At 44.5% G+C, this 144,179-nt stretch overlaps 1 protein-coding gene across 2 annotated transcripts; it reads left to right on the plus strand.

Annotated features, from left to right (window-relative positions):
- Nucleotides 1-10,673: 10,673 nt before the first annotated feature.
- Nucleotides 10,674-91,449, plus strand: MFGE8 (milk fat globule EGF and factor V/VIII domain containing). 2 transcript variants are annotated; one of them, XM_073568708.1, is made up of 10 exons: nucleotides 10,674-11,019; nucleotides 46,207-46,329; nucleotides 48,133-48,264; nucleotides 66,464-66,577; nucleotides 67,553-67,734; nucleotides 71,615-71,770; nucleotides 73,133-73,277; nucleotides 83,007-83,191; nucleotides 86,094-86,249; nucleotides 89,280-91,449. In XM_073568708.1, exons 1-10 carry the CDS (start codon nucleotides 10,863-10,865, stop codon nucleotides 89,421-89,423), a joined length of 1,494 nt encoding a protein of 497 aa, XP_073424809.1. In that variant the 5' UTR covers nucleotides 10,674-10,862; the 3' UTR covers nucleotides 89,424-91,449. The 2 variants fall into 2 exon arrangements, with proteins under 2 accessions (XP_073424809.1, XP_073424808.1); XM_073568707.1 differs by having other exon boundaries at nucleotides 10,675-11,019; nucleotides 82,989-83,191.
- Nucleotides 91,450-144,179: the final 52,730 nt, after the last annotated feature.

The following is a 144,179-nucleotide window of genomic DNA, read 5'->3' on the forward strand; positions in this document are numbered from 1 at the left end:
TACAAAGTTGTGGAGGTTGTTAACTCAGTAGCCTACCGACTGCAGCTGCCCACCTCCTTTAAAATTTCTGATGTCTTCCACAGGTCCCTGTTAAAGCCTGTGGGGACGGTGAGAGAGGATCCCTCATCAAATGCTCCGCCAGTGCTGGTAGAGGGGCAGCTGGGGTATGAAGTAATGCGCATTGTCGACTCCCGGTGGGTGTGCCGGAGACTCCAGTATCTGATACACTGGAAGGGGTAATCTCTGGAGGATCGGTCATGGGTTCCGGCCAGTTCGGTGCATGCCGATCGTCTGGTGCGGGCTTTCCACGCCAGATACCCAGACAAGCCTGGGGGTCCAGTGGCCCCCCATTAAGAGGGGGGTACTGTCATGGTTTGAACAGGGTTCTTGCCCTGCACTCACAGGGTTAAGTGTTCGTGGCCTCTTTCTGGATCTGAGAGGGGTATTTATACTCACTCTTTACCAGGGTTCTCTGTCAGCTATACTGTTGTTCTGGTGTGTCTGACCCCTGGTGTGCGTGTATTCTGCGTTGCTTGTTTGCTTCCCGTGTATGACCCGGTCTGTTCCCTCACTCTGTACTCCGTCTCTCATTTTGGTACTATTGTCTTTTCTGGTTCTGACCTCCTGGCTTGGCTATCGTTACTCCATTACAGTTTGTCCTTATTGTACCGTCTATTGCCCGTTCTGGTTTTCTGACCTATTGCTACGTCCTGACTATCCATTCTTTCTAAACCTTTGGTACTGTATTACTATCTTGTGCTTTGACCCTGGCTTCATCTGGTTTCTGTCTCTGTCTATGCCCCTTGGTAACATTGTCCTGTAGTTACCTTTCTAGGAGTTTCCCTGCAGCTCCTAGCTCTGTGGAGCTTAGGCCACGCCCCCAGCAGTCACCTGCTTCAGGTCCTGATAGTCTGAAGCATGCATTGTCTCTGCTGCTGCCCTGCTCCACAGGTATCTATGAGCACTGTTTTTGTACTCAGAACACATGCACAGGCTCAGTGAGCAAGTGCAGTGCGGTGTTCCCGACAGCAACCTTCATAGGAATATTCTTTGAAGACAACCAAACCATGTCACCCACTTTAAACCGGGGACCAATGGGCCTATGCCGGTTAGAAAACCGTTGGGCTTTTTCCTGAGAGTGGGACAACTTATCCACCACTTGGTCCCAAATCTGCTGCATTCTCTCTACCACAGAGTCCACACTTGGGCAGGCCACAGATTGCTCCTGCCCTGAAGAAAATCGAGGATGAAACCCAAAGTTACAGAAAAAGTGCGACATAAAAGTGGCAGAACTAGCTCTATTGTTCAGCGCAAATTCGGCCAAGGGCAAAAATGAGACCCAGTCATCTTGATCAGCAGATATGAAACATCTCAAATAGGATTCCAAAGTCTGGTTTGTTCTCTCAGTCTGCCCATTGGTCTGAGGATGAAATGCAGAGGAGAAAGATAACAGAATTCCCAGTTTGGAACAAAAAGCTCTCCAAAATCTGGAAACAAACAGGACTCCTCTGTCCGACACAATGTTCTCAGGAATCCCGTGCAACCCAGATAACAGTCATTCTCTGAGAGACAGGAAGATCAGAAATAAAATCCATTGAGATATGGGTCCATGGCCTCCTGGGCACCGGCAGGGGCATCAACAACCCACTAGAACGAGAACAGGCCTTGGACCGAAAACAAGTCCCACAGGACTGCACAAAATTCCTGACATCACGAGATAAGGCAGGCCACCAAAAAGACCAACTTACCAAATCTCTGGTACCAAAAATACCTGGATGACCAGCCAACGCGGAGAAATGAATTTCAGACATTACTCTTTTCCTCCACTGGTCAGGGACATACAATTTTCCCATAGGGCAACGTTCAGGTTTGTCCTCCTGAAATTCCTCCAGGGCACGTCTCAAATCGGGTGAGATGGCGGAAAGAACTACACCCTCATTTAGAATAGTAGTAGGCTCGGTCACATCAAGAGAATCTGCAAAGAAACTCCTAGAAAGGGCGTCCTCCTTAACATTCTTAGTGCCCGGAAGAAAAGAGACCACAAAATTGAAACGCGTGAAAAACAAGGCCCACCTAGCCTGTCTAGGATTCAAGCATTTGCTGATTCAAGATAAATCAAATTCTTGTGGTCGGTGAGGACCGCAACTTGATGTCTAGCACCCTCCAACTAATGTCTCCACTATTCAAATGCCCATTTCATGGCCAACAATTCGCGATTCCCCACGTCATAGTTACGTTCAGATGGGGAGAATTTTTGAGAAAAGAAGGCACAGGGATTCATCTTAGAAGTCACCGGATCTTTTTGCGACAAAACGGCTCCTGCACCAATCTCAGAAGCATCTACCTCCACTTGAAATCGGAGTGAGACATCAGGTTGCCGTAGAACCGAAGCAGAAGTGAATCTCCGCTTAAGCTCCTGAAATGCCGAGACTGCCTCTGGAGACCAATTCACCACATCAGTGCCCTTTTTGGTCAAATCAGTCAGTGGTTTAACAATACCAGAAAAATTACTTATAAATTTATGGTAGAAATTAGTAAAACCCAAAAACTTCTGGAGAGCCTTCAAAGAAGTGGGCTGAATCCAATCATAAATGGCCTGTATCTTGGCCGGGTCCATTTCAATAACAGACGGGGACAAAATGAATCCCAAAAATGAAATCCTCTGTACACCAAAGAGGCACTTCGATCCCTTAACAGAGAATTTTCCCTCAAAATCCGGAACACAGTCCGGACATGTTCCACGAGAATCCCAATCACTGGAAAAGATCAAAATATCATCCAGATAAATGAACAAAAACTTTTCCACAAAGTTCCGGAAAATATCGTTCATAAAAGATTGGAAGACAGAAGGGGCATTAGTGAGCCCAAAAGGCATCACCAGGTACTCAAAATGTCCCTCCGGAGTATTAAACCTCGTCTTCCATTCATCCCCGTGCTTGATGCGAATAAGATTATACGCCCCCCTGAGGTCAAGCTTGGTAAACCAACAGGCCTTTTTAACTCTGGAAAATAAATCAGGGGTAACGAGTACTGATATTTAACAGTGATTTTGCTAAGGGAACGATAGTCAATACATGGCCTTAATGAACCATCTTTCTTAGCCACAAAAAAAAACCCAGCACCTAAAGGTGAAGAGGATGGTCTAATTTGACCCTTCTCCAACGACTCCTTGATATAAGATCGCATAGCATCATGTTCGGGTACCGATAAGTTGAAAAGCCAACCCTTGGGAAATTTACACCTGGGCATTAACTCAATTGCACAGTCATAACTCCTATGAGGAGGCAAAGACGCAGACTTACTGTCACTAAATACATCAGAAAAATCAGCCAAATAGTCAGGAATATCATGAGACTGGGGAAAGGTGGAGAAAACAGGCGTGTCAGTGAGAACACATTGACAACTCCAACTCACCACAGACCCAGATTTCCAATCCAAAACAGGATTATGAGTTTGCAACCAAGGAAAACCCAGAACAATAGTATCATGCAAATTGTGCAACACCAAAAATTTACAATTTTCTTGGTGGTCCGGGGCGACCCGCATTATCACCTAGGTCCAAAACTGGGGTTTATTCTCCGCCAAAGGAGTAGCATCAATACCCCTCAAAGGGATGAGTCCGCAGGGGTATCATGGGAAAACCACAACGTTTAGCAAAGTCTAAATCCATCAGATTCAAAGCTGCTCCTGAATCTACAAAAGCCTTAGCGGAAAATGTAGACAAGGAGCAGATCAGGGTAATTGCCAAAAGGAACTTGGGCTGTACACTGCCCACCGCAAATATGTGAGCAAAACGCTTTTCTCATTTAGGGCAGACAGAAATAGTATGAGAGGCGTCCCCACAGAAAAAACAGCTTATTACGCTTTCTAAACTCCTGACGTTGCGCCCTAGACAAAACCCTATCGCATTGCATGGGTGTCATGATCTGCTGAGTTCATGGGATCAAGTAGTTTACAGATTAATCTGGACAGCGTCACTCTGAGATTCTGGGAGGCTTTTTATAGCCTCATTGTGGGCTGACTCCTTGTCGCTTATACTCAGACCCTTGGCCGAGTGTGTGACCCTAGTGTGCTTTGTGACTGTGATACTTTATGCTTGCTTGGTTTTGATCCGGTTCTGTTCCTGTTACGAGTTCTGCCTGTTCCTTTTGTACTGCTCTGCTATCTCCGTGTATGACTCTTTTGCCTTGGACCTGACTACTCTGACTGCCTCCCTTGTACTGCGTTGCTATCTCTGTGTATGATTCATTACTTACGTTTTGACTATTCTCTGCTTGTCCCTCTGGTACCGCGCCGCCCTCTCTGTGTATGACCCCCGTTTGTCTGACCTGAGTTTCCCTAGCCTTTACTCCAGGATTCCTGTAATAGAACCCTACAGCCCTCTCCTGCAGCAGAACGCTAAGCCACGCCCCCTGTGGTCACATGATCGTAGGTCCTTGTACTGCTAACTACTTTCAGTGTCGCAGGTCCTGTTGTCTGAACTTTCCTTGCAGTATCGGACCCCAGGTCCTCCCGTAGTCTGGGTGAGTTTCCCTGTTCAGCCGCGGCAGTCCGCCGGCGCTGACAGGATCCTGATAATGGGTTCAGACGTTCGTTCGATTGGCAGCAACGCCTCTCATGTAGTTTTACGTTCACGTAAACGCCGATCAATTTGAATGGTCAATGACAGAGTCATATAGACCAGAGGGAACAGGAAATCCCACCATAACATCTTTTACGTTTTCTGCCAAACCCTTCCGAAAGAGAGCTGCTAGGGCATCGTCATTCCATTTAGTAAGGACTGCCCACTTTTGGAATTTTTGACAATATAACTCTGCAGAATCCTGACCCTGGTTCAATGCCAATAAGGTTTTCTAAGCTTGATCAATAGTATTAGGTTCATCCTACAACAACCCCAAGGCTTGAAAAAATGTGTCCACATTAGCCAGAATGGGATCTCCGGGTGTCAAAGAAAAGGCCCAATCCTGGAGATCGCCGCGCAGCAGGGAAATTACAATTTTAACCTGCTGCACAGAGCTCCCCGATGAGTTAGATTTCAAAGCAAAAAAAAAAAATAGTTTACAATTATTCTTAAAATTCAAAAATTTAGACTGATCCCCAGAAAACACATCCAGAGTAGGGATTTTTGGTTCAACAGCAGAGTGAGCGAGATAGGCAGAAATTCCCCGCACTTCAGCAGCGAGCTGCTCAACACGATCAGACAATTGCTTAGTCTCCATTTAGAGAAAGAAAAAAAAAAATCTCCTCCTGCAGCCCCAGAGGAAAAAATATATATGTATATATAAAAAAATTCTGACTTTTTTTTTATTTTTTTAAATTCCCTCCTTCATTAGAGTACCCTAGAGTCTACAGTTAGGCTGGTGATTCTGTTATGAATGGGTCACCGAGGAGGAGAGCAGGCCCAGGCTAAGCCACAGAAAACCAGAGAGGTTGGTAACTAAGCGGATTGCAGACCCCTGATCCTGTCCACACAACTAGCAGTAGCCGTGGAGCGTACCTACGATGATCCTAGATGCCTCGGCACAGCCGGAGAGCTAACTAAGCCTAAAGCAAGAAAGGGGAAATATAAACTGCCCCAGAGCAGATCCCAAAGGAATACTGTAGATAGCCCCCAAACAAATATTGTCGGTGAGACAAGATGAAAACACAAACGCAGGCAGGAAAATAGACTGAGCAAACGATGGGGTCCACGACTGACTAGACAGGAAAGACACTGTCTGCAATCACGCAAAAAACCCTGCCAAAAGTCCAACACGTCTGATGCACAAAAATACTGAAGTCGCACGACTTCGCCCCCTACTATATCAGCACTCTGATATATTCTAAAAGCAGTGCAAAAAGAGACCAATCTAACAGGGGACAAAACAAACTGGCACAAGCAGTAACATATGGGCGGTGATTCAGCACAGCCCCAGCCGGAGCTGGCTGATCCGCACAAAACAGAGATAGACAAAACCAGATCAAATGCAAACAGAATAGCAAATGAACCACTTAGCTGAACATGCAGGGACAGAGCTGGAAACATCAGACCTCAGAAGGCACAGGAAGAATATTACCAGCAGGGATAGAGGGAGTTGGCTGTCTTAAATCCCAATCTGAAACCCCAGATCTCCAATCGTCATCCTCATTATCAGGTGGCAAGCCTCTGTCAATCAGATCAGCTCCATTACCTCCAGAGGGAGCCCAGAAAGAGAACTCGCAACCCCTCTGTCAATCAGACCAGCTCCACTACCTTCAGTAATAACCAGAGGGAGGCCAGAAAGCGAATTCACAACAACTGTCTGCGGGACAGCCGCTCCAATCACTGTCTACGGGACGGCCGCTCCAATCACTGTCTACGGGACGGCCGCTCCAATCACTGTCTACGGGACGGCCGCTCCAATCACTGTCTACGGGACGGCCGCTCCAATCACTGTCTACGGGACGGCCGCTCCAATCACTGTCTACGGGACGGCCGCTCCAATCACTGTCTACGGGACGGCCGCTCCAATCACTGTCTACGGGACGGCCGCTCCAATCACTGTCTACGGGACGGCCGCTCCAATCACTGTCTGCGGGACGGCCGCTCCAATCACTGTCTGCGGGACGGCCGCTCCAAACACTGTCTACGGGACGGCCGCTCCAATCACTGTCTACGGGACGGCCGCTCCAATCACTGTCTACGGGACGGCCGCTCCAATCACTGTCTGCGGGACGGCCGCTCCAATCACCGCGGGACAGCTGCTCCAATCACCGCGGGACGGCTGCTCCAATCACCGCGGGACGGCTGCTCCAATCACCGCGGGACGGCTGCTCCAATCACCGTAGGACGGCTGCTCCAATCACCGTAGGACGGCTGCTCCAATCACCGTCTACGAGACAGCTGCTCCAATCACCGTCTACGAGACGGCTGCTCACAGGCATAGACTGCACTCACCTTCTTAGAAATACATTGAAATCAGAGTGTTTTTTTAACCCCTTATTCCCATATGATGTACTATCCCGTCCATGTGCCCTGGGACTTAATCCCCAGGGAAGGGATAGTACGTCATAGCGATCAGCGGCGCCCACGTGGTGAGCGCCGCTGATCGCGGCCGGTGTCAGCTGATTATCACAGCTGACACCGGGCACAATGTGTCAGGGGCGGTCACGGACGGCCCCCGACACGTTAACCCCTTGCACACCGCGATCAAACACGATCGCGGTGTACCGGGGGTTAAAGGGAAGCATCGGCAGGGAGGGGGCTCCCTCCGTGCTTCCCTGAGCCCCCCATGGCAGCGCATTGTGCAGCGCTGCTGCGAGGGGCTCCTTCTCTGCAGGCCCCTGAATCCAACATGGTGACGGTGACCTTCGGGGGCCTGCAAAGCACAGGCACGAGGAAGCCTGCTGATCTGTCACAGTGATCTGTGATGTGACAGATCAGCGATCTGTCACAGGACAGTGATGTCCCACCTGGGACAATGTAAGAAAGTTAAAAATAAAAAGTTAAAATAATAAAAAAAAAAAAAAAAAAAAAAAAAAAAATCGCCAAATAAATTAGAAAAAAAAAAATATTCCCCCAATAAATTCATTTTTTGGAAATAAAAAAAAACAACAAACAATAAAAGTACACATATTTGGTATCACCGCGTCCGTAACGACCTGCCCTATAAAACTGTCCCATTAGTTAACCCCTTTAGCGAACCTCTTAAAAAATAAAAAAACGAAGCAAAAAATAATGATTTATTATCATACCGCCAAACAAAAAGTGCAATAACGCGCGATCAAAAAGACGCATATAAATATCCATGGTACCGCTGAAAACATCATCTTGTCCCGCAAAAAACGAGCCACCATACAGCATCATAAGCGAAAAAATAATAAAGTTATAGCTCGCAGAATAAAGTGATGCAAAAATAATTATTTTTTATATAAAATAGTTTTCATTGCATAAAACCGACAAAACATAAAAAAAGACCTAAATGAGGTATCGCTGTAACCGTACTGACCCGAATAATAAAAGGGCTTTATCAATTTTATCGCACGCGAAACGGTGTAAACGCACCCCCCAAAAGAAATTCATGAAACGCTGTTTTTTGTTCATTCTGCGTCCCAAAAATCGGAATAAAAAGCGATCAAAAAATGTCACGTGCCCGAAAATGGTACCAATAAAAAGGTCAACTCGTCTCGCAAAAAATAAGACCTCACATGACTCGGTGGGTCAAAATACGGAAAAATTATAGCTCTCAATATGTGGTGATGCAAAAACTATTTTTACAATAAAAGCGTCTTTTAGCGTGTAACAGCTGCCAAACATAAAAACCCGCCATAAATAGTAAATGAAACCCCCCCGTTATCACCCCCTTTAGTTAGGGAAAAATAATAAAATTAAAAGAAAAAGTACTTATTTCCATTTTCCCATTAGGGTTAGGGTAAGGGCTGAGATTAGGGTTAGGGCTGAGATTAGGGTTGGAGTTAGAATTGGGGGGGTTTCCACTGTTTGGGCACATCAGGTGCTCTCCAAATGCAACATGGCGTCTGATCTCAATTCCAGCCAATTCTGGAGCTGAAAAAGTCAAATGGTGGTCCTTCCCTTCCAAGCTCTGCCATGCGCCCAAACAGTGTTTTACCCCCTCATATGGGGTATCAGCCTACTCAGGACAAATTGCAAAACAACTTTTGGGGTCCAATTTCTCCTGTTACCCTTAGGAAAATAGAAAATTGGGGGCAAAAATATCATTCTTGTGGAGAAAAATGATTTTTTTATTTTCACGCCCAGGCGTTATCATTTGGGGGTTCAAAGTGCTCACCACACATCTAGATAAGTTCCGTGGGGGGTCTAGTTTCCAAAATGGGGTCACTTGTGGGGAGTTTCAATAGTTTAGGTACATCAGGGGCTCTCCAAACGCACATGACACCCGCAGACCATTCCATCAAAGTCTGCATTCCAAAACGTCACTACTTCCCTTCCGAGACCCGACGTGTGCTCATACAGTAGTTTTCTCCCACATATGGGGTATCAGCGTACTCAGGACAAATTGGACAACAACTTTTGGGGTCCAATTTCTCCTGTTACCCTTGGGAAAATAAAAAAATTGGTGACTAAAAGATCATGTTTGTGGAAAAAATACGATTTTTTTATTTTCACGCCCGGTGTTATAAACTTCTGTGAAGCACTGGAGGGGTCAAAGTGCTCACCACACATCTAGATAAGTTCCTTGGGGGGTCTAGTTTCCAAAATGGTGTCATTTGTGGGGGGTTTCCACTGTTTAGGTACATCAGGGGCTCTCCAAACGCGACATGTTGTCCGATCTCAATTCCAGCCAAAAACGTCAAATGGCGCTGCTTCCCTTCCGAGCTCTGCCATGTGCCCAAATAGTGGTTTACCCCCACATGTGGGTTATCAGCGCACTCAGGACAAATTGCACAATAACTTTTAGGGTCCTGTTACCCTTGGGAAAATAAAAATTGGGGGTGAAAAGATCATTTTTGTGGAAAAAATATGATTTTTTAATTGTACCGCTGTACGTTATAAACTTCTGTGAAGCCCTTGTGGGTTCAAAGTTCTCACCACATATCTAGATAACTTCCATGGGGGGTCTAGTTTCCAAAATGGGGTCACTTGTGTGGGTTTCCTCTGTTTAGGTACATCAGGGGCTCTTCAAACGTGACATGGCGTCCGACCTGAATTCCAGCCAATTTTGCATTGAAAAAGTAAAACGGCGCTCCTTTCCTTCTGAGCTCAGCCATTCGCCGAAACAATGGTTCCCCCCCACATATCAGGTATCAGCATACTCAGAACAAATTGCACAATACATTTTGTGGTCCAATTTCTCCTTTTACCCTTGGTAAAATAAAAAAAATTGAACCTGAAGTATTTTTTTTGTGAAAAAAAGTTAAATGTTCATTTTTTTTTAAATATTCAAAAAATTCCTGTGACGCACCTAAAGGGTTAATAAACTTCCTGAATGTGGTTTTGAGCAGCTTAAGGGGTGCAGTTTTTAGAATGGTGTCACTTTTGGGTATTTTCTATCATATAGACCCCTCAAAGTGACTTCAAATGTGATGTGGTCCGTAAAAATAAAATGGAGTTGCAAAAACGAGAAATCGCTGGTCAACTTTTAACCCTTATAACTTCCTAACAAAAAAAAATTTTGGTTCCAAAATTGTGCTGATGTAAAGTAAACATGTGGGAAATGTTACTTATCAAGTTTTTTGTGTGACATATCTCTGTGATTTAAGGGCATAAAAATTCAAAGTTGGAAAATTGCGGAAATTTGGCGAAAATTTTGAAAATTTCGTTTTTTTCGCAAATAAACGCAAGTTATTTAAATGAAATTTTACCACTAACATGAAGTACAATATGTCACGAGAAAACAATGTCAGAATCACCGGGATCCATGGAAGCGTTTCAGAGTTATTACCTCATAAAGGGACAGTGGTCAGAATTGTAAAAATTGGCCCGGGAGTTAACGTGCAAACCACCCTTGGGGCTTAAGGGGTTAAATAACAAAAATAAGAAGAAAAGAAAAAAAATAAAACATGTGAGTCGTCCCCTCGGGTGTATTATTCCTGTGCACACCTGCCCAATAACCCCCATCTATGGACATATTAGATGTTTACATGACTTTTACGTGGTGTGAACGCGCAGCAGGAAACTGTCTCTTTTATGGAATGCTGGGACTATTAGTTCCACAGCAGAAGAGAAGAAGCTTTTGAGAGGAGGAATAGTCTGTGGCCCTCCCTGCCGGCAGCACAAGGTGCGGTGACCCCGTCCTGCGCTCACACCTGTGTGACTGACAGACGGCGCGGCCACAGCAGACACAACAATCCTCCCGCCCGCGCTGTTTCCACGGCCTCCTCTGCCTCACAACCCGCGCTGATTGGTGGAGCCCCGCGGTCACATGACTCATCCGCATTCTCAGCCTCAGAGCACAGTCCCAGAGCGAAATCCTCCCGGAACAGCCAAAATCCAGCGAGCGGACGGCGGGAGCACCATGCGCGGCCCCGGGGCACTGCTCCGCACTTTACTCACTTTCTGCGCTTTTCTCCAGGTGGACGGTAAGTGTCGGGCGCGGGACGTCCCCTAGTGTCACAGTGCTGTGCCGGGCTGGATCTGACACTGGATGATCCACAGAGATGGAGTGCCAGCTCTTCTGCCCCTCTCACTATATATATATGATATCGTACTACAGCTGACAAGTTGATCTGTGCCCGTCATTTATAACATATATTTAAAGGGACAGTACAATCCAGCCTCCTTCCTGTGCGGATGACTATTGCTTTCTGTTATCAGCCACTCTGGGATGTTGCGCTATGAAAGCTGCCACCTACATCCTATATGTGAGCCTTGTGCTGGATGCTCCTGCGCTGTGACCCCTCTCTGTATATAAGGGGTATATAGAACAGCCGGGTCACGCAGCTTAGCCAGGACAGGTGGAAATGGCCAATGACCCATCTGTCACAGCCTGTGTGGAGTCAAAGTTCGGATCAGCGCCCCAAGATCTGAGCGGCAGCCAAGTCATTCTCTCCAGTCATTAATTGGCCCTAAGTAACTTCAGCCGTTGAGGTGATCACCACCCCTGGTTATTTTGGGAGCTAAGACCAATTGAATCTGGTGAAGACACCACCAGATTAGGGAGGAGGCGCAACTTGTTACTTAGCGTAGGATTGTTTCCAAGGAATACCGGTTCTACCCGTCGTCTGCTAGAATCATTAGTGATCAATAACCGTGCCCGGCCCGCTGGCAGTGAGACTTGTACATGAACCGTTCTGCAGTGAAATGTAATACTGATAGGGTTAAGGGGCCCAGAGTTTATATTAAATAAAATATATATATGTTTATGTACTAAAATAATGTTTCACTGTATGAGATGTGACCAGGATGTGTGTGAGACGCAGTGCTGATCATTGTGGGGTCAGTGGCGTTCAGCCTGGACTGGCTGATAACAGAGAACAGCGTCATATGGGGGCTAGAAGCTTCTGGATCTTTGTCCTTGGCCAGGTGTGGATGTGCCGCGGTGTAATCGGCTAGTACATATTGACTAACGACATGCTAATAAATGGAATTAGTGGGATATGTATTTCCCCCTTTTTTTTTTTTTGCTGATGTTGAGTATAGGAAACAGTAGTCCGGACAATAGTAATGTGAGACGCCTGACCCACCCAACGTGGGATTATAAAAGAAAGCCGCAGAGTTTATTATGGCCGGGTCTCCGGTGGGAGAGGGAGTTTGTTTTCTAGCATCAGTGACATGTAATGGGCGTAGTGTGTGAGAGAATGAGATCACGCTGGGAGCCCAGCAGCCTATGGGAGCGATCAGCAAGCACAGACCTGATATTCTGCTTAGTAATACAGTGATCTGTGCCTCTGATTCCAGGCACCAATAGCACACAGTGCCAGTATAACACACAGGGAGCGTGCCCACGGGCACAGCCTCCCTGGATCACCCATCATCTGTTATGTATTGCCATGGCCCTAATGGCCTGTCTAGACTGTAAAGCCAGGCAGCAGCATTACTGGCCTCTAATTCACTTAAGTGCTTTGTGTTATCACGAAGTTCTGCATTCCCTCTTTTGTCTTTTACACTTCCAGATTTCGATGGTAATTGTATGGATATTTTAGAAGTAAACAGTAGTTTGGCATTACATAAATTAGTGTTTATTTTTTGTTTTGCTTATCTGAAATACACTTCACTCCATTAGCCGATTATATATAAACTAGATGGAGGCCCTCCCCCCATGTGCTTACCCACCTATCCACTCACTCTTTCCCCATGCGCTGACTTCTCCCATCTGTGCACTCTTCTTTGACCTGTCTACCCCATGTGCTGTCCCCCTTGTCTGCTGTCTCTCTCCTTCCTGTGCTGTGTTCTACCCTTGTGCTGTCTTGTGTGAGCTGTCTCCCCCCTGTGCTCTGTCTCTCTCACCCCTGTGTTTGACCGTGTACAGAACATACCACAGCTCCTGGGCAGGGGAGGAAGCAAAAGACAATACTGACATTATAGCAGGAGATTGCAGAGGATACACTTTGTGAGGTAAAATATTGTTTAAAAACAGTCAGTGAAATATTTTACCTTACAAAATGAATCCTCTGTGATCCCCTGCTGTAATGTCAGTATTGTCTTTTGCTTCCTCCCCTGCCCAGGAGACGTGGTATGCTCCGTACATGGTCAGACACAGACAGACAATTTTTAAAATGAACTTTCGTTTGTGGGAAAACCCATTTAATGTGACCGGCTTCATCTGCCTGTAGACATGTCGCGCATCTGACATCAGGATCAGCTGAATAATTCACTGCGCCTGTGCGGAATTCGCGCAGGCGCAGTGCGAGGGTGTTCCGCTGGTGGTACCACGCAAGAGGCTGCTTGAGTGTGTGTGTGTGTGGTGCGTACGGCGTATAGAGTGTGTGTGTGGTGCGACGGTGTTCCGCTGATGGTACCGCACAATAGGTTGGTACCAGCAGCAGTTTCCATATTGAGACACCCATCACTTGGGTGTCACAATATGGTTTTCGGTGAAGTTCCTCAGCTTGGAATTCTGGGATACGGTGACATCTGGACAGAACAGGAAATGAAAACATTACAAGGCAATACAAGTTTTAACTAGAGATAAGCGAATTTGTTTGGATTTTGGCACCGAATCTGATTTTGACATTCATGCCATATTCGAGCACTATTCGGCCCGAATTTTTGTCTTATGATCGGTTCTGAACATATTCAGTAATTTTAACTCCCATTGATTTTAATGACGTTCGGCTGTGTTCGCCAAATATTGCACAAACAAAATTTGAGTCCGATTGTATTTGGAACCGAATCCGAACAAATTTGCTTATCTCTAGCTGTAACCTTTCTACTGGATAAGTGGTACCTGACCCACCAGTCTCTAGAACACGGGACTTGTCTTCCACTTTCCCATTGCCTCAAGACTGTAAACGGGAGGAGTTCTGGGGAGCAGCAGGTCGTTCTGTCATATTCGAAAGCCTCATTCACATGTCTGTTTTCCACGTATGTTTTCTATCCATGATTTTCACGGAACATGCACCGCTCTAAATATTACTGAGCCATCAAAAATACCCATACAGTCCTATGGTGAATAAAAATCACAGACAGCATCAGTATATAATCTGTGTGCTGTCTGTGATTAACATTACGAAGAATGGGAGATGACTTGCTAATGTTGTGTTTTTGTTTTTTTTTTCCATACTTGAAAATCTCTGATGATAAAAACTGAAACACTGCTGAAAATCATATCCAAAATGCTGATTAAAATCTGACAGCGTTTTGTGAACAGGAAAAATCCCGAACATAAGAATGAGGCCTAATATTTAAGATAAGCATACGGAGCTGTGGTGTTGGGCCAAACATCTCTTGCCTGTCCCATACACGAGTGCTCCGCCAAGCATTCATGTATTTAACGGGGACGGGGGAAAAAGCCGCCGCCAGGCAGATACTTCTGACAGCAGCTTATCTCCCCTGAAACCAAAGAATTGGGTGGTGACATTTCTGCGGTTCTTCATCTCTCCTCCATTATCGGTGAGCAGTGATGGTGTGTTTTTCACCCATGTGCTCAATGATTTTCCACACAGACCAATGATTTGTGTGAAAAGCATGGCAGCATTGCCTAGCCCTGGCCAGACGGGGACGCTTCTTGCAGACAGCTCTTACAGCCGCCATATGAACGAGCGCACAGCCCTGCGGACATGACTGGCCTGTTTTTTTTTTTTTTGTTTTTTTTTTTTATGCAGTCATCTTAATCTGTCCTTACCCTGAAGGTAGTGTTTGTCCATAAAACCGTTATCAGATTTTGTCCTAGAGATTATGCAGGTTTCCACAGAAAAGTTGCAGATGTCAGTGACTGAATTTTTTCACCAGTTCCTGTAATGGCATGGGCTCGGATTCACTTTACTAGTACAGTAAAATGCTGTTTTCTTTTTCTTTTCTTTCCCCCCCCCCCATCCCAGCTTTAACTGTTACAGAAGAGCATAATCCTGACAGTATGCAAACTACCCAGCTTTAATTAAGACTAATTCTTAGGCTAGTTCCACATTTGCGTTTGGAGGCGCAGCGGACGCTTGCCGTGAAGCTCCACCTCCTGCCGCTGCCTCCTCATCCGGTCAGCTCCTCTATGGTCGCATGCCGCTGCATGCGTACCCTATCTTTATCATTGGGTACGCAGGCTGTGTGCAGGTATGTTTTTGCCGCCGCATGTGTCCTTTTGATGGTGCGGCGATCGCATCAAAATGCAACACATTGCGTTTGGCGCAGGTCGCCGCACCGTCAAAAGGACGCATGCGGCGGCAAAAGCATGCCTGCATACCCAATGCTAAAGATAGGGTACGCAGGTCGCATGCGCCCATAGGTGGAGCTGACCGCAGGAGGCGGAGCTTCACGACAAGCGTCCGCTACGCCTCCTTACTCATTTAAGAATATCTACTATCAGCAAGGGAGCTTACTTTCCACTCTTACAAACTTCTGAGAATTGCCCCTCATTAGAGAACGTTCTGAACAGTAGATTTTTGGAACCGAAAAAACCTACAGTAGTTTCTTACAAATAGTGCTATAGAGATTGAATGGAACAGCAGAACACCTGCAAAATCTCCGCTGTATTATAATGGAGGGCACAAAAGCCCCATTTTGGAGTTCGGGGCTAGTTTCAGCAAATGAACTCTCACTGATGTTAAAGGTACTGTCACACTTAGCGATGTACCAGCGATCCCGACCAGCGATATGACGCGGTCGGGATCGCTGGTACATCGCTAAGTGGTCGCTAGTGAGCTGCCACACAGGCAGATCTCACTAGCGACATCGCTGGGGACGGGGGTCGCTACTTACCTGTCACACCTGGCGATCCTGCGTCCTCCCGCCCGGCTCCACGCGTCGCTCGTCCTCACAGCAGGAAGCTGACGACGAGAAACAGTCCTGAACGTTCTCGCACGATCAGCGATAACCAGCGGGGGAGCCGGTCGCTGGTAAGTATCAGACACAGAGATATCGCTATAACGTCACTAGTTATAGCGATATTGCTAGCGATATCTCTTAGTGTGACATGCCCTTAAGAGCTCAGCTGGTGAGAGACTCGCTAAGCCTTAGACAACACATGCGTCAGCAAGGATTAGGGCAGTAGGGTGTGCAGGACAGCAAACAAGTGGAACAGGTAGCAAAAGATCAAGCCGAGGCAGGTGTACATTGGAGAAATAACTATATAGAACATAGACACAGTTGTGCTCAAAAGTTTACATAACCCGGCAGACTTTTTTCTTTCTTGGCCTTTTTTCAGAGAATATGAATGCTAACACCAAAACTTTTTCTCCACTCATGGTTAGTGGTTGGGTGAAGCCATTTATTGTCAGACTACTATGGTTTCTCTTTTGAAATCATAATGACAACCCAAAACATCCAAATGACCCTGATCAAAAGTTCACATACCCTGGTGATTTTGGCCTGTTAACATGCACAAATGTTGACACAAATGGGTTTGAATCGCTACTAAAGGTAACATCCTCACCTGTGACAAATGATAAAAATATTCATTGCATGCATTAAAAATTCTGGAAACCATAATGGAACCTCAACAGATCCCATTATAAATGATTGTGTTTCACTGGCTGCCATTCATATCCATCTTATATGCAGAGTTTAGCAAAACCTATCTCTTTTACTCTTATTACCATTATCATATTCTAGAGTTCCTTATGTAACATGTATAAACTGTGTAGGGTTTCACTCACTTTTCAGGCATGGTTGCATTCACACACGTATATAAGAAGGCCGTGCGGTGAAGTCCAAACAGATTAAGTTTATTATCTCCATAAACTTTGGAGGACCCCAGGCAAAACAAAACAGCCTTTCCGGCATAAAGGTATAACAGAAGAAAACTATATCCTCATCGTCACCTGTTTACAATTAAGTCCATTCAAGTCTGCAAAGACTCACCGGTTTCTTCATCTTTTATAGAGCCAAGTCCCAGAGGTGTTTCCACCTCTACTGCCAGACCACTCTGGAGCAGCTCAGCTACCTTTTACACCAGCTGCACTTCCTGGATTGGAGGTTGGGAACAGCACATTAAAACACGTCTCGGCACTATACGTGCTAGAGCCTGCTTCTCCAGGCTTTACATCACAGAGGCTAATCACCTCAGTGACACACACACTCCTTCCAGGACTTAGCCTAACACTTGTAAGAAAGCAGCTGGACATGTGCCCACTATGCAGAAATGCGGAAATGTCCTCAGCATTTCTGCAACTCCCCGCTGCGGGTAAAATGCATGTGGAATTCGGATGCGCTTTCCCACTAAACACAAGCGTTTTGCGAGCGTTTTTAGCTTGCAGAATGCTTGTGCTTTTCCAAGCGATTTGAAGCATCGCTTGGAAAAGTGATTGATAGGTTGGTCACACTTGTCAAGCATAGGGCTTGACAAGTGTGACCAACTTTTTACTATTGATGCTGCCTATGCGGCATCAATAGTAAACGATAGAATGTTAAAAATAACAATTAAAAAATAGAGAGATGCTTACCCTCCGGCCCCCGGAATCCTCCCGGCCCTCATGGCGCTGCCAGCAACTTCCGTTCCCAGGGATGCATTGCGCAAATGACCTCTGATGACGTATATAAGTATATCCCTATTTTTTATTTTAATTTCTATTTTTTATAGGAATATGGTACCCAGGGCATGGAGGACAGTCTCCTCTCCTCCAGACGCTGGGTACCATTCACACATGAAACGCTCACTTTACGCATGGTGGGCCACATGCGTAAAGTGAGCGTTTCAGTGCAATCCTATGGCGGTGGAATCGCTGCGATTCCGCAGAAATGATGGACATGCTGCAGATTTTACCGCTATGCGATTCTGCAGTGGAAAAATCCGCAGCATGGGCACAGCAACTGCGGAATCCCATAGGATTGCATGGGGATGCGTTTTATTAGCATTTTTTTAAGCATTTATGCTGCGGTGGAAGCGCATAAAAACGCAACGTGGGCACACAGCCTTATTCTCCTAATCACTTCTCGCTAGTATCCGATACATTATAGTAACTTCCAGTTGCATGTGTATTACAAGAATGCTCCTCCTGCTTGAGGAACTATTCTGACAGCAACACAAATATCTGCCAAACTACTGGAAATGTCACTTTCACATATTTGGGCTGTTTCACAGCTTCCCTGGCCTGTTCTCATAGAAAGTGACTGCAGAACAGCTGCTTGGATTCAGTGACTGATTTTGCTCTCTCCTGGATACTACCAAACATATGGTATAATTCTTCATGCCCCCCTCTAAATATAGCACTGCCAACCACTTCTACCAGTAATGATGTAGAAGGGAAGACCGGGCTGCCAGAGCTGCTGAAGGGCTGGGTCCGGAACTGCTGGGGCCGGCCCTCCTGTTCCTGGTGGGGAACAAGATTGTAGCCAGAGCGAGGCAGTAACCAGGGTGAAAGGGGCATGGCGAGTCTGTGAGGTAAAATGGGTTGCGTGGCAACGGAAGCCATCTTCCGCCAGATCGCTGATGAGTTACAGACCGCAAATGTTGAGAGGGGAGCGACAGGCCGCGGCATAGTGAGGGACTCACCGAAACCAGCGGGTGCGCAGGGGAGCGTGCAACCAACGGAGCATCGCAGCTCTGACATCCAGAGAGGCGCACGTCGGGCAGAGCATTGCAGCGCAGCCCCTGAGGTGATGGCGGCTGCTCAAAGAGACGCGCCAAGAGGAATCCTGCGGAGATCTCTATTCTTTTGCTCTGTAGATATATGGACTAGGGACTTAGCGGGCAAAATCGGAGACTGCCGCCAGAAGTAGGACCGTGTGCTGGGCGAGGACGCCAGCAGGCACCACACCGACCGCCGCCAGCGTCCTGCTGCCCACTGGACTTTCGGTGAGTGACAAGCTGCGGAGTCACGATAATGAACTGTTAACCAGAGACTGTTAGTTAAACAACCGTTTGTTCTGTTTAGTTCTGTACTCCTTTTTTTTTTTTTTTTTTTTTTTTCTTCCCCTGCTATCTTAACCCCTGCTCTGCAGCACTTGTGTTACTGCATCCCAGCACCTGCATATTACAACTACATAAGGGATTCCTTGTTTTTCTCTGTGGTTGCACCCTCACTAGTAGCCACAGCAGAGTACAGAGGCTTTGTTATTAGGGGATTCAGAGGTTGCATATAAACTAAGCTGTTACTTTTATTGAACCCATTATACTACATGGTAGGGAGGGACCCTCTTACAGATTTTGAAATAGGACCCAAGAACTTCAAGTGGAATCCTCCTACTTACTACCAGTTATGTTTATCACACCGCCACAAGTGGTCATTTGTTTGTTGACTAGATGAAGCCATGTGTTGCCAATTGTATTCAGAAGCCAGTAGAATCCCTGCCAAATATACAGTGAAGGAAATAAGTATTTGATCCCTCACTGATATTGTAAGTTTGCCAACTCACAAAGACATGAACAGTCTATAATGGTCACACATGGCGACGCACCAGCGATCCCGACAACGATATGACATTGTCAGGATTGCTGGTGTGTCGCTACATGATCGCTGGTGAGCTGCCAAACAGACAGCTTCACCAGCGATCAGCACCAGCGACACGAGGGTAACAAGCGACGCACGTCGCTTAGTTACCAGCGCGCTGGTGCAGGGAGCTGGTAACCAAAGTACACATCGGGTTTCTAAGCGGCGCGTGGCACTTAGAAACCCGATGTGTACCTTGGTTACCAGCTCCCTGAACCAGCGCGCTGGTAACTAAGGTACACATCTGGTTTCTAAGCGCTGCTTAGAATCCCGATGTGTACCTTGGTTACCAGCGCCAGCTCACTGATCGTTGGTCTCCCGCCTGTCACATGCAGCGATGCATGCTGGCCAGCGGGAGACCAGCGATCCAAAAAAATGTCCTGGCCATTCCAGGAAGATCAGCGATACCCGGCAGGGGGGCCGGTCGCTGGTAAGTGTCACACACAGCGATCTTGCTGGTGAGATCGCTGTTACGTCACAAAATTTGTGACTCAGCAGCGATCTCGCTGTGTGTGACGGGGGCTTTACTTATGGTTTTGTAGACCATTCCAGCTTTGTGCAGGTCTACAATCTTGTCCCTGACTTCCTTAGAAAGCTCTTTGGTCTTGCCCATGTTGTAGAAGTTAGAGTCTGACTGATTGAGTCTGTGGACATGAGTCTTTTATAAAGGTGAATATGTAAAACAGCTGCCTTTAATGCAGGAAACGAGTTGCTTAGGAGCCTCTAACTGGTCTGTAGGAGCCAAAACTCTTAATGGTTGGTAGGGGATCAAATACTTGTTTCTCACTGCAAAATGCAAATTTATATAATTTGTACTAGGTTATTTTCTGGATTTTATTTTTGATATTCTATCTCTCAATGTTAAAATTAACCTACCTTTAAAATTATAGACTGTTCGTGTCTTTGTCAGTGGGCAAACTTACAAAATCAGCAAGGGATCAAATACTTATTTCCTTCACTGTATAAAAGTTAAAGGTGGAAGGCATACAAAGTATGCGGTGGCAACATTTTGGCTCTACAGAGGGACCGAAACATTGCCATTGCACACATGAACTAATTAAAAAAAATTTTGTGTGCATTTTTGATCAATTTACATGCATCTACAGACCATGCCGTGCAGATTCTTTTGGTATAGGAAGGGTGTGATTCCTCTAAATTGCCTACAGGAGCTGTCAATTCTGAATGCTACATGAAAACCCTGAAGCCTCGAAGTTCCAGAGATAGGGGAGAGAAGACAACTCTGTGCTGGAAGCATAGCGTGAAGCCCCATACCAATGTCAGGATCACAGAGTGAATGCACTGGAAGGAAAAACATCTTTCTTTTGCTCGTATAGATTTTTAACAGTGCGCCAAGCCGGCTCTTATTCGTTGCTGGAAAACATGCCTAACCAATGGTGGTGACTGGAAAAATAGTGTTATGTAGCTGAAATCTTGCTCCATTCAACTGTTTTTATGCTCTCTGTATCTGTTGGAGCTTCCATTAAATACAACAGGAGGCATTACTTTTGGATCAACCCTCGTCTATATACAGATGTGGACAAAATTGTTGGTACTGTTTTCTTTTAAAGTAAGAAAAACCACAACGGTCACTGAAATAACTTGAAACTGACAAATTTTCAATTTAAATGGAATCTGTCACTCATTTTTAGTGATATCATGTAAAGATATCACCCAATTGTGCGTCCCATAAGGATTCTATTAAGGATCTCCAACAAGTTAAATAAGGATTCTAATACCTTTTTTAACTTGTTGGGGATGTATGCAAATCGCCGCGGTCCTTTCCGATGGGCCTGGCTTAATCCCCCCCCCCCCCCTCGGCTTGCTGAACGTAATCTTCATCTGTGAATATCACAGATAACGTTTTCCGCAATTGCGCATTGAAAAGGCCTCCGGCGCCTGCGCAGTATGTTTTGCCCAACTGTGGGCGAAGCATATAATCGCTACTGTGCATGCCCTGGTATTTTCCAGTGCGGTCTATGCCCTGGAAGTCTTCCCATGCAGGACACACTTCCGGGGCATAGACTGCGCTGGAAAATACCGGCGCATGCGCAGTACCGATTATATGCTTCGCCCACAGTTGGGCAAAGCATACTGCGCAGGCGCTTGAGGCCTTTTCAATGCGCAAACGCAGAAATCAACGTTATCTGTGATATTCACAGATGAAGATTACATTCAGCAAGCCGAGGAAGGGGGAAGAAGGCGACTAAGCCACGCCCATCAGACCGGCGATTTCCATACATCCCCAACAAGATAAAAAAAGGTATTTAGGCATCAAAGGTGCGGGGTCAGGGGGAATAAAAAATCCTAATAGAATCCTTATGGGACGCACAATTGATATTTTTACATGATATCACTAAAAATGGGTGACAGATTCCCTTTAAATTTACTGAAAATGAAAATCAGACATTGCTTTTGAATTGTGCTTCAGAAAAAACAATAATCCAATGTAAATGGCCTGGACTAACATGATGGTATCCCTAGAAAAGATGGAAAATTATTTGACCGTAGGGAAATATTAAACTAAGGTTTGTCCTGTAATTAGCAGCACAGGTCTACAAACTTGTAATCAATCAGTCTGCCTATTGGGAGGGTGAAGAGTAGTCACTATGCTATTTGCGATCATGGTGTGTACCACACTGAATATCAAGCCAAAAAAGCTTAGAGAGTTGTCTCAGGAGATTAGGAACAATTTAATAGACAAACATGTTAAAGGCATGTGGTCTTGTAACCTCTCCAAGCAGCTTTATGTTCCTATTACTACAGTTGCACATATCATTCAAAAGTTTAAGGTCTCTGTGAATGTAGCCAACCTCTCTGGACTGGCCAGAAGAGGACAACTGATGACAAAGTGAAGAGGTGAATAATACAAATGGTAAACAAAAAGCTCAGAACAACTTCCAAAGAGATTAGAGGTGAACTTCAAGGAGAAGGGACATCAGTCTCAGGTCTAAAGGTACTGTCACACTTAGCGATGTACCAGCGATATGACGCGGTCAGGATCGCTGGTGCATCGCTAAGTGGTCGCTAGTGAGCTGCCACACTGGCAGATCTCACCAGCGACATCGCTGGGGACGGGGGTCGCTACTTACCTGTCACACCAGGCGATCCTGCGTCCTCCCACCCGGCTCCACGCGTTGCTCGTCGTCACAGCAGGGAACTGACGACGAGAAGCGGTCCTGAACGTTCTCGCGCGATCAGCGATAACCAGCGGGAGAGCGGGTCGTAGGTAAGTATCAGACACAGCGATGTCGCTAGCAATATCGCTATAACGTCACAAGTTATAGCGATATTGCTAGCGATATCGCTTAGTGTGACAGGTCCTTAACCCTCCATCACTATCATGGCCAAAGTGGATGTCATGGAAGATGACCGAGGAGGGTAACCACTGTTGAAAGCAAGTGATGAAAAAAGCAAGACTGTAATTTGCAAAAATGCACATTGACAAGCCATAAAGCTTCTGGGGGAATGTCCTTTTAGACAGACGAGATGAAACTGGAGTTTTTGGCAAGTTAAATCAGCTGTATGTTCAGACACAAAAATGAATCATACATGTGGTTTTCCTGAAGATGGAGTCTGATGACTTTGAAACGTGTTAACAATAAACCTCTTTATTATTCCTTGGTCCCTGTATCCTTGCACTGAAATAGCACAGAAAGAGGACTTAAAAATCCTCCAATAATAGAAAACAGCAAAAAACAGCAAGAGCAAAAAAGGTTTACCCGTCCAGGCCTCCAGACAAATGCAGTGGACCCATATAATTAAGATGGCAACACAGGTGCAAGAATACCGATGAAAACCTTTTTGCTCTTTTCCTGTTCCCTGTATCCTTGACTGGAAGTTTAGCAGCGCAGAGTAAATCCACTTTCTTGATCTGTTGAGTCCTTGTGGATTCTGCAGCAGTTGATATTAGACACCATATACTGGTTTTCTCACAACCTCATCAGGTTAGCATATAATACATGTTTACCAATCTTGCTTAACCTGGATAAGACCCTACTTGCGCTCTATGTTCCCTTTTATCATAAAAAAAACTGATTTGCAAAAATGTATATTTAAAAGTTATAAAGCTGGTAGGAAAATGTCCTTTGGATAGATACAATAAAACTGGAGCTTTTTGGCAAGTCACATCATTATGTTCAGCCCAAAAATGAAGTGTACAATGAAAATAACATCGTACCTACTGTGAAACATAGAGGAGGCTAAAATTACATTTTGGGGCTGGCACAGGGTGCCTTGAATCTGTGGAGTGTACAATGAAATCTCAAGACTATCGAGGCATTCTGGAGTTAAATATGCTCTCCAGTGTCATAAAGCTTGGTCTGAGTCGCAGGCCATAGGTCCTCAAAAAGGATTACAACACACAACTATTCTTGATTTTTATATAAGGGCACATCATTGGACTATTCTGAAGTGGCCTTCTATGAAGACTGATCTAAATCCTATTGAATATCTGTGGAAAGAACTGAAAACTGCAGTTTGGAGAAGGCTCACGAAGAGTGAGTCAAAATACCTGTGGACAGGTGACAAACTCTTAATGAGAGTAACAAATATGTTGTTTGCAGTGATTGCCTCAAAAAGTTGTGCAACAAAATATTAAGTTAAGGGTACCATCACTTTGTCCAGACCATTTTCATTAGTTTTTATTTTTCTGTTAAAAATCAAACATTGCTCTTGAATTTTTATTCAGTAAAGTTAAATTGAAAATTTCTTTTGTCAGTTTCATGTTATTTCAGTGACCATTATGGTTTTTTCTTTCTTTAACAGCAATTTTGTCCACATATCTTTAAGCCATGGAGCAAGACTTGGTCAGTAGGGCTCATTTCATAGTCAATTTTTGTTTTGTCAAAATCTAAATTTTAATTGCTCTTTGCACAGGTGGGACCAGGGCTATTGGAACAGAGAAGTGAACGAGAACTTGATTTTTACCATAATCTCCATTCTCCATTATTAGATCTGTTCCAATAAGGAGAGTATGACAGTCGCAGTACGTGCAGGTCTCCGATTTACAAGGGGAGTTACAAATGTACATTAACTTTAAGACTTTTTTATGCTTTCCTCCCCCCTGGATTCTGATGGTGGTGATCAACCAAGATTTGTAACATGAGCTGAAGGACAATGAAATCACTTATGGCGCACAAACTGCATTTCCCATGAAACATGCTTACTCTTTACAAATGTCTTCTTTCTCTAGAGAACACAGCTGGACCTTGAAATGGCTGAAAACAATTGTCCAACTCTAATAGACAGTGCACCCTTTATGTGCCTGCCGGAGAAGCCTCGTCTTTACAGAATGACTTACAGCTAAAGTTATTTAGCCATCCTTAATTGTTTCACCATACACAATCTGTTCAGGCTTCGTGCATGCAACACATTGATAAATATTATCCAGTTTTAGATGTTTAGTTGCTTTCTCTCAGTTGGCTATCCAAACTATCTACTGATGGCTCCACCACAACATTTATATTAAACAGCTAAAGGCCAAAAATTGTCATGTCAGATCTTCACCTTTCTATTTCTTTATGAAGTAAACCCCTGATCTGACGTCATGCAAAAAGGGTCTTTTCCTCCCCTCTAAGGCTGGGTTCACACGTAGCGGAACTCTCGCGGAAATTACCGAGAGAGTTCCGGAATTCCATTCCGCGGGAAAATCGCATTTTAAATTCCCGCGATTTTCCCACGGAAAAACTAGCATGTTGCAAGCGTAATTAGCTTGCAAAATGCTAGCGTTTTCCAAGCAATCTGTAGCATCGCTTGGAGAACTGATTGACAGGTTGGTCACACTCGTCAAACATAGTGTTTGACAAGTGTGACCAACTTTTTACTACTGAGGCCGCCTATGCGGCATCAGTAGTAAAAGAAAATGTAAAAAATAATTTAAAAAATGGTGTTATTCTTACCTTCCGACGTCCCACGCAGCCTTCCCGCCTCTCTCCACGCTCCCATTCCCAGTAATCCTTTGCGAAAATGCCCGCGAAAATGCTCGCGGTTATTTGCGATGACCGCGAGACTTCGCGATCCCGCGAGAACAGACGTCATCGCTGGCATTTTCGCAAAGGAGTACTGGGAACGGGAGCGTGGAGAGAGGCGGGAAGGCAGCGCGGGACGTCGGAAGGTGAGAATAACAATATTTTTTATTTTAAATTCTATTTTTTACAGGGATATGGTACCCAAAGTCAGGAGGACAGTCTCCTCTCCTCTGGACCGTGGGTACCATCCGCAAATGTTCTGCTTACTTTCCGCATGGTGGGCACAGCCACATGCAGAAAGTAAGCAGAACAATGCATTCCTATGGGTGCGGGATCGCCGCGATTCCGCAAAATTAATGAGCATGCTGCGTTTTTTACCGCAAAGCGATTCCGCCGCGGTAAAAACCGCAGCATTAGCACAGCATTGCGGAATCCCATAGGAATGCATGGGATGCTTATTTTTTGCGTTTACGCGGCAAAATCGCGCGGTTAAAACCGGCGCGGAAATGCGAAAAAAACGCCACGCCTAATTCTGCCAATATATCAGGGCTGTAGAGTCGGAGCTTGGTGTGGTTGGCGTCATAGAAATGTTTCCACTCCAGCTTTTAAATTATTACTCATTATTATGGTGCTTGAACCTCTAGGTTCAAGCAACATATTGTAATCTGATTTCTTATATTTTATTATTATTATTCTACTTCTTCTCCGCGTTTTCTGCAATTAATGCGGCCCAAACTGCTTGGCGCAGACCCCGTTCAGGCGGCGTTTCGAAGCCCTCGGTGGGGACAGGTGTGCTATGTATTTTTGGAGTCGATACGATTTGTAGTTTTTTAAAAAATCGCATTTTAAGCAAAAATTTTCCCATAGGAATTAATGGCGACCTTTCCATGACCCCCAACTGACATGGATTGAAGCCACAGCGCAGGGGCAGTGACCTTACAAAGATGGCAGCTATGCAAATGCAACTTCCACACATGACCCGTACTAGCTAATAGAAGCTGACAGATCGCGGATTCAAGGTCTTAAAGGCGCAGAGCGCCAATGGCTTCTGAAAAGCACCTCCCAGTGATGGCTAACCTTGGCACTCCAGCTGTTGTAAAACTACAACTCCCAGTTGAGGCAGCAGTTGAGGCATGCTGGGAGTTGTAGTTCTCCAGTAGCTGGAGTGCCAAGATTCGCTATCACTGCAGTCGGACGCCAAAGTGGCTTTAGAAGCCCAGTGTGCCAAAGTGGCTATACACAACATTCATATTCTAACTTTACTTTCTTACAGTCGACACCTGATACACTGCTATAAAGCTGGCAGCGCTGTTCAAGCACCATGTATTTCCTTCAGGAAATGCCCATCTAGTTAATATTGATGTATTCACTTTCATAGGAATTTAGACATTTACAAATGGTAACAATATAAATATACTTGTTTTGGATTAGGGGCCTTAAATTGACAGAACAACATAGTGATGTTCTGATTTTACTACATTTAGTTTTTATTAATGATCAGTTTCCAGTTTTGAAGGAGTCAGGTGAATTTACTGACCCACAGCTCTAAACATTGTGTACGTGTAGGCATATTTGGAGTGCAGTAGTAAAAAAATAAACTCATGATGACATTGCATTTGTCAGCTGATTAAAATCACATGTATATGGCTAGTTTACATAACACCACAGAATCATTTATGGCCTGTCCTTAGGATAGGTCATCAATGTTTGACCGTCTGGGGTCCGAAACCCAGTACTCTTGACGATCTGCAGTTATCGGTGTTGGCCAGAAGTACACTGCTCAAAAAAAATAAAGGGAACACTTAAACAACAGAATATAACTCCAAGTAAATCAAACTTCTGTGAAATCAAACTGTCCACTTAGGAAGCAACACTGATTGACAATCAATTTCACATGCTGTTGTGCAAATGGAATAGACAACAGATGGAAATTATTGGCAATTATCAAGACACCCTCAATAAAGAAGTGGTTCTGCAGGTGGGGACCGCAGACCACATCTCAGTACCATTGCTTTCTGGCTGATGTTTTGGTCACTTTTGAATGTTGGTTGTGCTTTCACACTCGTGGTACAACCCACACAAGTGATTCAAGTAGTGCAGCTCATCCAGGATGGCACATCAATGCGAGCTGTGGCAAGAAGGTTTGCTGTGTCTGTCAGAGTAGTGTCCAGAGGCTGGTGGCGCTACCAGGAGACACGCCAGTACACCAGGAGGCGTGGAGGTGGCCATAGGAGAGCAACAACCCAGCAGCAGGACCGCTACCTCCGCCTTTGTGCAAGGAGGAACAGGAGGAGCACTGAGAGAGTCCTGCATAATGACCTCCAGCAGGCCACAAATGTGCATGTGTCTGCACAAACGGTTAGAAACCGACTCCATGAGGATGGTCTGAGTGCCCGACGTCAGCGTCGGACTGGCCCACCAGAGAACCGGAGGATTCTCCGGTGGGCCCTGGCATCCGGTGGGCCCTGGCACCTGCTGACATACAGGGCCAGCATTTGCCTAGGGCCCCTGCTGCTCCAGGGGCCCCCCCAGCCAGTGGTGTGTCTCACACCACGCAGCTGCTATGGGGGCCCTGTGCCAGCGGAGCAGCAGCGGGTGACAGGAGGCACGAGCCCATGTCCCCGCTGCTAAAGAGAAATGAATATTCACTGCTTCCCAAGCCACATGGGCGTGGGAAGCAGTGAATATCATTGCACGGTCTCCACTCCCACAGGAGCCCCGCCCCCCAGCCAAGTAAGCCGCTATGCGGCTTTAAATCAGGGCCGGCGCCGCTCACACTTGTAATGGGACAGAGAGCGTCAGATGACGCTCTCTCTCCCATTAGTCCCCTCTGCTGCCTCACAGCTGGTGCGCGATGATGTTACTTCATCGCGCACCTGCTGTGTGTCTGGCAGACGGGGCAGCTCCTGACACTGAAGCCGGCTGCCGGAATCAGCGTGGGAGGGAGGAGGAGAGGTGTGTATTGTGGTTTGTTTTTTTATATCTATCTCTTTCCATCTCTGTATCTAATTCTATATCTATCTATTCTATCTCTATTTTAGATAGAGAGATATAGAGATACTGTAGATAGACAGAAATAGAGATACTGTAGATAGATATATAGATACTATAGATATAGTCTATCTCTATCTATCTACATCTATCTATATATATTTAGCTCTATCTATTATCTATATACAGTGGGGCAAAAAAGTATTTAGTCAGTCAGCAATAGTGCAAGTTCCACCACTTAAAAAGATGAGAGGCGTCTGTAATTTACATCATAGGTAGACCTCAACTATGGGAGACAAACTGAGAAAAAAAAATCCAGAAAATCACATTGTCTGTTTTTTTTTCACTTTATTTGCATATTATGGTGGAAAATAAGTATTTGGTCAGAAACAAGCAAACAAGATTTCTGGCTCTCACAGACCTGTAACTTCTTCTTTAAGAGTCTCCTCTTTCCTCCACTCATTACCTGTAGTAATGGCACCTGTTTAAACTTGTTATCAGTATAAAAAGACACCTGTGCACACCCTCAAACAGTCTGACTCCAAACTCCACTATGGTGAAGACCAAAGAGCTGTCAAAGGACACCAGAAACAAAATTGTAGCCCTGCACCAGGCTGGGAAGACTGAATCTGCAATAGCCAACCAGCTTGGAGTGAAGAAATCAACTGTGGGAGCAATAATTAGAAAATGGAAGACATACAAGACCACTGATAATCTCCCTCGATCTGGTGCTCCACGCAAAATCCCACCCCGTGGGGTCAGAATGATCACAAGAACGGTGAGCAAAAATCCCAGAACCACACGGGGGGACCTAGTGAATGAACTGCAGAGAGCTGGGACCAATGTAACAAGGCCTACCATAAGTAACACACTACGCCACCATGGACTCAGATCCTGCAGTGCCAGACATGTCCCACTGCTTAAGCCTGTACATGTCCGGGCCCGTCTGAAGTTTGCTAGAGAGCATTTGGATGATCCAGAGGAGTTTTGGGAGAATGTCCTATGGTCTGATGAAACCAAACTGGAACTGTTTGGTAGAAACACAACTTGTTGTGTTTGGAGGAAAAAGAATACTGAGTTGCATCCATCAAACACCATACCTACTGTAAAGCATGGTGGTGGAAACATCATGCTTTGGGGCTGTTTCTCTGCAAAGGGGCCAGGACGACTGATCCGGGTACATGAAAGAACGAATGGGGCCATGTATCGTGAGATTTTGAGTGCAAACCTCCTTCCATCAGCAAGGGCATTGCAGATGAAACGTGGCTGGGTCTTTCAACATGACAATGATCCAAAGCACACCGCCAGGGCAACGAAGGAGTGGCTTCGTAAGAAGCATTTCAAGGTCCTGGAGTGGCCTAGCCAGTCTCCAGATCTCAACCCTATAGAAAACCTTTGGAGGGAGTTGAAAGTCCGTGTTGCCAAGCGAAAAGCCAAAAACATCACTGCTCTGGAGGTGATCTGCATGGAGGAATGGGCCAACATACCAACAACAGTGTGTGGCAACCTTGTGAAGACTTACAGAAAACGTTTGACCTTTGTCATTGCCAACAAAGGATCTATCACAAAGTATTGAGATGAAATTTTGTTTCTGACCAAATACTTATTTTCCACCATAATATGCAAATAAAATGAAAAAAAAACAGACAATGTGATTTTCTGGATTTTTTTTTCTTAGTTTGTCTCCCATAGTTGAGGTCTACCTATGATGTAAATTACAGACGCCTCTCATCTTTTTAAGTGGTGGAACTTGCACTATTGCTGACTGACTAAATACTTTTTTGCCCCACTGTATCTGTCTGTCTATCCATCTAGCCATAGATCTATCTATCTATCGATCTATCCATCTCTGTTTATGTCTCTATCTATCTCTGTTTATGTCTCTATCTCTATTTATATGTCTATCTATCATCTATCTATCGATCTATCTATCTATCTTTCTATCTATAGTGTAAGGTAGCGCTGTCATTTAAGTAGGGGATCACTCGCTTGGCAGCCACAAAATCAGATCCGGCACAGGTTTTCCATCAAATCATAACAGTCCATGCGGTTTATTAAACATCATAAACCATGACCAGCAATATATAAACGGCATAGCGTCCATGACAGAGCTTCACTCTGTTAGCAATGTCCAATTTGCAGGCTTTTCAGCCTCACAGTTATATCTCACCCCGTCAGGGTTCTCTCATGGCTGCTTCTCCATACTGCAGACATTCATTCCCTCCAGGGAACTCTCAGGCACTTGCAGCCATTAAACATAGCATCCACACGTGCTGTCAGGCAGGAAGCCCCATCTCAGCGGGACCTTCCACACTGGACCAACCAGGACCCAGCATTCACCTCCATGTGACCTACCCTGGCCACATTATATGGTCCATAGCCACGCCCACTGGGTCACATGACTCTGACCTCATCACAGGTCCTTCAAGCCTTTACACACTCTTTACAATAGTGCTTTAAACACACCCCCTGGGTGGGTTTGTAGGTAACCAGGCCCGCCCATCTCTCTAGTTACCTGGAAACTTCTCCCTTACACATTGAAACAACACCTCAGCAGTATCACTGCTGATCAACACACAAGTCTCCATCCCAAAGCCACCCACTTTGAGATACATAACGACCATTCAGTATTCTGCCATCAACCTTTCTCCTGGGACATCCACACAGCGCTCCCTAGCAGACTCAGTGGTTACTACACCACATTAGCTATCTATCTCTATATCTATTTATCCATTATCTATCTATCCCATATCTATCTGTCTATATCTATATAGCTTTATACCCTATGAGGGGGGGCAGCATTATACCCTATGAGGGGGTGCATTATACCCTCTGAGGGGGGAGCAGCATTATATTCTATGAGGGGGCTGCATTATACTATATGAGGGGGCTGCTTTATATTCTGTGAGGGAGGCTACCCCAACTCCTACATAATTAAGATTTGTACTACGTTATATTATACCCGGATTTTAGCGTGTTTTACAGCACAATTGGTGGTCTTGTATTTATTTCTATGTATCTACATAGTGGGCCCCAAGAATGATTTTCTCTGGTGGGCCCAAGGTGTTCCAGTCCGACGCTGCCCGACGTCCACAGATGGGGGTTGTGCTCATAGCCCAACACCATGCAGGATGCTGAGCATTTGCCACATAACACCAGGATTGGCAAATTCGCCACTCGTGCCCTGTGCTTTTCACAGATGAAAGCAGGTTCACACTGAGCACATGTGCCAGAGTCTGGAGATGCTGTGGAGAGCGATCTTCTGCCTGCAACATCCTTCAGCATGACCGGTTTGGCAGTGGGTCAGTAATGGTGTGGGGTGGCATTTCTTTGGAGGGCCGCACGGTGTTGGGCTGTGAGCACAACCCCCCTCTATGGACGTCGGGCACCCAGACCATCCTCACGGAGTCGGTTTCTAACCGTTTGTGCAGACACATGCACATTTGTGGCCTGCTGGAGGTCATTTTGCAGGGCTCTGGCAGTGCTACTCCTGTTCCTCCTTGCACAAAGGCGGAGGTAGCGGTCCTGCAACTGGGTTTTTGCCCTCCTACGGCCCCCTCCGTCTCCTGGTGTACTGTCCTGTCTCCTGGTAGCGCCTCCAGCCTCTGGACACTACGCTGACAGACACAGCAAACCTTCTTGCCACAGCTCGCATTGATGTGCCATCCTGGATGAGCTGCACTACCTGAGTCACTTGTGTGGGTTGTAGAGTGCGTCTCATGCTACCACAAATGTGAAAGTACAACCAACATTCAAAAGTGACCAAAACATCAGCCAGAAAGCATTGGTACTGAGATGTGGTCTGTGGTCCCCACCTGCAGAACCACTCCTTTTATTGAGGGTGTCTTGATAATTGCCAATAATTTCCATCTGTTGTCTATTCCATTTGCACAACAGCATGTGAAATTGACAATCAGTGTTGCTTCCTAAGTAGACAGTTTGGTTTCACAGAAGTTTGATTTACTTGGAGTTATATTCTGTTGTTTAAGTGTTTCCTTTATATTTTTGAGCAGTGTTCTTGCGGAGCTGGCCACCTACTTGTAGTGACTGCTGCAGGGCACTACACATCCACCTCCTATTGCGACTACAAGTAGACGGCCAGCTCCGCAAGCAAGTACTTGCGGCTGCCAACACTGATAACAGCTAATCTGTGGGTGAGCTGGGTGTCGGAACTGGCCCACCAGACATTGAGAATCTATCCTGTATACACATTAGATGGCTTATCTTCTTGCCAAAAGGCTACCATATACATTAGATGGTCAACAACATTGTCAATTTCTGAAATACTTTGTCTCGTATGAATGAGGACGTTTTGTTCATGACCTTGAACCTGACAAAAAAAGCATTTCTTCTATGTCCAGCTTTCGAGTCTGCGATGAACTGAATCTTCCAAAAAAAAGTTAATATTGAATAACCATGATTAGGAGTCACAATGTGACATGCTCTTTAAAATCACTTATGTCCTTTTGAATGTTATCTGGATTGTTGGTTTTACTATTACAACCACTAAGGGCAGGAGAGGCTTGTAGCATAGCCAAAGGAAGCCTTGGGTTGGTGCACAGGTGCAGTAGTATGGTATTGGAGGGATTAGCAGGTAGCATAGTCAGTAGGGAAGCCAGAGGTCAATACACAGGAGCAGTAGTGTGATATTTGGAGCATTAGCAGGTAGCATAGTTAGTAGGGTAGCCAGAGGTTAATACACAGGAGCAGTAGTGTGATATTGGAGCATTAGCAGGAAGCGTAGTTAGTAGGGTAGCTAGAGGTCAATACACAGGAGCAGTAGTGTGATATTGGAGCATTAGCAGGTAGCCTAGTTAGTAGGGTAGCCAGAGGTCAATACACAGGAGCAGTAGTGTGATATTGGAGCATTAGCAGGAAGCATAGTTAGTAGGGTAGCCAGAGGTCAATACACAGGAGCAGTAGTGTGATATTGGAGCATTAGCAGGTAGCATAGTTAGTAGGGTAGCCAGAGGTCAATACATAGGAGCAGTAGTGTGGTATTGGAGCATTAGCAGGAAGCGTAGTTAGTAGGGTAGCCAGAGGTCAATACACAGGAGCAGTAGTGTGATATTTGGAGCATTAGCAGGTAGCATAGTTAGTAGGGTAGCCAGAGGTTAATACACAGGAGCAGTAGTGTGGTATTGGAGCATTAGCAGGAAGCGTAGTTAGTAGGGTAGCTAGAGGTCAATACACAGGAGCAGTAGTGTGATATTGGAGCATTAGCAGGTAGCATAGTTAGTAGGGTAGCCAGAGGTCAATACACAGGAGCAGTAGTGTGATATTAGAGTATTAGCAGGAAGCGTAGTTAGTAGGGTAGCTAGAAGTCGATACACAAGAGTGGCATTATGGTATTGGAGGATTAGCAGGTAGCATATTCAGTAGGGAAGCCATAGGTTGGTACACAGGAGACAGCAGCATTGCATGACGCAGCGGTATGTGAGAGCTAGACTATAGGCTGGGAGCTCAATAATCTCACGGTGACAGGTTTATAGGTTTATATAGGGTTTTCAATCTGGCTTCATCTTGCGATTTCCTATCAGGAATAACACAGGGTGGAGCCACTCAGGAACAACACAGCTACTGGTATCTGGATTAGCAAGGAACTGTCCAGAGAACTGAAAGTCTTAAGTGGAAGAGCTTCTGCCTGGTGCACAGGAGTTGCCGGGCATATGGCATGGACATATTTGTGCCAACTAGATGGCGATTAGATGTGCTAACATTTACAACGTAGCAAACGGAAAATATTTATATTGCTAATAGCAAATCCTCCGAGTGAAAGTGGATGGTGGAACAGCACATGACACTTATGGAGGAGGACCTCGTAGGTGACTCATAACAAAGTGCATGAGAGGAGCTATGAGCGACGGTGATCTAAAATGACATGCACTGTACACATTTTGGCAGAAGCTTTTGTGAATTGCGGCACTCTGAGCACAATAGATTTAGGCGAAGAGGGACTGAATAATCATGATTGATGCAGAACACTCATGCCAAGGATATTGGGAGGGCAGGGTGCATGTGCTGTCTTCTGTGTTGTATTGCTTAAAGAATCACCTTCTGGCCACCGTCAAGCATGCTTTTGAAGAATGTATATAGTTTGTGTGGTTTTTTTTGTTATCATTTATGTGACCATTTATGTAATAATACTAATATTATGGAAATGTGTACCTTTTTTTTTTTTTTTTTTTTTAATTTTTTTTTTTAATTTATTTTACTCACTTATATAGTGCCATTAATACCACATCACTTTACAAACATTATCACCTCTGTCCTCATTGGGGCTCACAATCTACATTCCCTTTCATTATGTCTTTGGAGTGTGGGAGGAAATCGGAGAACCCGGAGGAAACACAGGGAGAACATACAACTCCGTGCAGATATTGTCCTTGGTTGGAATTGAACCCAGGACCCCAGCGCTAAATAAACTAGCCTGTGGGTATACACTATGCAACATGTTGTCAAAGATTTTTTTCATGTGTTCAGCTGATAATCTAATGAGCTTTACTGATAAATCCCTAGTAAGCTCTTTACGATTGGAAGTGGTCCAGAAAGTACAGGTTGGCTACTTCACTCACTAAAGGGGAAGCAATAAACCCTGCCACGAGAGCCATTAGCCTAATCCACTTGGCCTGGATGTGCCCTAGACCAATGGCTAAAGTGGTTGGTTATCTGGATCTTATCCCCATATTTATACTGATGACTCTGGAGGTCGCTTACAACTCTAAGGGTCCCGTTTCACATAGCGACCCGACAGCGATACAACCTGGTAGGGATCGCTGGTGCGTCGCTAGTAAGCTGCAAAATGGGCAGATCTCTTCAGCGACACAGCAACGATCCGATGATCCGTATAACGACCTCGGCAGTCATTGGTACCTTGTCACACAGCAGCTTCTCTGGCAATTCCCGCCTGTGCGTCTGAGTTCTGCGTCGCCAACGAGGTTGCTCGTCGGCGTCAAACACAGCGATACATGCTGGACAGCGGGACGCCTATGATGAAAAAATGACCCAGGACATTCGAGCACGATCAGCGATATCCAGCGGAGGGGAGAGAGGGTTGTCGCCGCTGCGTGTCACATGTAGCGACGTCGCTGGCGAGGTCGCTGTTGCGTCACAAAGTCGGTGACGCTTCAGCGATCTCGCTATGTGAGACGGGGACTTTACATTCTATGATTCTATTGAGATGGTTTAGTGAATCCTCCTTTGAGCAGCGGGTTGGACACGATAAACCTGGGGGTCCTACCCAACCCTAACATTCTATGATTTATACCACCTTACATTTTAAACACCAATATTTTGAACCCTTTCCCCTCACGTATAAAGCTTCTCAAAAATATACATTCATCTTGGAATGATTTGTGTAGGCCCTGCAACTATGATGTCTTTTGCATTGGGCAATCTTCTGAAAACAGTTTGTCGGCACGTCTATATCCTTGTCTCTTGTTTGATGCTGGAAGTCATGGCATACAGGATTCTTTTGTAAAGCTTCTTCATTTTGCAGGGCGGCTTACTGAAACCTCTGTCTTCCCTTTTTTGTTATATTATACAACCAAAAGAACAAATGTCTCCTGAGGCATATGATTAATGTTACCAGACCTCTAATTTTCGCTGCATGGAAATCCACTTTTTAACAGGCCACAATTTGCTGGTCTTGCTGGAAGCAGGCATATGGAGGAGTTTCCAAGTTTATCTCTATATAAAACCAACATTTCTTTTCAAGACATAAAATCCACATTACACTTTTTCTCTCACTTCAACTTGATTCCATCTCTTTAAGGATCATTTTTGTTTCTGCTTTTATCGTCCCTAAACAGAAATCACTACAGGACACACAAACCGAGACCAAGATGACTATTTCAATACGGTTTTCTCCAGTCTGTTTTTAATGTCACAAAACATTTGAATACTATCCTTCCATTATCTTTGTGACCACACTGCAGTATGGTGGACATCATAACTGTGTCTTTTTATCCAATTATACTGTGTGCTTATTATTTATATTACATGTACATCTATTGGATATAGAAGTCTTAAAGGGGTTGTCTGGTCTAAATCAATAAGTCTGCAGTCACTCTGTGTGACTGCAGACTAATGAATCCCTCCCCGGGCACGCACTGTATTCTGTCAGGAATCGCCGAATTCAGACCCAGGAACGTAGGGTATGTATGAGTTATACATGCTCCTGGCCAGTGGGCATAGCCTCGCTCTATGCAGTTGTGTGGAGCGAGGTCACGCCCCCTAGTCGGACAAGTCCACTGGCCGTCCTCTTCACTTGTTGGAACGCGGTCTCTGTTCTACCCCAGTGCATGGAGCAAGGCCGCACCCTCTAGTCGGACATGCCCAATGGCCGTCCTCTTCGCTGGTCGAGGCGCAGTCTCAGCTGTACACGGGTGTATGTTGCGAGGCTGCACCCATAGACTGGAATTATGTATGACTCATACGTACCCTTTGGTCCCAGGTCTGAAACCGGTGAATCCCCGCAACGCAGAGTGTGTGCACTGGGGGATTCATAAGCCTGCAGACTAAAGCCCCCGTCTCACATAGCGAGATCGCTGTTGCGTCACCGATTTTGTGACGCAACAGCGATCTCACCTGCAATCTCGCTACATGTGACACATAGCAGCGATCGGGCCCCTGCTGCGATGTCGCTGATTGTGCTCGAATGTCCTGGGCCATTTTTTGATCGCTGGTGTCCCGCTGGCCAGAATGCATCGCTGTGTTTGAGAGGGACAACAACGAACGACCTCAATACTACAGGTCTGAGAGACAGGGTCCCAACGACCGTAGTATCGTTCCGTATCGTTGCTGCGTCGCTGTTGAGATCTGACTGTTTGACATCTCACCAGCAACCTCGTAGCACCAGCGATCCCTACTAGGTCGCATCGTTGTCGGGATTACTGGTGCGTCGCCAAGTGTGACAGTACCCTTAGCAATTTTTGACTGGACCCCTGTATTTCGGTTTGTCCCTTTATTAATAGTTCTTTTGTACTTGAGGAAAGGGGGCGGGGGAGTACGTGTATGTCTAGCATATTCTCCCATGTCACCATCCACTAAGTTATTGCCCAACTCCAGTTAGGTTTTAGATATGTGACTAATGAATTATGTAAATGTACTAGTAATAGAAATTTCTGTGGAATCTAATCAGATGTTCTAGATCTGCTATTTTTGGTGGATTTACATGGAAAGACTTACTATGTGTTTTCATGTTTTTAAACCAAGTACCCACTACTGAAATACATTGCAAACACTCCAACAACACTCTGAAAACATTCTATAAATGATTTCTACTAGAGCCAAACATGTGTGTGAGCCCACATGCAAATTTAATTGTTTCTGCATATTCATTTATTAATCTACATAGTGCTAGCCAGTCTCTTTAGTTTCAGCACTGAGCATTGTTGGGTGTAGCTACCTCCTTCTTGCCAATCTTTTTAATTGAAGCAGTGTATAGTTTTTTCGGAATCTTCAGTGTACTTGAGACCTACGTGCTGAAAGGCGAGTCTTTAGTTTAGGGTCCCATCTCAGAGAGGTCGTTTTGTCATCGGCAGATGGGCTGACACTTTGATTACTAGCACAAGGGGCCTGAGTTTTTACATGTGTAGCAATATTGGAATTCATTATTATTATTTATTTATAAAGCACCATTGGTTCCATGGGAGAAGTCTTGGAGCTGGTTGGGTGAGGAGCGAATAAGTGTGGAGGAGAGAAGGATGTCTTGGGAGGACAGGAGATTACGTGAGGGAAGGTATCGGGAGATTAGTTCAGAGATGTATGGAGGAGACAGGTTGTAGATGGCCTTGTAGGTCAGTATTAGTAATTTGAATTTGGATACGCTGAGGGAGTGGGAGCCAGTGAAGAGATTTGCAGAGGGGAGAAGCGGAGGAGTAGCGAGGAGAGAGATGAATTAGTGGGCGGCAGAGTTGAGGATGGACTGGAGAGGTGCAAGGGTGTTAGGGAGGCCACAGAAAAGGATGTTGCAATAGTCGAGGCGGGAGATGAGAGTATGCACAAGCATTTTAGTAGATTGAGGGTTGAGGAAGGAACGGATTCTGGAAATATTTTTGAGCTGGAGGCGACAGGAGGTGGAGAGAGCTTGGATGTGTGGTTTGAAGGACAGGGCAGAGTCAAGGGTTACTCCGAGGCAGCGGACCTCTGGTACGGGGAAAAGCGTGACGTTGTCAATTGTTATAGAAAGGTCGGGTAAGGAAGATCTGTGAGATGGGGGGGAAAGATGATCAGTTCAGATTTGTCCACATTGAGTTTGAGGAAGCGAGAGGAGAAGGAGAATGTGGCTGATAGACACTCTGGGATTCTGGAGAGCAGAGAGGTGACGTCTGGGCAAGAGAGGTAGATCGGAGTATCATCGGCATAAAGGTGGTACTGGAATCCGTGGTACTTTGAGTTGCCCCAGGCCAAGTGTGTAGATTGAGAAGAGTAGGAGTCCTAGAACAGTGCCTTGGGGGACTCCAACAGAGAGAGGGTGGGATGAGGAGGCAGTGTGGGAGTGGGAGACGCTGAATGTGCGGTTGGAAAGGTATGATGAGATCCAGGATAGGGCGATGTCTTTGATGCCAAAGTAGGAGGCAGTGGTCAACTGTGTCGAAAGCAGAGGACAGGTCTAGAAGGAGGAGTATAGAGTATTGTCCGTTAGCTTTGGCTGTATGTAGGTTGTTGGTAATTTTGGTCAGGGCTGTCTCAGTGGAATGATGGAGGCAGAAGCCAGATTGTAGATTGTCAAAGAGCAAGTTAGATGAGAGGTGGGAGGAAAGTTCAGCGTGGACATGCTGCTCCAGGAGTTTAGAAGCGAATGGGAGCAGCGATATTGGGCGATAGCTGGACGTGGCTGTTGGATCGAGGGATGGCTTTTTAAGGATATGCGTGATTGTGGCATGTTTGAAAGCCGAAGGGAAGGCACCAGAAGTTAGTGATAGGTTGAAGAGGTGGGTTAGGGATGTGATAAGAGTGGTGGTGATGTTGGGGAGGAGGTGGGATGGGATAGGGTCAAGTGCACAAGTGTGATTTGGAGAGAAGATGAGCAAGCTCTCCTTCAGTGATGTTAGCTAAGGAGGTTATGGGGTTTGGGCATTGGTCTGGCATACAAAGGGGTTGTGGTGGTAGGGCAATAAAGACTTGCCGTGTTTGGTCTATCTTGTTTTTTAAGCATGCGGCAAAGTCCTCGGCAGAGATAAGGGAAGTCGGAGGGGGCAGTGGTGGGCGGAGGAGGGAGTTAAAAGTATTGAACAACTGTTTGGGGTTGTGGGATAAGGAAGATACAAGGGATGTAAAGAAAGCCTGTTTAGCAGAGGTGAGAGCTGATTTGAATGCAAGTGTTGCTTGTTTGAGTGAAGTCGTCTTGCGAATGCATTTTCTTCCAGCGCCCTTCTGCAATTCTGGATGCTTGCCGAAGCTTTTTAGTGGTGTTATTTTGCCAGGGTTGTCTATTGATTCGTCGCACTCTGTTATGCATGACAGGGTCGACTGAGTCGATGACTGATGCAAGAGTGGCATTGTAGAAACTAGTGGCAGTGTCAGTGTCGTGGAATGAGGATATGGAGGACAGTGGTACAATAGAGTCAGAGAGTGTGCAAGTGTCTAGATGTGTGAGGTTTCTGCGAGGGTGCGCATGCTGCTGGACATGGGTGACAGGTGAGAAGGACAGGGATGAGAAAGTGAGTAGATGGTTGTCAGAGGGAGAGGGGAGGTGGTGAAGTTAGAAAGAGAGCAGAGGCGGGTGAAGACCAGGTCTAGTGTATGTCTGTCTGTGTGGGTGGCTGAGGAGGACCAGTGAGTAAGTCCATAGAATGAAGTAAGGGACAGGAGTTTGGAGGCTGCTGACTGGTGGGTGTCAGTGGAGATGTTGAAGTCACCCATGATTATGGTGGGAATGTCAGTAGAGAGAAAGTGAAGGAGCCAGGTAGAGAATTGGTCAGTGAAGGCAGTGGTCGGACCCGGAGGTCGATATAAGATAGCCACTTGGAGGTTGGAGGGAGAATAGGTGCGGACGGAGTGGGCTTCAAAAGAGGGGAGGACAAGGGAGGGAAGAGATGGGATTGGGTTGAAGGTGCAGTTGGAAGAAAGGAGAAGGCCCACTCCTCCGCCATGTCTGTTGCCAGGGCGAGGAGTGTAGGTGAAGTGGAGGCGGTGTCGGGAGGGTGTCAGCCATGTTTCGGTGAGGCCAAGGAAGGAAAAGTTACGAGAGGTAAAGAGGTCATGAATCACATGGAGTTTATTGCAGATGGAGCGAGCATTCCAGAGTGAGCCAGAGAGTGGGAGTAGGGTGGTGGTTGTCAGAGGCACGGATTTGAGGTGGGAAAGATTTCTGGTGTTTGTGTTGGTTTGGGAACGATAGAAGGGGGTGCTAATGGGAGGGATGAGCTGTGGGGGTCCAGGGTTGGGAGATATGTCGCCAGCAGTGAGAAGCAGAGAGAGGTAGAGCATGTGGGAGAAGGAGAGTGGGCGGCTTGTTTTGTATTTTATTAGGAGAGCTCTGAGGTTGAGGAGCCGGTCAGGTGGGGAGGCAAAAGGGAAGGAGAGATTATTATTTGGTTAGCGGGTGCTGGGGTTTGTGGATAGCGAAGGAGAATGAGGGTTAAAGGAGCCAAAACTGTTAGAGCTTATGTCAGCATGGTGAGAGTAATTTCGAAGGCATAAGAAATTTAGTACATTTAAAAGCAGCGTTTAGTCGTACCTTCTGGTCACTTCAGGATCATTTCAGGCATTATTTCATGTGTATATAATGTTTGAAAAGTGCTGTTACGTAACGTATATTAGTTTTGTATGGCAGCCACAGCATACTTTCACCTGCTTAGTCATTTCATGGTAAAGGTAGTCTTGGCCAACTTCTATATATTTTTTTGTTAAAATTGCACTACTCACAACGCTATGATTATGCCCCATCTTACGTAATCTACCTTGTATAGTGTATGTACCGTATCCCCTAAAAACAAGGCTTGTATGACCTAGGGTACCACAGTTTGAGAACCTAGCTTCTTAACAATGCCATTGATCTTTATTTGTTTCCCCTGTACACCATGGACTATCCTGTCTTTTTAAGACAAGTAGAGAGATATGTTTGCCCTTAAAATGGATCTGTCATCAGATTTTGTGATTTTGGAAAAACTTAGCAAAAAGTGGTACATAAGCAATGAATTTATTTGACTGGTAGGCTTTCATTGGCATACCTAATGACTATCGGGCAGGAAAACTTTGCAAAAGTATCTCTTTATATCAAACTGAATGTGTGTGTGTATCACCAACCAATCACGAAGCATCTTTCATTTCAACAGAGCTGTTCAAAAGAATCTGAGCTGTGACTGGTTGCTATGAGCAAGTTTTCCCACTTGACAACACCTCTGCAGACACTGACATGGTGGTAGAAATCTAGCATCCCCGGGAACATAAGCTCTCAGCCATTGTCTGCCCCCCAAAAAGGAGCAGAGAGCGCATGACAGAAATGAATCCACCCCCCCTCCTGTGCCCATATATGTACACATCACACATCCATCCCGTAGGCACATCTTCCCTCTTAAAGGGATCATTGGTATGGGAGTCAGCGCAAATCCATCCAGCGCTTTGGTACTGACCCCAGGCCTCTCTTAAAGGGATCTCCGGTATGGAAGTCAGGGCAATTGCCTTCAAATGCTCTGGTACTGACCCCAGGCCTCTCTTAAAGGGTTCTCCTGTATGGAAGTTAGGGCAAATCCCTCAGCGCTCTGATTCTGACCCCAGGGTTCTATTGAAGGGATCATTGGTATGCAAGTCAGGGCAAATCCACTCAGCGCTCTGGTTCTGATCCCAGGCTCTCTTAAAGGGATACCCAGTATGGAAGTGAGGGCAAATCCACTCTGCGCTTTGGTTCTGACCCCAGGCCGCTCTTAAAGGGATCCCCGGTATGCAAGTCAGGGCAATTGCCTTCAAATACTCTGGTACTGACACGAGGCTCTCTTAAAGGGATCCCCGGTATGGCTGACGGGATGATGTGGGATATTTCGTGGTAGTTGTCCGGTGGCTCTGGCTGACGGGACGATGTGGGATATGAGGGGTACTAGTCTGGTGGCTTTGGCTGATGGGATGATGTGGGATATTAGGGGTAGTAGTCCGGTGGCTCTGGCTGACGGGATAATGTGGGATATTAGGGGTAGTAGTCCGGTGGCTCTGACTGATGAGACGATGTGGGATATTAGGATTAGTAGTCCGGTGGCTCTGGCTGACGGGATGATGTGGGATATTAGGGGTTGTTGTCCGGTAGCTCTGGTCTGACAGGATGATGGGGGATGTTATAGTGCGTGCGCGGTCCCCCCGATGGGCGGTTCGTGTGGCTGCGTCCCATGCATGGCACTGCGCAAGCGCGGTGCTTTGTGACGGACGCGTCACGTGACCGGAACTGTCGGAGTGGGTGGCGCGTGCGCCGTGGCCTGTTGGTACGCGTCACTGGATTGCGCCTCTGATACAGCTTGGCTCCTGCTGATGATGTCATGTAGGTGAGAGGGAATTCTGCCTATACATCGATGTGTGAGTCCTCATATGATTGGCCTTTTGGGGCTGGCGCCATTATTATGTGAATAGGGATTGGCGGATTATACATGGATATGTATCATTGTTAGTGATTGGTGTGTTATTTCCATGAATACTTTTGATGCATGACGACTATTGGTGGGTTCACTCTGGGTTGTTTGTTTATGTATGTAATGTTTTTGTAATATTTCTAATATGATCATAACCATTATTGATATTGATTAGATAAATTGTTATATTGAACATATATGTATCTGATGGATGTATTTGTATGTATTTTATGTATGTTTTTGTGGTATTTTATACTGGCAGAATAAATCTTTGATACGATTTTTCACCTGGATTGGATGCTGTTCCTTTTTCTTATATGGACATTTGTTCATTTGGGTCCATGAACCTTTGAACCTGCATCCACTCTTCCGCTGTGCTGTCGGCTGCTCTTTGCTGCACACTGTAGTTTCTTCAAGAAAATGGCGGCCGATTCCGGCGCTACAACATGCCCAGAACAGGACAGCGCTGGACACAGGGAAGAAAGGTGAGTATAAATGTTTTTTTTTTTTTTTGTAATGTGTGCAGTTTAATAGGGGTGAGGGGGACCATTCAAATCAGGATTGGGGGGTGAGAGGACAATGCATACCACGAAAGGGGGGGGGTGAGGGGACCATGCATACCACAAAAGGGGGGTGAGGGGACCATGCATACCAGGATAGGGGGTGACGGGACCATGCATACCAGGGTAGGGGGGTGAGGGGACCATGCATTCCAGGATTGGGGGGTGAGAGGACCATGCATTCCAGGATTGGGGGGTGAGAGGACCATGCATTTCAGGATTGGGGGGTGAGAGGACCATGCATTTCAGGATTGGGGGGTGAGAGGACCATGCATACCAGGATTGGGGGGTGAGGGGACCATTCACACCCGGATTGGGGGGTGAGAGGACCATGCATACCAGGACTGGGGGGTGAGAGGACCATGCATACCAGGATAGTGGGGTGGGGGGACTATGCATACCAGGATAGGTGGGTGAGGGGACCATGCGTACCAGGATTGGGGGGTGAGAGGATCATGCATACCATGATAGGGATGAGGGGGTACCATGCATACCACGATAGGGATGAGGGGGTGCCATGCATACCAGCATTGGGGGTTGAGGGAACCATGAATACCAGTATATGGATAAGGGGGCACCATGCATACCAGGATTGGGGGGTGAGGGTACCATACATACCAGGATAGGGATGAGGGGTGCAGCACATACCAGGATGGGAGACCATATACCAATAAAAATGCCCGCCACCTGGGCATAGAACGGGTTCATAGCTGATATATAATTTAAAAAAAAGAATATATATATTTTTTGCCAAAATGGGAAAGAAAAAGGATGTGTCGGCTGCTGAGAAGCAACAAATTGTGGAGTATTTAGGTCAAGGCATGACTACAATCAACATTGCCAAGGCACTTCATCGTGATCATCGCACAATCAAGAAGTATGTAGCTGATTCCCAGCACACACGTGTGCGTGCTGATAAGGAAAAATTGAGGACTCTTTCCAACAGGCAATTGCATCAGGTTAAAAGAGCAACTGCAAAAATGCCTTGTCATAGCAGCAGACAAGTTTTTGAAGCTGCTGGTGCCTCCAACGTCCCCCGAACAACAAGATGCAGGGTCCTTCAGAGGTTTGCCGCTGTGCGTAAGCCATCCTGTCGACCACCTCTATCCACTGCACACAAGCAGAAACGGCTCCAGTGGGCCAAACGATACATGAAGACTGACTTCCAAACTGTTTTGTTCACCGATGAGTGCCGTGCAACGCTCGATGGTCCAGATGGATGGAGTGGAGGATGGCTGGTTGATGGACACCCCATGAAAACACGGCTAAGGCTCCAACAAGGAGGAGGTGGAGTAATGTTTTGGGCTGGAATCATGGGGAGAGAGATTGTCGGCCCCTTTAGGATCCCTGAAGGGGTAAAGATGAACTCCATAATCTATGTGGAGTTTCTAAAACAGCACTTCCTGCCTTGGTTCAAGAGGAAGAACCGTGCTTTCCGCAGCAAGATCATTTTCATGCATGATAATGCACGTCTCATGCTGCAAATAACACATCTGCATCTCTGGCTGCTATGGGCATAAAAGAGGACAAACTCATGGTGTGGCCACCATCTTCCCCTGACCTCAACCCCATTGAGAACCTCTGGAGCATCATCAAAAGGAGTGTCTATGATGGCGGGAGGCAGTTCACATCTAAGCAACAGCTCTGGGAGGGTATTCTGTCCACATGCAAAATAATTGAAGCACAAACCATCCAAACACTGACATTCAATGGACGAGAGAGTTCAGAAGCTTCTTTCGAACAAGGGGTCCTATGTGCAAATGTAACATCACCTAGAATAAAGTTTTGACTTGAAAATTGTTTGATTTCATTTTGTAATAAGCTGATAATGGTTATAATTTCACAATTGACCATTTTTTGTTCAAAATAAAAAGTTTGAAAACTCTGCTGTGCATAATAATTTGGAACATGAATTTTGAGTGTTTCTTATTTTTAAAAATATACTGTTTTCATAGGCAGTTTGTTCAAAAGCATTGCAATTATACTAGAATATTAGATGACTGGAAAATAACAATGACTGCAATTCATATAGGTAATTTAGAGAAAATGAGGAAATATTTTTTGCATAATAATTTGGAACACAGTGTGTGTATGTGTGTGTGTATATATATATAATATATATATATATATATATATATATATATATATAAAATGTAATGAGAAAACGGCACATAATAGAAAATGGTTTTGGGTGCCGGCCCTCCAGGTACATACCAAACATCCAAATAGTCCATCAAAAAAGAAGGCTGCACACCATAGCCATATGGGCTATTGAAAAAGCACTTTATTGAAAACTACTATGGTGTGCTACTTTCTTTTTTCATGGAATATGTGTATGTATGTATGTGTGTGTGTGTATATATATATATATATATATATATATATATATATATATATATATATATATATATATAATATTTTATTCATTATAATTTGTTATAACTAACCGGTTAGTTACTATGCCCTGGCAGCGCCGGGCTATTCAGCTAGTTATAAATAAAACCTTTGTGACATGAATGTTTAAAATAAGTACACCATGTATACGGGACCTATAGAGCTGTGAGAAATGTGTGTTTTACAAGCAATGTGCACTCACGTCCTGATCTCAATATTGTTCTTATGAATAGCTAAACTACGGTATTTATTCCTTGTGGTTTCTTTCATTTTTAGGTGAGCTTTGTGAAACCAACGTATGTCTCAATGGAGGAACCTGTTTTCTCAGTGCCACTAAAGATCACTTTTGTATCTGCCCCGATGGCTTTGCTGGAACAGATTGCAACGTGACAGAGAAAGGTAATGTAGACAGAGAAAGGTAATATAGGCACCGTGTCGCTGCGTAGAGACTGAGTGCTTAATATTACACAAGTCTGACATTATAGGGACTTGTCATTACAAGAGTTTTCCATGACCTGGTACACAAAAACAAAAATATGACTCTTTTTAAGATTAATATGTGTCACACAGTATTCCCCTTTTTTCTCTTCTTTCCATCGCTGATCTGTTTCTTTACAAGTGGCACTTCTTACTGTGGCAATTTCCAGACCGGTGTACTACATTTCCTAGGAAGCCTAGCCATCTCATCTCAGCCAGCACTAGCTTCTCCCAGCTCCATTTTCTGTAATTCAGCCTTCCTCACACACATTCAGCATTGTGTGACATCTGTACAGAATCCAAAACGAGGGAGAACGGAGCTAAGGATTGAGAACATAACCGAAAATGGAGGGGAGGGGTGAATGTGAAAATTGTATGACCTGCGGTGCCACATCACTACCACATGTAAATTAGGTAAAGCCTTCATTATGTAAGAGCCTGACAGCTCATTTAGACGTCTGAGCACAGACAGGCTGCGGTTCTCTCACCTGAAGGCTTTATAGACCCACGGTCAGTCCATGCGTTGCTGTCTATCCTCTGACTGATTTGCATGGACGTCTGAATGAGCCTGAACAATGATTTTGACTTGGTCTTGGGAAAAACCCTCCGGAAATGTTTAAAAATTTTATATTTTCTCTTCGTAAAGAAAACCTGTCAGCAGGATTTTTTCTAAGTAACCTACAGACAATGTCAGGTTGGCAGTGTTAAACTGATTAAAATGATAACTGGGGTGAAAATATCCGTCCTGAGTAATCAGTGTTGGAAGTTTTCAGTTAATGAGATGCCCATGCGCCGGGGCAGAACTGTAGGCAGAGACTTATTATCCTGCTCTAAGCCAGGGAAACCAAAGTAAGGCCTGCCTACAGGGCTGCACCAAAGCGCAAACATGTTCCTCATCATAGAGACAGAGGGAGACAGACTGTTTGTGCTTTGGGGCAGCCAATGGGCAGGTCTCTCTTTGGTTCTCTTGCTTTGAGCAAGAAGATAAAACTCTGTCTACAGTCCTGCCCCAAAGCACGAGAATCTTACTAGCTGCAAACTTCTAACACTGATTACACAAGAACCACAAGACGGATTTCTTCACCCCAGGTATCATTTTAATATGTTTACCACTGCCAACCTGATAGTATCTATAGGTTAGTTAGCAAATTCCTGCTGACAGGTTCACCTTAAGGGGGTTAACTGGGACCTCTTTGTTTATTTTCCCTATGGTGCTAAGAACTTATAGGCAGGTAGTTGCTACCTACCTGTCTTTTGCCCTGTGACTCTCCGGCTTCATTTCCCCTCACATTAACAGAGCTGTGCTTTCTCTCAAACGCTGATCTGATAATGGAGCGTCATTCTGCCATCATGCTGATTGACAGCCAGCTCCCCGCAGTTATGCTGCAGGGATCCATCTGTCAAATCGGCAAGTCATCAGCAGTGATGACCCGTTGATAGAGCGGAAGACAAGTAACTGTTGGCGTGATGTTATCAGAACCAGGAGGATCACCGGCACAATCCACCTGTATCTGCTCTGAGATCAGCAGATTAACCTGTGAATTCACAGTTGTGCTTATAAAGGAAATATCTGCTTTAAAATCTGCAAAAGTTCCTCATGCGAACATAGCTTTATGTAACTAGACTCTACCAGGCTGTGTATAAACATCATAGTTATGCAGTCGGGAAAATCTCTAAATTCAGAATTTTTAGATTTACTTTTTCCTTTTTTACTTCTTTACTTAGGTCCTTGCCAACCAAATCCCTGCCACAACAATGGGGAGTGCCAGGAGCTGTCCCACACTCGCAGAGGAGATACATTTGCCCAGTATGCTTGCAAATGTCTTACTGGCTACTTTGGAGAGAACTGTGAAAACAGTGAGTATGCCTATATTTTTTTACACAGTAACAATTGCCTATTGTATGCTATTTGAGTGTGTCCATACAATCAGGATTTGTTGAAGATGTTATCTCTGTATTGTGCTGAAACCTTCTCAAATCTGCTAGTATTCCATTCAGGTGAATGGGTTGTTTCATACCCCATCTATATCCAGCGGAATAAGGGCCCCGTCACACATAGCGACTCACCAGCGATCCCGAAAACGATATCAACGTGTCAGGATCGCTGGTGAGCTGTCAGACAGCTTCACCAGCGATCAGCACCAGCGACGCCCAGCGCGCGGCGTCGCTGTGTACTTAGTTACCAGCGCGCTGATGCAGGGAGCTAGTAACTAAGGTACACATCGGGTTTCTAAGGGATGTGCGTCACTTAGAAACCCGATGTGTACCTTAGTTACCAGCTCCCTGCATCAGCGCGCTGGTAACTAAGGTACACAGAGGGTTTCTAAGCACAGCGCCGTGCTTAGAAACCTTGTGTTTACCTTAGTTACCAGCTGGTCTCCCACCTGTCACACGCAGTGATGCGTGCTGGCCAGCGGGAGACCAGCGACCAAAAAAAATGGCCAGGGCTTTCCTACAGCGATCAGCGATACAGGCAGGGGGGGCGGTCGCTGATCGCTGTCACACACAGCGATCTCGTTGGTGAGATCGCTGTTGCGTCACAAAAATTGTAACTCAGCAGCGATCTCGCTAGTGAGATCATTGTGTGTGACGGGGCCCTAAGGCTGAGTACACACGTAGTTTTTTTTGCGTTTTCGCGGCGTTTTTAAACGTGTGATTTTGCTGTAAAAACGCAAAAAAAGCATCCCATGTAATCCTATGGCATTCTGCACATGCTGTGCTAATGCTGCATATTTTTCCGCGGTGGAATTGCATCGCGGAAAAATACGCAGCAAGTTCATTCTTTGTGCGGAATCGCGGGAAAATCCACACACATAGGAATGCATTGTTCTGCTTACTTTGCATGTGACTGTGCCCACCATGCGAAAAGTAAGCAGAACATTTGCGGAAGGTACCCACAGGCTGGAGGAGAGGAGATTCTCCTCCAGGCTCTGGGTACCATATCCCTGTTAAAAAAAAGAATTAAAATAAAAAATCATGTTATTCTCACCTTTCGGCGGTCCTCGCAGCGTCCCTAGGCCTCAGCGATGCTCCCGGCAAGTCCCGTTCCAGGGATGCCTTGCGACAATGACGTTTGATGACGTCGCAGTCCCGTAGCGGTCTCGTGAGACTGCGAAATCATCAAAGGTCATTGTCGCAAGGCATCCCTGGGAACGTGACTTGCCGGGAGCATCGGAATGATCGGGAACGCTGTGCGGGATGCCGGAAGGTGGGAATATCACGATTTCTTATTTTTTTTAAATTATTTTAAACTTTATATCCTTTTACTACTGATGCTGCATAGGCAGCCTCAATATTAAAACGTTGGTCACACTCATCAAACACTGTTTGACGAGTGTGACCAACCTGTCAATCAGTTTTCCAAGCGATGCTACAGATCGCTTAGAAAACGCTAGCATTCTGCAAGCTAATTATGTTTGCAAATCGCTAGTTTTTCCGCGGGAAATACGTGGGAATTTAAAATGCAGATTTCTCGCATATTTCCCGTGGAATGGAATTCCCGTGGAAATTTCCGCAGTAATTCCACACGTGTGCACATAACCTTAAGATAACGCTGCTGATTTTAAGATCTGCAGTATATTTTTATTAGTTATGTGGATTCATAACCACAAAGTCATAAATTAATCACACCTTTTTTCCAATGAGGCTTCTACTTATTCCCATGCATCCGAAGACGTTCTAGAATCTGCCTGTGCCTCGGATGTTTTTTACTCTTTAGCTTTGTCTATGGTGACTTGTTATTGCCGACAGCAGAGGAATGACACATGATAAACTCCAGTTAATGAGGTCGTTTTCCAGATGGAGGTGCATACCCTGCTATTACTGACATGAAAATTGTACTTCTACTTGTTTGTATATTCAAGACATCCTAAAAATCTTGTATGGCTTTTAATAATAAAAAGTAATAAAGCAGCAGAAAAGAACACTGATTTTCTAAAAACCAGATTTTTGTCTTACTTGTGGTATGAATGTGTTTTTGGAGTTAAGATATAAACAGACTGGGAAATAGAATCTGTATGAGTCATGACTTAAAGCTTTCCGGAAATATCGCCAGTCTGGATTTATGAGCACTGTGAGCCTCTTTCTGTGTTCACGAACACTAGAGCTGGTTCTTCAGTACCCACCTGTGTTTTTAGCTCTTAGATTTTGGGTTACAAATGTGTGTTTTAATAAAAAAAAAAAGGATTCTTTTGTAATTCCTCACACATGTCATCTGACGTATTCTGAATAGAGGCATGTACTGTAGATGTGTTGTCCATGAGGACAAACTTCCTTTGGCGTGACAGTTCCCCCTCTAATGAGGTTTGTCAAGGTCCTACTATTATAATATGCTGTGACGCATTGTAGCTGACCATACCAAGTCCTCCAGAGTGAAAGGGGCCCTCAGCCCTGGCTGCCTATATACAGCCTCTGGAAAAAATTAAGAGACCACTGCATAATGTTCAGTTTGTCTGATTTTTCTCTTTATAGGCATATTTTTGAGTAAAATGTAAATTGCTCTTTTATTCTATAAACTACTGACAACATGTCTTCAAATTTCCAAGCACTAAATTTTGTATTTATTTTCAGAAAATGAGAAATGGTCAAAATAACAAAAAAATGCAGTGCTTGCAGATCTCAAATAGTGCTAAGAAAACAAGTTCATAATCATTTAGAAACAACAATGCTAATGTTTTAACTTGGGAAGAGTTCAGAAATCAATATTTTGTGGAATAACCAAGATTTTTAATCACAGCTTCCTGCGTCTCGGCATGCTTTCCACCAGTCTTTCACGCTGCTTATGGGTGACCTTATGCTACTCCTGGTACAAAATTGTAAGCAGTTCTTCTTTGTTTGATGGCTTGTGACTATCCATCTTCCTCTTGATTACATTCCATAGATTTTCAATGTGGTTCAGGTCTGGAGATTGGGCTGGCCATGACAGGGATTTGATGTGGTGGTCCTTCAACCAGGGCTGTGGAGTCGGAGTCGTGGAGTCGGAGTCGGTGCTCATTTTGGTGGAGTCGGAGTCGGAGTTGGAGTCAGTATAAAATGGACCGACTCCGACTCCTAAAATATATAATAAATTGGGTACAGTAATTCAATGCAGGATGTGCTGAATATTTTTTCATAGGAGTTTGGGAAAGTTATGAAATGTCCTATAAATGGCTGTTATATTCCTGATCTAAGGCTACATTCACACACAGCGTTTTTCCTGTGTTTATTGAGGATACGTTTTTCAGCTGCAAAAGTTGATCATCTTTTTAAAAAACTGCATCACCTGAAAGGTTTTTGAGCTCATAGATAATGTTACTCAATAGCAAAAGCAGACTAGAAATCTGCTCTATCTATCCATTTATCCATATCTGTCTATCCATATCGTATCTGTACCAAAAAGAATGAAAACCGGGTAGTACACCAATATATATTCTGTTCTATCTAAATATCTTGATTATTGGATCATAAAAATGATTAAATGTCTGAGGTTCACATTGTACTACAATACATTTTTCACTTAAATATAAGCAATATGTGTGGGAGTCGGAGTCGTGGAGTCGGAGTTGGAGTCGGTGTAAGGGAAATTGAGGAGTCGGAGTCGCAGGTTTGGCTTACCGACTCCACAGCCCTGCCTTCAACCACACATTGGCCTAGCTGTGTAGCATGGTGCATTGTCCTGCTGGAAAAGCCAGTCCTCAGAGTTGGAGAACATTGCCTAGGCTGAAGGAATCAACTGTTTTTCCAGGATAACCTTGTATGCAGCTTGATTCATACATCCTTCGCAAAGATTATTCTACCCAATTCCAGCCTTGCTGAAGCATCCCCAGATCATCAACGATCCTCAACCAAATTTCACAGTTGGTGCAAGACACTGTGGCTTGTACGCCTCTCCAGGTCTCCGTCTAACAATTAGATGACCAGGTGTTGGGCAAAGCTGAAAATTAGACTCATCAGAGAAGATTAACTTACTCCAGTCCTCTATGATCCAATCCTTATGGTCTTTGGCAAACTTCAGCCTGGCTCTCCTTTGCTTCTCATTGATGAAAGGCTTTTTTCTAGCTTTACATGACTTGAGCCCTGCCTCTAGGAGCCTGTTACGCACTGTGCTTGCCATGCACTTCAACCCATCTGCCATTTGCCATTCCTTTTGTAGGTCACTTGCTGTCATCCTGCGGTTGCTGAGTTACATTCGAATAAGATAACGGTCATCCCGGTCAGTGGAGAGTCGTTTTTACCCTCTGCCGGTCTGTAGCTTTGTTGTTCCCAATGTCTGCTGCTTGACCTTGTTGTAATGAATGCCATCTTAGAAATTTTAAGGATGGAGGCAACATGACGCTCACTGCATCCCTCTGCTAGTAAAGCCAGAATTGAGCCTTTTTTCCTCACTCAAGACTTTTCTTTTCAACTCCTTTGGCATGGCTAAAAGTTATTTTTTCATTCCTATTACTTTTGGGATATTACTAGCACTTGTTTTGCCATCCAGCTTGTCCTATTGCAAGAGGATTGTGAACACCACAGCAGGGTTTTTATACTCTCCTTAGTTAAATAAGAGCTGTGTATACTACTGAAATGAACCAGGCACCTGGGTTAGAGCAGACCCAATATATAGGAGGAAGCAGCTGCTCATATATATAGGAGGTACTGAACCAGGCACATCGTTAGGATCAGATCCAATATATAGGAAGTACTGAATCGACAAATTGGTAGAAGCTGATCCAATATATAGGAGGTACCGAGCAGGGAACATGGGTAGGAGTTGACTTTACATAGGAGGTATCGACGAAGGCACCTTGGTAGGAGCTGATACATTATATAAGGGTACCAAACATGGTATATAAGTAGGAGTTGACCTTATATAGGAGGTATCAACCAGGGCACTTACGTTGGAGCAGACCCAATATATAGTAGGTAACAAACTGGGCATATTTGTAGGAGCTGACCAAATATGAGGTACCGAACATTTTACATAGGTAGGAGTTGACCTTTATATAGGAGGTACCGAACAGTGCATGTTAGGGCTGGTGGAATGCACCAAATTATAAAGTAGTAGTAGGTGCGTTCGCAGCCTGGGTTCCACCGTGCAGAGGTGGTACACTGCTGCTTGACAATGGCGGAAGAATAGCGCGGCGTGAAAACAGTCACACGTGGGTTACGTCACCCAGTGTGAACAGGAGCGGACTCTGTTAATTCACAGAGCCGCACAACCGCTGAACGTGGATGCCGGAGCATGTTTAGCTCATAGAGCCCGGCCAAAGGAGCGCACAGTGTACGGCCACAGAACTCTACCCCAAGGACACAGGGTTAGAGTCCTTCTAGGCCCACTGAACGCACGGCATCGCTGCCGCGAACGCCGCTATAGACGCTGGCTATGGAGCACGTGCACTGAGGCATGCCGAGTCACTGATGATGGCTAATGCCTGACTCAGACGCTGACCTACCTACGCCTAAGCCTGGGCGCTAGCAGGCTAGGCTGCACAACACATGCTTACCAAGGGTAGGGGTTTCATAATGAGTCAGTCACCAGAGACATTCATACGTGCATTCATCACTCACTCCTTATAGTCTGAAAATACAGTCTATCCTAGCGCATGGCCAAGCAGCCATTCAAACCTTTTATAGCCACGAGCGTCCAGGACCTTCCTGGCTTCACGGATGGGCCAATGAGAACAGGAGCAGGACCTGAGCACGTGACCTTCGATCTCCAATGGGAGATCACTCCACGGGCATGCTCAGTGGCCCGACATGGGGACTTAGTCCCTGGAGAATCTCGCTGCGGAGCAGCATGTATTGCCATAGCTGTGCCAGAGGTGGCAGCAGCAAGCAAACCCACGGAGCTGGTCTGGTCAGAGCGCCGGGACTGACGAGTTTGCTGAGCAACCTCCTCTGCGGCTGGAGAGGAATGGGAGACCGCTGGAAGTAAGGCTCGGGATTCACGCTGTGCAGCGACAGGAACCCGACGCCTAACAGTGCATATGGCTAGGAGCTGACCCAATATATTGGAGGTACTGAACTGTGCACATGGCTAGGAGCTTACCCAATATATCGGAGGTAACCAACAGGGAACATGAGTAGGAGCAGACCCAGTATATATGATGTTCTGAACATAGTACATGTGTAGGAGTTGCCCTTATAAGACATCCCCATTGATTCCTCAGTCTCCAGTCATGGTGGGTTCTAACTTCTTTTTGCTTTTTTGTGACTGGTGGGTTCTAACTTCCTTTTGCTTTTTTGTCTGACCTGCTGCCACATACATGTACACTTAGTTACATTGCATCTATATGTGAAGGTTTCTAATCTATGCACATGGGAAAACAATTATAACTCCTATAGGAAATTGTAAAAAAAATATTGAATCACATCAACAATTGGAAAATAATTACCGTACTCTTTAGTTTCTTAGAGCAAATGAGAACACTAGATGCAATTGCAGAAGCTATGCAGGAAATCTGTTATTAGGCTGTGTTTAAATAAATAAATAAAATTACTTTAAAATTGCTGATTGTGTCTATTAAAAATATTATATGCAGAATAAGAGGCAGGCGATTATTCTAGAGGTAACTGGTGACAGGTTCATATCTCCATAATTGCAAAGTTAATCTGAAAATCAGTGGTAATTGGCAAAAATTGCACTTGCAAAGTAGAAACGCTGTCCATACTGTGTGTACTTAGTTTACGTTTTGTCTCTTGTGAGAAACTCCAGAGGGTTTTAGTCAAGGAATGTGCAAAGAAAAATCTTTCCAAACATAAACTATCTGCAGCTTTTCCTGGGGCCGGTAATGATGTGAAATGATTACAGTATGTGCCCAGGGCCACAGGAGGACAATCTGATTGAACTAAATGTATGACTCCCACAATCCGCTGGAGATTAGAGGGCACAGTCCTGAAAAATAAACTTTTTCTTTAAAGACCTTGAGATTAATTCCTGAAGTGGCGATTTGTAGTTTGCATTTAACGGAGCATGATTGTTTTACTTGAGGCAAAATGTGAAGTTGAAGGATTTTCAGTTTTCACGTGAAGCATTGCCAACTTGTTTTGCTTAAAGAAAAACGCCAATTTGAGATTTTTTTTAGTTTTTTAAAAATAATTTTCTGGTTTTCATCTTTAGAAAACCTATGGTGAAATATTACAATCTGGAAAGTCTGCTGATCCAATTTGCTATAATTTTAGGATGTCTTACCTGGAAGTCTGCTTCTTGGCATTATTGCTTTTTCCATAGTGAGTCTATGGCATCTTTGTTTTTGCATTACTTGTTGGATGTTGATGCCGGTGCTTGTGAATAATGAGTTTGTAATTAAAATAATAACAATTAACTCTGACCTTTTAATCTCGAAATTCTCAATGTAAGTAGACCATGCAATAAGCAATGTTAGCTGTCATCCACTCCTGAGCCTCCAGGAATCTGAGAGATGTTGGCGGACATGAATCTGTGCAATCCCTTTAACCTCTAAAATAAACCTGATCCTCTAATTGAGGGCTTGGCAATGAATTTTTGCTAAGGGGCCTCATGAGAGACCCTTGGGAGAGAGAGTACTTTAATTTTGAACAGAATTAAATCTGTTTAGCAACTGCTGCTGCTGATACATGTTACAATCTGGCTTTTTGTAATGTGTATTCTTACCAGTTGTAGCTAATAAAAGCCGTATAATTTACTGGTTTTGTTTAATCACTGACTCCTGTTATTCTTCCTTTGGACCTTGATAACCAGGTCCCCCCACACAGTATGATGCACCTAGCCACCATCAAAATGATGCTCCTGCAGCCTGTCGCACCCTCCACACACTGTGTGACTGTCCTCACCTCATCCACCCTCCAGCTCACAATATGATGACCTCTGCTGCTCCCCACCAACAGTATAATGCCCACACAATTTTTCCCAATTACTGACTGCCAAAAAAATAAATAGAACTACTCACCCTATCTCCATATACTACTTTGTTCTGTGCAGGATAGAAGATTAAGGGTCGCACTCGTGGACATCGGTGAAAAAAACCCTGTATTAGTTGCATAACAATAACATGGAGCGGGGGAGCGTGGGTGACCGTGCTGACTATGGCCATTTTGCATACACACTACTCTTCAACTGGTCTAGGTTCCTGGACCCATTGAAGCGTAGTGTGCACGTGAAATGCCCGTAGTCTGCACGGTCACCTGCGCTCCCCCACCTTCGTGTATTTTTTTTTTTTTTTTTCACCGATCAGTGTCCACGGAATGCCACCATTCATCTTCTATCCTGCATATCTGAATGAGCTCATCTGTTGGGTTGTCCACATGCACCTATGAGTTGTTCTTCGGTGTAAACAGCAATCTGTCCGTAAGCCAAATTCAATGCTCGCGTGGAGGTATGTGAATTTGTTTAGTGCCGGTTTCCCTTCTCCTTTCACAGTATACTACTATGGTCTGTGCATTGTGTGGACTCTGGTTTCGTACACCAGGCACTATCTAGTGACAGAGCAAATGGTGGAAGAGGGATCAGACTGCTTTCTGTTCCACCTTTTGTTTTCACCAATATCTGCATCATGAGGATGCAGATACCAGTGATATAGTTGTGGGGTATGGGAGACACTGCTACTAGCCCATCAGCTGGCTCGTTCCCAATGGCAGTCTATGCCCAGGTCTGCCCTAATTCAATCCACTGCAAAATGGAGCAGATTAGGAAGCAATGGTTGACTATTGTCTGTAGGCTTCTGGGAGACCACTTCCCTCCGTAACACACAGCTATGCCTTTACTTTTTGTTTATTTCCTTTACTACATGAAAGAACCGTATTAGACATTATACCGTTGTGTTTATGTATATGTACAGTGGGGGAAATAAGTATTTTTATCCCTTGCTGATTTTGTAAGTTTGCCCACTGACAAAGACATGAACAGTTAATAATTTTTAGGGTAGGTTAATTTTAACATTGAGGCTAAGTGCACACGTAGCAGAAAATTTCTGCTGGAAAACCTAACTCCCTTCCCAGAAACCGTGTGTTTTTTTTCTGTGTGTTTTCCATGCATTTTTTGCGCAAAAAATGCGCTGTTTTTATGCGTTTTTTTTCCGCGCGTTTTCAAGACGCATAGAAATAGCCAGAAACGCGGAAAAATCTGCGAAATTACTGAGCATGCTGCGTTTTTACCGCAAAGCGTTTTTTTCGCGGTAAAAAATCACATCAATATGCACAAAAAATGCAAAATGCATAGAAATGAATGGGAAGCTTATTTTTAGCGGTTTTATTGGGAAAACTGCCAAAAAGAACGCTAAAAAAACGCTGTGTGTGAACACAGCCTGAGCGATAGAATATCAAAAATAAAATCCAGAAAATCACATTGTATAAATTATATACATTTACTAGCTGAAGAGCCCGGTGTTGCCTGGGCATAGTAACCAACTGTGGTTATGTGGTTAGTTATAACAAATTATAATGATTATATTGCACATAAAAACATTTCACATCATATATTCAACACTACAGATTTGCAACACAAATTAACTAAACGATTACCCAAGTATTGATAGTATTTTATTTTCAACTCATTCAAGAGCCTTTTGATAAACAACATGTTTTCATCTTTGCACCAAAAGGAAAAACCAAAGGTTTTTGGCAGTTCCAACTCTTGAACAGATCATGTAAAGTTGACCATGAGAAAAGCATGGAGATTGCAAATCGATCCCTACTACTTTCAAAGACTGTCCCTGAGCATTGTTAATGGACATTGCAAATAGCAGTCGAACTGGAAACTGGAGGCATTTAAAATCAAAAACCAAATCAGATGGAATGAGTGGAATTCTTAATGAAAATGTCCTCTCCTTTGGCACATCCTGTTTCTAAGGGTACCGTTACACATAGCGATGCACCAGCGATCCCGACAATGATATGGATCGCTGGTGCATCGATAAGTGGTCGCTAGTGAGCTGCCACACAGGCAGATCTCACCATCGACATCGCAGGGGTCGGGGGCCGCTACTTACCTGTCAGACGCGGCGATCCTGACGTCCTCCCGCCCGTGTCCACGCGTCGCTCGTCGTCACAGCAGGAAGCCCAGCAGGAAGCTGACGACGAGAAATGTTCAAGACCTTCTTGCGCGACCAGCGATAACCAGTGGGGGAGCCAGTCGGAGGTAAGTATCACATGTAGCGATATCGCTAGCAATATCGCTGCTACGTCACAAAATCGGTGACTTTACAGCGATATCGCAGTGTGTAACGGGGGCTTAAGCTGTGTATCTAACCCTATCCTGTGTGATAATGTCTGCTGAGCTGTGTACCTAATTCTCTCCTGTGTGATACTTTCTGCTAAGCTGTGTATCTAATCCTATCGTGTGTTACTGACTGCTCAGCCGTGTATCTAATCCTATCCTGTGTGATACCGTCTGCTGAGCCGTGTATCTACCCCTATCCTATGTGATACTGACTGCTGAGCCGTGTATCTAATCCTATCCTGTGTGATGCTGACTGCTGAGCCATGTGTCTAATCCTCTCCTGTGTGATACTGACTGCTGAGCCGTGTATCTAATCCTATCCTGTGTGATACTTGGCTCCCCCTGCAGTCTGTCAGAGGGTGGTCTGTGTTGGCACGGTAATAAATTGTGTTATTTCCTGCTTTACAGAAGGACGATAACACCATAGAAATGATAAGAATAATAGGTCTCAGTTACCACAACTCTCTAAAAAGAAAACTGTTGCTGATAGCAACCAATCACAGCTCATTTTTCATCTTTTAAACAGCTCTGGGACAGTGTGGCGAGTTTTGAGTGGCGACTTTTGTGTTTCGACTTTTATGTGGCGAGGTTGGTGCATGTGTGGTGAAATGTGTGCCGAGGGTGGTATATGTGTTGAAGCACGTGGTAGTGTGTGGCGCATTCTGTGTGTGTGTTTGTATCCCCGTGTGTGGTGAGTATCTCATGTCAGGGCCCCATCTTAGCAACTGTACGGTATATACTCTTTGGTGCCATCGCTCTCATTCTTTAAGTCCCCCTTGTTCACATCTGGCAGCTGTCAATTTGCCTCCAACACTTTTCCTTTCACTTTTTTTCCCCATTATGTAGATAGGGGCAAAATTGTTTGGTGAATTGGAACGTGTGGGGTTAAAATTTCGCCTCACAACATAGCCTATGACGCTCTCGGGGTCCAGACGTGTGTCTGTGCAAAATTTTGTGGCTGTAGCTGCAACGGTGCAGATGCCAATCCCGGACATACATACATACATACATACATACATACATACATACATACATACATACATACATCACACACACACACACATTGAGCTTTATATATTAGATTTGCAGTGAGAAATAAGTATTTGATCCCCTACCAACCATTAAGAGTTCTGGCATTACCTGCATTAAAGGCAGCTGTCTTACTTAGTAACCTTTTATAAAAGATTCATATCCACAGAGTCAATTAATCAGTCAGACTTTAACATATACAACATGGGCAAGAGCTTTCTAAGGATGTTAGGGACCAGATCACAGACCTGCACAAAGCTGGAATGGGCTACAAAACCATAGGTTAGACGCTGGGTGAGAAGGAGACAACTGTTGGTGCAATAGTAAGAAAATGGAAGAAATACAAAATGACTGTCAATCGACATATCTGGGGCACCATGCAAAATCTCACTTTGTGAGGTATTCTTGATCATGAGGAAGGTGAGAGATCAGCCTAAAACTTAACGGGGAAACTTGTTATTGACTTCACGGCAGCTGGGACCACAGTCACCACGAAAACCATCGGTAACACATTGTGCCGTAAAGTTTTAAAATCCTGCAGTGCCCGCAAGTTTGCCAATAAACACCTGGATAATTCTGTGAGTGATTAGGAGAAGGTGCTGCAGTCAGATGAGACAAAAATTGAGTAGTTTGGCATTAACTAAGCTCGCCGTGTTCGGAGGAAGAGAAATACTGCCTATGACCCAAAGAACACCAGCCCCACAGTCAAGCATAGAGGTGGAAACATTGTTTGGGGTGTTTCTCTGCTAAGGGCACAAGACTACTTCACCGCATGAATGGGAGAATGGATGGAGCAATGTACCGTAAAATCTTGAGTGACAACCGCATTCCCTCCACCAGGACATTAAAAATGGTTTGTGCCTGGGTCTTCCAGCAAAACAATGACCCAAAACATACAACCAAGTCAACAAAGGAGTAGCTCAAAAAGAAGCACATTAAGGTCATGGAGTGGCGTAGCCAGTCTCCAGACCTTAATCCCATAGAAAACTTATGGAGAGAGTTGAAGCTCCGAGTTGCCAAGTGACACACTCAAAATCTTAATGATTAAGAGATGATCTGCAAAGAGGAGTTGTGGAGGACAGGACCAGTTCCTCCCACGTCACCAATGTGACGTAATTACACAGACACAGCTCTCCGGCGCACCCTTTGTCTCTCAGGTCAGTAAGGGAACTGTACCTAGAGCAAATGGCCGCCGGGGAGGATGTCCTGTTACCCGCTGGGTATTCTAAGATTCGTAATCAGAGTAAAAGCATCAGCTCAAGATTAATTTTATGGTTTTATTGCCTTAAGGGCGCACTAGATAATTACAGAAATATACAGTAAGCTATACAATGGAATTACAGTGGATTTGCAGTCAGAGTAAAATATAACAATAAGGCTACAAGACTTAGAGATATTAAGCTGGAGGTCAATTTACCAGGTTGTAGGTTGCATGTGGGTGCCGGGAGCTCTGCAGTCCACAGGTACAAGAATCTTAGTTGCCGGACAGACCCCAAAGCACGGGCCGCTGCTCCCCTTGGCAGATCTGTCCCCAGTTCCTTCTTAGATCATCATCGTCTGGTTCTTCTGTGAGAGAGAGTGTCTCTGCCATGTGCTGCAAGTTCTTAAACATGCCGAATTCCTCCCCCTGTGTCAGAGGGTGGGCTAATAATCTCCACCCTTTAGCTCCCTGCAGAACTTATTCCCAATATCTAAGAAAGGGGGTAACTTTCTTCAGCATGACCGGATCAGGACACGAGAGGTACCAATGAATGCGGTGTGTTTTGCCTGTCGTGTGGAGAGCAAACATGGCCCCATTGGGTCGCTGTGGAGGGCCAATCTCTATATCTCAGGTCCCAGAGCCCTCACCGACTCAGGAGTCGCACTGCCAGATGCGCGATTTCCTCAGGGTCACGTGGATATTTTTTGAGTCTATAACTCGAAAGGTGCGCTCATAATCCATGATCCTAGGATGGAGCCGGAGAGGCTGGGAGAGACAATGGATGTGTATTTCTGTGTCTAGCTGACAGGTATATTCTAATTGAGGCCCCCAGGCACCTTCCTGCCCTATGCTGACGTGGCTCTAACTCAAGCTTTGAAGTTCTGTTTTGGGCCTTATCTCATTATCATACTAAAAGGCCTTGCTATTCAACATTGGAGCACTAAATCCTGCTTTCTTCAATATGCTTACAGGCCCTGGGGGGGGTAAGAGCAGCCAATTCCTTCATCACACCTCCCTGCTTTAGAGGGCGCTAGGGGGTATCACATTCCTGTGTTCTCCTATGCGCCCTTCCGCACCCTCTCCTTGCCGGGACAACCCATCAGCGTTACCATGGTCCCTGCCTCTTTTATGGCGAACGGTGAAGTGATACTGCTGGAGAGCGAGGCTCCAGCGTAGCAACCTCCCATTTGTCCCAGAGACCGTGTGTAACCAGCTGAGGGGGTTGTGGTCTGTTTCCACGGTGAATGGGTGTCCATACAAGTATGGCTGCAGACGCTGCAGGGCCCACACAATTGCCAGACATTCCTTCTCCATCGTGGAATAGGCCACTTCCCTCGGCAGGAGCTTCCGGCTCAGGTACAGAACGGGGTGTTCATGGCCCGTAGTGTCGACCTGGCTGAGCACAGCACTGAGGCCGAAGTGGCTGGCGTCGGTCTGCACCACGAACGGCCGCGTCGACTGCGACGGGTAGCCTCTTCTTGGTGAGGTCCATCAGGGGCTTGGCCAGGGCACTATAGTGTGGAACAAACCTCCTATAGTACCCGGCAGTCCCCAAGAAGGACATCACCTGCTTCTTGGTCCTTGGGGTGGGCCAGGATGCGATGGCATCCACCTTCCCGGGCTCTGGCTTCAGAGCTCCCCCACCTACCCGGTGTCCCAGGTAGTGGACCTCACTCATACCCAGCTGGCATTTTTCTGGCTTAATGGTCAAGCCTGCTCGCTGGATCTGCCCAAGCACCTGCGCCAGGTGCTCTAGGTGATCCTCCCAGGTGGGACTGAAGATGGCAATGTCATCTAGATACGCGGTCACATACCCTTCCAGTCCCTCGAGCAGCGAAAACTGCCACATCTTCTGCCAGCTCCCCGGGATCTATCTCCTGGCCGCTGTCTGACTCGGCAGCCACTTGGTCGGAGGGGAGGAAACAGTCGGGCCTCCGCGAGGCCCCTTGGGCTCCGGCGCTCCTACTCCTGGTAACAGCGGCCACGACCGCTGAGACCACAGGTAGCGCCTGCTTCCCCTCGGCCCCTGACCAAGTCGCCGGGTCAGGCAGACTTCCCTGGCCTCCTGACATCCCGGATGTGGGGAACTCGTGCCCTGGGGTCTTACCTGGTGCCTCATCTCCCGGGACGCCCCCTCCCCCCATGGCCTGTTCCTCTTTCTGCAGAGGCCCTAGACTCAGCAGGCTGGATTCACTTAGGGGCCCTACACTGCCCATAGCAGCCCCTCCCTCCACCTCTGAGCTCTCCCTGCAGTCTTCTTACCTGTCCTCACTGTGAGCCCTGTGTGTGTAGTGTCAGTGCATGGCTTCCCATCCGGTTTCACTCCCTCCTCCACTGTTGGAGGCACATTCAACACATTAACATTAGCATTCACAGTAGAGTCATGACATTCTTGGGGAGCCGGACTTGGGGGTTCAGTGGCCACATACTGAGACACTAGCCGCCCCAAATCGGTCCCAAGCAACACATTGGCAGGAATATTTGGCGTTACTCCCACCTCCCGCATTCCCCTCCATGCGCCCCAGTCCAAAAACACCTTGGAGATGGGCATCGCCGGTTCAACGCTTCCAATTCCGGAGATGGAAAGGGTTTTCCCAGACACCAAGTCTTGAGGGGACACCACCTCAGGACGTACCAGGGTTCGTTCAGCGCCTGTGTCCCGCAGTCCCATGACCGCTGAGCGGCCGATGGTGATGGGTTGGTAATTGTCCAGGGACCTCCCACCACCCCCTCCCACACACAAAACAGTGGACGGTTTCTGGGACAGGGATGGGGCCTTATGGCACTGGGGACACGCAGCCTTAAAGTGTCCTGGCTGGTTGCAATGATGACAACAACTGGGTTCTGCTCCTTGCCTGGAGAGGGCAGCAGGGGTACACCTCTTGCACTCTGGGGGCTGGGGGGACAGGGGCAGGATTGGGCTTTACCCCCTCTCCAGGTGCTGCTGGCAGGCTTCTTTGGCTCAGACGCCCTGTTGTTGGCATACTCGTCTGCCAGGGCGGCTGTAGCAAAAGCCCCCTTTTGTTTCCGGTCACGGAGTAACTGCTGGAGGTCCTCTGGGCAGTTCCACAAGAACTGCTCCGTGACTAACAGTTCCTGGACCTCCTGGCGGGTGGTGAGCTCTAGACCCGAGGTCCAGTGCTCCGTAGCTCAAAACAGTGCCCGCATGTGGTCGGTCCAGGTGTCCTTTGAGCCCCGCTGCAGGCTCCGGAACTTCCTTCAGTGCGACTCTGGGGTGAGGTTGTAGTGCTGGATCAGGGCCCGCTTGATGCTGTTGTAGTCTTGCTCCTCCCCAGCAGGTAAGTCCCCCAAAACTTCCAGGGACTTGCCCCTCAAACGGGGGGTCAGGTACCTTGCCCACTGATCCAGGGCCAGATGGTGTTGGAGGCAGGATCTCTCAAAGGCCAGCAGAAAGGAATCCAGGCCTCCATCCTTTTCAAGCTGGGGGAAGTCCTCCGCCCGAACCTTGGAAGCCTTGGTCCCCGGTGGGGCTGGAGCATCCAGCGGGAGCCCGTGCTGAGCCATCTCCAGTCGGTGCCGGCACTCCGCAGCTTCACGGTGTTCTGCAGCACACGTTCGGCATGCTCACGCTCTGCCGCCGCTTGCTTATACTCCGATGCTTTCTCTGCCGCCGCTTGCTCACGCTCCGCTGCTTTCTCTGCCGCCATTAGGAGTCTGTCATGGGCGGTGTCGTTACCAGCCTCGAGCTGTGCCATAGCCGCTTGGAAAAGGGCCTCCGATCTGGACAGGTTGGGACAGGCAGGTGGTGCGCTCCCCCTCGCCTTCAATGGTATTGTCCTCCACCACCTCCTCATAGACCAGAGCATTGGCCTCCCCCTTTGCCTTACTCCTGGTGCCTTCCGCCATCTTGGGAACCTCTGGTTACTGACACAGCTGCAACCCTGACCTCGCACACAACTTATATTTGCACTCTGACCGTCTAGTGCTGGGCTGACCTTAAAACCCCAGCAGTGAAAGTTACCGCTGGTAGTCTCTAGTGTCTGGGAGTAGGGGTCCCACGCACACTATTACCACCGCTGCCACCAATGTGGAGGACAGGACCAGTTCCTCCCACGTCACCAATGTGACGTAACTACACAGGCACAGCTCTCCGGCGCACCCTTTGTCTCTCAGGTCAGTAAGGGAACTGCACCTAGAGCAAATGGCCACCGGGGAGGATGTCCTATTATCCGCTGGGTATTCTAAGATTCGTAATCAGGGTAAAAGCATCAGCCCAAGATTAATTTTATGGTTTAATTGCCTTAAGGGCGCACTAGATAATTACAGAAATATACAGTAAGCTATACAATGGAATTACAGTGGATTTGCAGTCAGAGTAAAATATAACAATAAGGCTACAAGATTTAGAGATATTATGCTGGAGGTCAATTTACCAGGTTGTAGGTTGCATGTGGGTGCCGGGAGCTCTGCAGTCCACAGGTACAAGAATCTTAGTTGCCGGACAGACCCCAAAGCACGGGCCGCTGCTCCCCTTGGCAGATCTGTCCCCAGTTCCTTCTTAGATTATCATCGTCTGGTTCTTCTGTGAGAGAGAGAGAGAGTGTCTCTTGCCATGTGCTGCTAGTTCTTAAACATGCCGGATTCCTCCCCCTGTGTCAGAGGGTGGGCTAATAATCTCCACCCTTTAGCTCCCTGCAGAACTTATTCCCAATATCTAAGAAAGGGGGTAACTTTCTACAAGATGACTGGATCAGGACACGAAAGGTACCAGTGAATGCGGTGTGTTTTGCCTGGCGTGTGGAGAGCAAACATGGCCCCATTGGGTCGCTGTGGAGGGCCAATCTCTATATCTCAGGTCCCAGAGCCCTCACCGACTCAGGAGTCGCACTGCCAGATGCGTGATTTCCTCAGGGTCACGCGGATATTTTTTGAGCTTATAACTCGAAAGGTGCGCTCATAATCCGTGATCCTAGGATGGAGCCGGAGAGGCTGGGAGAGACAATGGATGTGTATTTCTGTGTCTAGCTGACAGGTATATTCTAATTGAGGCCCCCAGGCACCTTCCTGCGCAATGCTGACTTGGCTCCAACTCAAGCTTTGAAGTTCTGTTTTGGGCCTGATCTCATTATCATACTAAAAGGCCTTGCTATTCAACATTGGAGCACTAAATCCTGCTTTCTTCAATATGCTTACAGGCCCTGGGGTGGGTAGGAGCAGCTAACTCCTTCATCACAGGAGTGGACCAAAATTCCTCCTGACATGCGCAAACCTCATCATCAACTACAAAAAACCTATGACTGCTGTGCTTGCCAACAAGGGTTTTGCCACCAAGTATTAAGTCTTGTTTGCCAGAGGGATCAAATACTTATTTCTCACTGCAAAATGCAAATAAATTTACCGTATATAATTTATACAATGTGATTTTCTGGATTTTATTTTTGATATTCTATTTCTCAATGTTAATATTAACCTACACTTAAAATTATAGACTGTTCATGTCTTTGTCAGCGGGCAAACTTACAAAATCAGCAAGGGATCAAATACTTATTTCCTTCACTCTATGTATGTATTTATATGTGTGTGTGTGTGTGTAAAATATATATATAATATATTATTGTTTTTTTTTGTCATGTTGGTGAGGATACTGTGTATTGTTTTTTTAAATTTTTTTTTTTTTTTTGTTTTTCTGCCTTAAATATTTGTCCTAGGTGAGAATCATTGTTCTTCATATCCTTGTAAAAATGGAGGAGTTTGCCAAAATCTTATTAACGATTACAGCTGTAAATGCGTCTCACCATTTATTGGAAAAGGGTGCCAAATTCGTAAGTAACTTCCATTTTGTTTGTTTTGGTAGTTTGTAACTCTTATCCGTTAGGACAACCCTACTTTTTGGACTATGAGATACACCTTGCCATAAGACTCCTCCCAAGTTTAGACAGCAGAACACAGGAAAAACATTTTCCTGTTAATTGAAACTTCCCTGGCAGTGTAAAATCTATTGTTATTGTCTCTGCAGTGTGTTTTCTACAATCAGCTGGCTACAGTGTATAATTATGACATGCAGTGCTGTGTAAGGCTAGTTTCACACTAGCGTTTTGGAGCGCAGCGACGGCCTGCGCACGGCCGCCGCTAAGCCCCGCCCCCTGCCCCGCCCGCCGGTAGCTCCGCCCACCGGCGCATGACGCTGCATGCGCCCTGTGTCCCCTATCTTTATCACAGGGGGCGCAGGCCGTGCGCAGTATGCGTTTGGCGGCGCATGCGTCCTTTTGACGGTGCGCCGACCTGCGTCAAACGCAACCTGCTGTATTTTGGTTGCGTCGGCACACCGTCAAAAAGGCGCATGCGCCGCCAAACGCATACTGCGCACGGCCTGCGCCCCCTGTGATAAAGATAGGGGACGCAGGGCGCATGCAGCGTCATGCGCCGGTGGGCAGAGCTACCGGCGGGGGCGGGGCTTAGCGGCGGCCGTGCGCAGGCCGTCGCTGCGCTCCAAAACGCTAGTGTGAAACTAGCCTTATAATGAAGTTACCGAAAAATATTGATTTTTAGATAATTCTGCAGCCAGCCATCAACAGTGCAGCACAGAGGCTATTTAAGACAAATGGTGTCAAATTTTAAATGAAACTCTGTTAAAAAAGATTTTTAGCCCTAAATACTTGCTTTTAAGCTTTAAAAAAAAAAAAATCCCCCCCCCCATTTAATACATTTGAAAAGCTATTCAGTAAGTTGATTTGTTTGTCTAAAATTGTACATCTGTGCAGTGATTTTCCTCTAATCCAATATGTTTAATTACCTAGGATGCGCAAATGCATTAGGAATGGAGGGTGGCGCTATATCCGATGCCCAGATCACATCATCTTCCTTATACCATGGTTTCCTTGGCCTACAGCGCTGGGGCCCTAATCTGGCTCGGTTGAACAATAAAGGATTAGTCAATGCGTGGACAGCAAGTAGCTATGACAAGCATCCATGGATTCAGGTATATATGTGTTTGTTATATTAAGAAGGGCAGGTGAATGCCAAAGATAGTTAGGGAGCCTGTCAGTGATGTAACGTGAGTCCAGCGATTTGTCGTTCTTTGCGTGCTGCAGTTTTGATAAAATCACAGTTTTATCTGTTGCAGATCTTGCAGTTCTCTGAATGCTGAGCTCTGTATAACCCCGCCCACACCACTGATTGGTAGCTTTCTGTGTACACATGCAGAAACCTGCAAATCAGTGGTGAGGGCGGGGTTATAAAGAGCTCATGAAATGGAGCACTACATGGCAGCAGGTTTACTAGTCTTCTAAGGGTGTGTGCAGACGCTGCGGAATCCGCTGCGGATTAATCCGCACGGATTTTGCAAAAACCTCAGATAAACCGCAGGTCAAAAGACCTGCGGATTATCTGCGGTTTTGCCTGCGGTTTGGTCCTGCGGATTCACCATCTCCACAATGGTGGAGATAGGAACCCGCTGCGGATTCCGCAGAAAGAATTGACATGTCAATTCTTTCTGCGGTTTTAAAACCGCAGCAAATCCGGGCGATTTTTCCGCAACGTCTACACAGCGTTTTTTTTTTACCATTCATTTGAATGGTACTGTACACCGCTGCTAAAACTGCTGCGGGTCCGCAGCAGCCAAAACCGCTGCGGAAATGCAGCGGAATCCGCAGCGTGTGCACATACCCTGATGATGATCTGCTGCTAATCAGTGATTTTACAGCAAGCAGCCCAGTAAGTGGATTCTGGGTCTCTGCCCCTACATCCTGCTGCTCTCAGATTCACTTGAAAAAAAAAAACTGTTACCAATTTGCCTTTTAAAAGGAACCAGATAACGGGCAGCATGAATTTTGAGAATGGCTCAGTTGCTTGTGCCGTTCTCCCCTCGACAGGTCTCCTATTTGTCTAACACTTCAGAGTAAAGCCTGCATCAACATCTCTGGCTGATGTGTAGCCATGGTTCTGGCAGCAGGAATAAACTTGTTTCTTATCAATGGGCGTTGTTTGTGGTTTTCTTAGTACATTGTGTTTTCCCTTTTGTATGATGCTCGTTATGCGTCCGTTTGTGTGCACAAATATACCATAGTAGGAACAACATGGAAAGCCAGTGCTGCTCATATTTCTGTCCGCGTCTAAACAACCCTCAAGGATGATGTGGATCTGCTAATCCGGCCTGACAATGCAGTTATGGCTCACAATCTTGAAAAACCTTCTGCTATCAGAAACCTCTCCTGTGTCTTGTCAAATAGAGAGAGGAGCCACTTTATCTTTTCACACTTCGGTGTCTTTTTGTAGCTTTACTTTAGTGGGCTTTGATATTACATACGGTTCACAAAACAAGGTGGTAGCTCATTAGGGCATGAGTGAAGTAGAAAATCAATGGTAGGCATACAGTAAGTGCCATGGGTAAGGATTTGAGGTGATGGGGTGTAGTTCCTGTGATGCTGCATATGGTGACCAGGGCGAATCTGCACTGACTGCTCTTCTGTCGCTGTCCGCCATATTAGTCACACAACAGTCTTCCACTCCATAAAATGCATCCCATTCTCCCTTGGTGTCTGATGAAATCCCTGTCATTGGGAGGGTCACTTGACACTGTTTTGGACATACTATTGGTGTACTAATATTTTGCTCCTGTAGCTGTAGTTTCATGTTGTCACTTTGTGATCATATTGATTCCTGATGTAAAATCTCTATTTAAAGTCCCATGCCTCACCCAGTACAAAGATTGCGTTTACCTAACTTTTCTGTCTTGGGTTAGTCACTTTTTTGCCACATAGAGAAAAATTATTTCCAATTTGAGTCCAGTAAAGCATTTAGATAAAGGGTAGTTTCAAAATCTCAAGTTAGCTCTTTTTCATTGGATACGGGGACATCTTGCTGATAGCGGGCAGCCCTACTGCTCAGAACTACAAAACCCTGTTCTCGATATCACTGGAGGTCTCAGCGGTCAGCAAGTTATCCATTTATCCTCTATTATGGGATAACATCAGACTGCCGCCTGGTTTTACTTAGAAAGATAAACTGTTAGTTTACAAAAAATTTTCTAACAAAGTTTGTGTTTTTTATTTTAATTTTTTTATTTTTTTTATTTGGAGTGGTGCAGGGTGAAGTATCCCTAATGTGTCTTAGTAATCTTTTGGATTATAGTTGCCAGTGGAGCAGAACTTTACAAGGCGCTTTCTTCAAAAGTATAAATCTTATGGTGAGGCTTTGTGCTGACGGGAAAATACTGACCTGGACATCTTCTCAAGGACTGACCCTCCACATCGATATTTGTTATTCAGTGTTTCGTTTGTGTGAAACTAAATCTTGTCTGCTGTGGTGGACAATTTCCTATAGATAGTGGCCTTGGCTTCAGTTTTTCAGTTACACATCAACCATCTCTCAATCTTGGCACACTATTAGATGCAATTTCCTTTCATGGAGGTCTTTTGTATAGGTTTATATTCTTTAACTTGTGCACACATGTAAGAAGGTGACTGGATGCAACGCACAGACGAGCACAAGGCGGAACAAGCAACAAAACTATTGCTTCTGGTATAGTGGTAGTGTGTGGGACTAATGAGGACACAGCACACACTCAAGTGGGTTATATAATGCAAAACAAGAATAAGTCTTACAGTTCAGTCAGAATAATCGGAGAAGTCTCTTAAAAGATTATACTGGTGTTCCTTCATCTGGGGTGGTACACTCGTTCCTTTGAGAGCTTCTATGCTAGCTCCTGTTAATACAGAGGACCTATTTGGGGTCACCAGGTGTTCCCGCTGGGCCGTAAGTCCTCCTTCTATCAAGGAACGCTGAGCCTCCTTCACCATTGCCGACCCCAACCCATCTGTTGTCCTTGCCCAGGACCACCCCTGTACCGTACGTTGGTGTAGGAAGTGATGGCCTGTCTCGCGCTTATCACCGCAAGCATCCTCGTTTGATCGAAGTCTCCTCTTGGATCTTCCGTGAATGACTGATGACAGGTGTCTCCTGAGCATAAGGGAAAGAGTGCTGGGCTCCTGCTCCCGGTCGTCGTCTGGCCTCTGAACTCTGACCAGTGCAGATTTGGGATTCGGACCTTGACCGGGGCAGTCTGTGCTCTGGCTCTTGACTGGCTTAGATTTGATTCTCTTCTCTGATCTTGACTGGTAATGTTCGGTCTTCGAATCTCACTGGGCGTCGTCCAGGCTCTGTCTAATAGCGGCCAGCACCCTGCTGTGGCACGGTCTCTACTGAGGCCTGTGACACTGGCTTTAGCATCGTCTCCGGCCCACATCCACACCACTTCTCGCCTTGGCGCCAAATCCCACCGTAGTTTGGCGCACAGTAACTTCATATTTGGGATCCTCGTCATTCAAGGCACCTGACCGGGTCCCACACATGAACTCTTTCCCCTGTAACTCTTCCAGTGCCAGATGGTTCCGTCTAGCCAATAGATGGCAGTCTTTCCGCACTAATGCCACATCTCTCAGGGGCTCTCCAGGTGTACCATCGCCTCGTCTTACACACAGACCTTGTAAAATAAAGTTAAAGGGTTATCTGACATTTAGAATATGGGGGCCATGAACAGTAAATGTGTGAAAAATGACAAGATAACTCCCTCACCTGAACAGGGCAGGTTAGATTCCAAAATGCAGGTTGATCTGATGCCATGAACTCACTTTCTCTTTGTCTATGAGATGACATGGAAGTGACTAAATTAATCCTATATCTAGATCACAATTAGTGGTTTATAGGAGCTATAGGGGTGCTAGTGGAGATGAAGGAACCCATATACTGTTCTTGTACAGGGCCCACATCTTTGTTCTCACCCTAATGAGTACTCCATTCTTTTACTTCTTTTCCTATCGCTGTTTGTGCTTAAACTTTTCTGTATTACTATGTTTGTATAGGTTAATCTCTTGAGGCAGATACGAGTTTCTGGGATCATTACTCAAGGTGCCAGTCGGATGGGCAAGGCAGAGTACGTGAAGGAATTTAAGGTGGCATACAGCGTGGATGGACATGAATTCACCTTTTACAAAGTTGAAGGACAGAAAAAAGACAAGGTGGGAATTTTCTCCTGATTTAGTATAAAGTTAAAAGGAAGGTACACTAGAATATGACCTATTTATCGCAATTTGTATTAAAAGTAATGGAAAGCAAATTCTTGCAATTTGTCTTTTTAAAACTTACTACTTGTTGTTTCAGGAAACAACACATGTACAAAGCTTCAGTGGTCAAATCCAGACACTACCTTTTGTATCTAATTGGTCTATGGAGAGATTATTCTGAATGGAGTGGGAGCTGTGACATCACCTATTGTGATTGGTGAATTCTGTGTTATAAGAGATGTGTGATCTGTCATTGCAACCCTGCCTCTACTGATAACAAAACTCCTGTAAACTCTTCCGGACAGGACAGTTACTATGGGAGCAATTTACTATGGGAGCAATTCATGAAGACTGATGATCCTCTCGCCGGTCTTGATAATGTGGCATTTTGGAGAAGACTCTCCTGATTCATTAAGAGGCAAACTCCACTACTTGTCATGAATTTGATGAGCAGAGTTTGCCACTCCCCGTTCCTCCCACTTTGTTAAAGCTGGGGAAAGAATATGCCAAAATCCGCATTCTGTTACGCAACCTCTCGTTTCCTCCAAAAACTGCGACTTGTAAAAGTGTTTTATTTTTTTGTGGAGCTGCTCAGTCTACTGGTTAGTGGCCGCAGCAGGGTACTGCAAATCTGCCTTCTATTCAAATCAATAGCAAGCGGATGTGCAGTACCCTGCCGTGGCCACTAACAGAAGATGGAGCATCTCTGTAATTGAGTACTTCCGACAAGTGAGCACCGACAAGAGCTGATCACCGGGGGTGTTGGGTGTCTAACCCCATCCGATCAGACATTGATGACCTATCCTAAAGATAACTTGTCAATGAAAAAGTAGTCGATCACCTCTTTAACTCCTTTTGGCATCCATTTTTTTTCCCCATGTGTTTTTTTTTTTTTTCCACTGTAAATGTTAAGATTTTTTCTTCTGATGACTTGGTGATGGATTAGTTAAAATTGGATGATAAAATAATGGCCCTTGTTTTTTTTCCAAATATACACCTGAATGGCTGAGTCTGATGCACAAAACGTTATGAGAATAGGAAATGCACTGGAGGAAGTGGCTTTATAAAAATGTGTTCTTAAATTCCGCGTGACTGCTAGTTAGTTGGTGATTATCGAAAACCTCTTTTATATCTGGTTCAAAAAAATGTTGAACTGCCCAGGCAATATGTTTTTCATGTGTTGACATTGAATTGCAAGTGCTAAACATCAGATTATTCTGTGGCAAGTATTGCTTTTCGAGTAATGTTATATCCTCCAAGTGACAGGTGATTAGTGTAATATTTCTAAATAAAAACATTTGTGTTTCTACCTTTTAGATTTTCCATGGAAACCTGGACAACGAAGGCAGAAAAGCTAATATTTTGAGTCCTCCTGTCACCGCACAGTACATCCGTGTCTACCCCGTGACCTGTCACAGAGGCTGCACGCTGCGTTTTGAACTCTTTGGTTGTGAAATGAGTGGTAAATCTTTTTTTTTGCTTTTGTTTAACTGAATTTTCTCAGAATTTCTGATTGACTATCCTTTATCATAACTAGTTTTGTAAATAATTGAACTCCTGTACTAATATTAATGAAAACTGCTCTTCTAAACATTTTTTTAAAATTTGAATACCTTTGAAAGGGTTTCCGTCACCTGGAGTTTTTTTTTTTTTTTTTTTTACCTCTTCTGAGAGCAGCACAATGTAGGCAAGGAGAAGCTAAATCCAGTAATGTGTTACTTAATTTTCTGGGCGCAGAAGTTGTCACATGAGAGTATTTAGATGTAATAATGCGGCAGAGCTGAGAAAGCTAGCCCCGCCCCCTCCAGGCTTTCTGTGTACATTCTTTATAGACAGTGAGCTGCTTATGACAGGAGGGGGCAGAGTCAGACTTCTGCCAGCTTGTCACAGGAATGATAATCACCAGGCGATGTAAACCACACACCTTGACATGTGACACATCCCTGAATTGTGTGTTTTAACCCTACCTCATGCTCCCCTTAGATTGCATTGGAAAAACCTGCTGATAGATTCCCTTTAAATCTTCATAAAATATTATATTTCCAGATTCACTGCTTTACTACTTTAGTGATCCAATATTGAACAATTTTAAGTTATATGATGTTTTGATCTCCAATCATCTCTAAAGCTAAATCAGAATATCCAAGAATCCTGAGGCACCAGAGGATAATCCTTAAGGCTGTGTGCCCACGTTGCGTTTTTTTAAGCATTTTTGAAGCGTTTGTGCTGGATCAGACGCTTCAGAAACGCTTAAAATAAGCTTCCCATTCAATTTAATGCATTTTGACCTTTTTGTGCCAATGCATGCATTTTTTTCCGCTCAGAAAACGCTTAGCGGCTAAAAACGCAACATGCTCATTTTCCGCTTAGGTCCGCGTTTTTAGCTGTTTCCAATGTTTCAAGAAAACGCGAGGAAAAAAAGACGTTTTTTGGGAAACGTGGGCACATAGCCTAAAAGATCTTCAATCTTTATGCCAAATTAAAGAATCACAATAATGGGAAGACAAAGCAATGTTAGGGCCTTATCTGGCCTTTATTAAGCCTCAAAATCCAGCTATTTGTATAGAATGTACCAATGGTTGCATGAGACTTTCACACTGGTAACGGAATATTGCTAGTTTTCAGATCTCATATTGTTCTGTGGGAGGTCACATAATGGTTATGGAGCTAGGCTGCTAGGTCTCATGACTGACAGCGACATAGAAATAAACCACTGTCTGCTTTCAAAGGCAGCCAGGAAAGTTTCCATTGCTGACAAACCAATATAAAACAAACCATTTATAAGGCAAAGTCTTTCCCTTTTATATTACCGTGTGTAAATATACTGTACAAGTGCTTCTCACTAAATTAGAATATCATCAAAAAGTTAATTTATTGCAGTTCTTTAGCAATGATGTTTTGTGCCCTACCCTCCTTGTGGATTGTGTCAGTGACTGCCTTCTGGACATCTGTCAAGTCAGCAGTCTTCCCCATGATTGTGGAGCCTACTGAAACAGACTAAGGGAACCTTTTTAGGTGTTTTTTGTCAATTATTCTAATTACTGAGACAATGACTTTTGGGTTTTCGTTGGCTGTAAGCCATAATCATCAACATTAACAGAAATAAACACATGAAATAGATCACTCAGTGTGTAATGACTCTATAAAATGTATGAGTTTCACTTTTTGTATTGAAGAACTGAAATAAATTAACTTTTGGATGATATTCTAATTTAGTGAGAAGCACTTGTATGTACATACATGCATGCATACATACACATATCTTTATTTTTTTGTTTGCTTATTTACTTTTCTGTCCACATCTACTAAGTGAACACTTGATGACACCAGAAAATATAGAGTAGAATTAATAACTGTGCATCTGTTAGGGCCCATAAGGTTTTACATTGTTCTGGACAACTTATAACATCAGAGATACTTATGAGTTCCACAAAGTGTGTGTGGGGGGGGGTGTTGTCTGCTCCGGACCCTCCTCTGTATGAGCCAGAGCAGAGGGACCCTCATTTCAATATGACCTGCAGGGGTGAGAGCCTGGACCCGTACTGATCATCTGATGGTAAAGTCCGTTTCTACACCAGAAGGGGTTGTCCTTGACATAGCTTACCTTTTGAGCGGAGGAGTAATCATCTGAAAATTACTTATTGTTTCAATCAGATTCTTATTTTACAATTTTCTAAAATGAATTGGGTAATATTTGTTTTTTTTCATCACTATTTTTATTAAAAAAATAATTGGTGATCTTGCAATCTTCATTGACCTCTGGGGAGTTTTAAGGGCCTGTTAGGCCTGTTTCACACTTCAGTTTTGTCTGTCAGTTAAAATCCGCCAAAATAGCGGAAAACTGATCCGCAAGCGGACTGACAGAAACGGGGGTTAGTGGATCGGCGGATGTAGGGATCCGCCGAAGGTAAAAATTTAAAGGAACCGCGCCTGGGGGAAAAGGAGAGAGAGAGAGAGAGAGAGAGAGAGAGATACAGCAGCCAGACAGAAATGCGGGTTAAATCAGGAAATAGCGGATCCGGACAGCAAAAAAAGTTACATGCTCCGTCCGGGCCGCTGAGCAGACGCCAAACTCTTGGCGGATCGAACGGACGACCATCCGTCAAGATCCGCCGATAATGCAAGTTTATGAGGGAAAAAACGGATCCGCCAAGAAAAATGGCGGATCCGTTTTTTTTTTTTTCAAATCGGCAGATCATGACTGAAGGTCACAAACGGAAGTGTGAAACAGGCCTTACACATAGCGATATCGCTAGCGATATTGCTAAAGTGCCACTGATTTTGTGACGCAGCAGCGATATCGGTAGCGATCTCGCTACATGTGACACTTACCTCCGACCCGGCTCCCTGCTGGATATCGCTGATCACGCAAGATCGGCCTGGTCCATTTCTCGTCGACTGCTTCCTGCTGGTGCCGGCGAGCGAGACATGAACGCGGGAGGAAGATGGTCATCATCGCTGCGTCTGACAGGTAAGTATAGACCGCCGACCGCTGCTGCATCGCTGGTGAGATCTGCCTGTTTGGCAGCTCACTAGTGACCATTTAGCAATGCACCAGCGATCCTAGCCGGGTCATATCGTGGTCGGGATCGCTGGTGCATCGCTAAATGTAACGGGGCCTTTAGACTTCTACTTGCTGTCCCTTCTTTAACAATTTTCAGCAAGGCTCCATATGATCAGAAGCAGGATTACATGGCTGGTAATGCCTCTATACACAGCTGATAACACGGGAGCCACCAATCACAACAGGCGATGTCTCATCTGTCTATATCCCCCCTTCCCTCCTTTCACAGTGACCTTTGCACACGCTCCTTAGATGCTTCTTTGCAAAATATAGCATCAGGATCTTACTATTGTGGCTAATGTACATGTTTCCTGAAACAATAGGAAGATAGTCTAAAAAGCCCCAGTGGTTAGTGTGAAAATTTCTATTTTTTTATTTTTGATACAGATTGTAATCTGAATATTTTAAAAATCCATTTAACACAACAATTTGATTTAATAATAGATCATTTTCTGATGATGGCTGCATGTGCAGAAGTTGTGTTTTCTTTTACTGGGCTAAAAAGACCACTGCAGTTTTTAATCTTCTTTGAGTTAGTCACAAATGGATCCAAGAAGGAGAATAAGTAGAAGTCCTTGCTTAATCTTTCGCTTTCCTTATGAATCCACTCCTGATTGTGGCTCAAAAAACTGCATCCAAAATTGTCATGAATTTGCCACTACTTATTGAATCCCCCACAGTTCTGGTGCTTCTGGCCAAACCTATAGTGATCATCCATCGTTCAAGTTACAACTAGAGTTGAGCGATACCGTCCGATACTTCAAAGTATCGGATCGGAATGGATCGGCCGATCTTAAAAAAAAAAAGTATCGGTATCGCCGATTCCGATACCGGAAGTCCCATTCAAGTCTATGGGACTTCCGGTATTGGAATAAGAAAAATCCTGTTTTTCCCTTGTACAGCCTCTCTGGGGTCTGTACGGGCCTTTCGGGGGCTGTGCCGGCGTGTCAGGCGGTCTGTGCAGGCTCCGGTGGTCTGTGCCGTCCTGCCGGGGGGCTGTGCAGGCTCCGGGGGGCTGTGCCGGCCTGCCGGGGGGCTGTGCAGGCTTCGGGGGTCTGTGCAGGCATCGTCCGATGGGACTACAAGTCCCATCGGGCGATGCCTGCTACCATGACAGTGATTGACACATTAGCCAATGATGGGACAGTAGTAGTCCCATCATCCGGCTAATGTGTTGAATGTAAAAAAAATAAAAAAAATTACATGCTACATACATACAACATGCATACTACATACATGCTACATTCATACTACATACTACATACATGCTACATTCATACTACATATATACTACATGCAACATACATACTACATACATACTACATGCAACATACATACTACATATATACTACATGCATGCAACATGCATACTACATATATACTACATGCTACATACATACTACATATATGCTACATACATACTACATATATACTACATGCATGCTACATACATACTACATACATACTACATATATGCTACATACATACTACATGCTACATACATACTACATATATACTACATGCATGCTACATACATACTACATGCTACATACATACTACATATATACTACATACATACTACATACATACTACATGCTACATACATACTACATACAGTACATTCATACAATACATACATAGACATACAGTACATATAACATAGAGTAACATACCAATACTTGTCACATTGTTCCCCGAAGCCATTGTCTTTTTACGGAATAAATATTAACATAACAAACCACAAAAATACTCACCCACGATCCGAAGCAGTCCACGAGTGTGTCCCACGACGATCTTGGGTAGAGAACTGCAGCATCAGCTGTTGCTGCCGTTCTCTACGGGCTGCAGGAATCCAATGACGGAAGGTAGGTATCCTTCCGCACTGTATTCCTCCGCCACTTAAAAAAAAAAGTCCCTAGTCTCACTTTATGCCATTGCTGTGTGGGAAATTCCCACGCAGCAATGGCATAAAGTGAGACTAGGGACTTTTTTTTTTTTTTAAGTGGCGGAGGAATACAGTGCGGAAGGATACCTACCTTCCGTCATTGGATTCCTGCAGCCCGTAGAGAACGGCAGCAACAGCTGATGCTGCAGTTCTCTACCCAAGATCGTCGTGGGACACACTCGTGGACTGCTTCGGATCGTGGGTGAGTATTTTTGTGGTTTGTTATGTTAATATTTATTCCGTAAAAGACAATGGCTTCGGGGAACAATGTGACAAGTATTGGTAAGTATGTTACTCTATGTTATATGTACTGTATGTCTATGTATGTATTGTATGAATGTATTGTATGTAGTATGTATGTAGTATATATGTGGTATGTATGTAGCATGTGGTATGTATGTGGTATGTATGTAGTATATATGTGGTATGTATGTAGCATGTGGTATGTATGTAGCATGTGGTATGTATGTAGCATGTGGTATGTATGTAGCATGTGGTATGTATGTAGCATGTGGTATGTATGTAGCATGTGGTATGTATGTAGCATGTAGTATGTATGTAGCATGCATGTAGTATGTATGTAGCATGCATGTAGTATGTATGTAGCATGCATGTAGTATGTATGTAGCATGCATGTAGTATGTATGTAGTATGTATGTAGTATGTATGTAGTATGTATGTAGCATGCATGTAGTATATATGTAGTATGTATGTAGCATGTAGTATGTATGTAGCATGCATGTAGTATATATGTAGCATGCATGTAGTATATATGTAGTATGTATGTAGCATGTAGCATGCATGTAGTATGTATGTAGTATGTATGTAGTATGTATGTAGTATGTATGTAGCATGCATGTATCATGCATGTAGTATGTATGTAGTATGTATGTAGCATGCATGTAGTATGTATGTAGTATGTATGTAGCATGTAGTATGTATGTAGCATGCATGTAGTATGTATGTAGCATGCATGTAGTATGTATGTAGCATGCATGTAGTATGTATGTAGTATGTATGTAGCATGCATGTAGTATGTATGTAGTGTATTTTTTTTTTTTTTTTTAACATTTAACACATTAGCCGGATGATGGGACTACTACTGTCCCATCATTGGCTAATGTGTCAATCACTGTCATGGTAGCAGGCATCGCCAGATGGGACTTGTAGTCCCATCGGACGATGCTTGCACAGACCCCCGGACATCAGCACAGCCCCCCGGCAGGCCGGCACAGCCCCCTGGCAGGCCGGTACAGACCCCCACAGGGTGCACAGACCACCGGCAGGCCGGCACAGCCCCCCGGCAGGCCGGTACAGACCCCCACAGGGTGCACAGACCACCGGCAGGCCGGCACAGCCCCCCGGCAGGCCGGTACAGACCCCGGGCAGTCCACACAGCCCCCCCGGCAGGCCGGCACAGCCCCCCGGCAGGCCGGCAGAGACCCCCGGAAGGCCCGAAATGACGGCGCATCATGATGCGCACACACCGCCCATCATGATGACGTCAGGCTGTCAATCAACTTTGAACTTCCGATTCCGATGCCGACTTCCGATATTGAAAAAATATCGGAAGTCGGTATCGGAATTCCGATACAGCAAGTATCGGCCGATACCCGATACTTGCGGTATCGGAATGCTCAACACTAGTTACAACCAATCGCCAGTCTTAGTAGGTCAGTGCTGAGGCCAGCGATTGGCTGTAGCGGTCATGTGAGTGAAACATTATAGAGAAAATATTGTGGACTTTGGTCTTGATAAAACCCAGTGAACCTACACCAGCAGATGACATGGCTCCCGAAACCATCACTGATTGTGGAAACTTCACACTAGATCTCAAGCAGCTTGGATTGTGTGTCTCTCCACTCTTCCTCCAGACTCTGGGACCTTGATTTCCAAGGCATAGTGTGACGGTTCCACAATCGGTGATGGTTTGGGGAGCCATGTCCTCTGCTGGTGTAGGTCCACTGTGTTTTAGCAAGACCAAAGTCAGTGCAGCCGTCTACCAGGAAATTTTAGAGCACTTCATGCTTCCCTCTACCGACAATAACCTATAGAGAATCTATGGGGTATTGTCAAGAGGAAGATGAGCGACACTAGACCCAACAATGCAGGCGAGCTGAAGGCTGCTATCAAAGCAACCTGGGCTTCCATAACACCTCAGCAATGCCACAGGCTGATCGCCGCCATGCCATGCCGCATTGATGCAGTAATTGATGCAAAAGGAGCCCCGACCAAGTATTGAGTGCATTTACTGAACAGACATTTCAGTAGGCTAACATTTCGGATTTTAAAATAATTTTTCAAGCTGGTGTTATAAAGTATTCTAATTTACTGAGATAATGACTTTTGGGTTTTCATTGGCTGTAAGCCATAATCATCAACATTAGCAGAAATAAACACTTGAAATACATCACTGTGTATGTAATGACTCTAATATACAGTATGAGTTTCACTTTTTGTATTGAAAAACTTAAATCAATTAACTTTTTGATGATATTCTAATTTTATGAGATGCATCTGTAATTGGATACCATAGTTCAAAAACAAAAAGGGACTTTAAAAAACAAAACAAAACACAGATGATGAGTCCGGCCCATAATGCGTACAATTATAACTAATGCACCCTTGTAGGATTCCTTTTCTTCAATGTTTTCTCTAGAATGGATGATCTAGAGTTATCAGCAGCGATGAATCTGATCTGCTGTCTGGGCTGGATTACCTTGTTATAACACTTCCTATCAGTGTCTCCATCTAATGGCATTGAGTGACATTACACAGCAGCGCACCATCGCTCCCGGATGAGTCAGCTCAGTGTTATGTTCTTACCGGGGAGATTATTGAGAAATCCCGCTGCTATTTGTATCTTTTAGTGATTCATAAAGGGTGGGGGGTTGAGTCATGTTCTTGATGAAAGCGACGGCATGGCGTGAGCATCCACATCTGACCCTCCCTTAGTAATGTACTAAACTGTTTTGTCTACAGTTTTTCTAGTATGGGCAGCACGGTGGCTCAGTGGTTAGCACTGAAGCCTGGCAGCGCTGGGGTCCTGGGTTCGAATCCCACCAAGGACAACATCTGCAAGGAGTTTGTATGTTCTCCCCGTGTTTGTGTGGGTTTCCTCCGGGTACTCCGGTTTCCTCCCACACTCCAAAGACATACTGATAGGGAATTCAGATTGTGAGCCCCATCTGGGACAGTGATGAAAATGTGTGCAAACTGTAAAGCGCTGCGGAATTTGTTAGCGCTATATAAAAAGAAAGATTATTATTATTATTCTAGTATTTGGAGATGATGGAAATTTGGATTGTATCGAAGTTATTTGACACCAGTTGAATGTTCCTTGTTACGATCTGAGGTCTCGCTATATCTCAGCATAACACACCTAGAATGTACAGAAAAAACATCCCACTGCGTCCTCCTAACTGTGGCATCCCCAGCTCCTCTTTCAATTGCTACTTCCACCCAAACATCATGCATGCATCACTCTACAACATGATGAAGTTCTGGCGCTACTAATCAAGAGGCCCTGGGCATTCCACAGTCTGACTGCTCTTACTGTAAAGAATCCTTTCCTGTTTATCTGCTGGAATTGCCTTTCTTCCACCCGTTATAAGTGCCCCTTGGTCCTTTAGTATGGTTGTACCAAGTTTGGAAGTTATTCCAAATACGGGGCACTGGGGCTCTTCAGAATCTCTGCTTCATTCATTCTTAGTGCCACGTTTGGCTGGTCTTCGATACTCCCATTAAGAATAAATGGATCCACAGAGCACATGATTGTCTCGCTCCATTCTGAAAAAGTCATTATCATGGCATCAGTGGGGGTCTTAGTGGACACAACACTTTTTAATGCAAAATGTCAGAGGTCTAATTGGAACGTTTTTATTTTTCGGATTTCAGCCCATGTTTTTTTTTTTTTTAATTTTGTTCCCAGATCGGAAGCATCAGAAGTATCTTCCTCCTCCCAACCCCAAAAAATAGCATTCCCACTCGCCTGACCCAAACAGACATGTTAATGGCAGTCAGGGGAGATGGCTGTCATCTGACCGATCAGTCTTGTCATACCTATGGTCTTCAGCAGGCTAACACCACGTAGAGTCCAGGACAGCACTTGACAGCTGAGTGATGGGCTCTCGCTCACGTTGGTGTTTACTACATGCGATATGGAGGTGACCACACACACACAAATCACTCTCATCCGTCATCTGGATTTCTCACCGGTGTTAATCACCATCTCATTGATTAGGAACAGATGGCTGCTCGAGGCTCCAGTTTATTACTCAGTATCCTTGGGGTCTGTTAAGAAAGAACCCCTCACTCCGTCGTCTTATATTTGAAGGTCTGAGCACTCGCTTTTCAGTCCATTATTCTGGAGATTTTAGGGCTGTTATCTGTACTACAGATCTCCTGAATATATTATATATCCACAGCTCCTCTTGTCAGGGTTTATCCATATGTCGCTGTCAAGTCCTGTTTCCGAAAATCACTACAATGCTCTGACCTCACAGAGAATTTGAAATATGATCGTAATGTGTGAAAATATAAATATATGCCCTTCAGACTGAATGCGTTGCTGTCGCTTCAGAAGTCACGCTTCCCGCTTGCACCGAGCTTGTAATTCTGAGCACTCCTCTTTTCCCACCCTTTTATAAACCGTTGTATTACAGTGTATTTCAACACGGTAGGTTGCTCAGACCCCCTCGGAATGAAAACCCATATGGTTCCTGATAAGCAGATAACCGCATCCAGCGTCTTCAAGACTTGGGGGATCGATGCGTTCACCTGGCACCCACACTATGCCCGCCTGGACAAGATTGGGAAGACCAATGCCTGGACTGCCAGCGAGAATAACCAGTCACAGTGGCTCCAGGTTGGTATTCTCTGTTGGTTGGGGTATGTTGTGTTTGGGCAGTTTTAGCTTTTTGTTCATATATTATGTTTTCATTTTATTTTCCGCCTATTTGCTCCGATAACCGAGGCGGCTTGTCTGCTACAAATGGAAAGATGACTTTGGACATAGCGTAGAGGACGGTTTTATGGACTGATCTATGAATGAGCGTTCTCAAACACCAGCCGGGGTAAAGATGCCAACCAAAGGGCAAATCGCTCGTTCGCTGAGTGATTGGAGTCTATTGAGTTTATCCCGGCATGGAAATCTTCGTTGTCAGCACATCGCCCCATGTAAAGGGGGCCAAACGAGCTCATTAGTGATTGTTCTCGGCCCAATAAATAAGAAAGCAAAAACTCTTCTAACCGTCTTTGCCATGTGTACTGTACACACATTTATATGTCGAGTGGTCAGGGGTAGGCTGAAAGGTGAACATTATTTTTACTAGTTTTGGCAATAGTAAAGGGTTGCAGCATAGAGAGCAAACGATCGCAAGTTGAAGTTCAATAAGGAGACCGAATAAAATAATTAAAAAGTAAGAAATTAAAAATATTAATAGACAAACAAAAGTCTAATTCTCTCCCTCTTTTCCCAATCTGAAAATAAATAAAAAAGGCATGTTTGATATTGCGGAGCTTGTAAAACTTCAACCTATCAAAATCAAAAATTAATTAACCCATGTGTTAAATTCTGTAAAGAAGCAGAAAAAATGAGCTGCCAGTATGACTGTCTTTCAGTCTCCGCACCTCCTCACCCCTTTCGAGCTAATAATTTTTAATGGAAAACAAAACCTTGTATGTTCCCCACAACGGTGCAAATGAAAGCGACCGCTCACCTCACAGACAAGCAAATCCTTATACAACTGTAGCGAAAGAAACGTCGGAAAGATACCGGTCTCAGAAAATTGCACGTTTTTTTTTTTTTTTTAAATTATTTAAAAAAATGTTTTAAAGCAACTGTTTGTTCTTGCCATAATGCTGACCTGGAGAATGATGGTGTCAGGCCTTTGTTACCGTACACTGAAGCGGCAAACCCCCAATACTGGAATTAGAATTATTTTTTTAATCTTACCAATTTTTTCCCCATCTTCTAGTACGTTGTGTTGTACAATGAATGGATTTAAGCACCAAAAAAACCCAATCCCTTATGCAAATATGTGGACGTCAAAATAAAAAAGTTATGGTTCTTAAAAGAGGAGAAAAAGAGAATAACTGGCTGAGAAAATGCTGGTTAAAACGCAATCCTCAGCGTTGTGACAGAAGAACAAGCCGCCCACTGATCATTCGCAGGTCGGTGTGACCGCACGCTGACCCATCCATGTCAGGTTTCTTTTTTTCTCTGACCAGGATGTCTGATCCAATTCTGGCCAGTCTGTGGGATTAAGCAGAAATAGCTGCACACACACTGAAAGAACTGTGAGAAAATTTGTCAAGGTTGTGTGACTGTTGCCTTCTCCACCGTTTTATATGGTATATAGAGCTGTAACTGATATATTCAGTAGCATTAAAGGGGAAAAAAATCATTGCATGCCCAAGTTTGATCCATTTTTGGATTCTGCTCAGCCATGCAAGTCAATGAGATCGTGAAAAACATCGGACTGCACTCGCATGATATCTGAGTGTAGTCCGATTTCCGTGCACTTACCAAATGAAGATGAGTCATTTTTTTTTTTCCATCTTCTCATCAGAGGGGATCAGAGAACACTATGAGCACACTCTGATCAGAGTGATTAGCAGAATCTGCCCGATTCTCTTGGATGACAGACTCTACGGTCATCTGCACTTATGTCACTGTCGCTCTGTTCATTCTCTATGGGTCTGCCAGAGAAAGTGGAGCACCACCAACCACCACACGCCATGGCAGTGCTGTAGAGAATGAATGGAGTGTCGGTCAAGCAAGTACAATGCCACTCTATTGAACTGTGATAAAAGCGCCTTGTTCTGGTAATTGGTGGGGATCTTATCTGTCAGACCTCTTCTGACCTAGACGGTATCACCGATCCTGTGTCTAGGTGATAACGTGGTCATCCAAAACCCCTTAAAGTGCTTGTCATTTTTAATAACTGTTGTCTCGATCTCTTTGGGAACAGTTTGGTTTCAGAGGATACATATTTTCTAATCAGTCTATTTATTGCACACTACATACAATGAAAAGAGCAGCTGTCAGCGCCCGGGCGGTTTATACCGACCAACACTGCTGCGGACAGTAGTTACATCATGCCAGCTGTTACATCCCTCACTATCCCACCATGCGTTTTCCCCATATATGATCATTAAACTTTCCTCGACTTTTTCATCTAAGTGTGTTAGTTTGGTTTGAGAACATCAAGAAAACCGAATATTGTAAAGAAGTCACGCTTAGAAGCCAAAGGCCTCAACCAGCGTGACTATAAATGATGGTGTTTATATCAGGGGAAAACACAACTGAAATGAAAGTGATGATCTAGCGAGCCTTTGATATACATTCCCCTCTTGGCTTTTCCCTGTGTTTTTAATTCTTCCCGTGACCGACAGCAATCCTGTGTAAACAAGTCAGCACTCTGATGTTGGAAGTGCTGTTTCAGCTTGAACACAGATGTTATCTCTGTGCCATTTGGATTGTTGTGATACGGTCCCTGGCATTGTTTTCTTCCCGGCCTTCCGGAGCTCATTTCATGGCACTTGATGAATAACTGGATTACTCCGTGTTTCTTTTACATGGTTACTATACAGCAGAACAGAAGTACCTTTACTGCTTTTTCATCATCTACTTGTTCTTATTAGTTACAGTTTGTCGTTTTGTTTCTTTTATATTTTACTTATTTGACAAATAGAATAATAATATTATAGAAAAATTATTTGAACACTTTATATGTTCCATATCTCTCTTTGCTTTTCCTACATAGATTGATCTAGGCGTTAATAAGAAGATCACTGGAGTAATCACACAAGGTGCAAAGGACTTTGGAAATATTCAGTATGTGGAAGCATATAAAATAGCGTACAGTGACACTGGCTCAACATGGCTTGTATACCAGGACAGCCGGACCAAGACAGACAAGGTATTTTCTTCCTGCAATCCCATAATATGAATAGGCTAGTTTATAAACTTCTACTAATGTAGCAGAACCAAGCTTGCAATATTGAAACATATTATAGCATCACAATGTGCGAACGATGGCATTACATCAGATTTCATGGACATTAAAAGTGTTATACAGGATTGGGGTTCATGCTTGCAGTCACTCTACTATGTACCTGCCATCTTGTGAATCCTTACAGCGCGCACAGTGCACACTGTGAGAATTCTTCAGTGCTGGGAGCAGGCGGACACATGACCGCAAGTTTGAGATGTGCGTGCCAACTAGACGTGAGCAGCCTCTCTCATTGCAAGGAAATTGAGAGAGGCCGACATGTCCAGTCGGAATGTGGCTGGAAGAATGCAAATCACATACTTGTGGTCACATGACTGCCTGCTTCTGTCACCGGAGAATCCTGACACTGACCAGCACTGTGAGGGTTCAAGTCTGCAGTGACTGCAGACGTGAGCCCCAAACCTGGACAACCCTTTTTAATCTACAACCGTGACGAAAAGTTTTGACACTGACACAAATTTTAGTTTTCATAAAGTTTGCAGCTCTAGTGTTTTTTCTTTAGATCTTTTTAGTTGTATGTTTCTCTGCTATATTGAATTTAAAATACCGTATATACACTCGTGTATAAGCCGACCCGTGTATAAGCCGACCCCCCCTAATTTTGCCACAAAAAACTTATTGGGAAAACTTATTGACTCGCGTATAAGCCTAGGGTGGAAAATGCAGCAGCTACTGGTAAATTTCAAAAATAAAAATAGACACCAATAAATGTAAAATTAATTGAGACATCAGTAGGTTAAATGTTTTTGAATATCCATATTGAATCAGGAGCCCCATATAATGCTCCATACAGTTCATGATGGGCCCCATAAGATGCTCCATACAAAATACACCCCATATAATGCTGCACAAAGGTTAATAATGCCCCCATAAGATGCTCCATAGAATAATATGCCCCATTTAATGCTTCATAAAGGTTATGGCCCCATAAGTTGCTCCATAGATTATTCCCCCATAAGATGCTCCATAGATTATTCCCCCATAAAATGCTCCATAGATTATGCCCTTATATGCTGCTCCATAGAATATGGCATCATGCTGCCTCATAGGATATGCCCCCGTATGCTGCCTCATAGGATATGCCCCCGTATGCTGCCTCATAGGATATGCCCCCTTATGCTGCCTCATAGGATATGCCCCCGTATGCTGCCTCATAGGATATGCTGCCTCATAGGATATGCCCCCGTATGCTGCCTCATAGACTATGCCCCTGTATGCTGCTCCATATATTATGCCCCCATATGCTGCTGCAAAAAAATGCCATACTCTCCTCTCCTGCTCAGGACCCGGCCTGAGATATTCACCTGTCCGGGGTCCATCGCTGCTCGCCGCTTGTCTGCTGTGTCCTGTCAGTGACTGCCCAGCCAGCATAGGGTGCAGCGCGCACGAACTACGTCACCGCGCCCCCTGCTGCCTAAACGTCACTGACAGAGGATGCAGCAGACAGCAGTGAGCAGCTGGACCCCGGACAGGTGAATATCGCTCTACTTCCCCCCTCCTGGCACGGTCTCTGCAGCCCCACTTCTTCCCGGTCTCCCTTCCTGCCTTCAGCGGTCACGTGATACCGCTTATTAGACTCATTAATATGTGCATATTCATGAGTTTTATGAGCGGTACCACGTGACCGCTGAAGGCAGGAAGGGAAACCGTGGAGAAGCGGGGGGGCTGCAGAGACCACGGCAGGGGGGTAATTATGATCTCTGACACCCCCGCCCCCCCTCCCCCCGCTGACTCCCAGGTATATGACTCGTGTATAAGCCGAGAGGGGGACTTTCAGCCACAAAAAATGGGCTGAAAATCTCGGCTTATTCACAAGTATATACGGTATATATATTTCATAAGTTTTTTGACAAATGTATCAAGTTTACGCAAAAACTAAATATTTCGAGTGTTGACCCAAATTTTTCAAGATTTCTGCAATTTTCACTGGCAACTGGATATCATCAGGAACTTGGCCACATACTTACTGATGGCAACCATAAAAGATTTAAAAGCACTGAAACAGCAGACTTTATGTGAAAACCAAAATTTATCTCCACCTCCAACATTTTCCCACTACTGTACTGTTCTTAATTTGGTGAGCATATACAACTAAAGCAAGCCCAGCTCTTCTACATTATCATGTTTAAAGGACCAGAACGTCTAAATTACCAGATGAAAGTTGTACCTACAAATAAATAACCTTCCATCAATCAATAGCACAAAGGAAGATGAGAACCTTTGTAATGTATCTTATGCAGAATAATTGGCCTGTGTGTGTAATGTCAGACTCTCCTATCGCCGTGCTCCTACTGATTATAGTAGCCATCTTCAGAGACAGCGGTAAAAACGGATTATCCGCTTCAGGCTAAATACACATGTGTGTTGCATTTTGCGCCTGCAAATTGCAGATGTGACCGTCTCCGGGTGCAGGAGCTTACTGCTGTTTACAAGCAATGGTTTGGTCTCTAAATCAAAGCAGACTAGAACATGTTCTATTTTTTTTTTCCTTCCACTTGGACTTGAGCTCTGTATGAAAAATAGTCCATATGCACTATCACTTGGTATTTTCTGCACACAAGGCCAAAAACGCCCTGGTGTGAACCTAGCCTTACAAACCCTAGCAGCAGAGTGTGTATGGAACTCTGTATCTGACCTTCATAGACTTCTGTGGGCAGCAGCTGTAACCTGATGCCTTAGTGAATTGACATTCTGTCAGATTTTACTAGCGCATTCAGAGTAAGTGATGAGTTCAGGAGAAGACGAGTCTGGTAGGTCAAAAACGAGTCATTCTATCTTTTAATGAGATGTATTACAAAGTTAGTTCTGCCGAGAATCGGGCAGCTCTTGGCCTCTTTATTCGTCTGTGAGTGTAATGTAATATATAATTGTATATTGTGAGTGCTGTGTGATATTATAAAGCAACTTCCTGTTCTTTAATATCTTGACTTTTGACAGGTGTTTCTTGGAAATACTGACAACTATTCCCACAAAAGGAACCTCTTCAGTCCTCCGTTCTCGGCCCGTTATGTGCGCATTCTTCCCCAGTCCTGGCACGAGCGGATCACGCTCCGGATGGAGCTTCTCGGATGCGACAACTGAACAGCAGACGAGTTAATGACAGTAGCATTGTGCACCAAGTGATCGATCAGTCACCATTTTCTTCGTATACTCCCCTCCTGTCCATGTAATTGTTGTCAGAATCCCGGGGGGGTCCTCAGTCGGTGGAAGGTCCCCCTATCTTTGGCTGAAGTGGAGCAGATTCCATGTAACTACACGATTAAGCTGCTATATTGGGACTTAACACTGCCAAATAACATCATTAATGCCCAAATTAACGGTCCTGACTGATCTGGGGGTAACTTAGCTGCTGTAAGATGTTCGGGGGAGCTGTAATTCGTGTTATGAATTTCTTGTTACCTTGTCGTGTAACCAGTTCAGTATTTTAAAGATTTGAAGTGCACTGTTCATAAACCACAATGCTGCTACTCCAGCCACTGGTGCATCAGCATTGGACAACTAGAGTCCTTTGTATTTCAGTATTCTAGTTCTACAGCACCGTTTTAGAGTGGGTTGTAAAGAGTCAATACCCTAAATTTGTGTTTGCTATTTCAATTTCATTTTCCTGGTCTGACCCTATATAGAATATGATCTTCTGTCAGATTCATCAGACAAGTAAAGCTGGCTCCTGTAATGTCTGGCTCTACGTGGTCCCACCAGGCTTCATCTTGATATGTAAATCATTTGGGGCTGCAGGACCTCTGTGAGCAATCATACAGGTTCATCTGTTTTGCTTCGAGGGGAGAATAGCTCTTCAACCTCAGCTTTCATAGAACCTGTATGATTGCTCGCAGAGGTCTGCAGCCCCAGAGTAGGGAATCATTAAACCTCAGCGCACACAAGAACCAAAGCTGCCCATACATCTTTCATCCTTAGGCCTCCTTCACACGTCTTTTTTTTTTTTTTTTCCTTTTCCAAGAAAAAAACCAAAAAAATTTTCATCATTCTGCTTGATTTTAGATTTTCAGTGTTTGGCCAGTTTGCCCGTTTTTATCATCAGTAATTTACGAAAAAAAAATTTGCAAAGCTTTTCTTACCTTTTTACAATATTACTTGCGTATAGCACACAGACTTGCGTGGGTGATTTTGATCCATGACTCAGAAAAATCACAGACATGGCTGTTTTTAATTTTTTTCTGTGGACTCCTAGTTCGCGGAACAAAAAGAGAAAAAAATGTGTGTGTGCGTTTATAGTATCTGTTTTTCACTTACATGTTTTACTTGTACTTTTGACAGACCTGTCAATGAGACCTTAGTAACGGTCAGCTGAACATTTCTTCTGATCTCCCCATCACATCTGAATTATAAGGCAGAGAAAGTTTTACATGTGCGAACATCTTCTCTCTAACATCATCTGTTGGCAGGACTCGGTACACAAAAGATGGATGGCTAGTAGTGCTGAGCGAAAGTGCTCTGATAAGGTGTTATCCCCGCATACTCTTGTGCTAACTGAGTGTCCTCGGCGTGCTCGAATAATATGTTCGAGTCTCCACACCTGCATGTCTCGTGGCTGCTCGACAGTTGCGACACATGCATAGATTGTCTATTTGTTAGGTGAGACATGCAGCTGCAAGGGCTCGAACATATTTTTCGAGCACGCCGAAAACACTTGGTTATTACCCAAGCGTGCTGGGATAACACCTTATCCGAGCACGTTCGCTCAGCCCTAATGGCTAGTCCTGCTGACATTGCAGGTTCAGAAGACTTTTCTTTAAAGTTTTATATAGACTTTTGGATGGGCCAGCAGAAAGTTTTCACAGAAATTGCCTGGAAACCTATAAATTAAACCCATTCATTGCAATGTCAGGGTTCTCTTGCAGTTTATGGGCAGTAAGCAGTGATTTCTATAAATTTCCACCTTTCTTTTCCTACAAATACAGTACGAAGTCATTAAATTTAGAAAGCCTCAACCAGAAAGGATATGGTTCTATCATAGTGTAGTGTCTGTTCACCTATGTGGAGGATTGGTTATTACCCTTTTTATAAAGTCACTGTAAGGAGCACTTTAACTTAAAGTTTATCTACAGTTTTAAAGGGCTTAATAAAATCCTAAAACATTACCGGCGTACCCAGTCTGTAAGAGGTGTTTTTTTTTCCTCTGACTTGAGAAGTGAAGCCTCATATTGGTAGGTGTGCGATTATTGTAATCCAGCTGTATAAGCCCAGGTTTGTGTTGTGTTTCAAAATGCATACAAGTATGGAGGCCATTTATTGCTGCTATCCCCGTAAACTAGATACTATAGTGTTTTAGAATGAAGGGAAAAAAATGTAAAATGAAGTAAAACTGCGTGAAGGCACCCTAAGGACTCATGCACAATGCTGCATTAGGCATACACACCCTATGATTTCACTTGGGAAAGCCACTACATATAAACACACTGGTGTGAAGATTTATCAAGATAAATGGGCCAGAATTCTAGAGCAGTGTTTCTCAACTCCAGGCCTCAAGACCCACCACCAGGTCAAGTTTTCAGGATTTCCTTAGTATTGCACAGGTGTTAATTTCATCACCTGCTCAAACATTAACAGCATTAACCTGGGCAATACTAAGGAAATCCTGAAAACATGACCTGTTGGTGGGTCTTGAGGACTGGAGTTGAGAAACGCTGTTCTAGAGTAATTTTGTACCACAAAAAAAACTCATGACTTGCACCATGTTTATTTCTTGTTTTAGAACAGAGGTCGCCAACTTGTGGCTCACAGCTGTCCGTCAACTTGGTGCATTAGCTTCCGGTGATGGAAACGCCTAGTAAGAGTAGATATCTAGACGGTGACTTGTGTGTAGTCCTGCACAGAGTAGAAGATCTGGATGGGTTAAGATAGGACACCCTGGAGCTTGGCATACTGCCTTGGTGGGATTTCAGTGGAATAGCTTTGGCTTTCATTACACCGGAAATAGGGGCTCTGGGTGTTACTACTGTGAGTGGAGCAAGAGCTGGATATGGCTCTCAGTCAAGACAGGTTGGGGACCTCTGTTCTCGAAATTCTGCTTCTTTTACAACAAGCGGTATGACCTCACAGAAAGGAGCGTGGCCTAACATTGCAAACCCGTGCATGGAAAAAACTGCTTGAATATTACGGCTCAAAAGGTAGCTAGTGGGTGGTGTAAAATGTAAACCATTATGCTAAAAATGGATCATTTTAAGATTAATCTAAGTTTGCACTGTCTAAGGTCAGATTCGTACTTCTTTGTTTCGCTAAGTATGGACATAGACATTTATGAAGCAGTTGCTTTAGGCTCAGGAGACTCGTTGGCTGTCTGTGTATTGTGGTCCGTATTTGGACCATGAATCCAGTCTAAAAGCATAGTTAGAGGGCCGTATAAATCTGATCAAGATTGCCCTGCAATGCTCGGACTGGTCGCTGATCTCCTGACCTAAGCGTCACAGCTGCATAGAAATTTATGAAGTTGTCTCGCTCGGGTTGGGAGAGTCGACAGCCAATCCGTGCATTGCGGTCTGATTTATACGACCGTTTGACTATGTAATAAGGCTAACCACTTCAGGAAAAAAGCCATTTCCAAAACCTCTTAAGAAAAACTTCTTTAACAAAATGAGCTTTTCCTGAAGTGCTTGTGCAGGATTTTGTATAACCTTCTTTTTAGGGTAGGGGACAAAAATTGTTTAACTGCAAAGAGGATTTTCTATCGAAATGAGCAGGTAGAGTCTTCCCAGTGGTTTTAAAGAGGATCCGCTTCAAAAAAAAACTGTGACAATAGCCTAAAAAATTGGCATTATTGATAACTCATGTCTTTTCCATGCTGTACTGTGATGTAGCTTTATATAGTACTGGTCCCAGCAAAATTTCATAGAAAAGCTATTCTACGGGTTACTGATGTCTCTGTGTTAGAGTCTCAGATGGACGCTATAAAACACCACATGAAAAGACCCTTATTTTGTTTGCTAGCTGTCACCATGCTTTTCAGTAAGCGTGTGTTTATATGTGCTGGTAATGATATAGGAGAGTACCACAGTTGTACATAATGCAGAACATGTATATAAATACTGCATTTGTATTTAAAGAAGCCATTTTTCTGTGTCTTATATGTGCCTTGTGCTTATGAAGCTAGAAGTTTGGCTAGGGAGAGCCGTGCTCAGTTTTCTCATCTTGATATAACAGAAATTGGAGCATTTTTATGGATTCCCACATCGTGCAGTGCAGATATCATTGCAAATGGAACTGAAATGTGCGTTTCCCATCTCTTTCGCAAAGTGGGAAATCCGTGCCTGTAAATATCAGAAATTGACATGCTGTTGACCTGAAACCCGCAGCCCATGTCAATATCTTCTGTGGATATATTTTGCAGTGAGCTCAGGAGATTTCTTAAAATCTTACGCAGAACGCTGGCCCTTCACAATGCAGTCGATTTAACACAAGAGAATATGCAGTGTAATATCTGCTGTGTTTTTGCAAAGTGTATTGGAGCAAGAATCTCGTTGAACATGTGGGAACTATTTATCAGCTGTCATGGTTTTTGCATGTGAAACATCACATGTGTAAAGATATGGTGAGTAGTGTGAGAAATGCACAATCATGGTCCCGTGTCAAAGAAGAGGATGTTATCTTTGTACGAATATCAGGAATGCACGATAAATACAGATGAAGCACCACTGTATCTGACTGGTAACTGTAAATTTTAGTTGTAAATTATATGGCAGATTTGTTGCACCAATTTCTGCAACTGAAATTCTGTCTCGCTTATCTCAATGTACTGTGTAAAAATCCCAAGTACCTGTTGCAAAAACAACTCTAAATGTATGAAATAAGTTTCCAGGTACCAACATTTTCAGAAACATACGAGGGGTATTTAATAATTTATCTTATCTGAATATGGAAACAACATTTTCTAAGAAAATTGAACTTGCTACTTTCAATGTAACCTCCCTTGACTTCAAGACACTTCGCTTCCAGAAATTGGATACTCTCAGAAAAGAAGACTTCTTGCTTCTGCATGAACCCTGTTACTACTGCTTTGACTGCATTACCATCAGGAAATCGTTGGCCAAGAACCAATTTCATTATGTTCTGAAATAGAAGGTAACTACTGGGAGCCAGGTCTGGACTGTAGGGAGGATAGTTAAGTTCCATTAAGTAAGCCACATTTCCAGATGGCAGCTTGTGATTTGCGAGGCTTGTGCGCTAGCGCATTGTCGGGAAGCAACAGCATGCCTACCAACAACTCCCCACAGTGGTTCTCTTTGATTGCCTTTTTTGTTGAAGCATATCTGTCTCCAGTAATTGTTGTCTTGTGTGGCATGAGTTTTGGTAATAAAACTCCTTCTGTAACCCAACACGCTAGCCATGATCTTTCCAGTTAACTGCTGGACACAAAAATTCTTTGGAGTTGGTGACCCCTTGTGTTTCCATTGCATGGACTCTTGTTTGGTCTCCGGATCATTGTGGCAGACCCATGTTTCATCTCCTAATAATTCCTGAATAGAGGTCTACTGGATTTTTGTAAGAATGTCTAAATTATTTTGGTTAAATTGCTGACAAGATTTTTTTTGCTCATTCATCAAAATTCTTGGCATCTACTGGGGTTTTGACCTTTTGACATCAAAACATCCTGAATGATACTGGAAGCCATGCCAACTTAAATGCTGAATTCATGAGCTGTAATATTGATGTTGACCCAGCTATCTTCCAAAATTATGACGCCTGTGGCACATTTTATTCTGAAAATGCTTTGATGGTTTACCCTGAACGGGAGTCCTCTTTAAATGATTTCTTACTCCATTTAAACTGCTTGGTCCAAAACTTTACTTGATAGAGGAAGGTGCATCATCACCACATACAGCAATTATCTTTTCATTAATTTCTTTAGGCTTTTCTTCCTTTTGTAAGGAATTTTTTCATGACACAAAGCTCCAAATTTCGCACTTTCTGTGTAGAGTCGCACTGTATTGCGATTGCCATCCTCACACTTAATAATTTTAACAATTTTACTTCTATAGCACCAAGACATTCCGCAGCATTTTACATTTTAGAAGGGACTTGTACAGACAATAAAAGACATTACAGCATAAAAATAACCACATTAAACAGATACCAAGAGGAGTGAGGGCTCTGCTCGCAAGCTTACAATCTATGAGGAAATAGGGGAGACATGAAAGGTGGATGGTAACAATTGTTTTCATTGTTCTGACCAGCCATAATGCTGCATGAACAGGCTACCAACCATTATGTGTTTAAAGAACAGACGCAGAGGGCTTTTAAATGCATAAAGTGTGTGAGAACATGATACAAGGGTCTTGTTTATGAAGAAAATTTTGAATGGGCAACACAGTGATAGATAAATCTATAGATAAATGTGTTGAGGTGGTAAGTCAGTCTGAAGAAATGCGTTTTTAGGGCACACATAAAACTGTGGGTATTGGAGATTAATCGAATTATCCTGGGTAGTTCATTCCAAAGAATTGGCGTAGCACGTGAGAAGTCTTGGAGACGGGAGTGGGAGGTAAGGATTATTGAGGATGTTAATCTCAGGTCATAGACTTAGATGAGGGAGGAGATGTAGGGTATTGCTGAGCCGTGGGTGAGAGTGATAAGTTTGTATTAAACTCTGGAGTGGGTGGGTAACCAGTGCAATGACTGACACAAGGTAGAGGCATCAGAGTAACGGTTGGTGAGGAATATGATTCTGGCTGCAGCATTCAAGACAGATTGGAGAGGGGAGAATTTGAATATCTCTTTCTAATCCAATGGAGTAATTATATAAAATATCACTTATTGTATACTTTTTTAAAACACATTTATTATATTTAATGTTTAACAAAAAAGAACCACCACCAATTATTAATACAGCATAAGATATACCTACTGATGATCACTAATAGGTTATGAATAACAAAAAAATGGGCGACTCTCCATAAATAAAGCCCATAAGCGATACTAGAGTCAAAAAATCCCAAAATTCAAGTTGTATAGAAAGTTAAAAAAAAAATCACTGTTTATTGTACAAACACTAAATAATTTACACAATCACAGATAACATTCATCTAAATGAGAGTACCTTCATGGTGAGGAACACATTCCCAAGGACTGCAGGCTATACAGAATACACCAAGGCAAAAAAAGAGTATAAAATTACAACACCACCTGGAATTAAATATCAATTTAGTAATATAGCTGGGAGCTGCTGCATGGCTATTAATAATTTCAGCAGTCTCTAAAATTTGACCAATATCGCTGTGCCCATCAAGACCTATACCCGCAGCAGTTCCCAGAAAGAGCCTCCATACTTAGAAAACCGCCAAGTTAGTTGCTTCATAAAGTGCTTCATACTTAAATAGTGCAGTTACTGTAGCAAATTCTTACCCATGTGGGGGCCTGTCCTGACCTTGCTGATGCCAGACGCGTTTTGCCCAATAGGGCTTCCTCGGGGTGCTGTGTGGTGGCAGCTATGGCTACTGTGCCATATATAGGGGACTGAATTGAAGGAACCTGGTCCGTGCCATCTTTAGAACACCGCGCATGCGCAGGAGGTATGTAACCACCCATCGCGTCACTTCCGGCCATCCCGGAATCGGGCGAGTGTCGGCTGTGCAGCTACACTCATGTCATGGCTACACTGACGCCCAGCGGGGCCGTGCAGATGCCTTCAGTGGCGCGATAGGCAAACCCACACTGCGCATGTGCCCAGCTCTTCTATGTGAACCCAATATGTGAGGGATATTAATTATAACACTAACCAATGTATACCGCGCATATGTCAGTCTTTATTGTATACACACAAGATAAAAAAATAATTATCTACTACATTCTATGGTGTTACCCCAGTATGTAAAAATCCTTACAATTAATTAAATATTTTTATATACGCTCTATAGTATTAACTAGATAGAAAGATAAAAGGGGAAGGGGGGTGGTACTGCTGAAACAATTAGTACAAAAACACATTAAATGCACACATTCAGACGCAAAAAAATACATCCTAATACAACATGTAGTTTGTCCACAAAATACATGAATTTAGGGCTGCAGATGTTCTTCATCTGTAGGACCCCTTCAGTTTTTTCCCTATAATGGTTCAGTAGGATCACCAAAGAATAGAATGTCTTTAAAACGCAACCTCATAGAGATTGTCTTATTAGTCTAACAAAAACAATTAAAAATGTGCATAGCATGCCAAACAATATTAAAAAACGAGACTGAGGACATAATCAAAGAAATGGTGTAAAGGACAGATGCTCATAAGTCCATGTGGGGACATTGTGCCCAGGGTAACTATCCACCGGCATTCTAGTTGTGCGAGGGCTCGTTTGTAGTCCCCTCTAGCTCCGCAATATTTGCGGTTAATTCTACGGACCAAAAGCCCTTTTGGGTTTGAGTCGTGGCACAACCTAAACAACAGTAGACGTGTAATCGCTCTACACGAGCATTAGACACGTGGACGTGCCTGGCGGCAGTGAGTTTTTTCCTGAGCTCTAGCCGTTATGACGCCACGCTCTGCTCGCTAATCCTGGAGCTCTTAGAATTCATTTTGACACACAACTATTTTATTTTTAAAGACCGTTTTCTTTGGTAGCAACACAGCACTACGATGGGCGCGGCCTTGCGCCGTCGTACGCAAACCTCTTTCTAGGATTTTGGGAGAGGGGGTTTTTCGGCGGCGGCGTGCAGGCCGCGTCCCATGCGCGGTGCTGGTGCAGATTTATAGACTATGTTTTGATTATTTGGCAAGGGACCGTGCCTGGCTTTGGGGACTTAATTGGTGAGCTCAATAGAAATAATGTAAATATCAAACTTACATATAAGATCGATGCAAGAGAGATCGACTTTTTGGACATAAAAATATTGGTGGATGGATTGGGCAGAGTACAAACGGATGTCTTCCGAAAGGAGACTTCGGTTAACTCTCTATTATATGCTACCTTAGCCCATACCACCACAATTGTGTCAGCTGATGGCACCAAGGAGTATAAAATACTCTCCTATATTTCTTGTAGTACTAAATTTTTGGTGAACTATGCATCTTGACTGTGCAAATTAGTATATGTGGGCCTAACATTCCGTGAACTCCGTATAAGGACACGAGAACATGTGAGGGACATTGTGGTGGCCAGGGACTCCACTGATCTTTCTAGCCTAAAGACGATCCCCAGGCATTTTAGGTTGTGACACGACTCAAGCTCAAAATGACTTTTGGTCCATGGAATTGACCGCATTTATTGCGGAGCTAGAGGAGGGCACTACAAACGAGCCCTGGCACAACTAGAATGCCGGTGGATAGTTACCCTGGGCACAATGTCCCCCATATGGACTCAATGAGCATCTGTCCTTTCCAACATTTCTTTGATTATGTCCTCAGTCTCGTTTTTTAATATTGTTTGGTATGCTATGCGCCTTTTTAATTGGTTTTATTTGTTTGTCTTATTAGTCTCTCTCTATGAGGTTGCATTTTTACCACATTCTATTCTTTGGTGATCCTACTGAATCATTATGGGGAAAAACTGAAGGGGACCTACAGATGAAGAACGTCTGCCGCCCTAAATTCACCACCAATTATTGCAGTTACTACTGTGGTACTATAAGTATTCACAATACCCACAACCTGCAATATTACTACAAAGGATATTATTGAGTATCCAACAATTTTGTATATCACTGCAATATATTGTTCACCTGCAGTAATATAATCCAATATCCTGTTCATAAAGTGTTCTAGTGCCTTACCAGTTATAGCAAACTAGGTGCCCTAGTGGCTGATGTTTCCTCCACATGCCAGGTAATCAGTGCTCAGATGTCTCATCTGATGATCTAATGTCCAACATTGAATGCAGTGAGTGATTGCCCAAGCTCTGCAATTTTTATCTAAGCCCTATGCGTTTCATCATCTATATAAATAATTGCCTTAAATTGTCTGTCATCCACTTCTGTCTGGATGTCCCCGAATCCCACAATCTATTGCGCCGCACCGGAAGTACGCCGACCGTCATTTTAGAACACCAAAGTGATGCCGCTCGATCCAGGACGCAGCTGCGATCCCGACTGCCGCTGGGATCCCAGCTGCCGCTCGGATCCAGGCCACTGCTGCGATCCCAACCGCTGCTGGGATCCCAGCTGCCGTTCGAATCCATGCTGCCTCTGCGATCCCGGCCGCTGCTTGGATCCCAGCCGCTGCTTGGTTCCCAGCTGCCGCTCGGATCCAGGCCGCCGCTGCGATCACGTGGCTGTGAAAGGGGTTTAACGAGGGGGTATAACGCGAGGGGTGTAATGAAGGGGGTATAATGAGGGGGGAGTAATGAGAGGGATGCCGCGCCAGACCCCCGCCAGGACCCACCACCTGACTACATGCACCTGATCCCACCGCTGTATGCCCACCCACCTCCGTACAGTCACAGCCAGCAGGAAAGACCATGGCTTGAGGCCTGTGCTGGAGATTGGGTGCGACCACCCTCTGGTGGCGCCGCACACCATCTCCAGCACAGGTTGAAAAACACCGTTTTTCCTGCTGGCTTTGAGAGGGGTGTAATGAGGGGGGAGGAATGAGAAGGATGCTGCCGCCGGACCCCCGCCAGGACCCACCACCTGACTACACGCGCCGGATCCCACCGCTGCCTGCCCACCCACCTCCGTTCAGTCACAGTCGGCAGGAAAGACCACGGCTTGAGGCCTGTGCTGGAGATTGGGTACGGCCACCCTCTGGTGGCGCTGCACACCATCTCCAGCACAGGTGGCAAAACACCGTTTTTCCTGCCGGTTGAGACCACACGGAAGTAGGTTGGGCAGCCACCCCCAGCACCACAAAGCTGCCTCCATCGTGATGTTACTGCCCTCCTGATGCGATCGCATCGGGCACACATCTAGTAGTAATATAACTGCCGTGATCATCAGGGGCTAGCAGTGTTCAAAGATTATAATTTACGTTGGTTATATGGATTCCTATTCTTGTTTAAACATGTCGGCATGGTTGCAGGGGAGAGTTTGGTAAGAGGGAGACCAATTAGATGAGAGTTACAATAGTCCAGAAGAGAATGAATAAGAGCAACAGTAAGAGTTTTGCAGAGTCGAAAGTAAGAAAAAGTTGAATTCTAGAATTGTTTTTGAAGAGTAGAAGATGAGAGCAAGCCAGCGATCGGTTGTGGCAGGTGAATGAAAGCACTAAATCAAGTATGACCTCAAGACAGCGGGTGTGTTGCTGGGGAGTAACGGTAGAGCCTCACATGGAAATGGCAATGTTGGGAATAGGTAGGTTAGTTGAGGGAGGAAACACAAGGAGTTCAGTTTTTGACAGGTTCAGTTTCAGATAAAGAGTGGACATGATGTTGGAGACAGTGGTAAGATGATCACTGGTGTTTTCTAATGGTGCATGCGTGATATCAGAAGTAGAGGTGTATAATTGGGTGTCATCAACATAGAGATGGTACTGGAAACCAAATCTACTGATTGTCCAATAGGGGCAGTATACAAGGAGAAGAGGAGGGGCCTAAGAGTGATCCTTGAGGAATCCCAACAGTAAGGGAAAGATGAGAGGAGGAGAAGCCAGCAAAAGATACAGTAAAGGAACGGTCAGAGATAGGAGAACCAGAGAGAACGGTGTCCTTGAGGCAAATGGAGTGGAGAATAGTGAGGAGGAACTGATGATCCACAGTGTCGAATGCTGCAGAGAGATCCAGGAGAGTTAGCATGGAGTAGTGACCATTAGATTTAGCTGTTAGTAGATCATTAGAGACTCTAGTGAGGGCAGTTTCAATAGTGAGTGAAGAGCAGAAACCAGATTGTAAAGGGTCAAGAAGAGAGTGATCTGAGAGAGAGCGCGGATTAGACAGGAGTGACCAAGGGTTCCAGGAGTTTAGAGATGAAGGGAAGATTAGAGACCGGTCTATAGTTAGCAGGACAGTTTTGGTCGAGGGATGGTTTTTTTAAGAAATGGATATATGATGGCACGTGTGCCAGAGTTGTCGCTGTCTATACTGAGTTGTTCTATGTATAGGAGGTGCAGCTTCAGCCAGGGCCCTTTGCACTGAAACATTATAATGAAACACTGCAGAGTCAGGACATGAGAGGGAGAAGATTGGGTCCAATGATGGACTGCAAATTCATCATAGGTTTGTGTTTGTTAATGGCATGTAAATTTCTACAAGTCTGGAAAGTGGGGGTGTCCTAAGAGGGCTGCCATTCCTTGATAGAGAATGAAAGAAGGTTGTGGTTAAGGCCCTGTCTCACTAAGCAATCTCGGTAGCAAGATCGCTGCTGAGTCACAACTTTTGTGACGTAACAGCGATCTCACCAGCGAGATCGCTGTGTGTGACAGTGATCAGCGAGCGGCCCCCCTGCCGGTATCGCTGATCGCTGGAAGAAACCTCTGGACATTTCTTCGGTCGCTGGTCTCCCGCTGGCCAGCAGGCATCGCTGTGTGTGACAGCGGGAGACCAGCGATCAGGTGTAAAAAAATAATAAAAAAAAATATAGTTATTCTCACCTTGCAACGTCCCGTTCAGCCATCCCGCCTCTCTCCACGCTCCGGTCCCAGTGATCCTTTGCATGAATGACCGTGAGACTTTATCCCGCGAGACCGTGACATCTCGCGGTCATTCGTGCAAAGGATCACTGGGACCGGAGCATGGAGAGAGGCGGGATGGCTGAACGGGACGTCGGAAGGTGAGAATAACTATATTTTTTATTTTGATTCTATTTTCTACAGCGATAGCCAGCGATGCCGGGCGCTCGGCATCGCTGTGCTGATTGCTGGTGAAGCTGTCTGTGTGACAGCTCACCAGCGATCACATAGCGACTTACCAGCGATCCTGACACCTTCATATCGGTGTCGGGTTCGCTGGTAAGTCGCTTAGTGTGACGGGGCCTTTAGAGCGCAGGAGAGAGGAGTTGGTAAAATCTCTGATTCAACCAAATGTAGCAATATTGATTGCAAAATCCATCTTCACAGTACAGCTGGACAATTACCCAAAACATACCGTGAAAGATACCCAGGAGTTTTTTAAGACAAGTGGAATATTGTGTAATGGTGAGTCAATCACCAGATCTCAACCCCATTGAGCAGCATTTCACATGCTTAAAAAAAAGTTTAAAACCGAAAGACCCACAAACAAGCAACAACTGATGTCAGCTGCAGTAAAGGCCTGGGAAAGCATCACAAAGGAGGAAAGCCAGCGTTTGGTGACATCCATGGCTTCCAGACTTCAGGCTGTCATTGCCTGCAAAGGATTCTCTACAAACTCTACAAAAAATTTATTTGGTAAGTTAATTTGTCCAGTTACCTTTGAATCCCTGAAATGAAGAGACTGTAGAAAAATGGATGCGATTCCTAAACGCTTCCCAGGATATTTTTGTTCAACCACTGTAATTAAACCTGAAATTCTACATTTCAATTGCATCTCAGTTGCTTCATTTAAAATTAAAAGTAGTGGCAGGCAGAGCCCAAATCACGAATATTCGGTCACTTTCCACATTTTTCTTGACTTCACTGTATATAGCGCCATTAATTCCACAGTTCTTTACAGACATTATCTGCGTTGCAATGCTCAATAAACCATGACTCGACCCTTCCAAAAAAAAAAAATCCATCAACCAACTCGTGTGTGGGGGGGGGGGGGGAGAGAAGGGGGAGTCAAAACCAAATAGCATGTCTAAATTTATTGTACCAGCAGTGGCAGACCAGTAAGGTTGTGCAGCCCTAGCTTGTAAAAACTGTATGATCCCTACAATCACTGGCTGAAGGCATGGTTTAGCATTGTGTGCTGTTTATTCTAAGGATAATTGAAAGCATTTGCAGATCAGGGTGAATAGGAAGAACTGAAGTGATATGCTGCAAGGGATTAACGGTATTTCTGGTGCCAGAGGCTTTGGCTTAAACATCTTGAGTTACAGAATGACATAGATTGTATGTATGTTTGAGATGTCTCTTACTGGAGCCAAACCATGCATGGGAAATAGGTGTGGTTACTATATGAATTTTTCCTGGGGTCATAAACCAGGTGCTGGGGTCTTGGGCTTTGCTCACAAAATAAACTATAGCATTGTATATGGAATGGCCATTTCTTGTGCTAACAGAGTCTCAGGGTACAATTAACCACAACCCTCCAGCACCTTTGTGTCCTCAGAATACTCCCATAGATTACATGTCTATGTATCCTAATATAACTAAACATTTCCATGAGCTGTAAAATCTGTACTCGTATAAAGATCACCGACAGAATACAGATCCCTAAGGGTACCATTACACTTAGCGATGCACCAGCGATCCCGACCACGATATGACCCGGTCAGGATCGCTGGTGCATTGCTAAGTGGTCGTTAGTGAGCTTCCAAACAGGCAGATCTCACCAGCGACATAGCAGCGGTCGGGGGTCGCTACTTACCTGTCAGACGAGGCGATCCTGATGTCCGCCCGTCCGCGTCCACGCGTCGCTCGTCGCCACAGCAGGAAGCCCAGCAGGAAGTGGCCGATGAGAAATGGTCCAGGGCGTTCTCGTGCGATCAGCGATAATCAGCGGGGGAGCCAGTCGGAGGTAAATATCACGCATAGCGATATCGCTATCAATATCGCTGCTGCATCACAAAACCAGTGACGTTCTAGCGATATTGCTGTGTGTAACGGGCCCTTAACGCACAGTGGGACTTGTTCACATGGTACATTTTTGCGAAAGTAAAAAACTTAGTGTTTTACAATGCCTGCAAAGTTAATGAAATTTATGAAATCTCAAGGTTTGAACCATCGAAGTTTTTTTTTTTTTTTTTTTTTTTTAGAATCTGCAGCAAGTCTATTCCCTAAGAGGGAAGAATAGGAAGCATTTAAAGAGAACCTGTCACCCCCCCAGGAAAGAAAGAGGAGGAGGGAGATGGGGGCAGGCGCAGCTATAGATGCTCACTGCGCAGGTGCCAGATTCCCAGCCAGGTTCTGGGGCCTCCGCAACATGCAGGCGCGATAGCCTGATGTCAGTTCCCAGGCAGCACACACTGCACATGTCCGAGAACTGTTGGCACAGTGCAGGCACCGGCATGTAACCGCAACACAGCCGGCGGCGCACAGATGCAAGAGGGGGATGATGGATGGCTGGGAGGCGGCTATTACAGGGGGAGACACCATACCTATGGGACTCAATACAGGTATGGGGAGCAATTTATAAAAGTCAATATTTCAGTGTTACTAGGGATCAGAAACATAAGAGCCACCTTCATAGAATGCAGCCTTAGTGCTGCTGAAGGTGGCTCTTTTACTTAAAAACGGATGGATGAACACAGAACTGAAATACATGCTAAAAAGGAAGAAAAATATGTTCATCGCATGGATAGAGGGAGGCATATCTTAATAAGTATATAATGTTGTCTGCAGAACCTACAGGGCACGCATCAGATTATCTAAAGTTGATAATGAATGACTTGGAAGAGCAATAAAAAAAGATTTGGGGGTATGTCAAAAGTAAAAGAAAAGTCAAAGATGCTATAGGATTTTTACAGGATGAAAATGGTGAAGTGGTAAAAAATATATGTTAAGAAGGCTGTACTTTCAAATTCCTATTTTGAATCTGTTTCCTCTCAGAAAGTGAATGTAACATTAGCTGATATTCACTGTACAATTGAAGAAGTAGAAGAATCCACACTATCCATAAACAGAGGGATAGTGAGGGAAGACTTACCTAACATAAATGAATTAACTTTTCCAAATCCAGATGAATTACATCCTAGGGTACCAAAGGAGATACCAGAGGAATATATTGAACCACTCTCCATAATCTTTGAAAATTCTTGGAGAACAGGAGAAGTCCCAGAAGACTGGAGAAGAGCAAAATGTCTCTATCTTCAAAAAGGAGAAGGTGGACCCAGGAAATGACAAGCCTGTGAGCCTTACTTCTATACTAGGAAAGATCTTTGAACAAATTATTAAACAAGTACCTGGATGAGAATGAAGTGAAAAGAGGAAATCGGAAAGCCGATCTTTCATCGTTTTTAAGAAATCTCAATATGGAAGAGGCCAGGAGCCATTTGGTGAGCTGCATTTCTTGCTACATGTTCACAGACTTACCAGTGGAAAAGCCAAACTTCACATGCCACAAATGCAAGCTTGTGTCCCTGTTGGAGGAAAAGTTGCAAAGTCTCGAAGAGAGGTTAGCTACGTTGAAGATCATTAAGGAAGGCGAAGAGTTCTTAGACAGAGCAGAATTATCTCTTCATGTTACAGAAAGAGAAGAAATTCGAAGTGCATCTGAAGAAACAGAGGAATGGAAACATGTAACCCAGAGAAGCAGGAGGATCGGGAGGCAGTCAGCACCCATACTGCTCAGGAACCAGTACCAGGCTCTCACGCAGGAAACCAATGAAGAAATACATCAGGATAAGACTTTGCCCACAAACAGCAACCTTGTACGCCTTCAGAGTCCTCCTGGATGGAGAAAGAAAAATGTTGTGAAGAAGAAACTGAGAGTGGTGGTCATGGGGGATTCCCTGTTGAGAGGAACAGAGGCCGCTATCTGCAGACCGGATATAACTTCAAGAGAAATGTGCTGTCTTCCAGGTGCAAAAATTAAAGATGTGTCTGACAGGATATCAGGACTCTTCAGACCTACAGATGACTACCCATTCCTGCTACTACATGTGGGGACAAATTACACCGCAAGAAATGACCTGGAAACCATCTGCAGAGACTTTGAAGACTTAGGCAAGAAAGTGAAAGAACTGGGAGCGCAGGTGGTCTTCTCTTCCATCCTCCCAGTGGATGGCCATGGAACAAGGAGGTGGAATAAGATTCTGCAGGTGAACAACTGGCTACGTCGATGGTGCCGTCAGCAACGATTTGGATTTCTGGATCACGGAGTGAGTTACCTTTACGATGGACTACTTGCTAGAGATGGGGTGCACCTTACGAAGACTGGAAAACAAGTATTTGGAAGTCATCTTGCTACACTTGTAAGGAGAGCTTTAAACTAGAACAACATGGGAAGGGAAGCAAAAGACCAGAAAAAGCCATACACCTGACAAATGCTATTGAGAACTCTGCTATTAGAAGTGGAAAGGAAGAACAAAGACAAAAGAATCTAATTAATAAAAATATTGGAGAAAGAGAAACCAATCACAAACTAAAATGTTTCTATACTAATGCACAAAGCATGGGCAACAAACAAGGAGAATTGGAACTAACGCAGGAGAAGAAATATGATGTCATTGGAATCACTGAAACTTGGTGGGACAATACACATGATTGGAATACAAGACTAGAAGTATACAACTTATTTGCAAGAAACAGACTTGATAAACGAGGAGGAGGTGTCGCATTGTATGTTAGAAACGCGTATATCTGCACAGAGATTGAAGCTTCAGAGACTGGGAGTTCTGTGGAAACTGTTTGGGTAAGAATACAAGGACAGAACAATGGAAAGGACACCATTGTAGGCATTTACTACAGGCCGCCTGTGCAACCTGAAGATATGGATGAACTCTTTATGCATCAAATGGCCAAGTTCTCCCAAAAATATGACATTGTTGTCATGGGAGATTTCAACTATCCAGACATTTGTTGGGAATCTCTCTCAGGCAAAACTAACAGGTCAAGGAAATTCTTATCCTCTCTGGCTGACAACTTTATCTTCCAAAAGGTAGGGGAGAAAACAAGGGGAACTGCTACCTTGGAACTAATCCTTATAAACAGGGAGGAAATGGTTGAGGAGGTAAAAGTGGCTGGGACCCTAGGAGGTAGCGACCATGCTATTTTAGAATTTTGGATAACTAGAGGCGGAAGACCTGTGAAGACTCAGACGTCAAGGTTAGATTTCAGAAAGGCAGATTTTAAGGGATTCAAAAAGAGAATTGGAGGGATCCAATGGCTGGATATCCTTAAAGACAAAAATGTCCAGGAAGGATGGGAAATCCTTGAAAAATGAAATTCTCAAAGCACAATTGTTAACAATTCCGAAAAGAGGGAAGAATAGGAAGCATTTAAGGAAGCCAGGATGGATGAACACAGAACTTAAGCACATGCTAAAAAGGAAGAAAAAAATGTTTATAAAATGGAAAGAGGGAGGCATATCTAAAGAAGAATATAATGCTGTCTGCAGAACCTGCAGGGCACAAATCAGATTTGCTAAAGCTGACAATGAATTGAGGCTTGCAAGAGATGTCAAAAGCAATAATAAAGGATTTTGGGGATATGTCAAAAGTAAAAGAAAAGTCAAAGATGCTATAGGATTTTTACAGGATGAAAATGATGAAATGGTAAGACAGGATGTTGAGAAGGCCGAACTTTTAAATTCCTATTTTGCATCTGTTTTCTCTCAGAAAGGAAATGTGACATCAACTGTTCTTCACTGTCCTATTAAGGGAATAGAAGAATCCAGGATATCTATAAACAGAAAGATAGTGAGGAAACACTTAGCTAACCTAAATGAATTCAAGTCTCCAGGTCCAGATGAATTACACCCCAGAGTACTGAAGGAGATAGCAGAAGAAATTTTTGAACCCCTCTCCATAATCTTTGAAAATTCTTGGAAAACAGGAGAAGTCCCAGAAGACTGGAGAAGAGCAAATGTTGTTCCTATCTTCAAAAAGGGGAAGAAGGTGGACCCAGGCAACTATAGGCCGGTGAGTCTGACTTCTATACCAGGAAAGATCTTTGAACAAATTATTAAACAACATGTATGTCAGTACCTGGATAAGAATGAAGTGATTAAACAGAGTCAGCATGGGTTTGTAACTAGTAAGTCATGTCAGACTAACTTAATTTCCTTCTATGACGGAATCACTGATTGGGTGGATCAAGGAAAGGCTGTAGATAGAGTATATCTTGACTTCAGCAAAGCATTTGACAAAGTATCTCATACAATCCTTATTGAAAAAATGACTAAGTATGGAATGGACAAGGCAACTGTTAGGTGGATTCATAACTGGCTTAGTGATCGGACCCAAAGAGTGGTCGTAAATGGCTGCACATCCAGTTGGAAGAATGTCTCAAGTGGGGTACCACAGGGCTCTGTCCTGGGCCCTGTATTGTTCAACATCTTTATCAACGATTTAGATGAAGGAATTGAGGGTAAACTGATTAAATTTGCTGATGACACAAAGCTAGGAGGGATAGCTAATACTAGAGGAGAGAGAGAGGATTCAAAAAGATATAAATAAACTGGAGAAGTGGGCAGCAACTAACAGAATGGTTTTTAACAGGGAAAAATGCAAAGTACTACACCTGGGCAATAAAAATGAAAAAAGCATATACAGAATGGGAGGAATAGGCCTAAGGAACAGCACATGTGAAAAAGACTTGGGTATACTAATAGATCACAGACTGAATATGAGTCAACAGTGTGATGCAGCAGCAAAAAAAAAGCAAATGCAATTCTAGGATGTATTAACAGAAGCATACAGTCTAGATCACGTGAAGTCATTATTTCCCTCTACTCCTCTTTGGTCAGACCTCATCTGGAATATTGTGTCCAGTTTTGGGCACCACATTTTAAAAAAGACATCAACAAACTGGAGCAAGTTCAGAAAAGAGCAACCAGAATGGTGACCGGTCTGCAAACTCTGTTTTATGAGGAAAGGTTGCAGGATTTGGGATTGTTTAGTTTGCAAAAGAGAAGACTGAGAGGAGACTTAATAGCTGTCTACAAATATCTAAAGGGCTGTCACATTGTAGAAGGATCAACTTTATTCTCATTTGCACAAGGAAAGACTAGAAGCAATGGGATGAAACTGAATGGGAGGAGACATAGATTAGATATTAGAAAAAACTTTTTGACAGTTAGAGTGATCAATGAGTGGAACAAGCTGCCACAAGAAGTGGTGAGTTCTCCTTCAATGGATGTCTTCAAACAGAGGCTGGACAGACATCTGACTGGGATGATTTAGCGAATCCTGCTTTGAGCAGGGGGTTGGACCAGATGGCCCAGGAGGTCCCTTCCAACTCTACGATTCTATGAACCATAGTCAGCATGGGTTTGTACCTAATAAGTCATATCACACTAACTTAATTTACTTCCATGACAGAATCACTGACTGGGTGCATCAGGGAAATGCAGTAGATATAGTTTATCTTGGCTTCAGCAAAGCACATGAAAAAATATCTTATACCATCCTTATTGGAAAAAATCACCAAGTATGGAATGAACATGGATTCATAACTGTCTTAGTGATCAGACCCAAAGAGTGGTAATAAATGGCTACACATCTTGTTGGAAGAATACTTCAAGTGGGGTGCCACAGGGCTCTGTCCTGGCCCCAGATGTGGCAAGTTCTTCAATGGAAGAGTCTTCAAACGGAGGCTGGACAGACACCTGTCTGTGATGGTTTAGTGAATCCTGCTTTGAGCAGGGGATTGGACACAATGACTCAGGAGGTCCCTTTCAACTCTACCATTCTATGATTCTATTCTTTCAGTATAATTTGCAGCATTTTTAATCTATTTAAATGAAGTGGAAAAATGGTTGAATAATGATTGATAAAGAATTTCCATTTCTTCTTTTACTAATGAACGAGTGAACAGTCTCCATTTACATTACACAATCTTTAAAAGATCAAAGATAATTGTTTTGCATATTTAACCCATTTCATATACGGAGTCTTTTTGACACACAGTTCAGCTGTTCAACTCATTTACATTACACAATTATCGTGGATGACGGTTCATTAGGGTTAGAATCTGAAAGTTTATCAGCCAGTGTAAATGGCCCTAACGGCACATTCAGGCGGTCATATAAATCTGGCTGAGATCGTAACACAGTACACAGACTGGCCGGCAGTTCTCCCGACTCAAGCATGAAAGCTGCATAGAAATATATGAAGCTGTCACGCTTGGCTTGGGAAAGTCGCTGGCTAGTCAGTGCATTGCGGTCCAATCTCTGTCTGATTTATATGATTTATATGACTGCGCACTTAAGGAGAACATGTCATGTGCGATAATGCTATTAACGTGCAGATATGGGGGGGATATCTGCAGGTTAATAGGTCTCTAAAAGTGTCAGGCTGCAGTACTGAAAGTGTGGCACCCAGGAGAAAATGAACTTTATTTCTCCCGGGAGCTGCCCGCTTCCAATCATATCAATTCTACCCAGCATAATTACAGTCACCGGTCACAGCACTGAGAGCAGCAGCAAGCATGCACTCGACACTGCCTCAGTACATTAATGCAATAGAGTATTTTTGTGGGGGTTTTCGAAGCAGAAACTGGTCATAACATTCATGTATTTGAGGATTTGGACAGTTTTTGCTCCAAAGCTTTTATTAGTATATTTGATAAAATTAATTATATCATTTTTAATCGCGTTTCTCCTTCTATATCGCTATGGGTATTTAATTAAAAAATTTGTAAAGGAAAATTTGTAAAGGAAAAGAAAAACATCTCTAAAAACACCAACATAATAGCTTTACTTTTTTTCCTAAATTCCTAGTAATGAACTTTTGGAGTAGCCACGGCTTGCGCAGCAGATAGTAGTCTTTTTTTTTTTTAGTTTTCTGTTTTGTCCAAATTTTATTTCCTAGCACTATGTAAACCCCTTAGAAGAAGAAGCACGTGAAACGCGCGTCAGGGGTGCTTGTTTCGCTGCCTCACATGTACTTACTGAGCATGTATTAATGCCTATTATTGGTGTTATTAATGTCTCTAGCCTTTGCATTGGATTAATACTCATCTATTTTGATTGGCTGTATGTGTTTTTTAGTAACAGCATTCATCTGCATTTTGTGAGAGACATTTATATATTGCTATTTGTTGTTTCCTGCAGTCACTCACATTCATCATCATAGTGCCTGCATTCCTTGAGTGGCTCCAAAAACCCTCCTTTTGAATTTTTTTCTGACATGTTTTTTACTTTCTTGAGGCCTTTATCACTATGTGTGTAGGATTTTATTCCACATTAATCTGTTACTGATTTATGATTAGCCTCTTATTGCATGTCACAAAAAAATGTGTTGCGTAGATTTATTCAAAGAGGCTGTATTTGGTCTTTAAGTACCCTGTATGGCTTATGCCTATGTGTGATAATCTCTCTTTTATTTGTTACTCTTAATGTCTATGGAATTGTTCAATAAAATATAACATTTTTATGCATTTTTTGGCTATCTCTTCCATATTATTATCAGTTTTCTTTCACTATGTAAACCTGTTGGTAAAATATTCCTCATTTTGTTTTTCTTAATGTCGGCCATGGTGTACGGCTCCTGTTTATAAACAGGAATCCACAGTTTCCCATTCCTGCACGTGTAACATCTGTTTGTGGAGACAGTCTATAGAACTCCAGACTGTGCTAGATTACAGTGCTGTCCGTACCTTTTGGGGTCACCTCAGGATAGGCTTCAGTGTGTTCCAACAGCCACATTATATACATGATATATCTGAATTCTCAGCATTCCCATTGGAATTTCCACAGCTGCTGAATTTCTTATAACAACACAAATGCAACAATTATATTTCTAGCTTTCATATGAGAAAAGATCTAATGACACAGAAGCACCTGCAGTGCAGGCGGCTCCAATGAATCTTGCAAATAACATGATGCATATTTCTAAGGTAAGATCACTGGGGTAGGCATATAAAATTTTATTTGAGAGATGTCACACATATTGGCACTGTGCATGTATGACCTTGTAGCCCCCAGCCATATACAGTCAATGATGAAAATTATTGCCAACGTTGAAATAGTTCCAGAAAAAAAAGTATTTCTCATAGAAAATTATTGCAGTTACACGTTTTGTTCTACACATATTTATTTCATTTGTGTGTATTCGTACACCACAAAAAAGAGGAAAAATGACAAATTGGAGAAAATTTAACACAAAAACCCCCAAATGGCCTTTCCAAAATTGTTGGCACCTTTCCAAAATTGTGGGTAAACAACTTTGTTTCAAGTATGCAATGCTCATTCAAACTCTCCTGTGACAAGTAAGAGGTGTGTGCAAGATGAAAATAAGTTGACTCAATTTTTGCATTATGTGTCTGTGTGTACTACACTAAACATGGAGAACAGAATGAGAAGAAAACTCTGAGGAGTTGAGAACCAAAATTGTTGAACAATTTCAACAATCTCAAGCTGTCCTGCAGGCTCAGAGTGCATCAGTGTCAGCGTAAGCTATCCGTCGACACTTGAATGAAATGAAATACTATGGCAGGAGACCCAGGAGGACTCCACTGCTGACATAGAGACATAAAAAAATTGACTGCAGTTTGTCAAAATGTATGTGAGTAAGTCAAAATCCTTCTGGGAAAGTGTTTTCTGGACAGATGAGACCGAGAGAGCTTTGTAAAACACATCATTCTACTGTTTACGGAAAAAAGAATGAGACTTACAAAGAAAAGCATACCGTACCTACAGTCAAATATGGTGAAGGTTCAAAGATGTTTTGGGGTTGTTTTGCACCTCTGGCACTGGGTGCCATGACTTTGTGCAAGGCATCATGAAATCTGAAGATTACCAAAGGATTTTGGGTCACAATGTAGTGCCCAGTGTAAAAAGCTGGGTTTGCATCTTTGGTCATGGGTCTTCCAGCAGGAGAATGACCCCAAATATATTTCAAGAGTCACACAGAAATGGATGGAAACAAAGTGCAGGAGAGTTCTGAAGTGACAAAAACTTGATTCTAGCTCAACCAGTTGCTCAATGCTCATCCACCTGGGGCTGAGAGTTCTGAAGTGGTCAGCGATGAGTCTGTATCTAAATCTCATTGATCAACTGTGGAGAGATCTTAAAATTGCTCTTGGGAGAAGGCAATCTACAAATATGAGAGAGCTGGTGCAGCTTGCAAAAGAAGAGTGGTCCAAAATTCCAGTTGAGAGGTGTAAGAAGCTTGTTGATGGCTAAGGGAAGCGATTGATTGCAGTTATTTATTCCTTAGGGTGGTTAACCAAATATTACGCTGAGGGTGCCAACAATTTTGTCGGCCCCATTTTTATGGTTTTGTTTAAAATTATGTCTAATTTGCCTTTTTTTAGTTTTTCAGTTTTTTTGTGTTGTTCCAATATTCTCAAAGGAAATAAACATGTATAAGAAAACGTGTAATTGCAGTAATTTTCTGGGAGAAATACTTCATTTGATGGAATAATTTCAAGGGTGCCATCACTTTCGTCCATGACAGTATCTTTTTTTGCACAATTGTGAATTTATCAAGACTTGCGGTATATTCAGTTTGCGTTTGAGGAATCTCTTCGAAAAAGCCTAAAGGACTGTTCCTATTGAAATCTATTGAAAAATAAATATGTCGTTTATTCATTCAGGTTATTGAACATTTTTCACTAGGTTCAGGATTCCGAAAATGGCAAACATTTAAAAGAAGTATCCTGAGCATTCTTTGGGAATTTTCTGCTATGAAGCCACTCCATTCTTTGAAATAAAAGTCAGTGGCAAATCTTAAAAAATGCCAAAAAGACGCCGAGGCATCTTTTGTATTTTGATCATATAAAACACAATTTTGTTAATTAATTAAAAAAAAATTAGAGATTTGCCCACAAAAAAACCTCTTGAACCTTTGCAAAACATTCACAGAAACACTTCAGGAAAAATAAAAAATAAATCAAAACAACAACTTCAGAAAACAATAACAAAAAAAGGTTTCAGGACAAAATCATTCCCAGAAAACGCTACATTGAAGGAAAAATATTCAGGATTGAGAGTCCTCAGTAGTACATTCTTTCCTGTACATTGAAGGAGCAATTCCTGAAGAGTTTAAGAGTTTTCCACTTGGAAAAACCAATTTAAAAGCCAACATTTGAAAATAATTTTGGCAAAAAACTCTGCTTCTACTAGAACAGAATCTACTCTTCAAGATCATCTCAATTATATCGCAAAGAGCTTATCATAAAACAATTAATACAAGAAAAAGCTAGAGGGCACCACACAAAAGGGATACACAAGAAGTCTGTAAAAAACAAACCATGAAAAATAGAGAAAAGCTACAGACTCAAACCAGGATGACCTGAATATGCAAATAATTTTATTGGATGCAAACAAGACATAACCAGTTTAAAAACATTTAATAGTAAGTCGCAGAAACATGACAAATAACAGATCCTATTAGCCCAGAATGGAGCTAAACAACTCCCCCAAACACACGCCGCACACAGGTAGTTAATGCAACCAATATCCTACATAACAATACAGATCACAACAATGGATGTAAATGTCAGTTAAAATAACAAGCACATTGTAGTCAGTAAATAAGACCAATTAGTTCTGCCCAAAAGAGGCTATAACAACACTAGTTTGCCTGACACAAACATGTAAATGTGAGCCATAGGAACGCACAATAAAAATCCCAATGGCTCCAACCACCATGTGTGGAGCAGCAAAATAAAGTTCACAATACAAAAGAACAAGTATTTCCAAAAGGTACAAAGTTAGAATGTCCCAAATAACATATATAAAGGGAACAATGTGCATAAATATGATACTTATCCCACCAAATTAAGGCTGGATGCGGTAATCTATAGATACAGTTGTGGCCAAAAGTATTGACACCCCTGCAATTCTGTCAGGTAATACTCAGTTTCTTCCTGAAAATGATTGCAAACACAAATTCGTTGGTATTATTATATTCATTTAACCCTCCATCAGGAACAATATTCGCACTAACTTGTAATGGAACAATGTGCCTGTCAAGCGCAGGCTAGAAAAATGCCTAGAATATCTAATTTTCTCAATTTCAGTGATCTAAAAGTGATCAGAGACCTTCATAGGGATGTAATAAAAGAGACTACACATTATCAGGTGCAAAACAAACCCATTTACTCAACACAAAAGTAATAACTTTGATATACACAAATTTCAAAACTCCTGAGAAGCACACTTTCATTTGTAAGAAAATCTGCCTTATTTATATGAAATATCCACAAACCTTTCTCTATCCATTCATAAAACAAGCTAAATAAACAATAGTAATGACTAAAAACATTACATACCAACCTTATAAAGTGTGATGTGTTCGGGACCAATGAACCTGAGAAGCCAGCACAGCTATACCTTCCTTCCTGAAGCTCTGCAGACCAACTGTGGTATCTGGTTTCACACAGCAGCTAGAGCCAGGAGACTATCTAGAGGGAGGGGGTTTCCTGAAAATCTGGTGAGAAGGGAGAAATGAAAGTAGAAGAGCTGCGCCTGTCAGATCCATTGTTCCTGACGGAGGGTTAATTTGTCTTAAATGAAAAAACACAAAAGAGAAAGAAGCAAAAAGCAAAACATTGATCATTTCACACAAAACTCCAAAAATGGGCCAGACAAAAGTATTGGCACCCTCAGCCTAATACTTGGTTGCACAACCTTTAGCCAAAATAACTGCAGCCAACGGCTTCCGGCAACTATCAATGAGTTTCATACAATGCTCTGCTGGAATGTTAGACCATTCTTCTTTGGCAAACTGCTCCAGGTCCCTGATATTTGAAGGGTGCCTTCTCCAAACTGCCATTTTTAGATCTCTCCACTGGTGTTCTATGGGATTCAGGTCTGGACTCATTGCTGGCCACCTTAGAAGTCTCCAGTGCTTTCTCAAACCATTTTCTAGTGCTTTTTGAAGTGTGTTTTGGGTCATTGTCCTGCTGGAAGACCCATGACCTCTGAGGGAGACCAAGCTTTCTCACACTGGGCCCTACATTATGCTGCAAAATTTGTTGGTAGTCTTCAGACTTCATAATGCCATGCACACGGTCAAGCAGTCCAGTGCCAGAGGCAGCAAAGCAACCCCAAAACATCAGGGAACCTCCGCCATGTTTGACTGTAGGGACCGTGTTCTTTTCTTTGAATGCCTCTTTTTTTCTCCTGTAAACTCTATGTTGATGCCTTTGCCCAAAAAGCTCTACTTTTGTCTCATCTGACCAGAGAACATTCTTCCAAAACGTTTTAGGCTTTTCAGGTAAGTTTTGGCAAACTCCAGCCTGGCTTTTTTATGTCTCGGGGTAAGAAGTGGGGTCTTCCTGGGTCTCCTACCATACAGTCCCTTTTCATTCAGACGCCGACGGATAGTACGGGTTGACACTGTTGTACCCTCGGACTGCAGGGCAGCTTGAACTTGTTTGGATGTTAGTCGAGGATCTTTATCCAACATCCGCACAATCTTGCGTTGAAATCTCTTGTCAATTTTTCTTTTCCGTCCACATCTAGGGAGGTTAGCCACAGTGCCATGGGCTTTAAACTTCTTGATGACACTGCGCACGGTAGACACAGGAACATTCTGGTCTTTGGAGATGGACTTGTAGCCTTGAGATTGCTCATGCTTCCTCACAATTTGGTTTCTCAAGTCCTCAGACAGTTCTTTGGTCTTTCTTTTCTCCATGCTCAATGTGGTACACACAAGGACACAGGACAGAGGTTGAGTCAACTTTAATCCATGTCAACTGGCTGCAAGTGTGATTTAATTATTGCCAACACCTATATTTGTGTGATTCACCACGCTATGCTGAGCAGATGTATACAAAAAAAAAGGGAAATAATACTTAACAGCAGTTATACGTACTTAAAAATGAAGTTGATGTAGAATATTCTGTCTAAGTTGAGATGTCTACGTGGTAAGTAGTTTGCAGGTTATCTTATAGTAGAGATCTCGTTTTTGATAGCTGCTGATGCTATTGGAACAATGATATATTAAGGTACCAATAAAACATACAAAAGGTCACACCACTCCTTGCATGTCCACCATACTCACTGGTTGTATCTTAACGTTTATATTCTCTTCGGGGTGTTCCCTTTATGGTGGATCAATTGATACAATACTAAATATGAAGAGAATTTCAATTACTAACAGTGACCACAACCTTGATATTCAGTCCCAGTTCCTGGGGTACATATGCACTTGCTTGTGCTAGATTTGTTATGCTACCCAGGTGTAAATCCTGATAGACTCTCTATAATGGTCTTTGTTGGCTTTATTTAGAGCCAGTGCAGGGACGATATCCACTGTTGAAAAAAATGACAAAGTGCTGGGTAAGGAGGGATCCACTAAACCCACAAATAGTGCTAGCGTTCCAGTAGCCAGTTAGTCCTGGTAGGACTTCTATGCACTTACTTCTAGTAATTGCTCTGTCGCAGTCTGGCTGAGGCAGCAGCTGCTGATAGAGTGATAAGCGATGCAGTGTAAGGAGGGATCCACTAGACACCCTAATTATGCTAGCATTCCAATAATCAGTTAGTCCTAATAGGACTTCTATGCACTTCTGGTGATTGCTCTGGCGCAGTCTGGCTGAGGCAGCGGCTCTGGCTGAGGCAGCGGCTGCTGATGGAGCGATAAGCTATGCAGCGTGTAGTAGGGGAGTGGGTAGACGCCAGCACCTCGTGTACTCCGGCTGGAAGTATTGACGAGGACGCGGCGAGAGTGGGGGGGGCGGAGCTACTGTGACGTCACAGGCAGGGAGGAGGACAGGTGCACGAGAGGCACAAACCAACCAACATGTTTCGAGGGGGGCTTCCGTCTTCGTCAGGGCTATGCTGAATGCCTGTCAGCCCGTCCTTATATAATAGCTCACCCAGCTGCAACCCATACCAATCATTAGTCTTGGGCAGAAATGTAGAAATGTATGGGTTTTTTTTTTTTTTTTTTGTTTTCCTTTCTCTGTGTGTATTGTTGCCTCAAGATATGCCTTGCTGCTATAATTGCAATATTATATTGTTGATTTATGAAAATGGATAGTCCGCTTTGTCTCCTAAATAATAAAAGTATACCTAACTTGTGTGCATAATATACTAAACTAAAACATAACTTTTATTTATATCAATTTTAAGATAATTTCAAATAATTTTACTGGAACTAAATAAATAAAACATGAATATGGAGGGTTACACGAGCAGATTGACCCTCCGCACGTTAATAAAATAGATACCTACATTTTCTAAAAAGTATATGTATGCTACCAGCACTTTAGCAAAAAAAAAAAAAATAAATATACCAGAAAAAAGGATAGAAATGGAAGGGGGGGGAAAGGACTAATTTGACCATATGGTACTCGTCGTGAATCTCTATATAAAGAAAATATGGATAAAGACGAAAACTGACGCACGGATGTAGTATGTACATCCTTAATTGTATGTTTCATAAAATGTAGATAGAAATAACAATAAGTGTATTAAAAATGAATAAAAAATAAATAAATAAAAAACTTATAAAAATAAGATTAATGTTTTAATAATTTTATCTAAAAAGCATATAGCTCAATCTCATGGTTGAGGCCTTTTGGGGCCAGGCTGTCAAGAGTGTAAATCCACTTTGACTCCACTCTTGACATAGCTTTCAAATAGATGCCCTTCCTTGGATTTTGGGGGACCACCTGGATTCCACAATAGGATACCCCCTTGTAAGACTGATTATGTTTGTCCAAAAAATGACGCGATAAGGGGTGACCTTTGAATCCTTTTTTAATGTTATCCAGGTGCTCCTTAATCCTATCCATTAAACGTCTCTTGGTTCTGCCTACATAGATTTTATTGCAAGGGCACCTGAGTATATATATCACCCCCTTAGTTTGGCATGTTATTTCATCTCTAATACTAAATTTATTATTTGCCATATCTGTGAATGTCTGGGATGGCGCACTCTTAGACTTACAAACATTCATTGCTAGTCTAAATACATATTCATACGGCCTGGAATTTACACCTACATATAGCAAGACTAGTGTGAACTTCCTTGACTTAACGATCAGTGTAGAACACAATAAATTAATCACCAAGGGATACCACAAGGAAGTGGATTCAAACAGCTATATTCACATTAATAGCTGTCACCTACCGGTGTGGTTAACAAATATACCCAAAAGCCAATACATGAGGGTAAAAAGAAATTGTACAAATACCCAGGATTTCCATAAGGAAACAGAACGTCTGACAGACCAGTTCATGGAAAAAGGCTATGATCCTCAACAATTGAACCAAACCAAGAAAGAGGTGGAAAACATGTCTAGAACATCTCTAATATACAAATCTCAGAATAGTGACACTCCACTTAGTATTCAAGATCAAATTAAAAAATTACCTATTATTACACAATTTCATGCGGGCTATAAACGATTCAATAACATTATTCGGAAATATTGGCCGATATTACAGGGGGATAAACACATAGGGGAATTGCTACCGCAACGTCCTAGATTTGTTTACACTAGAGCCCAGAATTTAGGGCTTCTAGTGGCACCCACCACAAAAATGATCAAACCCATAACAAGGCCATCCTTACGCCAAACACTCCTTACTAATTCAAATACACAACCATCTGGGTTTTTGGCATGTGGGAGATGCTTATGTTGCAATAGAACGTTGACACAAAGGAAGTTACAAACGACATTCACAGATATGGCAAATAATAAATTTAGTGAAATAACATGCCAAACTAAGGTGGTGATATATATATACTCAGGTGCCCTTGCAATAAAATCTATGTAGGCAGAACCAAGAGACGTTTAATGGATAGGATTAAGGAGCACCTGGATAACATTAAAAAAGGATTCAAAGGTCACCCCTTATCGCGTCATTTTTTGGACAAACATAATCAGTCTTACAAGGGGGTATCCTATTGTGGAATCCAGGTGGTCCCCCAAAATCCAAGGAAGGGCAACTATTTGAAAGCTATGTCAAGAGTGGAGTCAAAGTGGATTTACACTCTTGACAGCCTGGCCCCAAAAGGCCTCAACCATGAGATTGAGCTATATGCTTTTTACATAAAATTATTAAAACATTAATCTTATTTTTATAATTTTTTTATTTATTTATTTTTTATTCATTTTTAATACACTTATTGTTATTTCTATCTACATTTTATGAAACATACAATTAAGGATGTACATACTACATCCGTGCGTCAGTTTTCGTCTTTATCCATATTTTCTTTATATAGAGATTCACGACGAGTACCATATGGTCAAATTAGTCCTTTCCCCCCCCTTCCATTTCTATCCTTTTTTCTGGTATATTTATTTTTTTTTTTTTTTGCTAAAGTGCTGGTAGCATACATATACTTTTTAGAAAATGTAGGTATCTATTTTATTAACGTGTGGAGGGTCAATCTGCTCGTGTAACCCTCCATATTCATGTTTTATTTATTTAGTTCCAGTAAAATTATTTGAAATTATCTTAAAATTGATATAAATAAAAGTTATGTTTTAGTTTAGTATATTATGCACACAAGTTAGGTATACTTTTATTATTTAGGAGACAAAGCGGACTATCCATTTTCATAAATCAACAATATAATATTGCAATTATAGCAGCAAGGCATATCTTGAGGCAACAATACACACAGAGAAAGGAAAACAAAAAAAACCCAAAAAAACCCCATACATTTCTGCCCAAGACTAATGATTGGTATGGGTTGCAGCTGTGTGAGCTATTATATAAGGACGGGCTGACAGGCATTCAGCATAGCCCTGACGAAGAGGGAAGCCCCCCTCGAAACATGTTGGTTGGTTTGTGCCTCTCGTGCACCTGTCCTCCTCCGTGCCTGTGACGTCACAGTAGCTCCGCCCCCCCCACTCTCGCCGCGTCCTCATCAATACTTCCAGCCGGAGTACACGAGGTGCTGGCGTCTACCCGCTCCCCTACTACACGCTGCATAGCTTATCGCTCCATCAGCAGCCGCTGCCTCAGCCAGACTGCGCCAGAGCAATCACCAGAAGTAAGTGCATAGAAGTCCTACCAGGACTAACTGGCTACTGGAACGCTAGCACTATTTGTGGGTTTAGTGGATCCCTCCTTACCCAGCACTTAGTCATTTTTTTCAACAGTGGATATCGTCCCTGCACTGGCTCTAAATAAAGCCAACAAAGACCATTATAGAGAGTCTATCAGGATTTACACCTGGGTAGCATAACAAATCTAGCACAAGCAAGTGCATATGTACCCCAGGAACTGGGACTGAATATCAAGGTTGTGGTCACTGTTAGTAATTGAAATTCTCTTCATATTTAGTATTGTATCAATTGATCCATAAAGGGAACACCCCAAAGAGAATATAAACGTTAAGATACAACCAGTGAGTATGGTGGACATGCAAGGAGTGGTGTGACCTTTTGTTTGTTTTATTGGTACCTTAATATATCATTGTTCCAATAGCATCAGCAGCTATCAAAAACGAGATCTCTACCATCAGATAACCTGCAAACTACTTACCACGTAGACATCTCAACTTACACAGAATATTCTACATCAACTTCATTTTTAAGTAAGTACGTATAACTGCTGTTAAGTATTATTTCCCTTTTTTTTTTTTTTTTTTTTTTTTGTATACATTTGCTCAGCATAGCGTGGTGAATCACACAAATATACGTTTCGCTCAGACTTTATAACAGCTTCACCAGCTGCATCTGAGTTTTTTGGATAGGTAGCGCCCGTGTTACTTTACCGTAATTATTGCCAACACCTGTTAGGTGCCACAGGTAAGTTACAGGTGCTGTTAATTACACAAATTAGAGAAGCATCACATGATTTTTCGAACAGTGCCAATACTTTTGTCCACCCTCTTTTTTATGTTTGGTATGGAATTATATCCAATTTGGCTTTAGGACAATTCTTTTTGTGTTTTTTCATTTAAGACAAATTAAATGAAGATAATAATACCAAAGAACTTGTTTTTGCAATCATTTTCAGGAAGAAACTGAGTATTATCTGATAGAATTGCAGGGGTGTCAATACTTTTGGCCACAACTGTATATAATGCTGGGGGAGCTTGTGGAGAGGCCCGACTGGTGTCGCCACCGCTACGTGGCTTCTCAGGGGCTCATATATCATATCATAAAACAACTTTTACTTGAAAAAATAAAAATAATAACAATGCCCCATTCTGATACTCAGAAAATTGAACTTCCAAAGGTATAGGACATTAGATAAAGAATTTTTACCTTCTGTATCCCCACTTTAAGTAAACAAAACCCCATAAAGACCCCTACATAAGGTATACTATATGGGACAGAACCTCACAGTAGGAGAAGATAAATATAAAGTGTCAGTGCATAAACAATGTGCATAGACAGACACGTGTAGATCTCACCCATTCAGGCCCTTGGAATGCCAAACTTCCTGGAACTTCATTTATAAAAGGTAGATTGGACCACACTACCCTGTTGTGCCCCTTGCTTTGACCTCTGCCCTAACAAGGGCAGTACCCAAGTGTGATTCTCAACCTATTGCCCCATATAACAGTCCTTCCCGACTCGTTCCTTCTCCATGAGGAAAAGTCTTTCTCCGTGAGGTAGGATGCCTTCAAATGGAGGGAAACTGAAGTTTATTTAACCACATGTCTTCCTTTTCTGGTTTATCTCCCCATTTTGATAGGAAGGGTGCAGCTCTCTGCAATTGCTTAAAGAAATAGCCACCACTATGGGAATTCTTCTACAATTTTTGTGGTTATTTTTTTCGCTTTTTTAGCACTGGACACTTTATTAGCATGGAGACACTTTTTGTGGTTCATCTTGAGCAATTTAGGTCTCTTTCTTGCTTGTGCTTTGCTGCTCTTCCCCCAAATTTTGGACGTACACTTCCTTGTTGATTTCTCACATGTGGTGTCAATATGATCATTGCAGCCCTATATGAATTCATTCAGGAGTGTAGTTTGTAAAATGAGTTCAAATATGGGTTTTGTTTGGTTTTCTGGCACCTCAGGGGCTCTGCCAATGTCACATGGCACCCTCAAACCATTCCAGTAAAATCTGAACTCCAATATGGCACCTCTTCCCTTCTGAGCTTTGCACTATGCCTCAAAGGTAGTATCCCTCCACATGTGGGGTATCTGCGTACTCAGGAGAAATTGCACAACAAATTTTACAGTGCAATTTCTCCTGTTACCTTTTTGAAAATAAAAAAAGTTGGGGCTAAAATTACATTTCTATGGGGAATTTTTTTTGGAAAAAAACTTAAATGTTCATTTTTTTCCATATTCCAAAAATTCCTGAGAAGCACATAAAGGGTTAATAAACTTCACACCACATGTGCCTCAAAATTTTTTTATACCATTGAGAGGTGAAAAAAGAATAAATTACATTTCTACTATTAAAATGTTGTTTTATCCCCAAGTTTTTAATTTTTCTAAGGGCTATTAGGATTTTTTTTTCAACAACAAACTGAGGTCCAATACCCTACAGGTAATCTGGAAATATATTTCAGGCACAGTGCAATTCTCAAAATGGATGGAGTGCTATACTATAGTGCAGATTTTACAGTTATGGTTTGTGGGTGTCATGACCCACTGAGTGAGCCCTTGAGCTGCCAGTGTAAAGGCTGGCCAGGGCAGTAGTCATGGCAGTTTATCTCAGGCATTGCATACCCTGGCCTCCCTCTATAGGAAAACAGTACCCCTTCTCTTGCATAGCACAATCAGTACTCATGGTGCTGTCAGCGTCTTCTTTGCTGCGCTGGCTTGAAACGGATCCTGCATCCCAATGAATAGAATCACAGTCCAGGGAAACTCTTAACTGAACACATTTATTAACTTCAGGACCCAGCACATCCACGTAGTTTCCAGCATTTCTATCACAGTAAAGACAGCACAATATCTCATCTTTCCCTTCTCTGTTACATAGGTCACTAAGTGTTTCCGTGGGACAGCGTGTCTCAGACGACCTCTCAGTGTACTCCCAGTGGAACGTCACCACAGTAGCGCATTCTCCCGTCCGCTTCACCTCAGACAACGGAGATCCAGCCCATGAGGCTATCCACCACATACTGGAGTGACCCGCCCATACACTTTTACATTGACCTTAAATACTGAAGCAATTTCTCCTCTTCCTCTCTACTGCTGGTTCTGACATGGACCTTAATGGTGATCCCCCTTCCTTTAAGGGGAGCACCAACTTCGGCTGATATGGTCATAAGGGTGAGCAGAGACAGTGCGTCCGTGAGCACCGCCAGTCCATCCGTTAACATATTTACACTGTATAATCTCGTACTCTCAAATACATAGTCATTAAGGAAGGTGTCCTCCTCCCTTTAAGAATAGCACGTTCCTGTGCTCCAAGTGTGGATCGTCAGTTTCCAGTATGCAGTCCATTGCTGCAGCCACATTTTGTCCATCAGTTCATGGACCAATAATCAACAAGTCCTGCTATTCAGCAGAAGGAGCACAACGGGTACAATGAAAACGTATTTACAAAAATTATCATCTGTTTTTCCTCCTGGCCACTATGGCCGCATTGCCCACAATTCTGAGGTGTAACAGGGCTCCCTTCTAGAGTTGAGCGAAACGGGTCGAAAAATTTCAAAAGTCACCGACTTTTGGCAAAGTCGGGTTTCATGAAACGAAGCCCGACCCTAGGATGAGGTCGGCCACGAGGTCGGCGACTTACGCGCCAAAGTCGCGTTTCAAAAGTTTGTTTTGCGCTCTTTTTCAGCCAATCAGGATCCACGGACACTGTGGGCAACGTGATGACATAGGCACGGGTCACCACCATCTTTCAGAAGGGCATGCAAGTGATTGGCTTGCTTTGGTGGGCGTCACAGGGGATATAAAAGGGCGTGCACGCCGACCGCCATCTTACTTCTGCCGATCTTAGCATAGGGAGAGGTTAGGCAGGGAAGAAGAAAAAAAAACTGCTTCTGCTGCTAGCGATTGTGCCTGTACAACACACCAGTCACTGTGTGTGCAGTGCAAGGGGAGGCTATATTGTGGTGTATCAGTGGTGTTGGTTGTTGGGCTGCCTTCTAAGGCTTCCTGACAGCTGCATTGCTGTTTACCCACTGCTCTGCAAACTGCTTTTTTAAAAGCAATCCCAATTTTTTTTTTTTGTCCTGCTGAGGTACTGAGCGTGCATTTTTTCACACCATACAGCGGTGTACGCTCCTCACACAGTATCGTGTAACGGCTGTTATCACAGCCACAGTGAAGCTATCTGTGTCACTCTGTGAGAATAAGTCGAGGACATGTTCCGTTCTTACAGACCTGCACTCTAGGGAGATTCCTACTCTGCCCAATTCTACATACACCTTGTAGTTTGTGATACACTAGCCAATTTCTGCCTGTGACATAGCGCTGTGATATTCAGAGGGCCTCACACAATCCAAAAGTGTCCAGTGTCAACAAGTGTCTGCAGAAATTCAAAATCTCACTTATCCTCTAGTCACTTTAGTCACAGCTGTGCCATCGAGCCTGTGACATAGCGCTCAGATATTCAGTGGGCCTCACACAATCCAAAAGTGTCCAGTGTTCACAAGTGTCTGCAGAAATTCAAAATCTCCCCTGTCCTATAGACACCTTGTACCTTGTTTTACATTACTATATAGTTTGTTGGATTTTGTCTACTTTTCTACCAAAAATGAGGAAGGCTGGTGGAAGAGGCCGTGGAATTGGGCGGGGGTTGGCAGCTGGTAATGATGGTGTTGGTGGTGGATCTGATGGTAGTGGCAAGAGCAAAATAGGACCGAATGCAGGAGGTGTTGAGCCTGCGTCATCGTCTGGCTCCATAAGGCTTTGAAGGCTTAGTTTTCTAGGAGTTGGCAAACCGCTTTTAAAGCCAGAGCATCAGGAAAAAGTTTTGTCTTACATTGCTGACTCAGCCTCCAGCTCTATCGCCTCCTCTTCTTCAGTTGTAAAAAGTAAAAGCACTGAGTCGTCATTGGAGGCTCATGTTCATGAACCACACCTTTCCTTGTGTCCTTCACCCCAACCAAGATTGAAGGATGACGCAGGCCATACTACTGATTACTCCATGGAGCTGTTTTCACATACCATGCCTGGATTATCAAGTCAAATGGTGAATTACCCAGGCCAAGATGAATCTGACATGGAGTGCACTGATGCACAGCCGCTGATGGATGATTCTGCTGGTACATTCACTCAGAGCACTACATTGTCCTCGCAGTGTACAGAGCCAGATTCTGACCCTGATGAGACTCAGGTGCCCCTTCCCGCACACTATACCACCATACACGGTGACACAGAGGAAGGTGCACATGACATTGAAGAGGAGGTGATGGATGACCCAGTTGTTGACCCAGATTGGCATCCATTGGGGGAAGAGGGTGCTGCTTCCAATAGCTCAGATGAGGAGCATCCACAGCAGACATCGACATCGCAACAGCTGTTATCTGGCAGGCCCGGAGCACTCCAAAGACAGGTTCCAAAAATCAAAAGAGTTGCTGGACAGCATGTCCAGAGGGTCAAAAGATCACAGCGTGCTAGGCCGCAAAATGTCTGCCAAAGTAGGAAGAGTGCAGTGTGGCACTTTTTTGAACAAAATCCTCATGATCAGGCCAAAGTTATCTGTAAGAAGTGCGCAAAGACCTTTAGCCGAGGGAAAAATCTGAAAAATTTGAATACCAGTTGCATGCTTAGACATTTAAACACCATGCACTTGCAAGCGTGGACACAACACCAAACCTCAAGTGCCACATGTGCAACTGATCACAACGAAGGTAGTCAGCAACGCTACATTGTTTCCCCCACTGTAAGCCCACCGGTTAGCACAGCAGCAAATGTTGAGGTGTCGTTGCAAGGCCACAGCAGTCAGGGAATCCCACTGTTATATCAACGAAAGACTGATTCTAGGCCATCAGAAAGAACACCAACTCCATCACCATCATCAACCCTCTCTCAGTCCGCCCTGTCCACCGCTACTTCCACCATATGCAGCTCTCAAGTCCAGCTCACCCTCCCAGACACTATGAGTAGGTCAAGAAAGTACTCAGTCTCTCATCCGCGTACACTGGGTTTGAACGCCCACATTGCCAAACTAATCTCGTTTGAGATGATGCCCTTTCGGTTGGTGGAAAGCGCAGCTTTCCGCGAACTCATGGCCTATGCAGTACCACGCTATGACCTACCCAGTCGCCACTTCTACTCTCGCAAAGCCATCCCAGCCCTCCACCATCATGTGAAAGACCGCATTTTCCATGCACTCAAGCAGTCAGTGAGCGGAAAGGTGCACCTCACAACTGATGCATGGTCCAGTCGGCATGGCCAGGGCCGTTACGTGTCCGTCACTGCGCACTGGGTTAATGTGGTGGATGCAGGGTCCACAGGGGACAGCGGTGGTGGGACAGTGCTGCCTAGCCCACGGTATAGGAAACAGTTGGCTGTAGGCGTTCGACCCTCCTCCTCCTCCTCCTCCAGAAGCGAAAGCTCGTCCACAGAGCGCAGTCGTACGAGCACTCCATCTGCAGCTGCCACTGTTGCACACGAGGTGTCCCCCTATCGAGCAGCTAGTGGAAAGCGTCAGCAGGCTGTGTTGCAGATGATGTGTTTGGGCGACAGACACACCGCCGAGGTGCTGGCCGAGTACTTGAAGCGACAAACTGAGTCATGGCTGGGCAGTGTACATCTTGAGGCAGGCAAGGTAGTTAGTGATAACACCCGTAATTTTGTGGCAGCCATAGCCCTTTCAAAACTCAGCCACATATCTTGCTTGGCTCACACCTTGAACCTGGTGGTGCAGTGCTTCCTCAAAAATTATCCGGAGTTAACAGCCCTGCTCCAGAAGGTGCGAAGACTGTGCGCGCACATCCGCCGGTCGCCTGTACACTCCGTTCGTATGCAGAAGCTGCAGCGATTGCTCCACCTTCCCAACCACCGCCTCATTATCGACATTGCAACAAGGTGGAACTCCACCCTGCACATGGTGGAGCGGCTGTGCGAGCAGAGGCAGGCCATAATGCATTTGTGGGAGGATACACGGCCAGGCACTTTGAGAGCAGACATGGAGTTGACAGGTGTGCAGTGGTCGAAGCTGAAAGACCTCTGTAAAGTCCTTCAGTGTTTTGAGGAATGCACACGGCTGGTAAGCGCAGACGACACCATCCTAAGCATGAGCATCCCACTTATGCGTCTGCTCATGCAAACTTTGACGCACCTTAAGGAGCAGGCTTCTGCAGCCAATGTTGACGAGGAGGAAGAGGAGGAGGGAATCCTTGATGACATTCAGCCATTGTCTGCTCAGGGACCTCTCCTGGACGAGGTGGAGGAAGAAGAGGAGGAGGAGGAGGATGATGGGGATGATTACTTAGGGGAGGAGGATGCATCTCGTGGGGCAAGTGAAAATGTTGGCGTGGCAAGGTCTGGTACAGGGTTTGTGCGTGACTGGAGGGATGTGGATTTGCCAGAAAGTGCTCCTCCAACCAGCACTCGCAGTGCATCATTGACACCGGGAACATTGGCCCACATGTCAGATTATGCCTTGCAGATCCTAAAAAGGGACCCCCGCATTGCCAAAATGATGAACGATGACGACTACTGGTTGGCCAGCATCCTGGATCCACGCTATAAAGGCAAATTACAAAACATCATGCCACAGGAGAACCTTGACCTAATATTGGCTAATAAACAAGCAACTCTGGTAAATCGGTTGCTTGAGGCATTCCCAGCATACAGCAGCGGTGATGGTTCTCACACGAGCCGTACGGGCCGGGGTCAGCTTGGCAGAGGTGTTCGTGGTGCACACAGCAGAAGTGGCGTTGGAGACAGGGGTTTCATGACAATGTTGTGGACTGATTTTTCAAGTACCGCTCACACAACTGGTAATACTGCATCGATGGAAAGTGACAGGAGACAGCAGTTGTCAACTATGGTTGCAAACTACTTTTCCTCCCATATCGATGTTCTCCCACACAGGTCATTCCCCTTTGACTATTGGGCCGCTAAACTGGACACCTGGCCTGAATTGGCACAATATGCCTTACAGGAGCTCGCTTGCCCAGCTGCAAGTGTGCTATCGGAAAGAGTCTTCAGTGCAGCTGGATCAATCCTGACAGAAAAAAGGACCCGTCTGTCAACCCAAAATGTGGATGATCTAACCTTCATTAAAATGAACCACGCATGGGTTTCCAAGGATTTTGTCCCACCTTCCCCTGATGACACATAGGGTGACAGAAAATGGCTTGCTTTGGTACACCTCTTCCTGGGACTTGACCTAGTTCACCTTTTGCATCAGCTGAATGTCCAACATCAACATATGCCACTTTCTAAAACTCCCTAACTGTGCTGCCTCCCCCCCATTGCCGGGGTCACCACCTAGCGCACGACACCGTGCGAGTGCCGTTGCCCTGGACAGGTGGGTAGGCCGACACTTGGGCGCGGGCACTGGCACAGGGTCCCTCATAGTGCAATCAAGTGTCTCTGACGGTGGTGGTGCACACCCGCCGTCAGACACACCGCCGTACTATGAAGGGCCCAGTGCCAGTACCGACGCCCACGAGTGGGCCCCCCTTGCTTGAGCAGGGCCCCAGCATTTGCAATCTTTACCTCTCCCTGCTCCTCCGCTGTGTAGTCTGGGCCGTCAAATCCATACTGTGCCTGACACCGTTTGAGCCTGCCTCCTGATGTATAGACATATATTTTGAATGTGTACGCTATCCATACATGTTATCTGGGGATACGGTACCCTTTCTAACCTTTGTGCAATCACGTGCAATCCATACTGGGCCTAACACCGTCTGAGCCTGCCTCCTGATGTATAGACATATCTTTTGAATGTGTACGCTATCCATACATGTTATCTGGGGATACGGTACCCTTTCTCACCTTTGTGCAATCACGTGCAATCCATACTGGGCCTAACACCGTCTGAGCCTGCCTCCTGATGTATAGACATATCTTTTGAATGTGTACGCTATCCATACATGTTATCTGGGGATACAGTACCCTTTCTAACCTTTGTGCAATCACGTGCAATCCATACTGGGCCGAACACCGTCTGAGCCTGCCTCCTGAAGTATAGACATATCTTTTGAATGTGTACGCTATCCATACATGTTATCTGGGGATACGGTACCCTTTCTCACCTTTGTGCAATCATGTGCAATCCATACTGGGCCTAACACCATCTGAGCCTGCCTCCTGATGTATAGACATATATTTTGAATGTGTACCCTATCCATACATGTTATCTGGGGATACGGTACCCTTTCTAACCTTTGTGCAATCACGTGCAATCCATACTGGGCCTAACACCGTCTGAGCCTGCCTCCTGATGTATAGACATATCTTTTGAATGTGTATGCTATCCATACATGTTATCTGGGGATACGGTACCCTTTCTCACCTTTGTGCAATCACGTGCAATCCATACTGGGCCTAACACCGTCTGAGCCTGCCTCCTGATGTATAAACATATATTTTGAATGTGTACGCTATCAATACATGTTATCTGGGGATACGGTACCCTTTCTAACCTTTGTGCAATCACGTGCAATCCATACTGGGCCTAACACCGTCTGAGCCTGCCTCCTGATGTATAGACATATCTTTTGAATGTGTACGCTATCCATACATGTTATCTGGGGATACGGTACCCTTTCTAACCTTTGTGCAATCACGTGCAATCCATACTGGGCCTAACACCGTCTGAGCCTGCCTCCTGATGTATAGACATATCTTTTGAATGTGTACGCTATCCATACATGTTATCTGGGGATACGGTACCCTTTCTAACCTTTGTGCAATCACGTGCAATCCATACTGGGCCTAACACCGTCTGAGCCTGCCTCCTGATGTATAGACATATCTTTTGAATGTGTACGCTATCCATACATGTTATCTGGGGATACGGTACCCTTTCTCACCTTTGTGCAATCACGTGCAATCCATACTGGGCCTAACACCGTCTGAGCCTGCCTCCTGATGTATAGACATATATTTTGAATGTGTACGCTAGCCATACATGTTATCTGGGGATACGGTACCCTTTCTAACCTTTGTGCAATCACGTGCAATCCATACTGGGCCTAACACCGTCTGAGCCTGCCTCCTGATGTATAGACATATCTTTTGAATGTGTACGCTATCCATACATGTTATCTGGGGATACGGTACCCTTTCTCACCTTTGTGCAATCACGTGCAATCCATACTGGGCCTAACACCGTCTGAGCCTGCCTCCTGATGTATAGACATATCTTTTGAATGTGTACGCTATCCATACATGTTATCTGGGGATACGGTACCCTTTCTAACCTTTGTGCAATCACGTGCAATCCATACTGGGCCTAACACCGTCTGAGCCTGCCTCCTGATGTATAGACATATCTTTTGAATGTATACGCTATCCATACATGTTATCTGGGGATACAGTACCCTTTCTAACCTTTGTGCAATCACGTGCAATCCATACTGGGCCTAACACCGTCTGAGCATGCCTCCTGATGTATAGACATATCTTTTGAATGTGTACGCTATCCATACATGTTATCTGGGGATACGGTACCCTTTCTCACCTTTGTGCAATCACATGCAATCCATACTGGGCCTAACACTGTCCGAGCCTGCCTCCTGATGTATAGACATATATTTTGAATGTGTACCCTATCCATACATGTTATCTGGGGATACGGTACCCTTTCTAACCTTTGTGCAATCACGTGCAATCCATACTGGGCCTAACACCGTCTGAGCCTGCCTCCTGATGTATAGACATATCTTTTGAATGTGTACGCTATCCATACATGTTATCTGGGGATACGGTACCCTTTCTCACCTTTGTGCAATCACGTGCAATCCATACTGGGCCTAACACCGTCTGAGCCTGCCTCCTGATGTATAGACATATATTTTGAATGTGTACCCTATCCATACATGTTATCTGGGGATACGGTACCCTTTCTAACCTTTGTGCAATCACGTGCAATCCATACTGGGCCTAACACCGTCTGAGCCTGCCTCCTGATGTATAGACATATCTCTTAAATGTGTACGCTATCCATACATGTTATCTGGGGATACGGTACCCTTTCTCACCTTTGTGCAATCACGTGCAATCCATACTGGGCCTAACACCATCTGAGCCTGCCTCCTGATGTATAGACATATATTTTGAATGTGTACGCTATCCATACATGTTATCTGGGGATACGGTACCCTTTCTAACCTTTGTGCAATCACGTGCAATCCATACTGGGCCTAACACCGTCTGAGCCTGCCTCCTGATGTATAGACATATCTTTTGAATGTGTACGCTATCCATACATGTTATCTGGGGATACGGTACCCTTTCTAACCTTTGTGCAATCACGTGCAATCCATACTGGGCCTAACACCGTCTGAGCCTGCCTCCTGATGTATAGACATATCTTTTGAATGTGTACGCTATCCATACATGTTATCTGGGGATACGGTACCCTTTCTCACCTTTGTGCAATCACGTGCAATCCATACTGGGCCTAACACCGTCTGAGCCTGCCTCCTGATGTATAGACATATATTTTGAATGTGTACCCTATCCATACATGTTATCTGGGGATACGGTACCCTTTCTAACCTTTGTGAAATCACGTGCAATCCATACTGGGCCTAACACCGTCTGAGCCTGCCTCCTGATGTATAGACATATCTTTTGAATGTGTACGCTATCCATACATGTTATCTGGGGATACGGTACCCTTTCTCACTTTTGTGCATTCACGTGCAATCCATACTGGGCCTAACACCGTCTGAGCCTGCCTCCTGATGTATAGACATATATTTTGAATGTGTACTCTATCCATACATGTTATCTGGGGATACGGTACCCTTTCTCACCTTTGTGCAATCACGTGTAATCCATACTGGGCGTGAGAACGGCTGGCGAGCTGTTAAGCAAGCTACAGCACCTGTGGTTTGCACACGTAAGGCTGGTTTCACATTTGCGTTTTTTTTCGCGGTAATATAGCGCTAAATAGCGCATGCGTTTTTTTTTCCTATACTTTGCATGGGATGCGCTTATGTGCGCTTAGGCTGGTTTCACATTTGCGTTTTTTAGCGCTGGAAAAAAACGCACACCTGCGCATGCGTTTTTTCCCCTATATTTAACATGGGTGCGCATACCTGCGCGCTGGTAAGCGCATGTATGCGATTTTCATGCGCTGCGTTTTTTTGGGGTGTGCGTTGGGATTTTCCAGACGCAGCATGTTGCATTTTTTGGCCCTGCAAAAAAGCGCATGCGCACATATGCGCACGTTTTGCGCTTAAAATGGCCATTATAGCCTATGGATGCGCATATGTGCGCACTGGCATGCTCATGTATGCGTTTTTTTGCATATGCGTTTTTTTTTTTAAACCATGGAATTTAGGGGTTTGGGTTAGAGTTAGGGTTAGTTAAGGGGGTTTAGGGTTAGGGTTATGGTCAGGGTCAGGGTTAGGGTTGGGGTTTGGGTCAGGGTTAGGGTTAAGTATGGTTTTGTTAAGGATTAGGGTCATGGTTAGGGTCAGGATTAGGGTTAAGTATGGTTTTGTTAAGGGTTAGGGTTAGGGTTAGGGTCAGGGTTAGGGTCAGGATTAGGGTTAAGTATGGTTTTGTTAAGGATTAGGGTCATGGTTAGGGTCAGGATTAGGGTTAAGTATGGTTTTGTTAAGGGTTAGGGTCAGGGTTAGGGTCAGGGTTAGGGTTAGGGTCAGGGTTAGGGTCAGGATTAGGGTTAAGTATGGTTTTGTTAAGGATTAGGGTCAGGGTTAGGGTCAGGATTAGGGTTAGTATGGTTTTGTTAAGGGTTAGGGTCAGGGTTAGGGTTAGGGTCAGGGTTAGGGTCAGGATTAGGGTTAAGTATGGTTTGGTTAAGGGTTAGGGTCAGGGTCAGGGTTAGGGTCAGGGTTAGGGTTAAGTATGGTTTTGTTAAGGGTTAGGGTCAGGGTTAGGGTTAGGGTCAGGGTTAGGGTTAGGGTTAGTTAGGGTTTAGGGTTTGGGTTAGGGTTAAGTATGATTTGGTTAAGGGTTAGGGTCAGGGTTAGGGTTAGGGTTAGGGTCAGGGTTAGGGTCAGGGTTAGGGTTAGTAAAGTCATGGTTTGGGTAGTGTGAGGGGCCACCTAAAAATGTTGGAAAAAACCGCAAACGCGGTAAAAACGCGCTAAAAATGCATACAAACGCATAAAAACGCTACGTTTTTTCATGCATGCTCATAAAAATGCTTGAAAAAAACGCAGCAGTTGTATGCTTATGTATGCGTTTTTTCAATGCGTTTTTTTGCGGGAAAAACGCGCTGCAAAAAAAAGCAAGTGTGAAACTAGCCTTACACATGCGTTTGTACGCGTTTTACCGCGCATGCGTTTTTTTGCGGTATGCGCTCGGGCGCACAAAATGCAACTTGTTGCATTTTTTGTGCGTCCGATTTGCCTCAAAAAAACGCATGCGCGCGCAATGCGTTTTTTTACAGCAAGACACCCATTATAAGTCTATGGTGAGCATATGTGCGCATTGGCATGCTTATGTATGCGTTTTTTTGCACATGCGTTTTTTTTTTTACCATTAGTTTAGACAATGGAATTTAGGGGTTTGGGTAAAGTTAGGGTTAGTTAAGGGGGTTTAGGGTTAGGGTCAGGGTTAGGGTCAGGGTTAGGGTTAAGTATGGTTTGGTTAAGGGTTAGGGTCAGGGTTAGGGTTAGGGTCAGGGTTAGGGTTAAGTATGGTTTGGTTAAGGGTTAGGGTCAGGGTCAGGGTTAGGGTTAGGGTCAGGGTTAGGGTTAAGTATGGTTTGGTTAAGGGTTAGGGTTAGGGTTAGGGTTAAGTATGGTTTGGTTAAGGGTTAGGGTCAGGGTTAGGGTCAGGGTTAGGGTTAAGTATGGTTTGGTTAAGGGTTAGGGTCAGGGTTAGGGTTCGGGTTAGGGTCAAGTATGGTTAGGGTTAGGGTCAGGGTTAGGGTTAAGTATGGTTTGGTTAAGGGCTAGGGTCAGGGTCAGGGTTAGGGTTAGGGTCAGGGTTAGGGTTAGGGTTAAGTATGGTTTGGTTAAGGGTTAGGGTCAGGGTTAGGGTTAGGGTTAAGTATGGTTTGGTTAAGGGTTAGGGTTAGGGTTAGGGTTAGGGTCAGGGTTAGGGTTAGGGTCAGGGTTAGGGTTAGGGTTAATTATGGTTTGGTTAAGGGTTAGGGTCAGGGTTAGAGTTAGTAAAGTCATGGTTTGGGTTAGTGTGAGGGGCCACCTAATGTTGGAAAAAAACGCAAACGCGGTAAAAACGCACTAAAAACGCATACAAACTCATAAAAACGCTGCGTTTTTTTCATGCATGCTCATAAAAATGCTTGAAAAAAACGCAGCAGTTGTATGCTTTTGTATGCGTTTTTCAATGCGTTTTTTTGCGGGAAAAACGCGCTGCAAAAAAAAAGCAAGTGTGAAACAGGCCTAAGTTTTTCATTTTTTCAGGAATGACGGTTAGGCCTAATTCCGGAACTGCGGTTGACCTGCACTTACTGGGAAATCATCGTTCGCGGGTAATAATTGTAATCAGTGATCCCCATCACTAGCGTTGTTCAGCGGGTTATCTGCACCTGTAAGCGACAAACGCTGGCCTTTTCAGTGTAGCGCACATGCAGCCACGGACATGTAAGGGCATGACACACCAGTTATTGGCCAATCTCATGTGCCAGAGCCTCACGTGTCCCTCTAGTAAGCCGGACTCGGACCGCGGGGCATGACGGAGTCTCATTCCTTAACGGAATTAAGCTTGCAATGTGTGCATCTGTTCTGTAGCTGGCATGGTTGAGGTTTCCCAGGTGGAGTCGAATTTAACCGTAGGCTCCACTCCTGGTGGTGCCCTTCTGGACATTCCTTTAAGGTTCAGCTTTGCAACCATACTGCCCACGTAAAACAAACACTTTGCCTTCATGAACGCTGTTTGGAGGGTCATGACTCGTGGGAATAACGCCGCCCAATCAGTTAACCTGCTAGAGAGATCGTTCGTTGCTCCCAAGCATGACATCACACTCCCTAGGAAGAAGGTAATGCCACTGTGGCGACCGTACTCCTGGGGGCGACACAAGTGCACTGATGCCCAGCCACTGCTCGATAAATCTGCTGGTACATTGACCCAGACCACTACATTCCCCTCGCACGCTACCCGACCTGAATCTGACCCTGATGAAACTCAGGTTACCCTTCCCATATACAGTTCCATCTTACACGGTGACAAAGAGGAAGCTGCAGATGAAAGTGCAGGTTCGGCCCACCCGCCATCAGACACACCACCGTACTATCAGGGGCCCTGTGCCAGTGCCGTCGCCAACGAGTGGGCCCCCCCTGCTTGCTCAGGATCACAGCACTTGCAAGGTTGAAATACTGTGCAGTGAGATGGAAGATGGGGACGACGAGGAGTCCAGACTAGTACAGGGATTCCCTAGCGAGGAGACTTATTTGATTGTTTTCAATGTTGGGACAGCAATTTTTGGGGAGCACTATACTCTGGAGAATGATAGATGGGGCCCACCATACACTGGAACATTCCAAAGGTGGACCTCAGACACTGGAGCAGCATTTACAGGGCCCATTATACACTAGAGCATTAGAAATGGGGCCCATTATGTTTGGAGCATTATTTGGGCCCATAAGACAGTGGAGCTTCATTCATGGGGACCAACATATACTGTAGCATTATGTGGAGCTCATCATATACTGTTTCAAACATTATATGGGACCAATGATTCTTTATGGAGAAATAGATGGGCCTCGTCATGAGATGTAAAAAGTGAAGTATTTTTCATTGTACTATACCGCTATTTCTCTGCCGTATCGGAGCATCATGAGTTGTGGTATGTGTTAAAGGGGCGCTCTTTCGCCCAGGGCACATGAAAACCTGGAGCCAGCCCTCCCCCCCCCACAACTGTAGCCAAATAACCCCCATTTTTCAGTGCGTAACTTGTATTATGAAGTTAATTAAGGTTGACAAGCTTAAGTAAGAAGAATTGATGCTTTTGGCATTCAAATGGGCACTGTTGGTGTGTTTCCTGTCCTCCTCCTACTGCCGACTTTTATTCCCCATTGACTTACATTGGGTTTCATGTTTCGGGACGACCCCGACTTTTCCCTATAATCGGACGATCTTGCTCGACCCGACTTTTGGAAAAGTCGGGTTTCACGAAACGAAACGCGACCCTAAAAAACCAAAAGTCGCTCAACTCTACTCCCTTCGCCCGCTTGGATGCAGAACAGTTCCATTAATTTTTTAAAATAAAGCAAAAGTGCAATAAGCACAACATTTCTTCAGTCACAAATTTACATGTACAGATCAATGGCACGCGTCCCTTGCTGCCTTTGCTTCAGGTTCCCATGCCTGTGTGCGGGCCAAGGAGGACTCTGCAGCCACAGAACCCAGGGACTGCTCAGATGTAGCAGTCGTAGTAACAGTAGCAGTAGCAAGTGGGCCCGTCTGTCTCGATTTTGGGCCCAAGTATAGTCCAGTGACGTTATCCTCTCTCTGTAAAGTCACTGCCACTGCATAATACCCTCTAAGGCAGTCCTCTCTGATATAGGAGAACCAATCCCCTTCCATAAAAGGCCTCCTGTGTTTTCTGGAGGCCGCATTAATATACACGTTAGTGTCCAGGCCGGCCTCCTGTATGTATCCGTATCCCTTTTCAATATTAGCATATACTAATTGTCCATAAGAGTGGCGTCCAGCCATGGTGGCCTCTCCCTGCTGATGTAGTAGGGCCCACTCCTCACTCTCCCTTGCCTTTTGCCAATGATGTCTGATATCCAGACAGACTGTCCAGTGACATGTGATGGGTCCTGTTCTAATTGTGGGGCACAGGCAGCGTTCGTGGATGTGACTATGTTGTCCGTGGTCCTCACGTCCCATCCTGGAATATGGTGGGGCAAATTGAACCGTCCCGCGCTCTCAGCAGAGGGCCGCAGAACAGTCCGGCAGGGACCACCTCTGAGATGTTAAGGGCTGAGGTGCACTCATCGCAGTAGAATGCACAGCATCATCTCCTTCTGTCCCACTCAGGCTGGATCTCACCTCCATCAGCAACTACTGTACATTCACTGCCAAGCACCTGATGCTTCCACCGTTTCTGCTCCACAGATGTTGTATCCCTGCACGGGCGCAGCTGCGCACTCTGGCTTCTGATGGTGAGTGTTGTGAGTTCATTTTCCCCTTCGTCACTGAGGTCTGGTGAACTCCCTATTCTGGTAAAGGAAGGTAATAAGCCTGATTATCAGGCACCTGAGCCTGATTATGATGACTGGCGTCACGGACTGGATATAAGGCTGCCGACACCCTTCTGCCCTGCGGGTGATGTCTCTGTGGACTTCTGTGAGACCAGTCTGATTCCTGCTCCTCTAAAGCTAAGTTTTCTGCTTTGCCTGTTAGCATTTGTGTTTTGTTTTTGCTTGCCTTGCTTTTCTGGATTCTGCCATTCCCTGCTGGGGTGAGCTCAATCTTCTTTTGCCGGCTGCTCTGTCTTCAGAATATTCCTGAGTACTGACATAGCCTTTTTGAAGCCTAGCGTCTTCAGGGCCTTTTTCACTGTCAGTTTGTTGGCTCTTATTTTCATAGGGTTTTTCACGGATTGCAGACAGCAGCCTTCCTGTCCTTTCCTATCTAGTTAGCTTGGGCCCCGTCTTTGCTCAGTCTATCTTTCTGTCTGTGTTAGTGTTCTTTCTTCTTGCTTCACCGTCATTATATGTTGGGGGCTGCCTTTTGCTTTGGGGTCTGCTCTGGGGCAGTTTAGATTTCCCTTTCTGTCTTTAGGCTATATAGTCCTCCGGCTGTGATCGAGGGGTCTAGGGCATCGTAGGAACCCCCCACGGCTACTGCTAGTTGTGTTGATAGGTTCAGGGGTCTGCAATCCGATAGCTGCCAACGTCTCTGGTTTTCTGGACTTAGCTAGCATTTCTGTTTTTGCCTCCTACTGTGACTCGTTCATAATAGGTGAGGTTCCGGTGCGGCTTGGTTTTCCGGCACGGGGTCCTCCTGGGTTGTCGAAGCTTCCAGTCCCTGCGGAGTTGCAGAAACAGGCTCCTGGCGCGTTGGTTCCACCTCCTGGCAAGATTCTGACTCCTGCTCCAGCCGGTGCTGGGGCCCTGCACTCCATGTCTCCGGTGGGGGGGGCACTCTGGCCCTGAGTGACAAGACGGTTCAGGCCCCGGCTGCAGCCAGAGATCCTTTCCTCCAGGTATGACTTTCTCCTCCATCAGTTCGTCCCACAAGTGCACGGGACCGATCTTTTCTGTCTCTCTCTGCCACCACCATTCCATCTGTCCAATTCACTGGCAATGGAGGATGCAGCTGCATTCGTTATTCCCTGTTGGGCCATTCCAGTTACAGTTTGGGGCTGTTCCAGGCCTCTTCACCCATTTCCTAGGGACCTGATGTAGGGGGCGTGTTTCCTTTCTTTTTCGGTGTTCCCACCATGGGCGGGCCAGAAGTGGTTGACAGCAATCTGTTGATGCCATTACTGCACTGTTACGCCCATGAAGGGGGTCATTAGAGTCCTTTTTGGCGCCAAAGTCCTCCATCTTCATGACCACCATCTTTTCACTCATAATCACAGTTTTTGACAAATCCAGTTCTTCGGTCACATCCAGTGTTCTTGTTAGGCGTCAGGTTCCTGCAACTGCACAGCAGGAATCCAGAGCCTTGCATTCAGCGGTCTCCCATTCTCCACCGACCGCTCAGGAGCATGCACAGCAATCACGGTGTCCCAGCAATCACGGTGTCCCAGCCACTCTGCTCAGATCAGCTCTGTGGGTTTGGCTATTGCTGCCACCTCTGGGCCAGTAATAGCAGTGCAGGCTGCTCAGCAGCAAGCCACTCCAGTGGCTAAGTCCTCCCGTTGCTCTAATGGGCATGCTCACGAGACGATCTCCCATTGGAGATTGGGAGTCACATGCCAAGGTCCTGCTCATGATCTGATTGGTCCATCTCAGGGATCTGGAAGCTTCCCGGCTATAAAAGGTTCGCATGCCCGCTCGGCCATGCGCTAGTATAGTCTCTAGTTGCTAACTGTGTGAATGATGATGGATGCATGTACCTGCGAATGACTCATTAAGATCCCCTCCCTCTGATATTACGAGTGTGTATAGGGACGTAGCTTTAGAGTCAGTGCCAGCCAGTGGCAAGCTTCAAGCCACATTAGCATCCTCCACAGTGCTAGCGTCCGACAGTGCGCCGGCAACCGGGCATTGTCGATTAGCAGCAGTATCTCTCGCCGCGCTGCAGTCTGAAGCTCCTCTTGGCATCCGCAGTAGCGACGCCGCATGCACGGTAGGTCTAGACAGACACTGACCCTCTGCATAGGGCCCAGCTCCTGTGGCCATATACCGTGCGTGCACTTCTCTGACCTGTGACGTTAATAGGTTCAGCCTTTTGTGTTATCATTTAGGCGTCTCTGTGAATATAGCAGTGATCGCTCAGCGCACCCAGGTGACCCGGCCATTATCTAGTAGCAGTGTAAACACCTTCTGCACGGTGGACCCCGGGCGGCGAATGCACTTTACGTTATTTTATTGTCACGGGGCAGTAGGGGGAAAACAGATGATGTGTAACCAGGGCCCCTGAACTGCCCCTCAGGCTAAGGAGTTGCCCTGTCTTTCCTTAACTTGGGGGTACACTTAAAGGTAGTGAGGCCCAAGTCCCCGACCTGTCCCTGTCTCCTGTTTAGCCCTGAGCTAAACCCCCAACCCCCTCCCCAGGAGGTGAGACTGGGAAAAAGTGTACTACACAAAAAACCCAAAGGAAAGATACAACAGACAGGGTAAAAATAAAATAAAACTTAGCTTGCTCTGCTGCAATGCTCCTGGACAGCAGAGTGTTATGAATGAGTCACCGTAGGAGGCAAAAACAGAAATGCTAGCTAAGTCCAGAAAACCAGAGAAGTTGGCAGCTATCGGATTGCAGACCCCTGAACCTATCAACACAACTAGCAGTAGCCGTGGGGGGTTCTACGATGCCCTAGACCCCTCGATCACAGCCGGAGGACTATATAGCCTAAAGACAGAAAGGGAAATCTAAACTGCCCCAGAGCAGACCCCAAAGCAAAAGGCAGCCCCCAACATATAATGACGGTGAAGCAAGAAGAAAGAACACTAACACAGACAGAAAGATAGACTGAGCAAAGACGGGGCCCAAACTAACTAGATAGGAAAGGACAGGAAGGCTGCTGTCTGCAATCCGTGAAAAACCCTATGAAAATAAGAGCCAACAGACTGACAGTGAAAAAGGCCCTGAAGACGCTAGGCTTCAAAAAGGCTATGTCAGTACTCAGGAATATTCTGAAGACAGAGCAGCCGGCAAAAGGAGATTCAGCTCACCCAAGCAGGGAATGGCAGAATCCAGAAAAGCAAGGCAAACAAAAACAAAACACAAATGCTAACAGGCAAAGCAGAAAACTTAGCTTTAGAGGAGCAGGAATCAGACTGGTCTCCTAGAAGTCCACAGAGATATCACCCGCAGGGCAGAAGGGCGTCGGCAGCCTTATATCCAGTCCGTGACTCCACTCAGCCAGTCATCCTCATTAGGCTCAGGTGCCTGATAATCAGGCTCATTACCTTCCTTTACCAGAATAGGGAGTTCACCAGACCTCAGTGACGAAGGGGAAAATGAACTCACAACAGCAGAGATTGCCACTTGACAACAGCAAACAACTGAAGCACCACAGAACTCAGCTCCTGAACTCCAGCTTGGTTGGTCTCCCAAGAGCAAGTGTATAACCAACAGTGATCTCCAGCACCTGCACTCCTTTTATAGGAAGGAGGGTGAGAAGTCACCACCTGTATAAATAATTAATCACATGCACTTTCCATGCAGTAACCCCGGTGGCCACCGGGGGCAAAAACTCATATTAACCCCGATGACCGAAAAGGAAAAAAGGTTTAGATATGAGGAGATCCAGATCTGACAGATCCAAAAAATGGATCATGACATTTATATTTAGTGCGTTCTGCCGTTCCTAGCAGTTCTACTCACAATTACACCATCTGTAACCCGCACTCCTCGGGTCATCTCTGTCACAAACAAATCATCATCGGCATCTCTTCTTAACTCTTCTTCTGCGGTTCATCCGCACTGTAATGTATCAGTATCCTCACAAACTTCATCTCTCACATTAGTCACATGTAGTTCATCACTGTTCCTTGGGTCACTAAGTGTTTCCGCGAGACGGGGTGTCTCAAGTGACCCCTCAGTGTCCTCCCAGTGTAACGTCACCATGGTAGAGCATTTTCCCGACCGCTTTGCCTCAGACAACAAAGATCCACCCCACGAGGCTATCCACCACATACTGGACTGACCTGCCCGTACACTTTTACAGTGACCTTAAATACTGTTCCACTTTCTCATCTTCTCTACTGCAGGCTCTGCTATACCTTGCTCTTCTCTGAGCTTCCCCTGGATGGCTAGGCATATTCTTCAACGTTGCAGGGTAGCTAGGTAGCTCAGGCATATAGCCCACCCGAGCACACAGGTGTCAAGCCCCTGACTGGGCTCTCTCAGCTCCCCAGCCTGACTGACTCAAACTAGGAAGTCCTGCTATCTTACTCCCCAGCTAACCCCTCCTATAGTTAACTATTTATAGTGTGACTTAACCTACTGAGATCCGTGCCCCATCTAGTGGACATACTGTACACTGCACTGTCCCTATTATAGATATACATAGATAATACAACAACATAAGATATATGATAATATGCAACAGCAGAGTTAAATATATACAAATACATATATACATACAATATGGAGGTATTAAGGGGTAAGACTCTCAATCCCTTACACCAGAACAGCAGAAACCCCCATAAGTGACCCCATGTTACAAAGTACATCTCTCAACAAATTCATCTAAGGGTGCAGTGATCATACTGACACCACAGGTGTGTTACAGAATTTTATACTATTGGGCAGTGAAGTGTAAGGAGGTGAAGGAGAACCTCATTGCTTCCCCTCTCTCTCTCTCCTATGCGATGCTCACTTATCCCATGCCCTTGCTTGTGTCTGTGCTGTGTTTGCCCTGTTTTGATGTGTTGCCAGGTATGTTAGCTTAGGGAAAGCAACTGGTTAACTTTTTAGGCTGGACTTGCAGCCTCAAGACAACATGAAGCTCCTGCTTCAGTTCAGTAGCCCGGGCATGTTTGCCCTGGGCAGGAGTGCAGCAACAGCCAGGGGATTGCCAGACCCTAGGAGAGGATAGAATATGTTGCCCCGGACTTAAGGACAGCAACACGAGCATTGTCGGACTTAAGGACAGCAACACAAGCATTGCCAGACCCCAGGAGGGGGATAGAATCTGCTGCCCCAGACTAAGGACAGTAATACGGGCCAAAGGGACTTCAAGCATCCAGATTCCGGCGTAAGGACTATGGCCTCTTTTGGTCACTGTGGCTGTTGTGGGTACAAAGCTAGGGAGAGAGCAGGAAGCCAGTACTTTATTCATCTCTGTTATTAAAATTGCTCTCCCTGTTGGACTGCAGCTGTGTCTGGAATACGTTTGTCCTGTCTATTTCTGTACAAGGTACCGGGGTATATACTGACCGTGGCTTAGTTGACTCAGCTGGGACTACCATCCTGGACCACCTTGTTACAGAAGAAAAAAATAATCACATTTTATCCACCAAAATTTTGTTTTAGCCGCTGATTTTACATTTTCACACAAGTAGTGGTCAAAAATGGCACCATAATTTGTCCCACAATTTCTACTGATCATGGAAATATCCCATACGAAGCGCTATTTGTCTCCTGGAGCACAGATTTTCCTAGAATAGTTTGCAGACTTCATATACAGAGCCCCTAAGTGCCAGAAGAGGAAGAGCAGAATCCCTCCCTCAAGTGACCCCATTTTTGAAATTATACCCCTTTAGAAATTTATTTACAGGTGTATTGACAATTTGGACTCCATGGGTGTTTTCCAAAAACAAGCAGCAATGAATGTTGCTGAGTGAAAATTGCAAACTGCCGTTGTAGTGACTAGTACACTGTAGTTGCCAGTACCTTATAGTGATCAGTACGTTATGTCCAGCTCATGCTTCTGGAGACATGCACCCGTAAGTTAGGCAGGCTCTCATCGCTTCAGAAATGTCAAATATGTGGATGCTATATGTGGTTTAGGTACACAGTGGGGCTCACAAGGGAGTGGGCATTTGGATTTGGGAGAGCAGAATTTGCTGAATTTCTTTTGAGGGGCGAGGAGCCATTTAGCTTTTCAAGAGCCTTTGTGCTACCAGTAAACCCCTATATTTCTATTAACAGATGATGATCTGAGTGGGGACTTGCTTTTTTGTGGATTGAGTTGAAGCTTTTGTT

The sequence above is a fragment of the Dendrobates tinctorius genome, unplaced genomic scaffold, assembly GCF_039654945.1.
Source record: "Dendrobates tinctorius isolate UK_male_01 unplaced genomic scaffold, ASM3965494v1 ptg000022l, whole genome shotgun sequence".
Lineage (NCBI taxonomy): Eukaryota > Metazoa > Chordata > Amphibia > Anura > Dendrobatidae > Dendrobates > Dendrobates tinctorius.

Coding starts and splice junctions, on each gene's coding strand:
- MFGE8 (XM_073568707.1), top strand. CDS start 10,863: ATGACTCATCCGCATTCTCAGCCTCAGAGCACAGTCCCAGAGCGAAAT. Junction 67,735..71,614: donor ACAAGCATCCATGGATTCAG/GTATATATGTGT, acceptor ATGTTTGTATAG/GTTAATCTCTTGAGGCAGAT. Junction 73,278..82,988: donor CTTTGGTTGTGAAATGAGTG/GTAAATCTTTTT, acceptor GTTGTATTACAG/TGTATTTCAACACGGTAGGT.